Source organism: Bufo gargarizans, chromosome 2 (genome assembly GCF_014858855.1).
Source record: "Bufo gargarizans isolate SCDJY-AF-19 chromosome 2, ASM1485885v1, whole genome shotgun sequence".
Taxonomy (NCBI): Eukaryota; Metazoa; Chordata; class Amphibia; order Anura; family Bufonidae; genus Bufo; species Bufo gargarizans.
Genome location: NC_058081.1, coordinates 65,911,258 through 66,055,436, shown reverse-complemented (window position 1 = coordinate 66,055,436; position 144,179 = coordinate 65,911,258). Strand labels below are relative to the sequence as shown.

General features: G+C 45.3%; 3 protein-coding genes across 5 annotated transcripts; 2 read left to right on the top strand and 1 right to left on the bottom strand.

The window, feature by feature from the left end:
- Positions 1 to 9,285: 9,285 nt before the first annotated feature.
- MAP2K7 (mitogen-activated protein kinase kinase 7) lies at positions 9,286 to 35,903 on the top strand. 3 transcript variants are annotated; one of them, XM_044279097.1, is made up of 12 exons: positions 9,286 to 9,446; positions 14,780 to 14,827; positions 15,355 to 15,493; positions 17,080 to 17,146; positions 19,153 to 19,266; positions 20,722 to 20,841; positions 22,071 to 22,178; positions 22,269 to 22,448; positions 26,983 to 27,063; positions 27,159 to 27,301; positions 27,452 to 27,497; positions 33,937 to 35,903. In XM_044279097.1, the coding sequence occupies exons 1-12, from the start codon at positions 9,329 to 9,331 to the stop codon at positions 34,072 to 34,074; spliced, it is 1,302 nt and encodes a 433-aa protein (XP_044135032.1). In that variant the 5' UTR covers positions 9,286 to 9,328; the 3' UTR covers positions 34,075 to 35,903. The 3 variants fall into 3 exon arrangements, with proteins under 3 accessions (XP_044135032.1, XP_044135033.1, XP_044135034.1); XM_044279099.1 differs by lacking the exon at positions 14,780 to 14,827 and adding an exon at positions 14,991 to 15,157 and having other exon boundaries at positions 9,317 to 9,446; XM_044279098.1 differs by lacking the exon at positions 14,780 to 14,827.
- A 23,650-nt stretch (positions 35,904 to 59,553) lies between these two features.
- TGFBR3L (transforming growth factor beta receptor 3 like) lies at positions 59,554 to 75,912 on the top strand. Its single transcript, XM_044279096.1, has 8 exons — positions 59,554 to 59,680; positions 65,838 to 65,977; positions 69,196 to 69,321; positions 73,291 to 73,596; positions 74,807 to 74,945; positions 75,012 to 75,044; positions 75,603 to 75,713; positions 75,802 to 75,912. The coding sequence occupies exons 1-8, from the start codon at positions 59,638 to 59,640 to the stop codon at positions 75,831 to 75,833; spliced, it is 930 nt and encodes a 309-aa protein (XP_044135031.1). The 5' UTR covers positions 59,554 to 59,637; the 3' UTR covers positions 75,834 to 75,912.
- Positions 75,913 to 82,571: 6,659 nt separating this feature from the next.
- EVI5L (ecotropic viral integration site 5 like) lies at positions 82,572 to 127,780 on the bottom strand. The gene is given in 21 exon segments (XM_044279095.1): positions 82,572 to 87,155; positions 88,188 to 88,283; positions 88,384 to 88,479; positions 88,578 to 88,724; positions 95,219 to 95,377; positions 95,465 to 95,605; positions 98,253 to 98,381; positions 99,928 to 100,068; positions 102,688 to 102,720; positions 103,131 to 103,184; positions 105,799 to 105,859; positions 105,942 to 106,039; positions 110,388 to 110,477; positions 110,553 to 110,696; positions 114,066 to 114,191; positions 114,533 to 114,559; positions 114,561 to 114,608; positions 115,068 to 115,292; positions 115,870 to 116,035; positions 121,249 to 121,409; positions 127,671 to 127,780. Coding segments are annotated over 20 exon segments (2,430 nt in total). The 5' UTR covers positions 127,671 to 127,780; the 3' UTR covers positions 82,572 to 86,867.
- Positions 127,781 to 144,179: the final 16,399 nt, after the last annotated feature.

The following is a 144,179-nucleotide window of genomic DNA, read 5'->3' as shown; positions in this document are numbered from 1 at the left end:
CTCTGCTAAACTGCTCGGCCATCCTGAAAATGGGGGAAGTGGGGGGGGGGGTTGATCGCGCACAGGGGATCGCGCTCCCGCCCACTTGGCCATCCTGAGGGGGGCACAATAATGAAGGCTGGAGCCTACAGGTGGGGGAGGTGTGTTATTATTTTTACATATATACATTTTAGAAGGTTCTGATCCTCACAGTCACGGACTGTGGGGATCAGAACCTGTCAGCCGGCATTAGAATCCTCTGATTGGCTAGTCTGTACAGACTAGCCAATCAGAGCGATCGCTGCCCGGGGACCGCCCTCCTTGGTCTCGGGCTGGTTAGCTGAGATCCCTGGCTGTGTGTAACAGCCGGGGTCTCAGCGCTGTCACCTTGTCTGCAGACATGGTGACAGTTTAATGCCATGACGTGTATACTCGTCATGGAGCGCCAAATAGCAGTGCTCCATGACGAGTATACACGTTAAATAGCACTAAGGGGTTAAAAAAAACTCCCCAGTTTATTATTATAGACACGATCAGAGCTGAGATGACTATTAGGTATAGAGGAAAGCTATCAGTGTCCACTTCTCCCCAGGACCTACCTTCTCAAAGTTGCTGCAGGGGACCCCCATATTCAATCATCTGGTAGCATCTTGCTGCTGTGTGAGCAGGTAATATTTGAATGTATCCATATGGAGGCCCCCAAAATAAAATTTACTGGTGAGCCCTAGGCACCCCAGTCCGACACTGGTTTGTCCTGTGTGTCTCCGTACCACGCATGATGGCAGTAGGTGCCGACCAGCCCTCCTGTGATCTCTGATACGGCCATCATTAGCACTGAACACTATCCTTTGCCATTGATCGCTGCATCGAAATTTACAGGAGGGCTGGAGAGCACCTACTGCCACCATGCACCGTGTGGACACACTCAAGACCAACACCAGGTATCATGGTGTGGTTCTCCATTAGCTACCATGGCTGTTCCTGTCTGGTATTCACAAAGGAACATTGACCAGCCTTCGGTATGTCCAGAACATCGTGGAACCAGTCCCTACTGACTTTTTGTTTCAACAAGATAATGCTCGCCAACACGCTGCCCGCGCTACACAATATGCTCTTCAGGTTCTCCAGAATCACCCCTGGCCAGATCCATTACCAGATCTCTCCCCCTTCACGACGGATCTCCCATGCACAGCAGCCAAGAACTACCTTATCTGAACTACTGGTCCAAGATGAAGGAGCTTATAATGACCACAGGAGGATATCCAGCATTTGTATGACCATTACCATGCCAGAGTGCTTCTCTCTCTCCTCCATTCTTGGATCTCATGCCCCCATCAATCATGACCTTTGATATGTCTCTATGACATAGCAAAGGCTTTGTGAAAGCTCAGTGACCCTTCAAACTTATCAGAGTAATATGTAGATCTCTGTCATGAGGCACCCTGACGGGACTTTATACTGCCCGCCTTGTTCAGGCAGCACGAACCTGATGACAGGTACCCTTTAAATGATGTATGTAAATGTTTTTTGTACGCACCTTAGAAGCACTTTTTTACTGTATTTTGTATGTGTTTCATAAATAACTGTTCTGTAACTCCTCCCTCCTGACTGAGTTTATGGTTATTAGTCCAAGGCTTACAAGAGATTAAATATGGTCTACTGTGTACATGACCCTAGGTAAATTAAACCAGAAGGGAATAAAGAAAGGGTCTATACGTAGGGCAGCACATCATGTCCATAGACACTCCATGTGCCACTGTATGACGTCTTTACAGCGGCAGATTACGGAGATAGTCTCATCTAGAAACAATTCCTCCAGGAATAAAATACCCTTTACAATATGAAGTTCGATGGAACATTTGTTCTTGGTAAACCTGACAGAAAAAAGAGCTCCTGCTCCATTCACAGTCTACAGGACTGGCTGAGACTTTCAATCAGTCACGTTGACCTTGAATGAATCAACAGAGCCCATGCATGACTGCCACACCATTCAAACACAGGGCATGGGACCCTCGCTCTCATGATCTGTGAGGTTACCTGAGAATGAACCAACCAGATGCCATTATTCCCCTGTGGCACCCTTTTCTCCCAAGCTTGGTTATGGTTGAGGTACTCTGGTGACTCCTAGCTAGCCAGTTGGTAAGGTGAGCAGTCAGGGAACCAGACTAAAAGGGAATTGGGAGGTCTGATTGTTGCGAATAACGACCCAAAAAATTGTAGAACACGCACCAGGAGCTTGACATAGCGGAATTGCAGAGCTTGGGAAACAGTACCAGTCCAGAGCCATAAAGATGTGTGGTCATTAACGCAACAGGTTTTGTGAGCAAAACTGTGGCATTGGCTGCAAAAATTATCGCATGTGGTGTGTTTTTAGGCCACATGGACCCAACACTACAGGTGTCCTTACTCTTACAGTGTTATAACTTCCAAATGATCTTGTGTGATCTACATAAACCCCGTAGGACAATCCTCTGCTTGGTAAAGGCAAGTCTTGAAAAATTATAGAAATCTTCCACAATGATAGAAATTTGGCATCTGTAGGACCTGTGGATTTTCAGGATTACCAAACTGGTATGCAACTTCCTTGAGTGTTCCTCGGAAGTTCTCTCTTACCTCATCCATCCTCTGAATGCTCAAGGGCAGTATCCATCTCTTTAATCAATTAAATTTGGAAGGGGGTTGCAACTGATTTCTAGGAAAGTCCAAACAATATTTTTCAAACAGATCTTGGAGTACTTTTTTTTTTTAAACTAGAAATTATGGCACAATCTAAAACAAACTGACCTTGTGCTCTTCCAGTACGCTGCTGAAAAAACTGTAGAAAAGTATAGAATCTAGAGGCCTAGAGGCTCATTTGCATATCGTAAATCATAATTTTTTTCAGCAATGTGGGCACATATGAACATGGGACCAACATAGATGCCTTCAGCTGCCAAGCGCACATGTAACAGGTCAGCCAGTGTCATAGGTACAAATCTGCAGACAAATCCTCTTTAACAAACCTTGGGATATGACAAGAAATGACGACTTTAGGCCAGGCAAAAATCGTGCAACCAGTTTTTGTCCAGCCGAAAACTGGCACTTATGCTGGAAAGTGGCAGATCCTCATTGGATCCCATTATAGTCTATGGGGTCCAGCAGTGAATGGCAGTATCCGGCTAGGCTGGATCTGGTGAATACTGGCAGGCTGTTCTCTGCCGGAACAGTTAAATGGAGGTGGGAGGTGTGAACCTACCGTAAGAATCGGTGCTAGACGCAGCTTCTTCTCACCAGCACTGGTCACCTTAGATGAGCATGAGATGGACATGGGATTATAAATCACATAGGGAAACCCAATAGATTAGAACAATAATAAATTAATAAAACACATGGACAAAAAATATAAGTGGAATAAATTAGGCCATGGCCAACTTTATTAAAGAATACCTTAACATTTTGTATAATAACCATAACATTTATTTAAATCACAGATTAGACCAGCCATAAGCTCGGCCTAAATACCATATCATCTCGTCCACTCGCCATTTCTTGGCGACTGACTTTTCCCCTTCTTCTAATAAAGCGACAGTAACAAATTAATTAACAGGGGCGGGCGCAGCTCCTTCAACATGGCTTGGCAGACAGCCCGAAGCCGCTCAACACCGGCTTAATAAACCCCTTGGGCATCGCACCCCATAACCCTGTATTCAATGCCCTAACTGTTGCTGGGTCCCATACACCTTTTAGCCCCAGCAACAATCCTACCATAGGACACTTCCCTGGACCAATCCCCTAATACCTGCCCTAGCCCAGCAACTCAATCTATTTTTATCCAACCTGGCCACCAATTTTGGCGGGAAATTTCCCGCCAAAACGAGCCATACTCCCTCACTATAATGCCATGTGGATCCCTCCATATGGGATTTTCAGGATCCTAACATTCCGACAGGGGAATAAAAGAAGAGCAACATAACAAGTATGTAACAGCAGGGGGTGTCATAACAAGTATTTACCAGCAGGGGGTGTCATAACAAGTATGTAACAGCAGGGGGTGTCATAACAAGTATTTACCAGCAGGGGGTGTCATAACAAGTATGTAACAGCAGGGGGTGTCATAACAAGCAATAATATATACATACAGGAGTACCTTTATTAAAGGATTGAAACTAAAAAAAAATTATGTTAAAGGGGTTATCTGGGCTACAGATATTAACCCTTTCCTGACCACCATACGGCTATTTACGTTAGCGGTCAGGACTTTAAAGATGACGCCGGCTCCTGAGTGGAGCTGGCGCCATAGTGGCCAGGTGCCTACGTTTTTACACAGCAGACACCCGGGGCTATTGTCCGCGACCAGCAGTAATGCCGATTGCAGACATTTAACACTTCAGATGCAGTGGTCAATCTGAATGCTGAAAACGCTGAAGCACATACTTCCGGGTGTGCTTAGACTCCCCCTGGTGGGGGATCAGGGGAGCTGAAGTGTGTTAACAGAAGCCCTGTCCTCCTCTGTGTGTCTTCCTGCTGCTTAGTAATTTCTGTCCTGTCCTCCAATCTTCAGGACGGTGATACAGTTGAATTATGAGGTGAAGACAGCAGTATTGTGTGCTACACTGTGCTATTTGGTACTGCTGAAGCAGTGTATTGTGCTGTACTGTGCTATTTGGAACTATTGAGGTAGTATTTTGTTGCTGCACTGTGCTATTTGGTACTGCTGAGGCAGTATATTGTGCTACACTGTGCTATTTGGTACTGCTGAAGCAGTGTATTGTGCTGTACTGTGCTATTTGGTACTACTGAGGTAGTATTTTGTTGCTGCACTGTGCTATTTGGTACTGCTTTGGCAGTATAGTGTGCTGCACTGTGCTATTTGGTAGTGCTGAGGTAGTATTTTGTGCTGTACTGTGGTGCTATTTGGTAGTGCTGAGGTAGTATTTTGTGCTGTACTGTGGTATTTGGTAGAGCTCAGGTAGTATATTGTGCTACACTGTGCTATTTGGTACTGCTGAAGCAGTGTATTGTGCTGTACTGTGCTATTTGGTACTGCTGAGGTAGTATTTTGTGCTGTACTGTGCTATTTGGTACTACTGAGGTAGTATTTTGTGCTGCACTGTGCTATTTGGTACTGCTATGGCAGTATATTGTGCTGCACTGAGCAATTTGGTACTGCTGAGATAGTATTTTGTGCTGTACTGTGCTATTTGGTACTACTGAGGTAGTATTTTGTGCTGTACTCTGGTATTTGGTAGAGCTCAGGTAGTATATTGTGCTGCACTGTGCTATTTGGTACTGTTGAGACAGTATATTGTGCTATTTGGTACTGCTGAGGTAGTATTTTGTGCTGCACAGGGAAATTTCTTGGTGGGCCGATGCCCAGGGGCTGCCTGAGGTCTCCTCACGGGCGCTGGCTGGGTACATTATGGTCTGATGCTCTAAGCATTAATGAATGCCCAACTGTAGTCTGTATCACATCCTCAGGACGGTGATACAGTCAAATTAAGGCCTCTTTCACACTTGCGTTGTCCGGATCCGGTGTGTACTCCACTTTCCGGAATTACACACCGGATCCGGAAAAACGCAAGTGTACTGAAAGAATTTGAAGATGGATCCGTCTTCAAAATGCGTTCAGTGTTACTATGGCAGCCAGGAAGCTATTAAAGTCCTGGTTGCCATAGTAGGAGCGGGGGAGCGGTATACTTACAGTCCGTGCGGCTCCCGGGGCGCTCCAGAATGACGTCAGAGCGCCATGTGATCACGTCATCCATGCGCGTGGGGCGCCCTGACGTCACTCTGGAGCGCCGCGGGAGCCGCACGGACGGTAAGTATGCTGCTCCCCCGCTCCCCACTACACTTTACCATGGCTGCCAGGACTTTAGCGTCCCGGCAGCCATGGTAACCATTCAGAAAAAGCTAAACGTCGGATCCGGCAATGCGCCGAAACAACGTTTAGCTTAAGGCCGGATCCGGATCAATGCCTTTCAATGGGCATTAATTCCGGATCCGGCCTTGCGGCAAGTCTTCAGGATTTTTGGCCGGAGCAAAAAGCGCAGCATGCTGCGGTATTTTCTCCGGCCAAAAAACGTTCCGGTCCTGAAGTGAAGACATCCTGATGCATCCTGAACGGATTTCTCTCCATTCAGAATGCATTAGGATAAAACTGATCAGGATTCTTCCGGCATAGAGCCCCGACGACGGAACTCTATGCCGGAAGAAAAGAACGCAGGTGTGAAAGAGCCCTAAGAGGTGAAGACAGCAGTATTTTTGCTGCACTGTGCTATTTAGTACTGCTAATGCAGTACACTGTGCTGTACTGTAGTATTTGGTACTACTGAGGTAGTATTTTGTGCTGCACTGTCCTATTTGGTACTGCTCAGGTAGTATTTTGTGCTGCACTTTGGTATTTGGTTCTGCTGGGGCTGTATATTGTGCTGCACTGTGGTATCTGGTTCTGCTGAGGCGGTATCTTGTGCTGCACTGTGGTATTTGGTTCTGTTGGGGCAGTATACTTTGCTGCACTGTGGTATTTAATACTGCTGGGGCAGTATATTGAGCTGCACTGTGGTATCTGGTACTGCTGGGGCAGTATACTGTGCTTCCCTGTGGTATTTAGTATTGCTGGGGCAGTATACTGTGCTTCCCTGTGGTATTTAGTACTGCTGGGGCAGTATATTGTGCTGCATTGTGGTATTTAGTACTGCTGGGGCGGTATATTGTGCTTCCCTGTGGTATTTAGTACTGCTGGGGCATTATATTGTGCTGCACTGTGGTATTTAGTACTGCTGGGGCAGTATATTGTGCTGCACTGTGGTATTTAGTACTGCTGGGGCAGTATATTATGCTTCCCTGTGGTATTTAGTACTGCTGGGGCAGTATATTGTGCTGCACTGTGGTATTTAGTACTGCTGGGGCAGTATATTGTGCTGCACTGTGTTATTTAGTACTGCTGGGGCAGTATATTGTGCTGCACTGTGGTATTTAGTACTGCTGGGGCAGTATACTGTGCTTCCCTGTGGTATTTAGTACTGCTGGGGCAGTATACTGTGCTTCCCTGTGGTATTTAGTACTGCTGGGGCAGTATATTGTGCTGCATTGTGGTATTTAGTACTGCTGGGGCAGTATATTGTGCTGCACTGTGGTATTTAGTACTGCTGGGGCAGTATATTGTGCTGCACTGTGGTATTTAGTACTGCTGGGGCAGTATATTGTGCTGCATTGTGGTATTTAGTACTGCTGGGGCAGTATATTGTGCTGCACTGTGGTATTTAGTACTGCTGAGGCAGTATATTGTGCTGCACTGTGGTATTTAGTACTGCTGGGGCCGTATATTGTGCTGCACTGTGGTATCTGGTTCTGCTGAGGCGGTATCTTGTGCTGCACTGTGGTATTTGGTTCTGTTGGGGCAGTATACTTTGCTGCACTGTGGTATTTAATACTGCTGGGGCAGTATATTGAGCTGCACTGTGGTATCTGGTACTGCTGGGGCAGTATACTGTGCTTCCCTGTGGTATTTAGTACTGCTGGGGCAGTATACTGTGCTTCCCTGTGGTATTTAGTACTGCTGGGGCAGTATATTGTGCTGCATTGTGGTATTTAGTACTGCTGGGGCAGTATATTGTGCTTCCCTGTGGTATTTAGTACTGCTGGGGCATTATATTGTGCTGCACTGTGGTATTTAGTACTGCTGGGGCAGTATATTGTGCTGCACTGTGGTATTTAGTACTGCTGGGGCAGTATATTGTGCTTCCCTGTGGTATTTAGTACTGCTGGGGCAGTATATTGTGCTGCCACTGTGGTATTTAGTACTGCTGGGGCAGTATATTGTGCTGCACTGTGGTATTTAGTACTGCTGGGCAGTATATGTGCTGCACTGTGGTATTTAGTACTGCTGGGGCAGTATATTGCGCTGCACTGTGGTATTTAGTACTGCTGGGGCAGTATATTGTGCTGCACTGTGGTATTTAGTACTGCTGGGGCAGTATATTGTGCTGCACTGTGGTATTTAGTACTGCTGGGGCAGTATATTGCGCTGCACTGTGGTATTTAGTACTGCTGGGGCAGTATATTGCGCTGCACTGTGGTATTTAGTACTGCTGGGGCAGTATATTGTGCTGCACTGTGGTATTTAGTACTGCTGGGGCAGTATATTGTGCTGCACTGTGGTATTTAGTACTGCTGGGGCAGTATATTGTGCTGCACTGTGGTATTTAGTACTGCTGGGGCAGTATATTGTGCTGCACTGTGGTATTTAGTACTGCTGGGTGCAGTATATGTGCTGCAACTGTGGTATTTATGTACTGCTGGGGCAGTATATTGGTGCTGCACTGTGGTATTGTCTGCTGGCATATATGGTGCTGCACTGTGGTATTTATACTGCTGGGGCAGTATATTGTGCTTCCCTGTGTATTTAGTACTGCTGGGGCAGTATATTGTGCTGCACTGTGGTATTTAGTACTGCTGGGGCAGTATATTGTGCTGCCCTGTGGTATTTAGGTACTGCTGGGGCAGTAATTGTGCTGCACTGTGGTATTTAGTACTGCTGGGGCAGTATATTGTGCTGCCTGTGGTATTTAGTACTGCTGGGGCAGTATATTGTGCTGCACTGTGGTATTTAGTACTGCTGGGGCAGTATATTGTGCTGCACTGTGGTATTTAGTACTGCTGGGGCAGTATATTGTGCTGCACTGTGGTATTTAGTACTGCTGGGGCAGTATATTGTGCTGCACTGTGTATTTAGTACTGCTGGGGCAGTATAGTGTGCTGCAACTGTGGTATTTAGTACTGCTGGGGCAGTATATTGTGCTGCACTGTGGTATTTAGTACTGCTGGGGCAGTATATTGTGCTGCACTGTGGTATTTAGTACTGCTGGGGCAGTATATTGTGCTGCACTGTGGTATTTAGTACTGCTGGGGCAGTATATTGTGCTGCACTGCCTATTTGGTACAAGCAGATTAGCAGCTGTCCTTGTGCAAAACTGCACAGAAATCCATGCCTCTAAGGTTCACTTTCTTTCTTTCTTTCTTTCTTTGTTTCATTCCTCCTCCAGGAAGAAGTTATTTTATATCCTAAAATACTCTGTTGCTATAAACACAGCAAAGACAAGTTACGCATGCGCAGCGCTGGCAGCTATTCCTGACTATCTGAGAACCTCGGAAACTTGCGCATGCGTACTAGCTTCCTAGCGCGGCATCTCAGGCGCAAACGCGGTAAAAGAGAATTCTCAACGCATGCGCAGCGCCAGCTGTCAGTCATACCCCCGGCGATGTCAAGTTGTCGCCTGTCAGTCCGGCCGCGCATGCCTAGTGGAATCTGTCAGTCTTTGCCGCGCATGCGCCTTGGGCTGTTTGTTTATTATTAGTGCGCGGAGGGAAGATGGCGGCGTCCTCCCTAGAACAGAAACTCTCTCGTCTGGAGGCGAAACTCAAGCAGGAGAACAGAGAAGCGAGAAGGAGGATCGAGCTGGAGATCAGCCCGCAGCGTCCCCGGCCCAGTAAGAGACCAGGGGAGAGGTGGATGCGGAGAATGGAGGCTGGTGGGCCCGAGTGATGGGGGAGGGGTGCAGGGATCTGTCTGGTGATCAGAATGTAGTGGACGGTAGGTGGCTGTGAGGAGCTGGGGGTGGGTGCTCAGGGCTAGGAGGTGACGTTTATATGGTGTCAGTGTCAGGTGATTCTGCTAATCGGTTTTTCCAATAGACGTTTATACCTTGTGTGTGCCGAGACACTGTGACGTATCCGCTGCAAGATTGTGAGTCACGCCAGCACTCAACGAAAACGCCATTGAGCACGTCGCCGCCATTAACTGTAGGGTCTGGCCGTTTTGGCGGCTAAGTTGGGCGACAACAAACCCCCCCCATGAGGTGGCCGGAGGTATTTAGAGGACTTGCTCTTCTAGCGTAGGCTACGGCGCTCGTGTTGGCGGTGTAGTTGAACCGTGGAGTCCCTGCGGTGCCGTTTCCTGCTCAGTGGCCTCCGTTTATCTCCCGAGGAGCCACGTGCAGCTTCTTCTAGCAGCTCATCGTGGTGCCCACTGCAGGTGGCGTACAGCTGGGTTAGATAATGGGTGTGTCTGCTTGGGGTGTCCTCGGGTATTGGGGTGAGGGTCTGGGATACGTTGACGGTATGAATGGCCATAGCTCGGACATTGGACTGAGAGATACTACCCGCTGGTTAGAGGCAGAGTTTGTTTGGTAAGTATAGCGAAATGTTGTTGTTGTTTTTTTTGCATTTTTTTTTTTTTATTGTATTTTAAGCCACCCCAAAAACTCGTAGACAGCACCTCCACTGTTTCTATTGTCTCCTCACTGGCTTCCCGATAGACAAGCAGCGTCCACTTGGAGATCTCCGCTTTTAGAAGAAATAGAGAGGAGCAGGCTATTCTGGTCATGATCTGGATCCGTGATGGCTAACCTCCAGCTGTGGTAAAACTACGACTCCCAAGATGTACACCTGCTTGGCTGTTCTCAGAACTCCATAGAAATGAATGGAGCATGCTGGGAGTGGTAGTTTGACCACAGCCGGAGTGCCGGAGGCTAGCCATCACTGATCTAGAATATATAAAGATGAGGAAGACCTTGACCTGTGGCTGTAGGGCTTTGTTCCTGAAGGACCGCATGGACCGTGGCAAGGACCCATACGTGACGCCAAATGGCATAACTCTGGGGGTGGCATGGCTTCCTGTCCTCTTCAGGAAATTAGTGGAGCTCTCAGGACTATGACGATGAGGATCTGCTGTGTCTACTGAACAGATTTGATTTGGGGACAAGGGTGTTCTCTAAGTGGCCTCCCTGGTCTTCCCCCTTTAACCCCTTATACAGGGATCTGGTCTCCGCTGCAGGGGAACCACCATGTTGCTGCCTCTTGAAATAGTCTCTGTTCAATGATAGTTGAGTAATAAGGGAACAGGCAAAACCATATTCAGGGCCAGGCCGAGATTAGGGCAGATGAGTTTGTGCGATCTGAAAAAACAGTCCAAGGTCAGGGCAGGCAGGGAAGGTGAGAATGGAGATCGGTCAGAGGTCAGGGCAGGCAGGGAAGGTGAGAATGGAGATCGGTCAGAGGTCAGGGCAGGCAGGGAAGGTGAGAATGGAGATCGGGCAGAGGTCAGGGCAGGCAGGGAAGGTGAGAATGGAGATCAGGCAGAGGTCAGGGCAGGCCCCTCAGGGTGAGAATGGATATCAGGCAGAGGTCAGGGCAGGCCCCTCAGGGTGAGAATGGAGATCAGGCAGAGGTCAGGGCAGGCCCCTCAGGGTGAGAATGGAGATCAGGCAGAGGTCAGGGCAGGCCCCTCAGGGTGAGAATGGAGATCAGGCAGAGGTCAGGGCAGGCCCCTCAGGGTGAGAATGGAGATCAGGCAGAGGTCAGGGCAGGCCCCTCAGGGTGAGAATGGAGATCAGGCAGAGGTCAGGGCAGGCCCCTCAGGGTGAGAATGGAGATCAGGCAGAGGTCAGGGCAGGCCCCTCAGGGTGAGAATGGCAGAGATCAGGGCAGGCCCCTCAGGGTGAGAATGGCAGAGGTCAGGGCAGGCCCCTCAGGGTCAAATCCAGGTCAGGTAGAAGTTGGTACACACGCAGACAAATGTGAAACGGCACACCTTTGCAGGACATTAGTGTGCTAGAACCTACTGCTCAGGTATGTTTCCACAAGGGAAGGTGCCATAAGTACCGCTGGGTGGCTAGCCAATGCCAGAGGAAGATTAGGTTGCGCATGCACTGGCTCTTTAAGAGCCGGAGGGAGCTGCCCTCAGCCTGTGTGGCGGTGACCGAGGAGCACTACTCCAGTGGCAGGAGCATGGACCACCACTGTAACAGATTGAATAAATTGGGAACTACTTGGCGTGTGATGTATCTTCAGCCCTCAGTCTCAGGAGGCAGGTACACTTGGCACAGGGGAGCCTTCTGCTCTCCTCAGTGGCATGCTCCATCCGACTCTGTATATGTACCAGCAATGCTTTTAGGGCAGTGTTTCCCAACCAGTGTGCCTCCAGCTGTTGCAAAACTACAACTCCAAGCATGCCCGCACAGCCAAAGGCTGTCCAGGCATGCTGGGAGTTGTAGTTTTGCAACAGCTGGAGGCACACTGTTCTAGGGGACAATACCTCTGTAGATGTGGATTCTGGCAGAGGGTTTACAACTCTCTGCTAATGCAGTTGTAGCCTTTTGGTACAAATTAGGAACATTAAATGGCTTTCTTGTCTCATAAAGTAGAGCTCCACCCTGTGCTCCTGAAAGACGCTGTCTTCTTCACGGTCTCTTCGTCGCACATCGGTGCGGGCACCATTGTCTGGAGAATGTGTAGACGGGGACACAGTGCTGCACCAGCGCTTTTTTCCTCTTCATTCTCAGGGTCGTTGGGGGTCCCAGAGGTCAGCCCCTTCACTGATCACAAGATAGAAGTACCCCACAAGTACCATAGAGCATAGGAGCGATTATGGGATGAGAAAGGCAGGATGAGAGTTGTTGTTCTGCTGGCAGGGACCAGTTGAGTGTGTGATGTGGGCAGTGGACACACTTTATAATATCCCATTCTGGACAGTGGGACATCTGGTCGCTGTGGCCATACAAACCACAAGAATGTTTCCTGTGGTTTGTATGGCCCGGGAGAAAAGATTAGACTATAAGCCCCAGGGTCTCGTCATGTGGTACGTTTCCACCCTTAGGGTACATGCCGTGTCTTCGGGGGGTAGATGCTCTGTCCTTATAGACTGCTCAGCCACGGAGGCTGGCCGAGTAACACTGCAGTCGTCCGTACGTATTCCCTTATGTCTATACTTGTCTACAGCAGTGTTTCCCAACCAGTGTGCCTCCAGCTGTTGCAAAACTACAACTCCCAGCATGCCCGCACAGCCAAAGGCTGTCCGAGCATGCTGGGAGTTGTAGTTTTGCAACAGCTGGAGGCACACTGGTTGGGAAACACTGGTCTACAGTATTCTTACCTCCTGGGTCTCGGGTCTTGTGACCTCTGCTGTGGGGCATTGATCTATGTGCTTCTATGGTGCTAACTTTATAGGCATAAAGGGGTTGTGCAAGAATGGGGGGGTTTCCCTGTTCTTTCTCCTCCAGGCACCCGATGCGCCGCTAGTCTCCCTCAAACATCCGGTTTGACATTGCGGCGGTGACGGCTTCCCTCACATCTTGATAAATGGTTACATGGTGCGAGGGGATCTGGTCTCTGCCGCTGCCAGTGGTTGGTTGCAGCAATGGCAAACCGTATGTTGATATTGAGGCAGCTCAACAGAGCGTCAGAGGCCTGGAGGAGAAGGAGCGGAGAGCATTCCTTCCTTTAGGCTGGGTCCACACCTGAGCGTTTTACAGCGCGTTCCTACGCGCTGTAAAACGCTCAACAAGGAGAATCCAATGCTTCCCTATCGGCATGGTTCTCACCTGGGCGTTTTACAGCGCGTACGATCTCGCTGTAAAACGCCCGACGCCCCAAGAAGTACATGAGCTTCTTTGGGGTGTCTTGTCGCGCGTTCCTGTACATAGACTTCCGGGAACGCGCGACAATGGGCGTTTGCTTGTCTCTGTATGCGCGATTGCAAACGCCCGTACAATCGCGCATACAGAGCGCTCCATCGCGAACGCTCAGGTGTGAACCCAGCGTTACAGGTCCAGCCAAATTCTTTCACAACCTCATTAAGGTAGCCGTACACCTTCAACAGCTATTCTTCTTGACCCCCACTTCCATACACGTGAATGGGTAGAGTAGAGAAAGCCGCTGCCAGACCCCCAGTGGCGGCTTATCGCCTGTGAGAACCAAGGGTCAGGCATGTCTTAGTCTGCGTTTTTAGCTGTAATTGCCCTGCACCACTGCTGTGTAGACTGCACGTAGGGAAACATTTAGGAGGCCACAAAGCTCACACAAACGCTGCAGCCCCTTCACATTGCTGGGCCCCCACAGGTCTAATATTGATCACCTATCCTAAGGGTAAGCTATTAGTGTTCACAGGGACCCAAACGTCACTAGGACAGGGCTGGCCAACCTGAGGCTCTCTAGCTGTTGCAAAACTACAACTTCCAGCATCCTGAGACTGCCTACAGCAGGGCATGGTGGGAATTGTAGTTTTACAACAGCTGGAGAGCCGCAGGTTGGCCAGCCCTGCACTAGGACAACTTCCTCTGGAGCCCAACAAGTGGCCGTCTGTGATATCATAGGTGTTATCTAACCAGGTGAATTGTGATAATGAGACCTGAGGATCATGCAGGTTGTGAGACCCCCCAGCCACCTACCTTGAGCAAAACTCAATTTTTATGACTTTCTGCTTCGTCCAGAGAATGATTTTGGTCATCCATCTGGTTGTCTGTCTTGTAGGACATTACTGGATCCAGCATTCAGTTTACTTATGACCAGAGGTAGTGTTCTGACGAAAGCATCCATGGAGAACCTCACAACATTTGTCTGTCACAGGTAGCATTTAGTGGAGTCGGAGGTGACTTGGCCAAGCTTTGCCTAGGTTTACTTGACGCCGTAGACGGGCATCTTGTTCCTTGGTAGGATAGGGAGCAGGGTGATGCCTGTGGACAGCTGATGGCTTAGTCTGTTGGTCTGTGTGGCATTAGCGGGAGGCTATCCTTCTAGTTATGTAGCCTGACGATGTGATATTTCATGTGTTCACCTCCTTCATGATCTGTGGGCATTTTCTCGTCATCCAGTCTGTATTCTTATGTTCTCCATTTTCATACGATGTGCCCCATGTATTCACCTCTCTGTCCATACACCGTACCTACTGTTCTCTGTCCCTTTTCCCCCATTGTCTCCTTTTATCTCCTAGGTTGCTCCGTAGTTTATGTTGATTTTTATTTTTTTTCCCCTATTTCTCCCCCAGTTATTCTCATCACTCTAAGCCCCACGCCCGCTCCATCCCAGAGAGCAGGTACTGGATTGTCCTTCTTAGCTCTTCACTCGCTCCAGGCCCAGCTAACCTGCCCCTTCTCCATACATGTCACTTCTTAACATGCAACCACTGCTTTTTTTTTATTTATTTTTTTGCTTTTTTTTAAAACATTTTTTCCTTGTTTCTCTCCTTGTTCTAACAGTTTTGTATACATTGAGTCTGTCCCCCATCCCCTCCGCTGCTGAGGCTTGGCATTGCTCTACCACCTGTCTTTGTGCATGGAAGGGGGAATGTTGCATGCACTGTGGACACCGCATGTAGGCTTTGTATGGAGCATGAGCTCAGAAGAACCTAACGACCAGAGACGAGGTGGGGAAGGGTTAAACATAGGGCAAGCATTTAGATTTATACAGGGAACATTGCATGTGGTGTAACAGGACTAATGGGGTACACTGGGGGGCCGCACAGAGGTGTAAATGGGACATTTGCTGTTGCTCAATGCTTATCTCCGTTGGCCAGTCTTTTTCTCTCTTCTACATACCACCTTCTACCACTTTTTTGTGCAGCTTTACAACTTCCTCTAGCCAATGATGGACACGCTCGTCCTGACAACCCCACACACCATCACACGTCATTGCCAGTCCGACCACGGCATATGTTGAGCATACCGCAATCCAACTACCTGACACAGCGGAGCTTGGAGAGGTAAGCGTGTATCCTGATAAATGGTGGTGTAGAAATGTCTGAGCCAAACATTACAAGCCTCTTCTTGTCCTAACCCACGTATGATCCATATGGTCTATGAATTAGACAAAATTGGTCGACATCAGGGCCTTTAAAGGGTGCATCCGGTGATTGGGCTGTGATTGCTGACTGGGTTATAAGCAGTGTATGGAAACTTGGGAAATGTATCAGAATGCAAAGAGCCTTTGTAGAAGTGGTTTCAGCATTGTACAGCCTGACCTCAGTCTCCGGCCACTTTCTGCCATCACTTAGAAACATCTGGTAGGAGACATGGTCGGTAACATTATTAGCAGCACCCCCACACCCCTTCTAAACAGGACACCAAGAACATTGTGACTGTCTTTCAACAAACAATATATTGGGGCAGATTTACTAAGTCTGTCTAAAATGTAGGCTGTGTAAATGTTGACTGGCAGTGTCCCTCTTCATTCTCTCCCTTTCTTTCATCTGTCCCCTCGCTTTCCTCTTCTCTCCTTTTATCCTCTTTCTTTTTCTCCCCTCTCTTTCTTCTTCTCTATTTCCTCTCCTCTACTCTTTTTTTTTTATGTTTTCTCCTCGCCTCTGCTCTCCTTTTTCTCTCCTCGCCTCTGCTCTCCTTTTTTCTCTCCTCGCCTCTGCTCTCCTTTTTTTCTCTCCTCGCCTCTGCTCTCCTTTTTTTCTCTCCTCGCCTCTGCTCTCCTTTTTTTTCTCTCCTCGCCTCTGCTCTCCTTTTTTTTCTCGCCTCGCCTCTGCTCTCCTTTTTTTCTCGCCTCGCCTCTGCTCTCCTTTTTTTCTCGCCTCGCCTCTGCTCTCCTTTTTTTCTCGCCTCGCCTCTGCTCTCCCTTTTTTCTCGCCTCGCCTCTGCTCTCCCTTTTTTCTCTCCTCGCCTCTGCTCTCCCTTTTTTCTCTCCTCGCCTCTGCTCTCCCTTTTTTCTCTCCTCGCCTCTGCTCTCCCTTTTTTCTCTCCTCGCCTCTGCTCTCCCTTTTTTCTCTCTCCTCGCCTCTGCTCTCCCTTTTTTCTCTCTCCTCGCCTCTGCTCTCCTTTTTTTTTCTCTCCTCGCCTCTGCTCTCCTTTTTTTTTCTCTCCTCGCCTCTTTCCCTTAATCGGCCTAGTTTAGCTCACTAAGGTTGAATATAAACTCTCGGGAACAAGAAGCCTGCAGCGGAATTCAGCCTTTGGATGTTAGAAAGGTTTCTACTGTCAGCAAGCACAGATCTTGAAAATTTATACAGCAGTAATGTGAATGGCTTATCGGGGCATATGGACATGGAGGGCACTCTGGAGGATGGAAAGAGTTGGCATATCGCCACCTAGTGGCTCGTTGAAGAAAATGGGGTTTGATTACATTTTACTTATAAGAGACATTGCGGGGAGCGTTCTAATTCCGTATGAGAAGCTGTGATCTCTTCATGCTGGTACATCAGTCACACATTCTTCCTTCGCTTATATACACCCACCAGTTCCCATCTGTTTTTTTTTTTTTTTTTTTTTGCTGCCGCTTGATTTTGATATGTGATATAGCATTTTGTATGTGTCTTATTTTTTTTTCTGCCTTTTTTTTTTCCAGCACTGAAATTGACCAGAAGCTGCAAGAAATTATTAAGCAGACTGGGTATCTTGTAATTGATGGGCAGGTGAGAGAGAGTACGAATGGTGGCCGGTTGGTGTATGTGTATATTTATAGATTATAAGATATACAATTGGAAAGAGCAGGCACGGACACTGCATGGCTGTGTATTACATGGGGCTCACAATATAATCTCAGACACAAAAACACAGTAGGTCGTACTCCATAGGAAGCAGGTGAACCTGTATGCTTTTTGGAGTCCGGGAGGTAACCAGAGAAACAGACGTGCAGATGGTGTCCTTGGCTGGATTTGAACCCAGGATCCCACTAAGCTACAATAAAAAATAAAAAAATATAGAAACATTTCCATCCATCTGTTTAAAACGGATCATTTTAGTCCCATAGAGATGATTATTAACCCTTTCAGGACCCTGGGATTTTTGCGTTTTTGTTTTTCACTCCCCGCCTTCCCATAGTCCTAACTTTTTTTTATTTTCCATTCACATAGCCTTATGAGGGCTTAATTTTTGCGGGGCAAGTTGTACTTTCTAATGGCACCATGTAGTAGGGAGCAGGGAAAAAAATTCCAAATGGGGTAGAATTGGGAAAAAACAATTCTGATAAAGGTTTTTATTTATTTTTACACTGTACACTATGCGGTAAAATTGACCTGTTATCTTCTGTACAGTTCAAAAAGCATGCACACCCACAATATTAATCACCCCATGTGTTTATTGGGTGATTAATATTGTGGGTGTGCATGCTTTTAACTATTTATATGTGGGCATTACCATTTGCAATATATGCTTGACAAAGGCTAGATGTAGCCGAAACGTTGCATTTCTGCATTTCTTGTACACTGTACCATGGAGTTTTGAACAATAAAGAAGTAATTGGTTTGATATGCTGCTGTGGCCTTTGCTTTCTACTGCCTACCATTGGACCGCCTTGGATCTGGGGTCTTCCACTCAGCTGTTGCATCCATACAATCACAGTTCTGATAAGCCGATTTGAGTGCTGCTCCTACCGACTTTTTTCTTTAGCACTCCGTGTGCTGTCTGCATCCGTTGCTCCGTTCCGCGGCCCCGCAAAAAAAAATAAAACATGTCCTATTCTTGTCTGCAAAACTGACAAGAATAGACAGTTATATCAATGGCCGCCCGTTCCGCAAATTGCGGAAGGCACACGGGCGGCTTCTGTTATTTGCGGGTCCGGGGTCGTGTGCATGTAGCCTAAGGGCTATTTTTTTGCGGGATGATCTGTTATTTTCAGTGATGCCAATTTTAAGTGTGTGTGACTTTTTGATCACTTTTTATATATAAAAAAAAAATGATTGGGTAGTTAAAGTGACAAAAAATGGCAAATTGGCTGTTTTTATATTTTTTTCCCGCTACCCATTTGCCGTATGCCATTAATATTGCTATATTTTAATAGTATGGGCATTTTCGCACGCTGGTTAAGTATATTTTTTTTTTTTTTTTTTTTTTTTTTTTACATATTTGTAAGTTACTTTTACTTTATATTACTTGTTTTTGTCTAAATAACCATCATTGAAGACTTCAATTGCACTATATCAATACAAGGCTGCCACCTAGTGGTCTGTATTGATATATATATACATCTAATTCACTCTGAAGCCTGCTTGGGGCTTCGGTCAATTCGATCAAGGTAACAGGTCCCCCGATCTCAGCTGGGGAACGCTGTTACCGGACCGGTCACATTTGACCACGGCATCTGAAAGGTAAGATGTATGCGATCAGCCTTATGGCTGATTGCATACATGTGCCATGGGTCTCTGCTATTTAAAATGGCAGAAACCCCGTGGCTAAGGCACCTGCTGCATGCGCGAGCGGGTGCCATGTTTAGTGATCGGACCCATGACGTACAGCTACGTCATGGGTCCTTAAGGGGTTAAAGTGGATCTTATTTGTTTGCCTTGGCAGTCAGTGAGTAATGAGATAGGTAGAAGCAGGAGAACGCTCTCTCCTAGCCATATTTTTTGTGTTAGGTGATATTACTTAAACAGCACAATGTTGGAGATACCCACTAACTTGTGATTTTTCTTAAATCTAGAAATACCAGGCAGATATCAATGACTTGGAAAATTTGGGTGAAATCGGCAGTGGGACGTGTGGACAAGTCTGGAAGATGAGATTTAAGAAGACTGGACACGTCATTGCTGTGAAGGTAACTGATGATGTAATCTGTTACCAGAGTGGTCTCCATTAGTTTACTCTCATCAAACTGTTTATACAGGGGTCTGGTTACATAAAGGGGTTATCCCACGAAAAATGTAAAAAATTAAAATCGGACATCATATAGCACACGACAACCTCTTTCTAACAAAGCTAGAACCAGCCCTGTACCTCACATGGATCCAGAGATCTCCTCATTCATTGCTCTGCTAGATTTATATCAAGGGGAGTGTCTTTACTGCTGCAGCTCAGGGGGCGTGTCTCAGCTCTCCCTATCACAGCTAAGGGGGCGTGTCTCTGCTCTCCCTATCACAGCTCAGGAGGCAGTTGAAGGATGAAACTGAGCATGTGCGGCCATCTCAGAGAGCCGGTCAAAGAAATAAGAAATTAAGTGGCACTATACAGATACATTTTATTGAATAACTCAGTGGCTATACAAAAATTTTAATCACACGTAATTACAAAAGTATTCAGATCCAGGTGCTGGTTTGCAAACTGTAGAATATATATTTTTTTTTTGTTGGACAACCCCTTTTAAGGCCGGTTTACACAGCCCGATGGAGCAGGTGATTGTCAGGATGGAAACTGATCGCTAATGCCATTGCTTGTCCCCATACAGAATCATTGTTTCATGGTGCTGTTTAGATGGCACGATCTGCTGCTCAGGAACAATGATTGAGGTGAACGATTGTTTAACCCAATGAACGAGCCTTTCACTCATTCATTGGGTGATCAGCAGCACTTTTACACAGCGTTTGTCTATGGTATAAAAGAACCCAGATGATTAGCTTTTTTGCCGTCATCTTTTATACTAAATGTTGTCATTGATCGCCAGCCCTCATGTTGGCAATAATCTTCTGCTTGCATGGGGGGGGGGGGGAACGAATATATGTACGAAAGACAGCATGTTGTCAGTTGAAGATCGTTCCGTTCGATCAGAAGGGAAGCGTTCCCTCTCACTAATTGCCTGCTAACTTGCTGAGGAGACCGCTGCTATTATATGCAGCGATCTCCTCCACAGCATGGGGAGGAGAGATTGTTATGCCATCGCTCATCCCCATGCACTACAGTGATGTGTCGGTGGCAGATCGTGATAAGAAAGGACGATCTGCCGCCGGCAAATCCTTGGCTTTTAGCATGCTGTAAGATCTGGATTGCCCAACAAACAAGAGTTTGCACATTCATCGGGCAATTGGCAGCAGTATTACACTGCAAAATGATCGCTTACCCGTCTAATACACTCTTTAGTCATTGTGTCCTGATCTGTGACCGGTTCTGCTGGTGGGGGTGTCCCAGCCACAGTGGGGGAATCTGGAGGAAACCTGCCTCAGTTCTATCTTGGTCCAAACAAAGGCGATAGCTGCTTTTCATCTCATCTGTAATAAGGCTGGCCCCTGGTGTGTTATTACGTTACTGGTCTTATTAATAATCTCGTTTTGGTTTCCAGCAAATGCGTCGTTCTGGTAACAAGGAAGAGAATAAAAGGATCTTGATGGACCTGGATGTGGTGCTGAAGAGCCACGACTGCCCTTACATTGTCCAGTGTTACGGCACCTTCATTACAAATGTAAGCATTTATTATAGCCCGAAACGCTTTTGTGTCATTTGTCATCATGGTTCTCATAAAGTAGATTGCATTCTACCTGCGGGGTAAGCAACTGTAAGCGTGTGCTTATAAATGGCAGCTAAACTGAGCACAGTGAGATGTAGTGTAGAGCCAATTCTTTGAGGCTTATGCTGCCATGCAAGTAACTTGGACCCGCTTATTATAGCTGTGCTCTACAGGTGTCTATACACCTTCAGTAGCTGTCGGCTCTCTCTCCCATGCATGCTTGTGTTTTCAGTGAAGGGAGAGGAGAAAGCCGAGCTCCTGGTCCAAGCCGAAAGCGTTCAGCTAATAATACCCTGTAGTGTATGGAGGCCCTTTTAAAGGGGTTGTCCTATTATAACAACCTATGCACAGGATAGGGCAGGCATCCTCAAACTGCGGCCCTCCAGCTGTTGTAAAACTACAACTCCCACAATGCCCTGCTGTAGGCTGATACCTGTAGGCTGTTCGGGCATGCTGGGAGTTTTAGTTTTGCAACAGCCAGCTGGAGGGCCGCAGTTTGGGGATGCCTGGGATAGGGGATAAGCTTCTGATCGGCGGGGGGGGGGGGGGGGTGGTGTCTAACAGCTGGGCCTCTGCCGTTCATGAGAACAGGGGCCCGTGCTCTCTTGTTTGAATGGAGCAGGCGTTGCGCATATGAGGCTACCAGAGATGGTCACGCCACTGTACTTGGCAATTTCCAGAAGTCCCGTATAATTTAATGGAGCGTTGGACATGTATGCATATCTGCTGCTCCATTCAAGCGAGGACCATGGGATCTCGTTCTTGTGGGGGCCCCAGCGGTTGATCCCTCACTGTTCTTGTGGGACAGCGCCTTTTGAGGGTGGATTCTAAGGTGGCCTACAGTTTGCATTGCAAAGGGATAAGTCCTCATGTGGCACATGCAGATTTTTTTCAGTGGATTTGATCCACTATCCAGAAATCCGTGGCAGAAAATTACAAATGTAAATCAATCCCAGTGGAGCAGATAGAAAAGTCAGAAGAGTGTAGATGGCAGCAGCCGGGTCTTAGGTAGGGGGCACAATCTCCACAATGGGAATGATGTCTGTTCATTGGTTGTATGGGCTGTTGGTTTATGAGCTGCAGTCCAATATACAGCCCCTGGACAGTTGTAGCATTGGCAGCGATGTTTTTCTAATCTTGTACAATCCCTTAATTTATTTTTTTTGCTTGGGCTGACTTTCCAGACAGATGTGTTCATCGCGATGGAGCTGATGGGGACATGTGCAGAAAAGCTGAAGAAGAGGATTCAGGGGCCCATCCCAGAGAGCATCCTGGGAAAGATGACGGTAGCGGTGAGTGATGATGTGCCCTGTTATAGGTGCTGAATACGATGGTGTATTGCCAGCAGGGGGATCTGACGAGTCTTCTCTGTATCTTTCCAGATTGTAAATGCTTTGTACTATTTGAAGGAAAAGCATGGCGTCATACACAGGGATGTCAAGCCTTCCAATATTTTGCTGGATGCCAGTGGACAGATTAAGCTTTGTGACTTCGGCATAAGCGGTCGCCTAGTGGACTCCAAGGCCAAAACCAGAAGTGCGGGTTGTGCTGCTTACATGGCGGTGAGAGAGGGGTGTGATTAGGACGGGTTTATTTTTAAGGTAAAAACAAGGTTTTAAGGGGGTTATCCCACAAACAGCATTTTATCGCCTTTACACAGCATCATTGGTAAGTGTCCTATCGCTGGGGGTAAGTCCACTGGGACCACTAGCAATCTGCCTGTTGGCGTCAGGCTGCATAGCAACCCTGGCCATCGGCCTTTTTCCTGCTGTAATACATGAAACCAATGAGTCTTTCAGAGGAGTGCGAGTTTATCATTACAGCACCTCTGTTCTCTGACTAATGGATGAGGTCTCAAGTGGAGCTCCCCCTTATGATGGCCGTAGGCCTTAATATAGTTAACCAGTTATCTTCAATGGACAATTCCTTTAACCCCTTCCTGTTTGTAATAGTACATCACAGGAACTATGCAGTTCACATTAGCTGTGCTATTACTGTGCGGTGATGGTGTAGGAGCTCTGCCCACGCCTTCACTTGCAGGTGGCATCTGTATAATACAGCTGACACAACTGGGATAACACCAATCCTGGATGTTTTTTAACCTTTATATTGGCTCCCTTTATTAACCCATTAGCCCCTTCACAACACGTTCATGGAGTTGGTTCCTGAAAGCAGCCTGTGGCCTAACAATTGCCTCCATGTCTGCTACACACGGAAACCCTTTTAGGCCCTTGGTCAGGTTTATACTGACAGGCATAATATACTGCAAGACAAAAATATCAGCGATTAAGAGATTGGCTGTTGAAGTCCTCTAGTGCAGTGATGGGCAAACTGCAGCTCTCCAGCTGTTGTAAAACTACAAATCCCATCATGCCCTGCTGTATGCTGATAGCTGTAGGCAGACTGGGCATACTGGGAGTTGTAGTTTTACAACAGCTGGAGAGCTGCAGTTTGCCCATCCCTGCTCTAGTGGGACTAAAATGAAAAATATTAGGAAAACTGGCAATTTTTTATTTTTTAAATGTATGTCTCAAAATCGCCCTTTTTTTCCATAAAGTCTTTTGGAAAGCAACAAAAAGCTACCCCCCCCCCCCCCACCCTATATATCGATGTCTGTAACAACATGTAAAGTGAGCACGTTATTTATCATGTTTGAGATATACAATTAAAAAAATGCAGTTTTTTTTTTGCCTTGCAAAAAATTGAATAAAAAGATGAAAAAAAAGAACTTTATGGTAGCAATGAAAATTTACAAGTTGTTCCGCACAAAACAAGCCCTCACTCAGCTCTGCCAGCCGAGAAACTACTGTTGGGCATCTTGTAATGCAGCAATACAAATGATTTTCTAAAGGTGTTAAAAAATGTAAAAAAAACAAACACGCAAAAATGTAAAACTGTATACATTTGGCATTTTATATGCTGCGATTAGGGATGAGCGAATTGACTTCGGATGAAACATAAAACTTTGCGTAATAACTTCATAAATTGATTTATACTGTAAAAAACTATTTCTCGAAACGTCTCGAATTAATAACTTCGGCTCATCGGAGCCAATACATTCTAATACTGTACGGAGCGCTCGCTTCGTACAGTATTGAAACTAAGTTTTATGCGAATCGACTGTTTTTATTCGAAGTCGATTCGCTCATCCCTAGCTGCAATAAAGGCGGTAAAACAAAACCCACAATGTCCTAAAGCTGTCCTCTATGATTAGGCAGCATTCAATTGATACTGTGGGACCCTACCTATGGAGTAGAGAGCGGGTTCATGCCCCGTTGGGCCTTGGCTTTCTATTAGCACAGGGATGGCCAACCTGCGGCTCTCCAGCTGTTGCAAAACTACAACTCCCAGTATGCCCAGACTGCTTACAGCTATCAACCTACAGCAGGGCTTGGTGGGAATTGTAGTTTTACGACAGCTGGAGAGCCGCAGGTTGGCCTGCCCTGTATTAGCATATATGGTGGCAGATTCCCAAACATGACAGATTCTCAGTATAAGGCCTCACGCACACGGTCGTTCCGTGCATTGAGGACCGCAACTTGACTGGGTCCAGGGTATGACCGCACTGCAAAAACAATTACATGTCATATTTTTTTGCGGTGCGGAACTTCCGGTGTTCCGTTCTGTGACTCCGTTTCGCATCTCCAGAATTGCGAACCCATTCAAGTGAATGGGTCCGCATCCGTGATGCGTGGTGCACACGGCCGACAACCGTGTGCATGAGGCCTAACTTGCATTTTCTTCATTAAAATATGTGCGCTAAGATCAGTCGACCAAGTGGGCTGTCTTATCGGAGATTGACTGATATTTGTGTATACACACTAATGGGGAGGCTGATTAGACCGCCCAGATGGCTACTGAGCTCAGATAGAGCAGAGATTTAAAGGGAGTCTTTCACGTAGTGTCACCCTAATAACAGTGTTAGGCCTCTTTCACACTACCGTCTTTTTTTTCCGTTTTGCGGTCCGTTTTTTGCGTTCCGTATACGGTCCGTATACGGAACCATTCATTTCAATGGTTCCGCAAAAAAACGGAATGTGTTCCGTATGCATTCCGTTTCCGTATTTCCGTTTTTCCGTTCCGTTGAAAAGATAGAACATGTCCTATATTTGGCCGCAAATCACAGTCCGTGGCTCCATTCAAGTCAATGGGTCCGCAAAAAAAACGGAACACATACGGAAATGCATCCGTATGTCTTCCGTATCCGTTCCGTTTTTTGCGGAACCATCAATTGAAAATGTTATGCCCAGCCCAATTTTTTCTATGTAATTACTGTATACTGTATATGCCATACGGAAAAACGGAACGGAACAACGGAACGGAAACGGAACCACAACGGAAGCAAAAAACGGAACAACGGATCCGTGAAAAACGGAACGCAAAACACTGAATTCAACATACTGTAGTGTGAAAGAGGCCTTATGTCCATGTCATCCCCCCTATTAAAACTGTGCTTACCGTTTGTTCCTTGCCATCATCATTCTGCAGAAAAACACTTTTAATCCACATGCAAATTAGGCTGTGAAGGTGCCCAGCGGCGGCGTTACAACGGCCGGTGCCCAGGCCCCTGGGTCATTTTCACACTAAGAACGCCGCCCGTGGGCACCTTCACAGCCTAATTTGCATGTGGATTAAAAGTGTTTTTCTGCAGAATGATGATGGCAAGGAACAAACGGTAAGCACAGTTTTAATAGGGGGGATGACATGGACATAACACTGTTATTAGGTTAATAGGGTGACTCTGCGTGAAAGACTCCCTTTAAATGAATAAATTAAAGGTTTTTCTGAATCTTTTCCTATAAAACTATATATCAGTCTGCTCAGCTCCTCCTGCTCTATAACCTGCTGCCTGCAGATTGAACTGCATGTTCATGGTGATAGGTTCCCTTTTACTTACTCTAGTCTATAATTGAAAAATGTGTGGTTTTGCACACAATTTTATTTAAAATAAAAACCCACTTAATGCATTCATTTTTTATTATAAAACTCTTAATAAATTCCTCTATATATGTGTAGCGGAAGCTTACTGTTATTGAGATTGGTGTATTTAAGCATGCAGTAAGCTCCCTCTAGTGGTGGCTGCTGACATTCCGAGTATTAAAGGATAACTGTCACGCTCAGACCCTAATTTCAATTTTCATATATGTAGTTACTAATAACATGATATTCCAGAATCAGTTACTATTAGACTGACTTACCCCATATTTAATAAGATTCAGCCCTTAGCAACCAGTCTGCATAAAACTGCAATCTTACTATTCAGTTAAGATGGCCGTCAGTAGCCAGAGCCCTCCCCCTAAAGAGTTAATCCCCTGCAGCACAAAGGGGTCCTCTTACCACATGTTGCTGTCATTTATACACTGAGCAGACGGCAGATCTCCCTTCCCTTCTCTGCGCTGCTTCAACTCTGCATTCTCCAGCTCTGCTGAGTGAGGGAGCGTCTGCCAAGCGCAGGGACAGGGAGAAGTGCACACAGCCCAGGCACTGTTATCAGCTGCTGGGGAGGACCTGGCTTTAATCATTTACTTACAGTTCCTGGCTGTCTGTAATCTGACCTTGCACGCTGTGAGCTTCTGCGTCCCCCGTCCTTCAACACATAGATGGACCATGCATAGCAACCCTATTTTAAGCAGAGGTAATAGTAGGCAGTACAGGGAACAAAACAGTGGAATTAAGGGGTAATTGAATACACAGTGACAAGTTGAAATAGAGCCACCAAGGAGATATTAATCACCACAATCCAATACTCAAAAAATATATATATGACAGTTATACTTTAAGTTTTAGGTCTGTACCTAAACAGGAGATTTGAAGTTTAGCATCAGAAAAAAAGATCTGGCCATATTCGGCCTGCATTCTTAACCTATTGAAGTGGAAAATATGGTATTCAAAGGTGGTTCTTCACTTTAAGACTTGCTTCATACAGCAAGTGTCTAACCTAATGCTTTTATGGTGCTTCCCTCCTATTTTGTTAATAGAGCTGAGTTTGCAGTTGACTTATGTTCCTATACCGTCCTATCTTTACCCTAAGGAAAGTAATTGATCAATACAAGTATCTTTATTAGTTTAACCTTATTTTTTATTTATTTTTTTCAGCCTGAGAGAATTGATCCTCCGGATCCAACGAAACCAGACTATGACATCCGAGCAGATGTGTGGAGTCTTGGGATCTCATTGGTAAGACGAAAGTCCAGTGTCGTTCAACCACTGTTTGGTTTCTTTGTATTCATATTCAAGTGTCTAAATCCTTACTTATACTTATTCCTTTGTAGGTGGAGTTGGCAACAGGGCAGTTTCCCTACAAGAACTGCAAGACAGACTTTGAAGTTCTCACCAAAGTTCTTCAAGAAGAACCTCCAGTTCTCCCCCATAATATGGGCTTTTCACCTTTCTTTCAGTCTTTTGTCAAAGATTGGTATGCAAGACCATTCCCTTTTATCTGACTGTTGGCTGACTCCACAGCAGTTTTCTTTTTTTCATTGATACTGGAGTAGAGTGTGTTCAGATGGTAGATCTTGTGATTTTGTACTAATTTATAGTATTTTTATTTATTTTTTCCCCTCAGTCTTACTAAAGATCACAGAAAGAGGCCAAAGTACAATAAGCTTCTGGTGAGTGTGAATCTAGTATTTTGTGCTTTACTTGTAAATGTGTTGTCTTTGGCGTCTTAAAAGCCCCCCCGATTTTGAATGAATTGACAAATCTCAGATTAAGTGGATTTTCATATTGTCCTAATGCAGTTGAGCTGACAATGAACTGATTCCATTTGGAGTGTAAAACGCTCTGGTATAACCTCCTAGTAACATAGTATATTCGGCCTGTTCTCCTGCAAGTTGATCCAGAGGAAGGCAAAAAATAAACCCTGTGAGGTAGAAGCCAATTTTCGCCACTTAAGGGGAAAAAAATTTCCTTCCCGACTCCAATCAGGCAATCAGAATAACTCCCTGGATCAACGACCCCTCTCTAGTAGCTATAGCCTGTAATATTATTACACTCCAGAAATACATCCAGGCCCCTCTTGGACGCTTTTAGTGAACTCACTATCACCACCTCCTCAGGCAGAGAGTTCCATAGTCTCACTGCTCTTTCCGTAAAGAATCCTCTTCTATGTTTGTGTACAAACCTTCTTTCCTCCAGACGCAGAGGATGTCCCCTCGTCACAGTCCTGGGAATAAATAGATGATGGGATAGATCTCTGTACTGACCCTCGATATATTTATACATAGTTATTATATCTCCAGTTGTCTTTTTTTCTTAAGTGAATAACCCTCTTAATCTTTCAGGGTACTATAGTCCCCCCCCCATTCCAGTTATTACTTTAGTTGCCCTCCTCTGAACCCTCTCCAGCTTTTCTATGTCTGCCTTGTTCACAGGAGACCAGAACTGTACACAGTACTCCATGTGTGGTCTGACTAGTGATCTGTAAAGTGGTAGGACTATGTTCTCATCACGGGCATTTATGCCCCTTTTGATGCAACCCATTATCTTATTGGCTTTGGTTTTTACAGCTTAGTTTGCTGTTCAGTAAAATTCCTAGGTCCTTTTCCATGTCAGTGTTACCCAGTGTTTTACCATTTAGTATGTACGGGTGACTTGCATTATTTCTTCCCATGTGCATAACCTTACATTTGTCAGTGTTAAACCTCATCTGCCACTTCTCTGCCCAAGCCTCCAATCTATCCAGATCCATCTGTAGCAGTATATATTGTCCTCTTCCGTGTCAATTTATTTACACAGTTTAGTGTCATCTGAATTTTATTTTATTTTACTGTGCAAGTCTTCTACAAGATCATTAATAAATATATTGAAGAGAATAGGGCCCAATACTGACCCCCGAGGTACCCCACTAGTGACAGTGAGACAATCTGAGTGTGTACCAATAATAACCACCCTCTGTTTTCTATCACGTAGTTACTTACCCACATACAGACGTTTTCTCCCAGTCCAAGCATTCTCAGTTTATATACTAACCTTTCATGCGGTACAGTGTCAAATGCTTTGGAGAAGTCCAGATATACGATATCCATTGATTCGCCGCTGTCAAGTCTAGAACTTACCTCCTCATAGAAACTGATTAAAGTAGTTTGACATGACCGATCCCTCATGAAGCCATGCTGATATTTATTTTTCTTTATTTTATGCACTTATATAGCGCTACTATATTCTGCAGCTGTTTATGGCGTTATTTGCTTATTTTTATTGAGGTACTCCAAGATAGCATCTCTTAGAAAACCTTCAAATAGTTTACCCACGTCAGATGTTAAACGTACCAGCCTATAGTTTCTGGGCTCTGTTTTTGGACCCTTTTTGAATAATGGCACCACATTTGCTATGCGCCAATCCTGTGGAACACTCCCTGTCAGTATAGAGTCTGTAAAGATCAGAAATAAGGGTCTTGCTATGACATTATTTAATTCTCTTAGGATACGGGGGTGTATGCCATCTGGTCCTGGCGATTTGTCTATTTTAATCTTTTTAAGATGCCGCTGTACTTCTTCCTGGGTCAGACAGGGAACTTTTAATGCAGAATGTAAAAGTAAATTCCCTATTTCATCTGATTTCATCTGACAGTTTAATTTCTTCAGTGAATACAGTGGAGAAAAAAAATATTTAATAGCTTTGCTTTCTCCTCATCGCTCTCTGCAACTCCCCCCTCATCACTCTGTAAAGGGCCGGCACCTTCAGATTTACACTTTTTACCATTTATATAATTAAAAAACATTTTAGGGTTAGTTTTGCTCTCTTTGGCAATTAAAGGGAACCTGTCACCGGGATTTGATGTATAGAGCTGAGGACATGGGTTGCTACATGGCTGCTTGCACATCCGCAATACCCAGTCCACATAGCTCAGTGTGCTTTTATGGTGTTAAAAAAAAAACTATTTGATCCATATGCAAATTACCCTGAGATGTGTCCTGTACGTGAGATGAGTCCAGCGTGAAGGAGCCCAGCACCGCCCCACATCCTCAGAATCTTCTCCTTGCTCCCCTACTTTAGAAAGCCAGAGCGCAGTAATCTCTCGATGCGCGAGCTAGCGCATGCGCAGTGTCAGTGTTCCTTACCTGTGCTGGCATCAGCCTCGGGGAAGGAACTGTGCATGCGCTAGCTCGTGCATCGCGAGATTACGGCGCTCTGGCTTTCTGACGTCGGGGAGCAAGGAGGAGATTCTGAGGATGCGGGGCGGTGCTGGGCTCCTTCACGCTGGACTCATCTCACGTACAGGACACATCTCAGGGTAATTTGCATATGGATAAAATCGTTTTTACACAATAAAAGCACACAGAGCTATGGGGACTGGGTATTGCGGATGTGCTGGCGGCCATCTAGCAACCCATGTGCTCAGCTCTATACACAAAATCCTGGTGACAGTTTCCCTTTTATTTCTCGGTCTCTAGTTTGACTGCTTTTATTTGTTTTTTACATGTTCTATTTTTTCCCTTATAGTTTTTCAGTGCTTCCTCGCTACCCTCCCGTTATTTATCCTCATAGTTTTTTTGTTTTTTTTTGTTCCTTAACCTTTTTATTCCCATAAGGTATGTACCTCTCACAATTAAATTTTAGGATGCTTTTAAAAATATACCATTTTGTAGCTGTATTTTTATTTTTGAGGACTTTGTCCCAGTTAGTTAGGCCTATGGCCTCTTTTAGTTGGCTAAATGTAGCTTTTTTTGAAGTTTGGTACTTTTGTTGCTCCCTGAAGAAACACTCTTTTGAATGATAATTGGAAGGTTATTACTTTATGGTCACCATTTCCCAGGTGTCCCCCAACCTGCACGTCTGTTGTTCTGTCAGGTTTATTGGTTAATACTAAGTCCAGTATGGCCGTCCCTCTAGTCGGGTTCTGAACCAGTTGGGAAAGGTAATTGTCTTTTGGTTATTGCCAAGAACCTGTTTCCTTTATGAGATGTACAGCTTTCAGTTTCCCAGTCTATATCTGTGTAGTTGAAGTCCCCCATAATAACCACCTCATTAATAGTTTGCCGCCTCGTCTATCTGGTTTAGTAGAAGATTTTCTGTGGACTCAGGTTGCCTATTCGCCCCCGAGTTCCTAGCTATTATAACTCTGGCTAACATTAGGGCCTTCATCCATAATCGGTCCCCTTGAGTTTGAGGGTCTACGGATGGGGGAAGGAGACCCAACACCGCAGAGACCATGTTCAGGGTGGGATTGTATGATGATCTTCTCCTGAGTTCTACAAATATCTTACTCCAGAAGGACTGAATTACCGGACAGGACCAGCTCAGATGCAAGAAGTCCGCTTGCTCACTATCACATTTCTGATACCTATGTGTGCGTAGAGGTATTATAGTACTTGCATAACATAGTGGGGGTATAGTACAGTCAGTGAAGTATATTAAACTGAATTAACCTATCGTTACTAGACAGGGCGGATTTCGTAACATTTTTGTATACAATTTCCCAATTAATAGTATTATTCGTCCCTATCTCTTATTCCCATTTTACTTTGCTCTTAAATTTAACAATCGTGCTTAAATTATCCCTAATTTTTCTATATATCTGTGCAATAGAAAACTTATTCTTATTAAACTTACAACAAAATTCTGTGAAATCGTGTGCTTTTACCAAAAAACGTTTTTGTTCTTGGTGCATAAAAAAGCGTGTTTAAGCTGACTATACCTAAACCTGGCAAGGGGGTCACCTATATTATTCCCTATTAAATCTTCTATCTTTTTAATGTGCCCCGAAGAAACAATGTGATCAACCAACGTGATACCAGTCTTTTCCCAAAACCTACTATCCTCCATTACTTGAAATGCCTTAAAATTTTATATTGTGCCATAGTGGAGTGAAGTTGAGAGTATGTGATATACCGTATTTTTCGCCGTATAAGACGCACCGGCGTATAAGACGCACCTAGGTTTTTGGGGAGGAAAATAAGAAAAAAAATATTTTGAACTAATTGTGGTCTGTGGGTGATGCACTGTTATGGGGATCTGTGGATGACGCACTGTTATGGGGGATCTGTGGGTGACACTTATAGGGGATCCTCTCTGGATGGCGCTGTTATGAGGATCTGTGTATGACAGTTATGGGGGGGATCTGTGGATGACACATATATAGCATCTTATGCTATGTGTCATCCACAGATCCCCTCCATAAGTGTGGGGGTCGCATTTGCTTTTATAATGGGGGTGGGGGTCGCATCTGCATTTATAATGACAGCGGGGCCCGTGCAGTGACTGTATTCTACTACACGGGCCCCGCTTACTGTACAATCATATCCCTAATACCGTAGTTAATTGTTGTGTGCACTGCATGTAAAAGCATAATGAGCGATGATGAGCGCTATTACTTACAATTAGAAGCGCTTGCCGTTCGGAGCAGGGAGGAGGGAGGAGGCAGGAGGCAGGCCGGGAGGACGGGCGCTGGCAGTGTGAGTCATCCGTCATGCGCCCACGCCGCCTGCTTCATTCATGAAGCAGGCGGCGCAGGCGCGTGACGTATGACTCACACTGCCAGCGCCCGTCCTCCCGGCCTGCCTCCTCCCTCCTCTCTGCTCCGAACGGCAAGCGCTTCTAATTGTAAGTAATAGCGCTCATCATCGCTCATTATGCTTTTACATGCAGTGCACACAACAATTAACTACGGTATTAGGGATATGATTGTACAGTAAGCGGGGCCCGTGTAGTAGAATACAGTCACTGCACGGGCCCCGCTGTCATTATAAATGCAGATGCCGCCCCCAGCCCCTCCTCCCTCACAGCTGATATACCCGCCGCACGGCATCGCGGCGGGTGTATCATTGAAAACTAAGCAAAATCGGCTACATTCGCCGTATAAGACGCACTGCTATTTCCCCCCCACTTTTGGGGGGGAAAAAGTGCGTCTTATACGGCGAAAAATACGGTACCTAATATGGATTTGATCTTATTCCATAGCAATTGCATTGTCTTGCTGATAAGGCAGTATTTTCCTCTCGTACCCATAAATCCAGTTTCTAAGATATAAAATATATTCTGTTTAGGACCTGGATATTCCCGGGTAAGGTGTCCGCAGATGTTCCCAAGACCACTCGTATACCACTGGGTCTGGGTGGCCAAGTAGTAACCCTGGAGAAAAGTGAGGGATAAACCTTCATCCTCAGAGAGCCATAGATATTTTTGTTTAATCCTCGCTCTCTTTCTGCCCCAGATAAAATTAAAAAGACGTTCCAATTGATTAAAAAAGAACTTCCTCGATCAAAATTGGGCAAGCGGTGATCCTGTATAGTGTCTGCGGTAAAAGGATCATTTTGATCAATGCTATTCTATCTACTTTACTAAGAGAGAATTTTTGCCATATGCTGATTTGGGCTTTGAATTTCTCGATAGTAGGGAGAATATTCAATTTAATGTACTCTTGTATCACCGGACTAATTCTCATTCCTAAATACTCCAGCGAGCCTGTTAATGGAGGTGGTTTATAATAAACTCCTTTTTAGTAATTTATTTTTGTTTTTGCTTCCATGTATTTCTACTCACAGTGACTCCACATGTTCCTGTCCCTCACTTATATCTTCCCGGAGTGTGGGCTTTAGACAGGACTTTACATAAAGGCAGACCCCTCTCTCCGGTTTTGACAATCCTTTCTAAACAGACTGTAAGCCTGAACATTAACTGCCCAGTCATAGCCATCATCCAGCCATGGCTCAGTTGTTCCCACTATGTCATAGTTCTCCTCACACATCACTAATTCCAGTTTAGTCAGGCTTGTGGCATTAGGTATACATACAATTAAGAGGTTTATGTATATTTTGTGCCCTACACCTTTCCTTATGAGCTGTTCTAGTCCCTCCTTCCATTTCTCCCCCAGTCCCATTACCTCGCCCCCGGTCTCTATCTGCAATATCTTCCCATCCTATAACGTAATTACCCTCCCCAAAACCAAAGTGGAGGGTTTCTCCATTAAAATGGTATTTCCATCTTGAACATTTATGTCATATCCATTCATTCTGAGATTGGAGTACACCTTTGACAATGTTTATTGTTGTTTTTTTTGTTTTGTTTTTTAATCCTTCCCCATAATGATATCTCTATGTTGTCTTGCAGGAGCACCCATTCTTGCGTCAGTATGAGACACAGGAGGTAGATGTAGCTTCCTGGTTCCAGGATGTCATGGCTCAGACAGAGTCTCCAAGAAGCAGCACCGTCCTCAGTCCCCAAAATCTATCTTTTTTCAGCAGGTAGCATCTGGCATGGGAGGGGAGGACTGCCCCCTCCCCACCATCATCTCCAGATGTGGCTTTTAGACTCAAAAATGGATAATCATATATTATGTGGTATATTGGGGATTTTTCTGAACTTTCTTCCCTCAAGGGGAGGTCAACTCCCCCACCATATTTTTCCCCCTTTTCAACCTACCCCAAACACTTTGCAACCTGGATTGAAGAATCCCCTTTAATTTATGAGATGTCATCAATCACACATTACTGCCCTTCTTTCTTTAGGGACTCTGCATCAGAGTTGGAAGATTCTTGCAAGACCCCCACGTGTGGAAAGACGTACGTCTGAGCATACCACCGTTGGTTGTTTTATGAACTATATACTTTAGGCTTTCCTTCAGCAACTTTTAAGATCTAGAAGCCTATTCATCTGGTCCTTAATGAGGTTGTCACTTTCCATGATGGGGGTGCTCTATATATATTTATTTAATTATAAACGTTTGGCATGTCGTTGAGTCACACCACGACCACCAAGCCTTGGTTGCGATAAAAGAATGGACTCAGATATTCAGATATTTTATTTTCCTGCTTCTGTTCCGTTGCCTTCATAGCGCTACGTTAGTATCTACTTTCTTTAGTGAGATAAAACTCTTGGAAGACCACGAGTAAGTCTTAGGAGACATTGCTTCTGACTATGACATCGAGACTTCAGTAGCAATTGAAGAGGCTCCACTATAGTCTCTACAATGGATGGCCATCTTGCTCTTAGTGTCCTTGCCTTTATTTATGAACTACTTGTTAAGCTCTTCTTATCCCTATCCGATATGGCTATGAAATACCAAGGGTTCTTCAGGTAGGCTTTTAATGGCCTCCAGCTTTAGCCTGAAAATTATGTAAGATTTGAGCAAGAAATTCACAGCACAGCGGAAGCAGAGCAACCTTTAGAGACTTGCTGCAGGTAGATGTGGTGCACTGTAATATGCTGTGAAGACGTCTATTTATACGTGTATCTGCTTATGGTAACGGTAGTATTTGAGGGAGAAAAAAAGATTCTTTGGTGCTTCCACCACAAAGACTAAAAATGGGGCAGAGGAGCGGTTCTTGCCGCTGCCCTCTGCTAGCTCAGGATGACGTGGATGAACCAACCATGACTTGTATATGGTATTCATGTTTGCCGCAAGGTGAGGGACAGGTGTAAGTTATTGAAATCTTGGGCATTTTTTAAAAAATCCCCCCCCCCCCCCCCCAAAAAAAAGATTGGAAATATGCACGTGAAATTAGGGACAGGAACAGCATTGTTCTATGGCTGGTGCTACAGAGTTGATTGCATGTGAAGGTGGGAAAAGCGCAGAGGACGTCTTTTTATGTGGAGGAAGTTTTTGCCATGCGTCGTCTTGGCTACAGAGTTGATGATCAAGGTTCTGCGTGTCTTCAGGACTGTACATATAAATGGGTCTATAGATGCAGTTTTAATGCATTATCCGTTAAATGCCAGATCAATTTGTGACTGCCTCCTTCCTATGGGAGGGTGGAGCCAAGAGTTGTTGAATGGGTGGGGAGGGGCTTAATATGACTGTACCAAAGCTACATGGGGGGATTCTATTGGGGATTTCCCACCGGTTTTAATGTCTGTAATTATATTACTGCAGCAGTGTAGCAGCATTGCCGTTGCACTGTCTTGTAGTGTGGGTGTGTGTATGTGTGTTTCCTCTCATTTATTTCTCTTCCCCCAGCCCCCTCTCTTCTTTTCTCTTCTTTCTTTCTATATATCCACTTTACTATTCCTGTTGCATGTGTCCAGCTGGCTTTTCTGCGGGAGGCCATGTTTGAAATAAACTCTGCTACAACACTCCACGCTGTCTCCGGTTTATGCATGTGGTGTAATTTTCTGTAAAACTGATAGCTGACTATACACATTACACAGCTGTTCTGCCAACAGCTATTGCTTCCATAGGTTAATCATACATTTATATAGGACGAGGGGAATAAGCAGCTGCCAGACTCACCTGTTACTGAATTATTTCCTGCTAAGTACATGATCAGGCCTATTGAACTCCTCTGCTGGGAGACTACACCATACACATCAAAGGAAACCTGTCATCTTGAAAATATGTGGTTTAAAATGTTTTTATCATGAATTCAAAGAATGGGGAATAAATAGGCCTAACAGGCTTAGTGATAAAAAATATTTACTAAGTGTGACTAAATATAAGGTAATGCGAAGAAAAAATAGAAAAGGAAGTTAACTGAAAGGATATTAGGGGTAGGGGGAATTTGGGAAGAAGAGGGGGAAAAGGGAATATGAGGCACCAAGGGATAACACCAGAAGGTGGTAATCAAAGATGGATGTGGTGGATATAGTAGGAACGTAGGCAGCTCCCCAAACCAAAAAAGGAATCTGTACACACCAGTGAACTGTTAAATAGATTAGGGTATAAAGACGGTCAGCGGTGCTTTTCAGGGGCGCCACTGAGCCAATGAAGATGAAAGGTGCTGAGTAATTGAATAATGTAGCTATTGGTGAACAATAGTAATAGAGATTTGAGTATAAAAATGATGCATATACAAACGCGTACATGTATCTTTGTCTCCTGCTCATTCACGATTTGTGCTCGCTAATGGACATAATGCAATGATAAAGGGCTTACTTTACTGGGAGGTGGGTATAGGATCAACTCAAGACACCTATACCTCAGCCTCCCCCGCTGAGGTTGCTTTATGATTGTAGATAAGGCTTCTTTGTCCCCAAAATGATGACTCCGGGATGAAGTAGAAGTCTTTAATAGCTAAAATAAAGCTCAACGTGTTTTGGGATAGTTTCCTTTTTTCAAGAGCATAAAAACAAAGCAGATATGACCACCTTTATATAAACGACAGGGGGTAGACCTTTCTAACCTCACTTCCTAGTAACTGATGTGCTAAATAAAATCCATAAATGTTTAAATATTAAAATGTCAGGGTCTTTTCATGATTATAAAAATATATTGTGGATGTTGGACGTATAAAAATGTGAAAAATGTATTGGTGTAATTTTTGTACTTTTGGAGGGAAGAGGAAGTGCCTGCTTGCGTTTCATAGTGGAATGCATAGGGAAGAAAGTGATCTATGGTGGGAAGCTAAGTCTGTGACCGGGCTGTGATTGTTTATTCATTCTTTATTCAGCCTGAGGTTTTCTTTAGATGTGAAAAAAATATATCGCTGGTGTGGACAGGGACCCGATGCGTTCCACTGTGGTTCGCATCGGGGATGGAAGAGGGCGGGTTTAGGAGACCGGAAGCTGGGAGTTGGCTCATGCGTTCCAGAGTGGAGCGCACTGGGGTGTGGAGTGAAGTTTCGAGATACCCGATGCGTTCCACTGTGGAACACATCGGGGAAGGCAGAGGGCGGGCACTGAAAGCAGGAGACGGATAGTTGGGCGATGCGCTCCAGAGTGGAATGCATCGGTCCCTCCCTCTAATACACATTATGCTAAACGGACATGCAAGGTGGGGCGTATCAACTGTCGCCGCTACAAGGGGATGTATCCAATAGTAGAGAGAGGAAACGTAAATTAAAAAGGTGGAAAAAAATTATATAAAAAATATATTGAAAAAAAATATTAATAATGGGGGATAATGACAGATTGTGGTGATTTCTGGATTGGTGGATTTAGGATATATTAAGGTAGAGATGATATAAAGGTGCATTTGTCATGAAAATGGATTTGGATATCAAGGGGGTGGGGGAAAAGATATCAATGTAAAAAATTGGGGGGGGGGGGGGGATTGGAAAAGCTATAAAAAAAAAAAATATATATATATATATAAAAAATTACACACATACACACATATACACACACACACACACACACACACATTAGTCTACTAGTTACATACTCTGAGTAAAATAGTTTTTTTTTTTTTCGGGTGAGTAATTTTTTTGTTCCCATTCCCCTTTTGGGGCCGAAGAGGGTTAGGGAAAAATTTGATTAATGAATAAATAGTATTAATGTGCACTTAAATGAATGGATGAATAAATAGCAAAGTAAAAAACTGATGGGTAGGATACAATCACCGTACATAAAATGCAATACAATAGAAAAACAATACTATAGAAAATAATAAAATACAATAAAAAAAGACCACATGGGGAGAACAATGAAATTGTTAATTAGTAGTTGTGTTCCAGTGTCTCATTTAGGCCAAAAGGGGCCAAGGAATTAAAATTGTAGGAAGGATTCGAGGACCCACTCAATCGGGGTAAGTCGTAGAAGGGATGCATCACCTACATGTGTCTGCGCAAAATGTCTGGAGACACTATGTTCGGCGTATTTTTTTATTAATGTTGAGCCGATCCCTAATGCTTTGGGTGGTCCGGCCCACGTATTGTAGCCCATATGGGCACACAAGCATATACACCACATTTGTGGTGCTACAGTCCATGTAACTTAGTAGGGGAATCTTTTCACTGGAAGAATTGATGGTCACTACTTTGATGCCATGAGTGGGCTTCAGGGTGACCGGTGGGGTTTGCCCTTAATTTGATGAGTTTTGGGCAGGAGGGTGCTGAGATTTGTTTCAATGTTTTGTCTCTCCAATACGTTGTAGTAGGTATCGTCCAAAAGGATGTTTAAGGTTTATTTATGATAGTCATTCTCAACAAGAAAAACTATTTACCCCCCCCCCCTCCTCCCTTGTCTGCATCTTTAATCCCTTCAGGACCCTGCCATTTTTTGCAAATCTGACATGTCCCTTTTATGTGGTGATAACTTTAAAATGCTTTTACTTATCCAGGCCATTCTGAGATATTTTCCCGTCACATATTGTACTTCATGACAGTGGTAAATTGAGTAAAAAAAATATTTACCAAACATTTTGAAAAATTAGCAAATTTCAATCTCTACTTTTTATAATAGATTGTAATGCCTCCAAAAATAGTTATTACTTTACATTCCCCATATGTCTACCTTATGTTTGTATCATTTTGTGAATGCCATTTTATTTTTTGGGGACGTTAGAAGGCTTAGGCTACTTTCACACTAGCGTTCGAGCGGATCCGTTCTGAACGGATCCGCTCATATTAATGCAGACGGTGGCTCCGTTCAGAACGGATCCGTCTGCATTATAACTTAAAAAAAAATTCTAAGTGTGAAAGTAGCCTGAGCGGATCCGTTCAGACTTTCAATGTAAAGTCAATGGGGGACGGATCCGCTTGAAGATTGAGCCATATGGTGTCATCTTCAAGCGGATCCGTCCCCATTGACTTCCATTATAAGTCTGGACGGATCCGCTCGCCTCCGCACGGCCAGGCGGACACCCGAACGCTGCTTGCACGCTGCTCACTGAGCGGAGCGGAGGCTGAGCGCTGGCAGACGGATGCATTCTCAGTGGATCCGCCTCCACTGAGAATGCATTAGGGCCAGACGGCTCCGTTCAGGGCCGCTTGTGAGCCCCTTCAAACGGAGCTCACGAGCGGACACCTGAACGCAGGTGTGAAAGGAGCCTTAGAAGTTTGGAAGCAAATCTTGAAATTTTTCTGAAAATTACTATAACCCATTTTTTCAGGACCAGTTCAGGTCTGAAGTCACTTTGTGAGGCTTACATAGTCGAAACCATCCAAAAATGACCCCATTTTACAAACTACACCCTTTAGGTTTTCCACAAGTATTAATGCAAAATAGAGATAAAATTTCACTTTTTTGGCAGATTTTCCATTTGAATCTATTCTTTCCAGTTACAAAGCAATGGTTAGCAGCCAAACAAAATGCAATATTTTTGTCCCTGATTCTTTAATTTACAGAAACACCCCATATGTGGTCGTAAACTGCTGTACGGGCACATGGCAGGGCGCAGAAGGAATGGAACGCCATATGGTTTTTGGAAAGCAGATTTCACCGGGATAATTTTAAGCTGCTATGTCTCATTTGATGCACCCCTAGAGTACGGTTTTCGGAAGGCAGATTTTGCTGGACTGTTTTTATGACACCATGTCTCTATTGAAGCCCCCCTGATGCACCCCTAAAGTAGAAACGCCCAAAAAGTTACCCCATTTTGGAAACTACGGGATAAGGTGGCAGTTTTGTTGGTAGTATTTTAGGGTACATATGATTTCTCGCCCATTTTCCTTGGGGGACACAGACCTTGGGTATAGCTCAGCTCCCTAGGAGGCGTGACACTAAGTAAAACTGTTAAGCCCCTCCTCCATCAGCTATACCCTCAGCCTGGAGATAGAGGCTACCAGTTTTAGCTTAGTGTCCAAGGAGGCAAGACACTCCCTGCTACTGCAGGGCTGTTTTCTCCTTGTTGTAATTTTATTTTATTTTTGTTTTTTCCTAGAGATACCAGAGACGCATTGGGCCTCTCTGCTCTCCCGGGGTGAGCTGCGCCAGTGCCAACTTATCTGCACTGCTGCCTCCCCCACAGAAGCAATAGGAGGATCTGGGCAGCAATGGCTCCCCTACATCCCGCCAGCTAGGGGGTCGCCCGCACGCAAAGCCCCTCTCCCAGCTTCCTGCCACTGCGGTGCCAGTAGCTGAAGGGGCGACCCTGCTGGAAGGAACTGAGGGTGAAGACAGGTGAGATGGCTTTTCCAGCCCATACCCTGTCCCTATCGGCAAGCATGTACCCCTCTGGGTTTGAAGGGGGGCACCCGTGGTCGCTCATTCTGAGCGCTCCAGCAGACCCTCCCCAGCTCTCCTCCGTGTATCCTCCAGTCGGGTCTGGACCTGGGGCTGAGCCTCTTTACGGGAGGTCTCCCTTCGCCTTCTGTCCTGCAAGGTCATTTTTCTTGTGGCCATCACATCTCTCCGACGGGTGTCGGAGTTAGCGGCTCTTTCTTGCTCCGAACCTTTCCTGATCTTCCACCAGGATAAGGTTGTGCTTCGGCCTGTCCCGTCCTTCCTGCCAAAGGTGGTCTCCGCCTTTCACATCAATGAGGACATCGTCCTTCCGTCGCTCTGTCCCTCTCCTTCCCACCCCAGAGAACGGGAACTGCACCGTCTGGATGTGGTCAGGGCGTTGAAGATTTATCTGGAGGTCACCGGATCCTTTCGGCGCACGGACTCCCTGTTTGTGGTCCGGAGGGTTCGCGCAAGGGTTTGGCGGTCTCCAAGGTGGCTATTGCCCGTTTCATTAAACTGGCGGTGTCTGAGGCTTATCGAGCCAAGGGTAGAGCTCCGCCTTTCAGCGTCACTGCTCATTCCACCAGAGCAGTCGGAGCTTCCTGGGCGCAGAGGCATCGGGCCTCGGCTGAACAGTTGTGCAAAGCAGCCACTTGGTCCTCTCTGCACACTTTCACAAGGTTCTATAGAGTGCATACGCATGCATCAGCGGATGCTGCTTTGGGCCGCCTGGTTTTGCAGGCAGCGGTTTCCTGATGCTCCGGTGGTGGTCCGCCTTGGGTTTGTGGTCCCTCCCTTCTTGGACTGCTCTTGAACGTCCCAAGGTCTGTGTCCCCCAAGGAAAATGGGCGAGAAAAGGAGATTTTTGTATAACTTACCAGTTAAATCTCTTTCTCGCTCTTCCTTGGGGGACACAGCACCCACCCTTCTGTGTTTTGTTACAGGGTTATGGTCTGGCGCCCCGTTGGGTTGCTGGCTGGTTGTTTCCGTTATTGGTTGTTATCCTTTCACTACTTGGACACGCAACTGGTAGCCTCTATCTCCAGGCTGAGGGTATAGCTGATGGAGGAGGGGCTTAACAGTTTTACTTAGTGTCACGCCTCCTAGGGAGCTGAGCTATACCCAAGGTCTGTGTCCCCCAAGGAAGAGCGAGAAAGAGATTTAACTGGTAAGTTATACAAAAATCTCCTTTTTTGGTTGCTCTATATTACACTTTTTGTGAGGCAGGGTAACAAGAAATAGCTGTTTTGGCACAGTTTTTATTTTTTGTTATTTACAACATTCATCTGACATGTTAGATCATGTGATATTTTTATAGAGCATGTTGTTACGGACGCAACAATACCAAATTACTTTTTAGTGTCTCCACATTCTAAAAGCCGTAATTTTTTTTTTTTTTTTTGGGCAACTGTCTTGTGTAGGGGCTCATTTTTTTTCGGGATGAGATGACTGGTACTATTATAGGGTGCATATGACTTTTTGATCTCTTGCTATTACACTTTGTGATGTAAGGTGACCCAAAAATTGCTTTATTTTTTTTATTTTTTATACACACGTCTTAAATATTTTTTTTTTTTACGGTGTTCATCTGAGGGATTAGGTCATGTGATATTTTTGTAGAGCAGGTTCTTACGGACGCGGCAATACCTAATATGTATACTTTTTTATTTTTTTATTTATGTAAGTTTTACACAATAACAGCATTTTTAAAAGAAAAAAAAACTATGGTTTAGTGTTCTCATATTCTGAGCCATAGTTTTTATTTTTTGAGCGATTGTCTTAGGTAGGGGCTAATTTTTTGCTGGATGAGGTGACTGTTAGATTGTTACTATTTTGGCGGCCATACGCCTTTTTGATCGATTGGTGTGATGTAAGGTGACAAAAAATGGTTTATTTAGCACAGGTTTTATTTTTTTTGACTGTTCATCTGAGGGGTTAGGTCATGTGATATGTTTATAGAGCTGGCTGATACGGACGCGGCCATACCAAGTATGTCTACTTTTAATTTTTTTTATTTTCCCTATTCTTTACAAATTTTATTTATTTTACTTTATTTGGGGGAATTGACATATATATTTTATTTTTTATTTTTCTTGAAACTACTGAAAAGCACCACTGACTGTCTTTATACCCTAAATATAAGGTAAAAGACAAATCAGTCAGTCATAGTAAAAAGGAAATAATAATCACTGGCCTACACATACAAAGGGGTGGGGGCTCAGTCTGCCCTATAGTAGAGCATGGCAGACACCCCATGATGATACAACAGATATGGTGCCAATTAATTGTGAAAACCAGGTTTATGCCTGGGTTGGGGGGTTTGTGCATGTTATCAATAATTACACAGAATATAGAAAGTAATATAAAAGGGAACCGTTTTATGGGAAAAGATTCAATAACACTTGTATTTCATTCATTTCAATGCCCAGAATGGCAGGTTCTATCAGTGATTGACAGCTCTCTCTGTATACACAGTCATAGAAGGAAGGCTGCCAATCACTGATAGGACCTCCTCCTTGAAAGCATAGAAAGAACAGAGATCTAAATGTACAAATTACAAGTTATGCTGAATCTTTGTCCTCAAAACAAATTATCAATCTGTTCAGCTTTTTTCTGCTCTAGAACATGCTGGGTGCAGCTCAGACACCATGTTCAATCTGACAGGTCCCTTTTAAATAATAGGGCAAACCCACAAAATGGATATGGCCAGGTCATTGCTGTCCAAAACTCCTACAGTTAATCAATTGCATCCTGATTAAATATATATTTATAATAATGCTCATTTTTTCCTGATACAGGGCTCAAAGTAGCCTACCATCACATAGGTTTAGGAGACAGCCTATTGGTAGGGATGAGCAAACTTCAAGTTTTGAAGTTCAGGTATATGGTGAATTGTGATATAGATTCCGTTACCACGGATCATAACGCAATTCCATGAGGCTATACCTTTTAGAGGCATTCCGTCATAATAGAAGTCTGTGGCCAGCATAACGGATCCGTCAGTTTTCCATTATGCTGGCCATAGACATCTATTATGACTGAATGCGTCTAAAGGTATTCCGTCATGGAATTGCGTTATAGTCTGTGGTAACTAAATCCATAACACAATTTAGCGTAAACCCGAACTTCAAAATCTGAAGTTCGTTCATCCCTTCATATGGGCCAAGTCCGGTCACCAATTTAGGGAGCTAAGTGGGCTGCATACAGTCTTATTGGTGGCAGGTATTGCAGAAGGCTCTGACAGTGTGGAGTCCTATGGGTTAATATCCATGGATAGGGTGATAACAGTAAACTATTAGGGTTCATGTACACGTTCAGGATTCATGGGCGGAGAATCCGCAGGTGTTGGCAGGCAAATCTGTGCGGTCAATCCGCATCAATTGGTGCGGATTTTACTAAGTGAATGAAGAAAATCCGGTCAGGAAAAATAAAATAAATTGACATGCTGCGGATTTAAAAATTCACACGGCAGGTCAAAATCCGCACGGAAAAAATCCACATCGTGTGCATTGAGAATTTCAAATTCTTATAGAATACAATGTACAGTCGTGGCCAAAAGTTTTGAGAATGACACAAATATTAGTTTTTCACAAAGTTTGCTGCTAAACTGCTTTTAGATCTTTGTTTCAGTTGTTTCTGTGATGTAGTGAAATATAATTACACGCACTTCATACGTTTCAAAGGCTTTTATCGACAATTACATGACATTTATGCAAAAAGTCAGTATTTGCAGTGTTGGCCCTTCTTTTTCAGGACCTCTGCAATTCGACTGGACATGCTCTCAATCAACTTCTGGGCCAATTCCTGACTGATAGCAACCCATTCTTTCATAATCAATTCTTGGAATTTGTCAGAATTAGTGGGTTTTTGTTTGTCCACCCGCCTCTTGAGGATTGACCACAAGTTCTCAATGGGATTAAGATCTGGGGAGTTTCCAGGCCATGGACCCAAAATGTCAACGTTTTGGTCCCTGAGCCACTTAGTTATCACTTTTGCCTTATGGCACGGTGCTCCATCGTGCTGGAAAATGCATTGTTCTTCACCAAACTATTGTTGGAAGAAGTTACTGTTGGAGGGTGTTTTGGTACCATTCTTTATTCATGGCTGTGTTTTTGGGCAAAATTGTGAGTGAGCCCACTCCCTTGGATGAGAAGCAACCCCACACATGAATGGTCTCAGGATGCTTTACTGTTGGCATGACACAGGACTGATTGTAGTGCTCACCTTTTCTTCTCTGGACAAGCCTTTTTCCTGATGCCCCAAACAATTGGAAAGAGGCTTCATCGGAAAATATGACTTTGCCCCAGTCCTCAGCAGTCCATTCACCATATTTTCTGGAGAAGATAATCTGTCTCTGATGGGTTTTTTTGGAGAGAAGTGGCTTCTTTAACATAGTAACATAGTACATAAGGCCGAAAAAAGACATTTGTCCATCCAGTTCGGCCTGTCATCCTGCAAGTTGATCCAGAGGAAGGCAAAAAAAACACTGTGAGGTAGAAGCCAATTTTCTTCACTTTAGGGGAATAAAAAATTCCTTCCCGACTCCAATCAGGCAATCGGAATAACTCCCTGGATCAACGATCCCTCTCTAGTAGCTATATCCTGTAATATTATTACACTCCAGAAATACACCCAGGCCCCTCTTGAATTATTTTATTGTACTCACCATCACCACCTCCTCAGGCAGAGAGTTCCATAGTCTCACTGCTCTTACCGTAAAGAATCCTCTTCTATGTTTGTGTACAAACCTTCTTTCCTCTAGACGCAGAGGATGTCCCCTTGTCACAGTCCTTTGCTGCCCTTCTTGTCACCAGGCCATCTTCCAAAAGTCTTCGCTCTGCGCTCACACCTCCCTGCTGCCATTACCGAGCAAGCTCTGCACTGGTGGCACTCCGATCCCGCAGCTGAATCCTCTTTAGGAGACTATCCTGGAGCTTGCTGGACTTTCTTGGACGCCCTGAAGCCTTCTTAACAAGAATTAAACCTCTTTCCTTGAAGTTCTTGATGATCCTATAAATTGTTGATTTGAGGTGCAATCTTAGTAGCCACAATATCCTTGCCTGTGAAGCCATTTTTATGCAATGCAATGATGGCTGCACGCTTTTCTTTGCAGGTCACCATGGTTAACAATGGAAGAACAATGCTTTCAAGCTTCACCCTCCTTTTAACAGGTCAAGTCTGCCATTTTAACCCAATCAGTCTTACATAATGGTCTCCAGCCTTGTGCTCGTCAACATTGTCACCTGAGTTAACAAGACGATTACTGAAATGATCTCAGCAGGTCCTTTAATGACGGCAATGAAATGCAGTGGAAAGTTTTTTTGGGGATTAAGTTAATTTTCATGGCAAAGAAGGACTATGCAATTCATCTGATCACTCTTCATAACATTCTGGAGTATATGCAAATTGCTATTATAAAAACTTAAGCAGCAACTTTTCCAATTTCCAATATTTATGTAATTCTCAAAACTTTTGGCCACGACTGTACATGACCTACGATGCGGTTTTTCCGCACGCAAATCTGCGCGGAAAATCCGCACGTAATCCTGATCGTGTGCATTTAGCATTAAAGGGGTTAGCCAAGACTAAACTTTTTTTTAACAAACCTCTTCAGAGTAGCTGTACCTATGGTGGGTACAGCTACTCTGAAGAGGTCTGTACCCATGGTGGGGTCCATACTTACCTGGTCACCGCCGACTACATTACTCCATGGCCACCTTGGCAGTTCTCTGGGAATCGACATTCTGTTGACGGGCATCATTTGACCGCTGCAGCCAATCACTGGTCATAGCGATGACACATTACCCATGCCGTACATGAGTGGGTCAAGTGTCGCTGGGGCAGAGTCCTGGGACCTGCCAAGGCTGCCGTGGAGTGATGCAGCTGGAATCCAGAAGCAGGATTAGTCTTGGATAAGCCTTTTAATTGGAGTTTGTTACAAACTACCTAATCTAGTTGCACAGGCCGAGGATGAAATGATGCATCAAACAGGAAGGGCAGCAAGCAATAATGGGGTCTTTATTATTATTATTTAAGGGGGTTCTGCAGTTCTTTTAAACTGATGATCTATCCTCGAGTCTAGATAGATCATCAGCATCTGATCGGTGGTGGTCACATGGCATAGGTGACATGGGTGTCTGATCTAATATAGTAGCTTGATCTGAGGTCCGACATGGGGGTCTGATCTGATATAGTGGCTTGATCTGAGGTTTGATTTGAGGGTCTGATCTGAAGTCTGATAAAGATTTAGGGTCTAGATTGGGGGACTTATGAAGATTAGGGGTTTGTTCTGAGGTCTGATAGAAAATACTTTTTTTTATTTTGCTCCTCTAAAAAAATAGGTGTGTCTTATAAAGGTAAGTCCAAAAAGTCAGAAAGCCCTATTTTCTCTTTCATCCTCCATGACTGCATACCATAAGAGATGACCTGCCTCCATCCAGGTAGGGACAGGAAGAATAAATTTGACCCTCCTCAGTGTCTTCCTGTCCCTCCAGATGGGAGACAGATTATCCTCATGGCACTTGCTGCGAGTCTGCTTTCTGTGTAGGCAGGCAGAGGCAAGAGAAGATTCGGAATGCATTTTTCACATGAGGGAAGCAGGCAGCACCCGTGCACTAGTTGGGTATTGAGGTGCTGGTGAGCCGACGGAAATCCCTGCTCCTCATCTCCCGCTCTGCGTGTCGGGCGTGGAGGTCCATGTGTGCACTCACTCAGTGAGTTCCTCCGGTCATGTAAGAAGCTCCTCATCGCAGCCCGATACTTTCGGTGCTTGCGATGAAGTCACCGGAAGTCGGATGCAGTCCACGTGCGTTCCAAGAGGTACTTCTGGTCTGTGAAGCATACTCTAAGGGGGCTGAGCTAAAATTGGCACGCAGGATCAAGGCGGATGTCGCCCTCTGATTGGAGTTCTACAGGTAAGTGTATTTAAAGGGGTCAGCGTTAAAGTGGCCAAACATGTCTGAACCTGGTACAAGTCAAATGGAGACACCCCCCCCCCCTCCCCCCCCAGGGGCCTACTATTGTTAGTTACTTAGTTTCCTGGGTTTAGTGCTCTCATTAAGAGAAACAAAATAAGAGTATTGCAGGTTTGATGCCTTTTAATGGCTAACAAAAATAGAAGTAATGATGTTACATAGCGAGCTTTCGAGACATCACCAGTCTCTTCATCAGGCGTACTGGGGGAATGCTGTATATTTTTACTTATGCTAACCACCTTGTACCTCTGTCTCCCTCTCTTCCTGTATGCATGTGGATGTAGCGCAGAGATCTAAGTCTAGTACTAAGTTTAAGAAGTGTGTTTATATGTTTGGTAAAATTACCCGATACATATAGTAAAAAACTCAGCAAAAAATGTACTACTAATATGGTGAAGGATCTGGTTCCTTCTATTAGAGAGGAACTAAGGGACGTAATCAGGGAAGAGATGCAGACTTCCCTAGCTGAAAATCCTATGCCTATTCCTGGTACTTCTACCTCAAAACATAGGGAACCTAAAATGGGTTACTCCAGTGTCTTGTCCTCAGATTCAGAATAAGACTCGGATTCAGAGGGTCTTGCCTCTTCTGATTACTCTGGATCTGATTCAGAATTTAAAGGTTTTCTCTTCTCCTCTGATGATACAAAGGATTTAATTAAAGCTGTCAGGGCGACCATGGATCTCTCGGACGAAAAGGTCCAGAGGTCCGTCCAAGATCAGATGTTTAGTGGACTAGAACAAAAAAAGAGGAGTTTTTCCCAGTCCACAAAAATATGCAGGAATTAATAAAAAGGGAATGGAAGACTCCCAATAGGAAATTATTTATTCCAAAAACTATCAGACATCGCCTTCCCTTTAGTGAAGAGGATGAGGCCTTGTTAACGTCCTGCCCTAAAGTAGATGTATCGCTATCAAAGTTGGTCAAGGGGGCAAATGCTCTTCCCTTTGAGGACATGGGGTCCCTAAAAGACTATGGATAACAAGACATATTTAAGTCTGAAAAAGACCTGGGAGGCTACCGCTGCCTTATTCAAACCAAATCTAGCTGCCACATCTGTCTCTAGGTCCCTAAAAAGATGGTTATTACAGTTGGAATCTCTTCTGAAAGAAGGGGCCTCTTAAGACTCTCAGACTCCTTCCCTCTTCTAATCAAATGGGTTGATTTCTTGTCGGATTCCACAACTGAATCGGTCAGAATGGCAGCAAGAACTACGGGACTAGCAGTATATGTTATATAGGTATGGGATTGTATATAGGTGGAGGTATGTGTTGGTGTGAATGAAAAAAAAAAAGAGGGAATAGAATCGCTAGGCTGTGTGTTCAGAAAGACACTGAGGAGGAGCAAGAGGAGGGTCAAATTTATTCTCCCTGTCCGTACCTGGATGGAGGCAGGTCTCATGGTATGCCGTCATGGAGGATTCATGAAAAGGAAATTACCGGTAAGTAATATGATTTTTGCAGCTTTTTGAAGCCAGACTTCTGGGGTACAGGACTAGATGAATTCCACATTATGCTCCACAAATACATCAGATTTTGGTTCATTTTACAATATGGTCTAAGGGCTAACACATTGGGTAAAAAAAAACAACTTTACTTTTTTTTACATTTCTCCTCTTAAGGCCTCAGGCACACGACCGTTGTGTGCATCGGTGGCCGTTGTGCCGTTTTCCGTTTTTTTTCGCGGACCCATTGACTTTCAATGGGTCCGTGGAAAAATTGGAAAATGCACCGTTTTGCAGCCGAGGCCGTGATCCGTGTATCCTGTCCGTCAAAAAAATATGACCTGTCCTATTTTTTTGACGGACAACGGTTCACGGACCCATTCAAGTCAATGGATCCGTGAAAGAACACGGATGCACACAAGATTGGCATCCGTGTCCGTGATCCGTGGCCGTAGGTTGCTTTCATACAGACGGATCCGAAGATCCGTCTGCATAAAAGCTTTTTCTGATCTAAGTTTTCACTTCGTGAAAACTCATATCCGACAGTATATTCTAACACAGAAGCGTTCCCATGGTGATGGGGACGCTTCTAGTTAGAATACACTGCAAACTTTGTACAAGACTGCCCCCTGCTGCCTGGCAGCACCCAATCTCTTACAGGGGGATATGATAGCACAATTAACCCCTTCAGGTGCGGCACCTAAAGGGGTTAATTGTACTATCATATTCCCCTGTAAGAGATCAGGGCTGCCAGGCAGCAGGGGGCAGACCCCCCCCCCCTCCCCAGTTTGAATATCGTTGGTGGCACAGTGTGCGCCCCCCATCGAGCCCCCCCTTCCTCCCTCTAATGTTAGAAATCGTTGGTGGCACAGTGTGCGCCCACCATCGCCCCCCCTCCCTCCCTCTATTGTAATAAATCGTTGGTGGCACAGTGTGCCCCCACCATCGGCCCCCCCTCCCTCTATTGTATTAAATCGTTGGTGGCACAGTGTGCCAACCACCATCGGCCCCCCCTCCCTCTATAGCAGTAACAACATTGGTGGCAGTGTGCGGCCTCCCATTCCCCCCCCCCCCCATCATTGGTGGCAGCGGAGTTCCGATCGGAGTCCCAGTTTAATCGCTGGGGCTCCGATCGGTAACCATGGCAACCAGGAAGCTACTGCAGCCCTGGTTGCCATGGTTACTTGGCTATAGTACAACAGTATAAGATTCATACTTACCTGCTTGCTGCTGCGATGTCTGTGACCGGCCGGGAGCTCCTCCTACTGGTAAGTGACAGTTCTTTAGCAATGCACCGCACAGACCTTTCACTTACCAGTAGGAGGAGCTCCCGGCCGTTCACAGACATCGCAGCAGCAAGCAGGTAAGTATGAATCTTCTACTGTTGTACTATTGCTAAGTAACCATGGCAACCAGGACTGCAGTAGCGTCTTAGTTGCCATGGTTACCGATCGGAGCCCCAGCGATTAAACTGGGACTCCGATCGGAACTCCGCTGCCACCAATGATGGGGGGGGGGGGGGGAATGGGAGGCCGCACACTGCCACAAATGTTGTTACTGCTATAGAGGGAGGGGGGGTCGATGGTGGTTGGCACACTGTGCCACCAACGATTTAATACAATAGAGGGAGGGGGTGGGGCCGATGGTGGGCGCACACTGTGCCACCAAAGATTTATTACAATAAAGGGAGGGGGGGGGGCGATGGTGGGCGCACACTGTGCCACCAACGATTTCTAACAGAGGGAGGAAGGGGGGGCCCGATGGGGGGCGCACACTGTGCCACCAACGATATTCAAACTGGGGAGGGGGGGGGGGTCTGCCCCCTGCTGCCTGGCAGCCCTGATCTCTTACAGGGGAATATGATAGTACAATTAACCCCTTTAGGTGCCGCACCTGAAGGGGTTAATTGTGCTATCATATCCCCCTGTAAGAGATCGGGTGCTGCCAGGCAGCAGGGGGCAGTCTTGTACAAAGTTTGTTGTGTATTCTAACCTGAAGCGTCCCCATCACCATGGGAACGCCTCTGTGTTAGAATATACTGTCTGTTCTGAGGTTCACGAAGTAGCTCATATCCGACAGTATATTCTAACATAGAGGCGTTCCCATGGTGATGGGGACGCTTCAAGTTAAAATATACCATCGGATTGGAGAAAACTCCAATCCGATGGTATAAAAGAACTCCAGACTTTACATTGAAAGTCAATGGGGACGGATCCGTTTGAAATGGCACCATATTGTGTCAACATCAAACGGATCCGTCCCCATTGACTTGCATTGTAATTCAGGACGGATCCGTTTGGCTCCGCACGGCCAGGCGGACACCAAAACGACTTTTTTTTCATGTCCGTGGATCCTCCAAAAATCAAGGAAGACCCACGGACGAAAAAACGGTCACGGATCACGGACCCACAGACCCCGTTTTTGCGGACCGTGAAAAAAAACTGTTGTGTGCATGAGGCCTAAAGCAAACGTTGGACAGACAGAGTTATTCATGATGTTGATGAGGGCTTTGTGACACTGTGTTTTGCATGTTCTGATGGGAAAGAGAGCAGTAGCTGGGCATTGAACAAATTTTACATTAGCTGTTAAAAATGACTACAATAATCTGAAATAAGGAACGGAATGGTCACCCAGATTCCACCTACCATGACAAGTGACAAATATAGAAACTCCTAGACTGGGACTTTGGCGTCGTATCCTCTGGCAATGCCATAATGTCAATGTAAAGTGTTACGTCCTTTACGGTAAATGTCAGTTGAGGGTTGACTGAAAGCATTATGGACATCTAACCTTCTACAGTAGTCATATTACTACCATGATTGTGTACCTCCCTCACCATTGAAGCCTAAGGAAATTACTGAAACTGCTGTGTAACTGCAAAATAAATCATGGAATGACGGTATGGTAAGTTACCTTCCACCACTAGATTCCAATTCCAAAAAGCCAAGTCCTGAGACTTTCTGTGTGTTTGTGTGTGTTTTATAATTGTAGGATTTTATTATTGGTATTACTGGGGAAACCAAATTTTCATAAATGGTCAAAATGGAGCTACTAGTGGCAGCATGGTGGCTCATTGATTAACACTGATGCCTTGCAGCGCTGAGGTTCTATCATGGTCTTCCTCTGGGTATTCCGGTTTCCTCCCACACTCCAAAGACATGCATATAGGGAATTTAGAGCCTTATTGGGTACAGCTAGTGATGAAAATGTCTGTAAAGCACGGCAGAATATGTCAGTGCTATACAAGTGAGTGAAACATAAATTAAATTAATAAATACACAGTTGAGTCAAATTATTATGACCCCTTGCTACTTTCGTGTCAGCAGGGTATAGCTCATGAAGGAAGTCATGTGTGCTGAGCTGGCATGCTGGGTATATAAGGTGTGTGATAGGCTGTCTGCACATATCCCTCCTTACGGTCATGGGTAAAAGGGGAAATTTGTCAGAGTTGCAAAAAGTGATTGTCGGCTTTCGGCCACGGGTGGCAGTATTTTTGAAACTGCGCAGTGTGAACTGTTCCTGTGCTGCTGTGGTGAAAATGTATCATGAGTGAACAGATGTAACTACTGTGAATAAGCGAAATGGAAACTGCAGAGCACCATTTGCCATTGATGTGTGAGGTGAACGTCGGCTAAGAAGGTGTGTGAGGAAGGACTGACATGCTACAGTGGAGCAGCTCACCACCAAAGTGAACCAGTGGCTACCAGACATGTCTAAAACAACAGTTCAGTGAAGCAGACAGATGGTCACTGCACCTCTGCATTGGCAGAAAAGGCTTAAATTTTCATGGTAGTACTGGAATTGGACTTCCGCTGATTGGCAAAGGGTTGTCTTCTCTGATGTGTCACATTTTCTACTTCTTCGAACAGATGAACGTTGGTGTCTTAGTCGAGAAACAACAGAGAACAAACACCTAGCTACCACTGCTGGAAGAGCTGGTGGTGTCAGCTCTATGGTCTGGGGAATGTTTTCGAGGTGTTCTCTTGGCCGCTCATCGATGTGGAAGGCACTCCCAACTTATTTGGGTATGAATCCATCTGTGCAGATCACGTACACCCATACATGCTGATTTTGTTTTCCCTGTGGCGAATTGGATCTTCCAGCAACGCAATGTGACATGTCACACAGTTAGAAATGCCTGACATTGGGTGGAAAAGCATGACCAAGACTACGAAGTACTTGAAACCAACTGAGCATCTGTGGGACCACCTCAATTGTCTTGTTCGCTCTATGGATCCTTCTCCCCACATGCACCCTCCAGCAGCTGTGGGATGCACTTCAGTCAGCATGGCTCCAGATACCTGTGACAACCTACCAGGACCTTATTTAGTCAATGCCAGCCTGTCTAGCTGCTGTCCGCACTGCACACAGGAGTTACTCTGGATATTAGTTGATGGTCATAATAATGTGACTCAACTTTGTAGATGTAATATACCAGGACAATTGATTCTTTCACTCTAATCCTTCAAATGCAAATCCGAGGTGCTGTACATTATAGGTTCTTAACACCAGAAGAGACCACTATTCACTATTGGGCAGACTAGATGGGCCAAATGGTTCTTATCTGCCGACACAGCCTATGTTTCTATGTTTCATGCATGGTTTTTATAACATAGATAAATTACTGAAGCTTCACTACTCCATGTAGTGGGTGGGAAAAAAAGAAGTCTGTAAGATGCAGCTAGTCAATACCTGCAGAGAAGGAAGTGATGTCAGAAGTGGGCATCCTTTTCACAACTTCTGCTGCATGGCTCAGTAACATACAGCCATAGTTTCACTATAATCCAGCTCTTCAGTGATACAGTAGTTGAATGTTAGGTCTGATAACTTGGAAAGTGATGATTCTCCTTGCTGAGATCTAGTTGGGGCAAGGAGGAAACTAGCTCTCTAACGTCGCCTGTTTCTGCTCCAGAAGACAGGCAAAGAGGCAGTAGAGGGCATAGACTGAAAGCTGGGATGAGCCAACCTGTTCTCGCATCTGTGATGAAGCAGAGAGGCAGGAGGTAGCTAGAATTAAAGGGGTTGTCTCATCTTAGACATTGGTGGCTTATTGCTAAGATATGCCACCAATATTAGGTGCAATTCCCACCACTTGGGCTGACACCTGTCTCCAGAACAGGACCTCTGAAGTGAGCAGAGAGCAGCCGTGCATGCACAGCCACATTCCGTTTATTTCTATGGAACTGCAGAAAATATTGAGCGCTGGCTCTACTATCTCCAGTAGTTCCTGGGGCCTACTCTGGAGATAGGTGTTGGTCCTGGAGGTGACACCCACACCTGTATGACATTGGTAGCATATCCTAGCAATATGCCACTGTCTCAGATGGGACAACCCCTTTAAGAGTTAATCAGTTATATCTGTGCTCTACTTAAATCCTGCTGTCCTTGTGCTCACTGTCTGTTATTATTCATTAATCTGGTTTGTCTCTCTGTACATATTGTGATCACACTAGTGATTATTGTCCCGGCTTGTTGTTACCCGGCTATCATTTTTGCCTTCTCCCTAATATTTTGCTACTGTGCATTTCCTTGGACTTTATCCTGACTATTCTTCTGCCTTTCATTTACTATGCTGTTTGTCTGTCTCTGTTGAGTATTCTGGTTAATAGAGATGAGCAAATTGATTTATGTGAAATTGATTTGTTCATCAGACTTCTTGAACAATGAGGGGCTGTCCTCACTGCTCAAGAAGTTTTCCCCCCTCCAGCTTGATTGACATGGACAGACATCTCTCTTGGCCTTGTCAATCTTGCTGCAGGGACAGCCCCATACTGCTCAAGAACTCTGTTTGATGAGAGCATTGATTCTTAACAAATCAATTCACTCATCTCTCTGTTTAACAATTTGGCCCTTTGGTTCTGACCCTGGCTAGTATGACCACTCTATCTGTTCCCTCCACCTGCTAGCAGCTACCATGTGCTTGAAGCCTAGGATTTCATACCTCAATGGTATGCTCAGAGTTAACTAGGTTCCTGAGTGTGATTGCCGTTATTGAGGTGGCTATTCCTCTTTAGGCACTTGCAATAGGGGTGCTTCAGTGTAGGTCCTCATAACCTAGTTCTTACTAAAATGAGTGGACAGCATCAAGTCTGGTAGTGGATGTGCATTTTGCTGGACAGGTTACCAGTAATGTGACAGTTTTTTTTTTTTTACACTTGTGCTACTTCACAGGTACCTTCTATGTTATTGTTTACCCAATATAAAGCCTTGAAACATTACTATCAGAATATCTGCCAAAACCCAGGATTACCATATGTAGACAGCACTGTTTCAGGGTTTTTGCTCTTCATTAGTAGAGTAGGGTTCTGGGTTCCTGGGTGAGATGCCTTCGAAGCAGCTTTTGGAAAGTGCTGAATCTCCTTGCAGAGATTCAGCAGGTACAGGGAGTCTTATAGGAAGTCATTCAAGAGCTGCCACACAGCCAACTAGAACTGTCCTCTGTACTGATGAGAATAGAAAGCTCAGAAACAGTGCCGTCTACAGATGGGAGTCTCTGTCTTGGCTGATAGCCCTTGTCATGTTTTAGGGTTCTTTGATAGGTGACATTTTTGACTTACAGGGTAGCTACCTATGGCTGTTATTATATAGTTTTCAGTCTTTTGACGGACTAATTTACATGTTTGATAACAGGTTATTGGCTATATACACTCACCTAAAGAATTATTAGGAACACCTGTTCTATTTCTCATTAATGCGATTATCTAGTCAACCAATCACATGGCAGTTGCTTCAATGCATGTAGGGTTGTGGTCCTGGTCAAGACAATCTCCTGAACTCCAAACTGAATGTCAGAATTGGAAAGAAAGGTGGGCTACAACAGCAGAAGACCCCACCGGGTACCACTCATCTCCACTACAAATAGCAAAAAGAGCTACAATTTGCATGAGCTCACCAAAATTGGACTGTTGAAGACTGGAAAAATGTTGCCTGGTCTGAGGAGTCTCAATTTCTGTTGAGACATTCAAATGGTAGAGTCCGAATTTGGTGTAAACAGAATGAGAACATGTATCCATCATGCCTTGTTACCACTGTGCAGGCTGGTGGTGGTGGTGTAATGGTGTGGGGGATTTTTTCTGGGAACACTTTAGGCCCCTTAGAGCCAATTGGCCATCGTTTAAATGCCACGGGCTACCTGAGCATTGTTTCTGACCATGTCCATCCCTTCATGACCACCATGTACCCATCCTCTGATGGCTACTTCCAGCAGGATAATGGATCATGTCACAAAGCTTGAATAATTTCAAATTGGTTTCTTGAACATGACAATGAGTTCACTGTACTAAAATGGCCCCCACAGTCACCAGATCTCAACCCAATAGAGCATCTTTGGGATGTGGTGGAACGGGAGCTTCGTGCCCTGGATGTGCATCCCTCAAATCTCCATCAACTGCAAGATGCTATCCTATCAATATGGGCCAACATTTCTAGGTTTCAAAAAGCATGTATTGTTTTTTTGCATATTGGAAAGAAAAACAATTACATGGGTAAGTGATAAAATAAGTAACGTAAAACAAGTATGTCTCTTGGTGATATACATAGAAAATATCACATAAATGTACTCTTAGAGGAATGAAAGATTTTCAAGTATGGAGAGGAAGTGTATCAATCCCATACATCCGTCTGGGATTCAATATGGTCAAAGGGAAATGCTATAGCGTAAATCTGGAGAATGGGAGGAAGATATCCAAGGTTCCCACACCTTCTCAAAGGTGTCGAATGTGTCAGTGCGGATAGCTGATAGCTTCTCAAATAGTAGAATTTTATTGATCCTGTCTAAAACAGCTTGGAAGGACAGTGAATCAGAACGCCATTTAAAGGCTATGTGGATCCTAGCTGCCAGAAGTATGAATATGGGCCAACATTTCTAAAGAATGCTATCAGCACCTTGTTGAATCAATGTCACGTAGAATTAAGGCAGTTCTGAAGGCAAAAGGGGGTCCAACACCGTATTAGTATGGTGTTCCTAATAATTCTTTAGGTGAGTGTAGGTTGACACTCCTCTTTCCTTGAAACCATGGGGTGACTGAACATAATAAAAAAAAAAAAAAAAAAGCAGAAGACGTCTCAGGGCGAATATTCTGCAGTTGTATCTACCGTTTATTATATTCTGTTGATATTGTATTTTTACAAATGATGGATGTTCGCCCTGTACAGGTCCTTTTCAAAAAATTAGCATATTGTGATAAAGTTCATTATATTCTGTAATGTACTGATAAACATTAGACTTTCATATATTTTAGATTCATTACACACCAACTGAAGTAGTTCAAGCCTTTTATTGTTTTAATATTGATGATTTTGGCATACAGCTCATGAAAACCCAAAATTCCTATCTCAAAAAATTAGCATATCATGAAAAGGTTCTCTAAACGAGCTATTAACCTAATCATCTGAATCAACTAATTAACTCTAAACACCTGCAAAAGATTCCTGAGGCTTTTAAAAACTCCCAGCCTGGTTCATTACTCAAAACCGCAATCATGGGTAAGACTGCCGACCTGACTGCTGTCCAGAAGGCCATCATTGACACCCTCAAGCAAGAGGGTAAGACATAGAAAGAAATTTCTGAATGAATAGGCTGTTCCCAGAGTGCTGTATCAAGGCACCTCAGTGGGAAGTCTGTGGGAAGGAAAAAGTGTGGCAGAAAACGCTGCACAACGAGAAGAGGTGACCGGACCCTGAGGAAGATTGTGGAGAAGGACCGATTCCAGACCTTGGGGGACCTGCGGAAGCAGTGGACTGAGTCTGGAGAAGAAACATCCAGAGCCACCGTGTACAGGCGTGTGCAGGAAATGGGCTACAGGTGCCACATTCCCCAGGTCAAGACACTTTTGAACCAGAAACAGCGGCACTGGACTGTTGCTCAGTGGTCCAAAGTACTTTTTTCGGATGAAAGCTAATTTTGCATGTCATTCGGAAATCAAGGTGCCAGAGTCTGGAGGAAGACTGGGAAGAGGGAAATGCCAAAATGCCTGAAGTCCAGTGTCAAGTACCCACAGTCAATGATGGTCTGGGGTTCCATGTCAGCTGCTGGTGTTGGTCCACTGTGTTTTATCAAGGGCAGGGTCAATGCAGCTAGCTGTCAGGAGATTTTGGAGCACTTCATGCTTCCATCTGCTGAAAAGCTTTATGGAGATGAAGATTTCATTTTTCAGCACGACCTGGCACCTGCTCACAGTGCCAAAACCACTGGTAAATGGTTTACTGACCATGGTATTACTGTGCTCAATTGGCCTGCCAACTCTCCTGACCTGAACCCCATAGAGAATCTGTGGGATATTGGGAAGAGAAAGTTGAGAGACGCAAGACCCAACACTCTGGATGAGCTTAAGGCCGCTATCGAAGCATCCTGGGCCTCCATAACACCTCAGCAGTGCCACAGGCTGATTGCCTCCATGCCACGCCGCATTGAAGCAGTCATTTCTGCTAAAGGATTCCCGACCAAGTATTGAGTGCATAACTGAACATAATTATTTGAAGGTTGACTTTTTTTGTATTAAAAACACTTTTCTTTTATTGGTCGGATGAAATATGCTAATTTTTTGAGATAGGAAATTTGGGTTTTCATGAGCTGTATGCCAAAATGATCAATATTAAAACAATAAAAGGCTTGAACTACTTCAGTTGGTGTGTAATGAATCTAAAATATATGAAAGTCTAATGTTTATCAGTACATTACAGAAAATAATGAACTTTATCACAATATGCAAATTTTTCGAGAAGGACCTGTATATGTAGCAGAGCTCTGCTTGTACCTACAGCTGCCTGCTTACTATACATGTAGATTAACTACGTTTTGTCAGCACCATCTGCTTAAATACTGGATCTAGGACAAGGCCACTTGACTAGTACATGGTTAGTAAGAGGAGAAGGGGATGAAGGACAGGCTGCTTGTAGCAAGTTGTAGGCGGGGGCTGTGTATAGACTTGAAAAGGACAGAATTAGGTTAGTCATTAGGCAGACATATTTACAGTGAGAGACTATACACAGCGCAATCGACTGCACCTCCACTTGACCAGGTAAATAGCTGTACCATGGGATATCCTGCTGCCATTGTCTAATAGGGTTTAGTGTATAGCTCATGGCCACAGTAAAGGGTAATCCAGTTAAGATTAACTTTTGATATGTCATAGATGCAGGTGAGAAGATCACACTGAAGTCTGTAATTTGGAACCACCACTAATTTCCAGAATGAAAGGTCTTATATAGAGTGATCAAACATCTTTGGTCCTCCTCAGAGATTTCTGTTAGTGGACATTTGAAACAACATTCTAAACAAAGGTCCATCCAGCACTGAACTCTGAGTAGTACTCAAGAGGTTTGAACTCTCCGTGGAGACCTTTTATTCTAGAAATCAGTGATGGTCTGAAGTCATGTATCTGTGATACATCAGGTCATTTTACCTGGATGTCTCATTTAACTGGAGACTTGCCAAGTTATAATGTCAAAAAGATTCAAGAATCTATTTCCTGCACTTAAGGAACTTAAAGGTTCACTAACTTCTACAAGATTGCCTTTTATGTTTCCCTCCCAGGCACACTTTTTTTTTTTTACCACAGAGGAGCCGCACTGATGCATTTCCTGATCATGTTCTTGTGTGTCGGGCTAGTGAAAGGTATGTTCGTATGGAGTGTTCATTTTATTATGCTAATTATACTGTATGTGTGTATACAGATAAAGCAGATCTGAGTTGGTGATAAAATTGACTGTCCATAAGGCATTTTTTCACAAAAATTGTGGCAGGCATATAAAGTCCTCTGCTGGGCCAGTCCATCTTTCTTGGAATGTTGTTAGACATTTCCTTCTAGAGGTTCTGGTTGTTCACATCAATATGTTTCATCAGACCGTCTAACAAATCGGTGAATCTTTAGAAGAGCAAGAGGCTAAATACAAAAGCATGGTACAATAATATTTGAAGAGTTATTATCAAGGAACACGAGGAACTATGTAATGGCTTTTACTATCCCTTTAACTTAGTAAATTGTTATTGTGCTCAAAATAAACAGTTAAGTAGCAAATTCAGCACTGCTTTATCTGTACATAAATATGTTAACGTTTCCCTGTTGATCTTTGTAAATAATGTAAGTACTGATAATTCAGCATCCCTGTCTCTTACTGCAATTCATGTAGATTCAGATAGTACTGCATTCCTGTCTCTTCCTATAAATCATATAGGCACAGATGGTACTGTCCCTGTCTCTTCCTGTAAAGTAGATACAGATAGTACTGCATCCCTGTCTCGTCATGTAAATAATGGAGATACAGATAGTGCTGCATCCCTGTCTCGTCATGTAAATAATGGAGATACAGATAGTGCTGCATCCCTGTCTCGTCATGTAAATAATGGAGATACAGATAGTGCTGCATCCCTGTCTCGTCATGTAAATAATGGAGATACAGATAGTGCTGCATCCCTGTCTCGTCATGTAAATAATGGAGATACAGATAGTGCTGCATCCCTGTCTCGTCATGTAAATAATGGAGATACAGATAGTGCTGCATCCCTGTCTCGTCATGTAAATAATGGAGATACAGATAGTGCTGCATCCCTGTCTCGTCATGTAAATAATGGAGATACAGATAGTGCTGCATCCCTGTCTCGTCATGTAAATAATGGAGATACAGATAGTGCTGCATCCCTGTCTCGTCATGTAAATAATGGAGATACAGATAGTGCTGCATCCCTGTCTCGTCATGTAAATAATGGAGATACAGATAGTGCTGCATCCCTGTCTCGTCATGTAAATAATGGAGATACAGATAGTGCTGCATCCCTGTCTCGTCATGTAAATAATGGAGATACAGATAGTGCTGCATCCCTGTCTCGTCATGTAAATAATGGAGATACAGATAGTGCTGCATCCCTGTCTCGTCATGTAAATAATGGAGATACAGATAGTGCTGCATCCCTGTCTCGTCATGTAAATAATGGAGATACAGATAGTGCTGCATCCCTGTCTCGTCATGTAAATAATGGAGATACAGATAGTGCTGCATCCCTGTCTCGTCATGTAAATAATGGAGATACAGATAGTGCTGCATCCCTGTCTCGTCATGTAAATAATGGAGATACAGATAGTGCTGCATCCCTGTCTCGTCATGTAAAAAATGGAGATACAGATAGTGCTTCCATCCCTGTCTCGTCATGTAAATAATGGAGACACAGATCGTGCTGCATCCCTGTCTCTTACTGTTAATTGTGGAGACACAGATCGTAGTCTTTCTGCTGCCTGAGGCTAAAACTGAAACGGCGCCCCAACCCCCAATGTCAATTTCTTAAGCTAACCCCTTCCCTCCAGCCCTACTGTGAAATACATACTTAGGAAAACATTACATACAGAGCTACAAAACGTACAAGGTAATACAGCGTAGCATACTGTGCCCATTGTGCTTCCCAATACTAGTACTAGTGTATTCCTGTAAATGGTTCAGGCACAGAAATGACAGCCTCCCCATCTCTCCCAGTAAATAATGCAGACTCAGATAGCACTGCCTCCCCATCTCTCCCAGTAAATAATGCAGACTCAGATAGCACTGCCTCTCCATCTTTCCCAGTAAATGATGCAGGCACAGATAGTACTGCCTCCCCATTTCTCCCTGTAAATGATGCAGGCACAGATAGTACTGTCTCTCCATCTCTCGCTGTATATGATGCAGGCACAGACAGTACTGCCTTCCTACCTCTCACTTTTCAAAAAAATATAACATATATGTTTTAATAAACTTGGCTGAGGACTAGAGATGGCCTTGCGGTTCGCCCGGCAGTCGTTTCGCGGAAAACTTTGCACGTTCGTGATTTGCCAAACATGCGAATATATGGCGATGTCCGCTGACGCCATATTCTTTTGCATTGCGCCGAACTTTGACCCATCACACATCCATCAGGTGGGACGGAACAGCCAATTGAGACGTTTCAGCACATGGACACACACCCACTCTATCACAGAATCCGATCTGGCAGCCATTTTACATTCTGTGTTTTGCCAGTGTAAGGAGAGGTTGCTTTGTGGAGCAAGGACAGGCTGTTAGGGACACCAAACGCTAGCTAATAGGGCCACAAAAGTCCTTTTAAGGACTGGTATAGGTGTGCTATCGATAGGTGTGATATACCTATAATATACTTTCTAACATAGAAAGTATGTTATAGTGCATTTGTATTGTGCAGCAGTTGTGTGTGGTTCTGCTGCACTACCGCAGATATATAGAGGGACAAGCGCTATTGGAATAACTATTTGCAATGGGTGTGATATACCTGTTGCCCCCCAAAAAATCGATTTAAGGGGTGTAATATACCTTCTTTCCCAAAATGCTCATTGATGGCTGCGATATACCTGTTACCCCAAATAAACAGGGTGGTGTGATCTAACTGTTGTGGCAAAAAAAAAATTGAGGGGAGTGATGTACATGCTTCCACAAAGTATTGATTAAGGGGTTTGATATAAATTCTTCCACAAAATACTGATTGAGGCCTGCAATATACCTGCTTCTACAAAATACTGATTAAGGGAATTGATATACCTGCTTCCACAAAATACTGATTGAGGGTTGCGATATACCTGCTTCCACAAAATACTGATTAAGGGGATTGATATACCTGCTTCCACAAAATACTGATTGAGGCCTGCGAGATACCTGCTTCCACAAAATACTGATTAAGGGGTTTGATATACCTGTTTCCACCAAATATTGATTGAGGCCTGCGATATACCTGCTTCCAGAAATACTGCTCTTCTCTAGGGACTTAGGCACAGGGTAATTTTCAAAAAAGACAGGCAGAGGAAGTAGCAGGCTGTTCCGCAGGGGTGGTAGGAGATGGGCTGGTGCACCAGGCCAGAGCCTAAGTCGGAAGTTGGAGAAGGCGCGTGTGATTACTTCAAAGGACGCACCTGAGTTAGTTGAATGGCTCATTCAGCCTTCCTCTTCTGCACCCTCCTCATCCTCTGTATCTGCACCCTCCTCACTCTCTGCTGTGTGCACCCACAAAGAAACCAGCGGTCTGTTTACAGTACCCAGATCAGCCCAAGGATGGAGGTCCCCGCTCTTGCGGCCTACTCCGAAAACTCAAATGTCACTGGTGGTGAAGGTGACGATGATGACGTGTGGATGGATGTCACGTGGGTGCCCACAAGAGAGGAAGAGGAGGGGAATTCAGAGGGAGAGACAGAGCAGCAGAGAGGGAGGAGAAGGAGAAGCAGGCAGAGCTCGCGGGGCAGAGGAGGCAAAAAGCAGACTGCAAATGTATCTGGAGCGAGCCATCCACCATGCACGGTCACTTCTGCACATGGCTTCCGCAGTGTGGGCTTTTTTTTTTATGTGTCAGCTGCTGACAATAGTGTTGCCATCTGCAGCCTGTACTGTCAACGCATAAGTCGTGGTAAGCCCAACACTCCCCTAAGAATGACTGCCTTAAGAAGGCACTTTGTCTCCCTTCACCGAGCCCACTGGGAGCAACACCGTCAGAACCCACAAAGCCACACTCCCGGCGCTCCACGTCCTGCCTCTTCTCCTTCTCCTCTCTCCTCCCATTTGTCCTCCACTCCACTTTCCACCATGCCGTCGTCACGTTCTTCTGGCAGAAAGCAAGCTTCCGTGGCCCAAATGTTCGAGCGTAAAAAATGATGATGACGCCGGATTACCCTCTTGCCCAACGGCTGACCGCTGACTTGTCGGAACTGCTAGCCCGCCAACTACTGCCATATAAACTGATGGACACGGAGGCCTTTAGAAAATTTGTGGCCTTTGGCACACCGCAATGGAAGGTCCCTGAAGGGCATCCCAGAGCTATATGGCTGTGTTCAGCGGCAAGTGAATATATCTCTGGCACGCAGTGTGAGTGCCAAGAAACATCTGACCAGACACATGGTCTAGAAAACACGGGCAGGGAAGGTACATAACTTTTACTACCCACTGGGTGAACCTTCTGATGGCCGTCAAGCATGTAACCCGTGGCTCCTGTGTGGATTTGGTGTTACCACGGATTAACACGGATTGCATGCAGACCTGCCTCTTCTTCTCCTCCTCCTACTCCATCCTCCATCTCCTCCTCGCCTGACTCCTCCTTTTCTGGGGAGCTTGGTTTCTTTTTACCGCGCCAGTGGCTGCTCATGCGCGACGCATGCAGACTTCTGCGGCTACTTGATGAGACTGCGACTGGTCAGTCGCAGCCAGGGCACCATCAGTGACATCGTACCTTACTCCTTCTTTATGGAGCGTGCATTGTTTCGTATCATTGATCAAGCCGTCGAGGAGCAGGAAGATGAGGAATTTGCAATGCTTAATGAATTCCCAGGGGTGGCTACTCCATCTGAGACAAGTCAGCAGGAGTCTGAAGAGGAGTCAGAGGTGGATGGTGGCTGGGGGGAGGAGTAGGAGCAAGAAGAGCAGGCTTTGAGGGGGACTTTAAAGGGACACTGACAGGCCCAATAAGCATATTTAGGTATATATATATCATAGTACAGGTCTTCTAAAGTGTATTAAAATCATCTAAGTATCCCCCCTGTCCACCTTATAAATACAGTAAACTGAAGTTTTATAACCTGCTTGAAGCGTCTTCAATCTGCCCAAGGGGCGGTGTTTCATCTCCACTTGCGCCCAGCCAGCCTCGCCCCAACTGCCGTTTTGAAGCACCGCCCAGCTCATCAATATTCACTTCGCTGGGCGGCTACTACTGTCCCCGACTTCACAAGATCCGGTGCATGCCCAATACAATCCTATGGGCATCGGCCTCCGTCTCATCTTCAGCGCATGGATATGAGATCATTCTTTCAGCCAACCTATTGACAGCCAACCTATTGACAGCCGCCCTCTGGATCCAGCCTCAGGGAATGCCTAGACCGACAGGTGTCCGACTACTTCGGGTTAACGGCCGACGTGGACGCTCTGAGAAGCGAGGAACCCCCGGACTACTGGGTGTGCAGGCTTGACCTGTGGCCAGAGCTGGCACAATTTGCCATAGAACTCTTGGCTTGCCCCTTGTCGAGTGTCCTGTCCGAAAGGACGTTCAGCGCATCAGGGGGGATCGTGACCGATAACTGCATTCGCCTAGCTCACGACAGTGTGGACTACCTCACATTTCTTAAAATGAATGAGGAATGGATCTCTGAGGAATTCAACACCTGTGACAACCCCGTGTAATTAAATTTCCTCATGCCAGCCCACACATATCCGCCACCACCCAGAACAAAGAATGGTCCTGGTCTTATGTATATACAGCGGCATAAATTACCTTTTTTTTTTTTTGTCAGGTGAATGCCTAATTTTTGAGGCCTGTACTGGCCAACAGTAAAATTTGTATCCAGTGACCGCCTAATGTACCTCTAGCCACATCATCACGAGTTCTTTTCTGTCCGGTGAATGCCTAATCTTTGGGGCCTGTACTCCCGTGGCCTAAAATAAAAATTTTCTAGGCTCCAGCAGGGCACATTTTTGAGAGTTTCTCTTTTAAGACGCAAAAAATGGCCCCTGATTTAAAATGCATATTTTTGGTGGGAATTTTTGCCAATGACCCTCCTCTGGTATGTCACTGTCCATGTTGTGGGACTATCTTTGTGCACTTCTAGTAAGTATTTGGTGTCTGCAAATATGACCTGAAGGTTTTTCAGGTTCGCCTGCCATTAAAGTGAATGGGGCCCGCCGCAAACGCGCGATTCGCAAGCATTTGATCGCAAATGTGCGTTCAACGTCCCGGCCGATGTTCATCCATCACTACTGAGGACATCTATGTAAGATAACTGACTAGATACACGATTAACACTAGCCCTTTTATTTTTTAGGTCTTCCGCCGTGGCTGAATCCTGAAGTTTCCAGAGCTTTCCGTTTAAAGCATCTCCCACAAACTCCATCTCCAGCTCCTAGTCCAGTCACCTGCCGCTATCCTAATGACAAAATGGACACCATGATGAAAGAACATGAAGTAAGTGGCAAGGGGCTGCGTGCTGCATCACATCTTCTGTGGCTGATTTGTGTCATAGGAATGTGATCATTTTTATTCTGCATTTTCTCTTTAGGTGGTGGATTACCAAATATGCCAAACTATTGGAAGTAAAAAAAACACACGCATAAATACACTGCCTGTCTCAAAAAAAGTCGCCACCCAAAAAAAATAGTCACACACTAATATTTCATTGAACCGCCTTTAGCTTTGATTACGGCACATATTCGCTGTGGCATTGTTTCGATAAGCTTCTGCAGTGTCACAAGATGTATTTCCATCCAGTGTTGCATACATTTTTCACCAAGATCTTGCATTGATGATGGTAGAGTCTGACTGCTGCGCAAAGCCTTCTCCAGCACATCCCAAAGATTCTCAATGGGGTTAAGGTCTGCACTCTGTGGTGGCCAATCCATGTGTGAAAATGATGTCTCATGCTCCCTGAACCACTCTTTCACAATTTGAGCCCGATGAATCCTGGCATTGTCATCTTGGAATATGCCCGTGCCATCAGGGAAGAAAATATCCATTGATGGAATAACCTGGTCATTCAGGATGTTCAGGTAGTCAGCTGACCTCATTCTTGGAGCACATACTGTTGCTGAACCTAGACCTGACCAACTGCAGCAACCCCAGATCATAGCACTGCCCCCACAGGCTTGTACAGTAGGCACTAGGCATGATGGGTGCATCACTCATCTGCCTCTCTTCTTACCCTGATGTGCCCATCACTCTGGAACAGGGTAAATCTGGACTCATCAGACCACATGACCTTCTTCTATTGCTCCAGAGTCCAATCTTTATGCTCCCTAGCAAATTGAAGCCTTTTTTTCTGGTTTGCCTCACTGATTAGTGGTTTACTTACGGCTACACAGCTGTTCAGTCCCAATCCCTTGAGTTCCCTTCGCATTGTGCGTGTAGAAATGCTCTTACTTTCACTATTAAACATAGCCCTGAGTTCTACTGTTTTTCTTCAATGTTTTCTCTGCTTGATGCATGCCAATGATTTGACCCTTCTCAAACAGACTAACATCTTTTCCACGACCATGAGATGTGTCTTTCCACATGGTTGTTTAAGAAATGAGAAGCAACTCATTGTACCAGTTGGGGTTAAATAACTTGTTGCCAGCTGAAAGATAATCGCCCCTGCAGTAATTATCCAATAGGAGGGTCATAACTATTTACTTAGTTAAATCCAGGTGGCGACTTTTTTTTTTGGACAGGCAGTGTATATTCTCAACAGGATTCGGTCAGACAGTTTATAATAATAAAGAATAGGATGTAGACCTAAATCTAATGAAACTATGCAGGTTCTGTCTCACATTAACTATTGTAGGCCTTCTATGGGGTGAGGAGACTTCTAAATTGAATCAGACCCACCACCACAATTTGCCAGACTATTAGGTCATTTTTCATGATAATGTTTTTTTACAGTATTTTTTATTGCAAGTGGTTTAAAGTGTAACTGTCTTTTTTTATTTGTGTAATGTATAGGGGCAGTGATACTGACTCTTTGTAATATACTTTAATTATTGAAATCGTACATTTCTATTCGATAAATAGCTCTGAAGTGGCCCATTTTGAGCCTTAGGAACGCTCCTCTGTCTTCTGTTTACATAACAGAGTCAGTGTTGAGCAAGTCTTCGCTGTTATGTAAACAGAAGACAGAGGAGCGTTGCTAAGGCTCAAAATGGGCAACTTTACAGCTATTTTGCTAATAGAAATGTACAATTTCAATAAGTAATGTATATTGCAAAAATGGTCAGTATCACTGCCCCCACACATTACAAAAAAAAAAAAGAATGACAGTTACACTTTAATGTATGCTGTTCACACAATGCAGTATACTTAAAGTGGTTTCCTGAGTGGCTATCCAGTACCATCAGAGTGACACCATATACATTATTAGCAGATTACTTCACATAAACAGTGTCAGGATAGTACTGGTCCTTTTTATTCTACTGTAAATAGGTTCAAAACTATTTGCACTTAAGGAGGACCTTTCACTGATCCTGACATTGTGAACTAAGTATCAGGACATATACAGCGGCACCCAGGGATCTCACTGCACTTACTATTATACCTGGGCGCCGCTCCGTTCTCCCGTTATGTCCTCCGGTATATTCGGGGACTTTGTTATAGTAGGTGGAGACTTAGGGGACTTGGTTATAGTAGGTGGAGTGCTGTAGCGCTGGCCAATCGCAGCGCAGAGCTCACAGCCTGTGAGGTTCTTTTCTCCCAGGCTTAGAGCTCTGCGATGCGATTGGCCAGCGCTACAGCACTCCACCTACTATAGGCAGACTCCGCCTACTATAACCAAGTCCCCGAACATAACGGGAGAACGGAGCGGCGCCCAGGGATTATAGTAAGGGCAGTGAGATCCCTGGGCGCCGCTGTATATGTCTTGATACTTAGTTTGCAATGTCAGGATCGGTGAAAGGTCCTCTTTAGAGGGGTTGTCTCATCATAGACAATGGGGTTATATCGCTAGGATATGCCCCCATTGTCTTATAGGTGCGGGTCCCACCGCTGGGACCTGCACCTATATCGGGAACGGAGCCCCGCAACGTGGTGGCTGGAGGACTCTGGTCCGGCCAACACCAAGCCGGCTCCCCATAGAAGTGAATGGGAGCGCACAGCGCACGACCGCCACCGCTCCCATTCACTTCTTTGGGCTCGGCGTAAATAGCCGTGCCTGCGCTCGGTTATTTTCGCTGGCCCCATAGAAAATGAATGGAGGGCGGCTGCTCATGCGCAGTGCGCCCTCCTTCATTTTCGGGTATATGTTCTCTATATAGGTGTGGGTCCCAGCGGTGGGACCCACACCTATAAGACAATGGGGGCATACCCTTGCGATATGCCCCCATTGTCTATGATGAGACATCCCTTTTAATTTTTTAATCTTTTATGGTTGGACCGCCATGTTTTCTGTTACACGGCTCCAAATTCCCAGATTCTCTTAACACAGCATACATGATAAAATTCTGGTTGCCGTGTAGCCTGCACTAGGGGGGAAGGGCTCATTGAATTTAGATTTATACAAGTTTCATTGAACTAGCTCCCCCTAGTGGCTACTGGCAGATTTTATATTTTCAGGAATAAAAGCAAAAAAATTAGTAATCTATGGCTCTTGTGCATTGGATATAGGTAAGGGCTATCCGTATGCACAGTGACAAGCTCTCTGTTGTCCATCCCTCTAGTTCCCGTGTGCATCAGATAACCTTTTGGACTCGGTTGTTGTTCAGTTGCTGGTTCGTGGTCCAGACAAGCAGTGCGAACATGGCAGCATGTGCAGTGTGAATGTAGGAAGCAAGCTACAAGTTGAGGTCAGGTCGCCCATATGTTCTCTTTCATTTGTCTTTTTTATGTTTTGTTTCCTTGAAAGGTCATCTTCCACAATTGTGATGTAAAAGTCTCCTCAAGGCTCATGAAAAACGAGAGGAGTTTTTTCATTAGCACTGAGTGGCTTCCCATATTATCAAGCAAGTATGATTAGGATTCATGACACTTTCCTATAGTAAGGCCGAACCTGCAGGGCAAGAAGAGTTGTCATGGGGGTAGAGAAGCCAATGTTCTGAAGCCATCAGTAAGTGTTACATACCATTTAGATGTAATCAAGATACTGCAAATATTGCAACCAGGGGCATAGCTATAGGCATGCCTCCCAAGTGTCCCTCTGTCCCTCTTTTTCACATAGGGAATTAATGCAAAACATTTTGCATCAATACATTTACTAAATTGCTCCTTACTAAACTATCTGTATGGTTTCTACCTGTATATTAGGAGGTATGGCTATAGGGGGTGCAGAGGTAACAGTCCCTACCGGGCCCAGGAGCCTGAGGAGGCCCAAAGACCCTTTTGCCACATAAGACACTGGCATTATAGAAAGTGCATGCTGGTCAGGTTACATCACTGGCTGGAGGAAAGGGGTTAGGTCAAGAATTTGGCATGGTGGGGGTGCCGTTTCAATTTTTGCCTCAGGCAGCACGAAGCCTATGTGCTTCCCTGGCCGCAAAGCACTGAGGGAAGGGGGGCCCAAGCTAGACTCTTGGACCAGGGCCCATGGGCCTTTAGATACGCCCCTGGTTGCAACCTTGGTATATCCAAGGTTTAATTATCTTTTATTAATCCTACTATATCGGCTATTTTCGGAAGTCCCACAGAAATTAACGGAGAGTGCACCGCACCTGTGCGGCCACCATTCCATTCACGTCCATGGGACTGCTAGAAATAGCTTGACCATTTTCAGAACGTCCATAAAAATGAATGGAGGGCACGCTGCGCATGCATGGCTGCTTTCCGCTCATTTCAGTGGTCTCCTTCTGGAAATGGGTGCAGGTCCTAAAGGTATAATTCATTGCTGCATCTGAGATTGGAGGAGGCAGGGGGATTGTCACGACAGAGGGGAGGGATAAGTGCTGCCCTAAACGCCACCCCACCTCTGTCCCTGCCTACTTGCACGGCCAGTCCTAACGGACGGCGTACAACTTGGCGGCAGTCCCTCGCTTAGATACGTGCAGGGGCCTAAGAAGATAAGAGGAATATCGTAACAGAGTCAGGCAAGCCAAAGTCAAAGCCAGGAGGTCACGCAGGTACACAGAGAGCAATACAATAACGAGGTCAAAACACAATCCGGAGTCCGAAGCCAAGAGGTCTCGTCAAATCCAGGGAGGTCACAAGGTCGAGGTCATAAACAGACCCGAGGTCCAAGAACACAGAAATGCACAATAGGAAACTTCTGGTGAGGGGTAGCAAGACCAATCACAGGCAACCTGTGGCCAGCAGGTTACCTGTTAATATAGGTCCTCCTGATGGGTCATGTGACATGGCCATAGTCACATGACCCGTCCCCCGCAACTCAGAACAGCTGAGCGCCGACTCCTCAATATCGGCGCTCAGTTCCCCACGTGCTCATTGCCTAGGGGATGAAGGATGCCGGCCACGCAGAGGACGCGTGTGCGCTCGGCTCCTCCCAGCCCTCTGGTTGCTATGGAGATGAGGACGCGTACTCGCTCCTCTTCACTAGCGGGATGCCGGCGGCGCTGCAGAAGGGAAGCGTGTCGCCGGCTCCCCGTTACAGGGATGTTAATCATGATGGCAGGACTGTGTGACTCTTCAGGATGGTGGTGCCGCCCCCTTGACTCTTATTAGCAGACATTATTATTAGCACATTATAAATTCATTTTCTTCATGATGATAAAATGTACCATTTACACAGGGACATCTTTATAAGGGCGCATTCACACAATCGTGTTTTGCAGTCTGCAAATTACAGATCCGCAAAACACGGATACTGGCTGTGTGCGTTCCGAATTTTGTGGGCTGCACATGGCCGGCGCTATATAGAAATTGCCTATTCTTGTCCAAGAATAGGACATGCTCTATATTTTTTTTTGCGGAGCCGCGCAATGGAACAATGGATGCAGACAGCACACAGTGTGCTGTCTGCATCTTTTGCGGCCCCATTGAAATGAATGGGTCTGTAACGCCCCGCAAGGGGGTATTGCCACTCTCTTTATCCCTCCACTATCTTTTAATTGTGCACCCGGTATCATCTTATGTATTTATCCCTAGATCCTACACCATGTGTAATTGTATTTCTGATTTTATTACTGTTAAAATGTAATGTGCCTGGTTCACCAGCAGGTGGAAGCAAATATGGCATAGCTAGTTTTCCTGAAGTGGACCCTTCTATTAATTCCAACCCTCTAGAGAGGGAGGAGTTCAGTGTTGGTGAAGGGCAGTCTAACCTACCCCATCTTGGGGAGAGGTTGTGTCTAGCTTACCCCCTGCTTGGGGAAGCAGCAGGCCCTCGTCCCTGTTAGACGAGCCTGCAGTAGTTAGTTAAGAGCAGCCCCTGCAAGGGGAAGGCTGTGTGCCAACCAACAGAGCACTGTCTGCTCTGCTAGGCCAAAGAAGAGAATCAAAAGCTTCAGAGCCAGGAAGAAGTTGCCCTGTGCCTTGCCATAAAGTCAGACTACAGAAAGCTTAGTTGCAGCAGACAGCAAAAGGAAAAAGTTCCAATTTAATCCTGTCAGCATAGCAGACTGAAAGAGTACAGATGTAGGAGAGCTGAATGTGTTTGCCTGCCAGAACTTCATGCCAAAATCTGCTGATATCCAAGATAGAGTTGGAAGATTGTTCCCTGATGCAAGTTTATATAAGTAAAGCTGTTAACTACTTCAATAAATGTCTAGACTCCAATCATTTCTACAAAACCCTCAACTATTCACCCTTTCGTCACTGCTGCGAACGACCACTCTTGGAGTTCCCGTATATCCAGGTAGGAGCACCGTGACAAGTGCTAAGCCGGATATTCTAGGCAACCCTCATACCACTCTGGCATTCCTACCTCTGGGTTCCACCATCACCTCCTACATAAAGGGACTTAGTCCCTTGTTGCTGATATGCAACTGGCGTCACAACAAAAACTCTAAAAACTTTCATAACACCTGTAGAAGAGACCCCTGTCCGTTGCAGGTCCACACCTGTTCCGCAGAATGGATGTGGACTGAAAAATATGGTTGTGTGAATGAGCCCTAAAGCTGTTCCCTGGTGGTATAACAGGATGCTGGTGGTTTACTATTTTCCTCCGAATTTAGCCTTATATTTCACCTTAAGGCAATGACGTCTTTTACTCCATTTAACATTACCAACCTCACATAGTGGGAAGACATCTGAAAACACCTAAAATTGGGTCGATTTCTTGACTATTATCCAGATGTCCCTCCACTATTGAGAATTCTCTTATTGGTACTTAGCAATGCTCTTTAAATTGCGTGAGACACCACTGATGTTGTTTTTTAGATCTCAAAACCAGCTTTGAATATGCTCGATATTCAAATTTCCCACCCTATGTCACAGGGTTTGTTAGACAAATTTGTCCGATTAATAAATAAGTTAAGTGCCTCATTGAGATATTCCTCATATAAGACATCGTCCTATTTAGAGGTTTCATCCTAACCGAATGAGATTTTCTTTATTTCTATATTTACCTGTGGACCTGCTTATCCTCTGTTTTCCTGTTTTACAATGTTGTAAAAAAAAAAAAAAATTTCTTTTCTCTTTTATTATTCAAATTTTTTAAATAAAATTTAAATTTACAAGGATGCTGGTGGTTTAGGGGCCCTGAAATCAACTGACAGGTTCCTTTTGAGCAAAATAACACACCCATTTTCTGTAATACACCCATCGTAAATTTTGTCTTTATATTTTATGAGATGTTGAAATTCATTTCTCTGTAATTTCTTGCCCTAATATTTCCTCCATTAATCTGAGCGATGGAAATCTCACAGGTGTCTCTCTCGGCTGCTCTGCCATCTCTTGGTCTGTCTTTGGCTCTGTGTTCTTTGTCCCCATCTTCAGATCCTTTCAATTATTCCCATACCTTGCTTGTTGTGAACGGCTGCCCAGCTGATGGGGGGGTGTCCTTAACAATGGTCCCACCCCTGCCCTGCACCAAGGCCTTGCTGACAAAGACCTTCAGCTTCCAACTTGCCCCTTTCTACAACAACTCTATACAGTTCCTGCACTGCAGAGTCCACTTGTGCTACAAGAAAAAATCATGTAGCGGTCGAGCTGGGTCCAAGAGCATTCCAGAGGTAAGTGCTTTTCTTTCATGTGACCCTTATTTAAAGGGGATGTCTGATTTAGCAAATCTTTCTGCGTTAATAAAGTGGATAACAATCTAATTCAGGATCTCAATCCATTAGCTGAAGAGATTGGGGGTCATTTTTTATAACTCCCTATGCCAGTTTCCGGCTTAAAAAAGTCACAGGGCCCCATTTTGCAACTTTTTAAATGTACATGCCCCAAAATGTATGCGCATGCGCCACTTTTACACTGCCCTTGAGACTGGAGATTGGTGAGGGTGTTGTGATACTATGAACCCCGGCAAATTCACTAACATTTATGCCAGAATGAAATCTTCTGCAGTCAAGGGCTGGAGTAGATTTCATTCTAGGCACAGAGACTGACGGACAATGCGCCTAATTTAAGAGGCACCACGAATTAAGGATGTCTGCTGACACCGAGGGGATATCAAAGAAAACCCTGGTCTTTGATAAATGACCCTCATTGTATCTCTGTCGCTCTGGAGGACCTGACACATCTGGGTGTTGCATAGACTGCTTATTTATTTTAACGAGAACTGTGTAATGCTTTATTTCTCCTGTGGGGGCGCTGTAGGGAAGTAAAACACTTGATGCTGGGTTTCCTGTAGATTATAGCTGATTTTTGGGGACCCACCAGCGAGACACCTGGTGATCAGCTTATTTTCAGTCACCCTTTTGACAAAAAGGCTGAAAACCCCTTTAACAGGCCCAATGTATATATACCTGCAGTGGTGTCCACCTTCATCCCAATTTGCTTTTTGACATTGTCTGCCCCCCTCTGTTAGAAAAGTGATGAGAGGTTATGTTAAAGAACACGTAAAGTGGAGACCTAAATTAAGGTGGTTCTCCGGCCATTTCACCTAAGTGGCAGTTTGCACTAACCTGCAAAAGGAAGATCTTTTAGATAGTACTTACCTGTCCCTCGCTCCATGATGCTGCAATTTCCGCAGGGGCTGCGGGCTCTTCTACCTGGTTCCTGACCATACATAGTAGTAAATGCAGCTGAACAGGAACAAAGGCATCCACATCTAGTCCAGGCACAACAGCTCGTAGCCCATGCAAGCACAGGGGATATGGTGGCATCACAGAGCGAGGGACGGGTAAGAACTACCAGATCTTCCTTCTGTAGGTTAGTGCCCAGAACTCCTCTCTCTGCAGTGCAGCTCACTATTCTTTCCTCCATTTATTTTTTTCCAAGTGCCAAAATCCTGAGGACCTCTGTACCCGCTTTAGTGCTGCACCCTTGCTCCTGAAGCCTGAACTCCAACGTACAGTGACCCAACCTCTGCTGGTCACCATTTCTGCTCCCAGCCGTGCCCCCGACCAGCACAGCGCAGGTCCGTGATCCCCCATTATTATAAACCCCAGAAATGCCATGAACTGAATCCTTTATTCTATTGTAGGTGATAAGAAGCTCCCTGCTCCTAAACATCAAGGTAAGAAAAGCTGCCAAAACTGTACGGGCCCGGTCCGAGAATGAACCTGGTCACAAAATGGGTGGGACCTTGACAATTCGCATAATAATAGGCATTGCTAGTGGTTTATGTAGGCGCGCCTGATTAAGTTGTAAAAACAGTCTAATATCTACCTCACAACTGGCGTACTTTTCTTCGTCAGTTTTGAGTGGTGAGTTGCGCCACAATTTTCCTACTTTAATGGAGACGCGCACCTAATTTCTGCTCACTTGCGCCTCATTTTCATGCACATACTACTCAGACCAGTCTTAGTGATTATGAACCTGTCTTACAAGAAAATGACCACTAGGGGTCAGACTTAAACCAAAACAAGAAAAACCTGATTTATTAAACGGATAATAAATGAGGTGAGAATTAGAGACAAGGGTTGTATTTTTTTTATAGATTTTTTTTCGAAAAAAAGTGAGCTTATTAAATGTGCCCCAATGTGTGAATTGGTATGGTGAGCTCCTCTCAGTGGTGGCTGCAGGCGGACAGAGTTTTATTAGCATATGTGAATTATTAGCGTTTGTCTTCCAGAATCTCCTGTACACGGGGTAGGAATAGCGGGAGCGGTGGGCGTCACCCTCAGCTCTTTCTTCATTGGGGTGACATTGACAGCTGCACTGTGGTGTATTCACAGCAAGACAGGTGACTCCATGTTTTCTTGATGTACATGTCTGTCGGTTCGTAGAGACGTATAACTTCCATGTCTGACAATCTCGTCTTTTCCCCACAGCCCCCATCGCTCAAGTGACACACACCTCGTGAGGACTTCATCACCAAGACAGTCATGTCTCCTCATCATGTCTCTGATCTGACAATATCATGAAATAAGCATCTGAACGCAGTGGCTGGTGTTCTCTGTGTACCGTGCATTTTCTGTCGTAGCTACTGTATAAATAAGGCTTCATTCACACGACCGTATAGCCGCTGTGCCCATGCTGTGGGTCTGCAAAACACGGGCACCGGCTGTGTGAACTCTGCATTGTGGTGCGGACCCATGATCCGCAGGAAATGGCAAATGACAGAACATGTCCTATCTCTTGTGGTGCCAAGGCACGGATGGGCTTCTGGGTCTGTGCCTCTGCAACGCAAAAGACAGAACATGTCCTATCTATTGCAGTACGGAGGTACGAGCCTGGAAGCCCACGGAAGCAATTCCATGTGTTTCCGATCCGTGCCTCTGCACCGCAAAAGATAGGACATGTTCTATATTTTGCCCTAAGTTGCGGATCACATTCAAGTCAATGGGTCCGCACCATAATGCGGAGATCACATAGCCGGTGCCTGCAGTTTGCATTCCGCAACGTGGCCCCCGGTTACACCATTGTCGTGTGAATGTACCTTAACAATAAAGGGTGTTCAGGGAAGCGATTGTCTGCGCTACATCCCCAGCAAGCAGCTGATCGACGCGGGTGCCGAGGGTCAAACCCGTCAATCAGATACCGATCCGGAGTATAGGCCATCAATATCCTCAACCCAGAAAACCTCTTTAGGCCCCATTCACACGTCCGCAATTTCGTTCCACTTTTTGCGGAACGCACATTGCCGCTGTCTGGGTTTTGCGGATCCGCAAAACACGTTACGGATGTGTGAATGGACCCTTACAGTGTCCACTGATGAGCTGCAAAAAAAATCAATATTCTGTATCCCCTACAGGGCTTCATCCCCTACATTACAGTACGATGTGATCACATAATAAACGCTCATTCCTGATAATTAGCCCATGGAAATGCTTTCTGGTCAGGAGTACATCTCCCCATGTAAACAGGGGACGTGCTGCTGACATTAAGAGTATGGGGGACAAATGATTGTAGTGACAATCATTCATCCCAATACACTTTCCATCAGCTTGTGTAAGAGGCCTTTTAAATGAGCGCCAATCACCTAGTCGCTCGGAGGTCATTATGGCCCCATATCAGAACATATAAAAGGACCCTGAGCTATAGGAGGTCTATAATGCATCTCTTTTCTCATCATCCGTCTGTCCATAGTTTACCCTGCAGTTGTATTTATTACACACACCACCTCCTAAACACTGCCAGCTGACTGCCCCCTATTTACAGTACTGCTAGCACAATTTCCCATATGAAAAGTGCCAGCAGAGTGCCCTTTCTTGTTGTGCCTCCATCAAAAGTCCTGAAAGCTGGAATTTTATTTGAAAAAAAAAAAAAAATTCTATCTTCAGCTGCCACAAGAGGGAGCTGACTGCATACACTGTTATACAGTTACAGTCCGCTGTATTCCTGAGGGGTGCGCCATCCCCACGGTCACAGTGATATATAGCCTCTGCAACGCAAAAGACAGAACATGTCCTATTTTTGCGGTGCGGAGGCACGAGCCTGGAAGCGCTTCCATGTGTTTCCGATCCGTGCCTCTGCACCGCAAAAGATAGGACATGTTTTGTCTTTTGCCCTAAGTTCCTGCATAGGACCCTCTGTGTTCCTTTTCTCTGCTTCAGGGGGAAGCGCCTGTGATTTCACATATTTTTCAGGTGAGGTTTGGTGATATCACGAGTGAGTTTTAGTTAGGGAAGCTGCAGTGACATCACAGCTGTGTTTCTGTGAGAAGAGATGTTTCAGAGCTACTGTGACATCACAAGTAGCTCTATGTTAGGCTGGGTTCACACCTGAGCGTATTCGATAAGCGCTTTTTACAGGCGTTTTTTGGAAACGCGCGTTTGTGTGATTAACCACAGAGGCATCCAATGAAAAATTGCCACAATACGCCCCAATGAAGCTCATGTACTTCTTGGGGCATAGGGCGTTTTACAGCGCGTTCGTACGCGCTGTAAAACGCTCAGGTGTGAACCCAGCCTTAGCGGGAGTTAAAGGGCTTCTGTCACCCCACTAAACTTTTTTTTTTTGGCGTCTTATAATCCCTATACTGAGATATATGAATACATAATGTTATTAGTCGCCTGCGCCGATGATGTCACATCTTCACCCGGCGCACTGAGGAAGGAGCGTCGAGCGAGCGTCCTCCTCTCAGTGCGCCTGCGCCGACTGAATACCGTTACGGCGCAGGCGCGAGATCTTGATAGCGGACAGGGCCAGCCAGAGGACGATCGCGTTCGCTGGCCCTGTCAATCAACATGCGGAGGGGGCTTCTTTATGATAGGAGGATGCGGCTGCTACCAGCAAGTAGTTGCCCTACTTGCTGGTAGACAGGTAATTTGCATATTATAAAAGTACGTTTTATTAATTATCTACTGAACCAAAATGACTAATAACATTATGTATTCATATATCGCAGTATAGGGATAAGAAGCCAAAAAAAAAAGTTTAGTGGGGTGACAGAAGCCCTTTAAGCTGTTGTGACATCACAACTAGTTGTAGCCAGGTAAGCTACATCACAATGAGTGTTTTCAGTCTTGTAAGGCTTCTGTGACATCACAAGTGTGTTTTAGCAGTTATGACATCATTACCAGTTCAGTCTTTTAAAGGGTTCATGCACACGATGGTATGTATTTTGTGGTCCGCAAAAAATACGGATGATGTCTGTGTGCATTACGTATTTTGTGGAACAGAACAGCGTACCCACTAATAGAACAGTCCTATCCTTATCCGTAATGCGGACCATAATAGGACATGTTCTATTGTTTTGCGGAACGGACATACGGAAACGGAATGCACACGGAGTAATTTCCGTTTTAATTTGCGGGCCCATTGAAATGAATGGGTCCGCATACGGTCTGCCAAACAAAACAGAACGAACATGGAAAGAGAATGCTCTCGTGTGCATGAGCCCTAAGGCAGATGTGACATCATAAGCGTGTTTTAGGGCTCATGCACACAAACATTTTTTTTTCAGTGTCTTGAGTTTTTTTTATTGCGGACCATATGCGGAACCATTCATTTCAATGGGTCTGCGAAAATAAAAAATAAAAAAGGAAGTTACTCTGTCTTTCCGCCCAAAAAAATAGAAAATGTCCTATTATTGTCCGCATTACAGACAAGGATAGTACGTTTTTTTTTACGAACCACAAAATACATACGGTTGCGTGCATGAGCCCTTAGTCAGGTAAGCTACTATAACATCACCAGTTTCAGTTAGTTGCGCTCAGGGGCAGACTTACCATATGTACCATCAACGTAGCTGGAAATGGAGGAGCCCATGCAACTGCTCTACACAGAGCACAATTATGGAGGCATTCTCCCCTAGAAACATAAAGTATGATGATGCCAAGCGGAGAGACCATACAGATGCAGAAGTGGTGCCTATTTCTTCATAGTAAACTGGTGTAAAGGAGAACTGGCTTAGTTGCCAGCAACCAATCAGATTCCACCTTTCATTTTTGATGCCTCCTTTGGACAATGAAAGGTGGAATCTGATTGGTTGCTAGGGGCAACTAAGCCAGTTCTACTTTACATCAGTTTGAGAAATGACCCCAAGAGTGTGCATGTTCCCCTAATAGGCTCACAATATGGCCCCATTCACATGACCACCGTGCCCGTGTTGTGGACCACAAAGCACGGACACCGGCCGTGTGAACTGCTTATCATGGTACAGACCCATTGACTTGCATGGGTCCGTGATCCACAGGACAGTTACGGCTAACCACCAGCTGTGGTAAAACTACGACTCCCAGCATGCTCAATTCATTTCTATGGATTTCTGAGAACAGCCAAGCAAGTGTGCATCTTGGGAGTTGTTGTTTTACCTCAGCTGGAGTGCCGGAGGTTAGCCATCGCAGAGATAGGACATGTCCTGTCTTTTGCTTTGCGGAGGCAGAGACCCAGAAGCCCGCGGAAGGGCTTCCGCTCCGTGCCTCCGCTCCGCAAGAGATAGGACATGTTCTATCCTTTGTCGTATCCTGCGGATTGTGGACCCCTTCAAGTCAATGGGTCCACACCGCGATACGGAGTTCACACGGCCGGTGCCTGTGTTTTGCGGACCCTGCAGCATGGGCATGGCGGCCATACGGTCATGTGAACGGGGCCTATCACAGATGTAGACGGTGCAGCAGGTAACTGACTTCATCAAAGTGGGGTAGGACATAACCGGGTCACTGCTGAAGGTTCTGGCCCACGTACATGAACCCCCACAGACAGTATGGAAGAGGCATAGAAGGACACAGAGAGGTCAATAGTATCAATGTGAATGTATTTATTGAATAAGGTGAAGCTGGGGCCCCGGGAGGCACTACAATAATCCCCAGCGAGACTGGTTCCTCCAGCCACGTGGTTGATTTTAACCAGGGTGACAGTGCAGGAGACGGGTGCGGTGTGTGGCACCTTTATAACACAACGGGTGGAGGTCGACGCAACCGCAGAGTTCATTCCATCAGTAATACAAAGGAGAACAAAAAACGTGCAAAGTGTTAGATCACCGATAACCATCTGCAGGAGATGACTCCGATCCTACAACCCTTTATGTGGCTGCAGAACATCACTTCTCACCAGTAAAACATGCCTGCAGAGTGTCGCCCTAATACCACAGTCACTCAGGGTGATCCTCTTCAGGCACCAATCTGCACAACCCTTCCAGTGCCTGAGGATCACTCTAGGTCACCATTCTGAAACTCCATGAACCTGCCACGCATCATGCCAATCTCTGCAGAACATCCTTCTGATCCCTCACGACTCCGATACTGCTGTCCCCATGTATTGTAGGGTATCATGGTAAATCCTACAATCCCTCATGTATCCTATACGTGTCTGCAGAACAGAAATCCAATTCCAACGTTTCCATGCACCTGGAGGGCATTAAGTCTGATCCCACAATCTCTCATGTTCTGGCAGAGCGTCATTCCGATACCTCATTCCTGCAGAGCATTCCTCCAATGCAGTCCCACTATTACCATGTATATTAAAACCTCCTTGGGATGACCACCCAACATTGCCGTGAAAATTTTTTTTGTTTTTGTTTTTGTTTGGTCCCAATATACTTAGAAGATAAGAGTATTCCAAAATCCGGTTTAGTTGGAGGGTGGTCTTCTCAAGGAGGTGGTCTTTTGAAGTGGTTTACTCTACCTGCAGGAGCACCATGTGAATACTCACAATTTACCAACAGAGCATCACTCTGATTCCACATTGTCTCATGGCCTGAAGAACATCAGCATGTCTGATATCACTGCAGAGCATCACTCCGATTCCACATTATCTCATGTTCCTGAAAAACATCAGCATGTTTCATATCACTGCAGAGCATCACTCTGAATCCACATTGTCTCATGTTTCTCAAGAGCATCAGTATGTCTCATATCACTGCAGAGCATCACTCCGATTCCACATTATCTAATCTTCCTGAAGAACATCAGCATGTTTCATATCACTGCAGAGCATCACTCTGAATCCACATTGTCTCATGTTCCTGAAGAACATCAGCATGTCTCATATTACTGCAGAGCATCACTCCGATTCCACATTATCTCATGTTCCTGAAGAACATCAGCATGTTTCATATCACTGCAGAGCATCACTCTGAATCCACATTGTCTCATGTTCCTGAAGCGCATCACTCAAATCTCTCAACGCCTCCTGTTCCTCCAGAGCATGGGCATTTCTCATATCACTGCAGAGCATCACACTAACATAAAAATGTCTCCTAATCCTTACAGAACCTCACCACACACATACAGGTCAGATGCCCGCTTTCTGGAAACTGCCAGCCTTGTGTGCCTGCTTGCTGACGGCCTCCTATGCATTTGGCACTCAATAGAATGAGACATAAACATTTAGTACTATGTACATACTATACACATATAAACAACGGGCGCGCAGGCCGCTCCTTGCACGGGACATAGCGCACTCTTTACAATAACGTCAGGTTACGGTCTGTTCGCTGGAGTGTCCGATACTGTACAAAATATAGGACAGATTTCCTTAATCTGCTCCTCAAATATCATAGAAAAGATGCGATGCGGTGAGCTGTGGTGTGGAAACGTATTGCACTTCAACAATATATACCGTATATCTATACTGTATAGACTTTATACATTTCAATACTTTCAAGGATCAAGGCCTTGGGCAACAGTTGTCGTGTAAATCGGACATCGGGCTTCCGTCATGTAACCACAGGCTCCATATACACCCCCTAGGGAGCCACGAGACGCCCAAAATGTTTAGAATCATAAAAATGAACATGTACGAACATCAAAATTTTACATGTTATGTACTTAAAAATGTTGGTAACTTGTTCTGGTCCTGTATTACACTTCAGAGCTGCATTCACAGTTCTGCTGGTTGTCATTGGAAACAGCATGTTATCATCAGGCACGCCCCTATAATGCAGAAGGACATTTAGCCTTTGGCCTCATACACACGACAGTTGTTTTTCTCGGCCTCCGTTCCGTTTTTTTTTTTTTGCGGATAGGATGGGGACCCATTCATTTCAATCGGTCAGCAAAAAAATGCTGATAGTTCATCCGTTTGTGTTCCGCGTCTGTTGTCCGTGTTTCCCTTCAGCAAAAAAAAACCCATGTCCTACTTTTTTCACATTTGCGGACAGGATAGGCATTTATTACAAGGGATCTGTTAAAAAAAAACGGATCCTCAAAAAAAAAAAAAAAAAAAAAAAACGCAAGCCGCATCCTTTTTTTTTTTTTTTTTTTTTACGGATTTGTGAGCCGGACGCAAAAAACAACTGTCGTGTGCATGAGGCCTTTCTCAGTGCCTGGTATAGATGACACTTGCCAGCATGGAAATCACAGAAACAAGCAGGGGTTGCGGGGGCACGTGAACTCTGCAGAGCTGTGATTGCAGCTCAGAACTGTAATACAGGCTGGAATTCAGAATCTGTACTTTTTATGTAGAAAATGGCAAGATGGCGTTCATGGCAAAGTGCGTTATTAGCGAGCTGAATAGGGTACTAATAGTTGTGAGCCGTTTTGGCTCATAGAAAATGAATCTCTGCAAATACGCTGCTGCACTTATCCTATGCAAGACTTCTAAGTGCACATGTATCCCCTGCTGGTTCAGTGTCTGCACTGGTTATTTGTACAATAATATGATGCAGCAGAGCACTGGAAGCTCGGTTTAATTATAAAGGGATGTGTCTGTCAGCAGGGTTGTTGACAGTTTTCTAAAAGCAACCAGCAGAATTATGAATGCAGCTCTGGAGTGTAACACAGGATTTAACACGGGATAAGCACAAGATAATTAATACAATTCATTTACAAAGGAACTTCTCAATATTTTATACGATTACTTCAGGCGTCTGAAACAACATGACCATTGACATTAAGGGGTATTCTGGTTGTTTGAAGTGCAGCACTTGGCTATCTCTGGAATTCCCATAGAAATGAATGGAGTGAACATGCGCATGTGCGACCGGCCGCTACGTTCATTTCAAGGGGGGGCTGCAGGGGGTACAGGGACCCCACAGTTATCCCCTATTCTTTGAATAATGAGGCTAACTGCAAACAACCGGAATACCCCTTTAAAAAGGATGTATCCCGTCTGTTTTAGTAAATACTAGCATTTCCCATGTAATAACAATTCTGCTGCCTCTAGTCTTATGGCTCTATGTTTTGCCATTCCTTTATTATTCCTGCTAGAAGTTATGAATGAATTGCCAAATGTCTGCAATGATGGAGGTGACCAGTTGGGGCTGTGCCCCTGCACAGTCTGACACCCCGCCAACTAGTAATACCCATCTGGACCTTTATTGCAGACTTCTGGCAATTTATTAATTTACTTCTAGAAGGAACAGAGGAATAGCACAACATAAGAATAGATGCTCCAGAATAGTTATTGGTTGCTAACACAGACATGTCAGGAGAAGTGACAGGTCCCCTTTAAGAACAATATATATTATAGACTCTTCTACTTTTGAGGATAAAAAGGAAATCAAACATCTGCCGCGTGATCGTCTTGTTCACACGAAGCATTTACAAAAGACGAAACAGTCATATACATAGGTATGTACACGTTACCACAGCTTGTTCTCTGGTGTCGGGGGGTTAGTAATACTGCAGGACGCGGGTGGAGGAAGGGCCATAAGGCTTACTTGGCAGAGTTGGGTAAACTCTTAGAGGTACCTGATTTTCTGTCAGCTGCCATTTTGTATTAGCCTATATACCCTGTATAGCCATTTGCTAAATTTTTCCCCCAGAACATTACAAAAATGGAAAGTATCTTCAACTTTTAGACAACCCTTGGTCAAATTCCTTTTAGTTAACCATTAATACAGTGCCATGAGAACCAGTTTACAGCGGGGGCGTAGCTATAGTGGAAGCGGCTGCTACGGGCTCTGAACTCAGGAAGAGCCCGCCCATGAGGAGGGCTGAAAGATTTTACTCTCAGGGCCCCCCTCAACAGGATAATACAGCGGCTGCCTGGCCTGGTTTGAGAAAGCGATCTTCCATAGCCACAGGAGTGAGGGTTCCCTGGGAGGAGGGGGTCCGTTCAAAAATTTGCAGTCACTTCTAGTTGCGCCACTGGTTTACAGCTCATGAACCCCGAGATTGGCTGTGGGGAGACGTATACCCCAGGAGAAGGGCTTTCCTCTCTGGCTAGAATTCAAGGATTCAGTCAAATTTTTGGCAAAATGTCACTTTCTTTAAAGGAAGACTCAGAGTAAAACTGGTGAACTGTTTTCTACAACGAATGCATCCCGTCAAGGCTTCTGCGTTCTTTAAAACCCTGTGGCATGCTTCGCCTCCTAGGCGTAACACACGGAGAGGGGTCCGACAGAGGGTCTACCTCCAAAATTGTTATGTGAAATGGGGTTTTCAAAGTGACTAAACCTGTTACATTTCTAAAGCATCTAAGAGCGGAAGCTTTGACCCGAGCGGGCAATTTCTCCTTGAACTGCTTCCAAGTCTGTACAGAAAAAGAAGATGCCGCCCAGAGAGAAGAATTGGGGCGTATTCACACTGCATCCGTCTGGTGTATGTGCTGGAAAAGTGAAATGTATCCATAGGGTTCCACTCAAAACCGACAGAGGCCAAAAGCCTGTCCTTTTAGCCTCCATCAAGTGGTACACACCAGGATGCCTTCGTTCTGCGGTATGACATAGCGTCATTCTGCTGCACTACTACACCCAGAGGCATCCTGTAGAAAAACTATACCGCGCAGTATACAGTATAGGAGCCTGCGGGAGACGTATACCGCCGTATGCCTACATAGCGGCATCCTCCTGATGTATATAGTATAAGTAGACCCTCAGTTGGACTCTTCACCATTACATTTGTTCATTTCTCCCCTACGAAGACTAAAAACAGCGCCAACATTGTCCACAGGCTGTACCGAGCATTACACTTACTTAAGGGTTCATTTGCGTTGGAGGCTCCTTTCGTCAAAAATCGCAGAGAGAAAAGTCCCGCTAAAAAAATGTTCTTCTGAACTGAAATGAACGGATCCCATTATAGTCAATGCAATGTTGGGTTCCGTTAGTGTCAGTTATGTGCGGAGTCCTGCACTTCCGTTATTTCTGTTCTTCTGCCCCTTTAACGGAGCAGAAGAACGGAAAATAAAAGCGGTGATGTGAATGAGCCCTTACTTACTTTGTGTGTGACAGAGCTGTAATACCGGACACTATCTATGGACAAGAGTGGCGTTGTTTCTGGAAAAAAACTCAATCCTTTTTGTGATCTGGGACGCGGCTGTGAAAAGTGGTGCCGCTTCAGGTGCCAAGTCAGACAGGCCCTGGTTGTTGTTTGCCATATCTCCCAGTAGTTGATGGAGCCATGTTGGAAGATGACAGTGGTACAATGGTTGTGGTAGTGTCTGGGTAGGACAGAACCAGCTCTGCTCATTCTCAGGGATGTCAGGCTGTCATTGCCGTGGCTCCATGTTGGATCCTCAAAGAAGAGAGATTCTGAGGTACCACCTGAGGTCCAATCTGGTTTGTAATGCTATATTCATTAGCGTAACGGAAGTGTTCCCATAACTTATGGAGGTATATTCTGTGGAAGAACAGCGCCTGGTAGAGGCAGCCATGTTGTGGACTTCCATTCATGGACCAAGAGATACGGAGAGAGGCACTTCACAAAGCCATTTTGAACATACCCAAACTCCATTTGCTTGCTATTGGTCACCTATTAAAGGGGTTCTCCTGCTTATTATAAATGAAGCTGATGGAGATGGACCCTCAGTATGCTCCTGCACCTGGCTCTGTGGACCATGCTGGTTACATAGACAGGGCCCATGGGTGAGACATGCCTACCACTCAATGAGTACACAATGGATATTACAGTACAGATAACTTGAAGAACCCCAAAACTAGTGAATGTCATGTCATGTACAAGCTGAACACCTATGCAGCCCACATAATGGCTGCCCACGGTCTCCAGGAGATGCCTCTATAGTGACTAGAAGGTGAATACTGTATGAAGTTGTTAGGAATACTGATCCAGTCCTATATAATCTACCAGAAATGACGTATACAAAAACTGGAAATGGGCTGCAAACTAGTTTTCCAGGTATGGGACACTTATTGGCCGTTATTATTTTAGTGCAATTAGGGGGTTAAATATGGGACTGTAAATTGCCCCATTTCCCCTCGACTCCATACTGGCATGACTGTTAGGCAGGGGTAAAGCTTGGAGATGTAGTGTCCACCTTCAGATTAGTATTTTAACCTACATTTATAGGAATAGTTTAGGAGAACTTCTTCATTGGACCCCATGTGCGTTCACACCAGAGTCTCGTTCCACCAACTGGCCATAAACATAAGCTGTGTGGTTACTACTCGCCCCCACAAGGTTCCTCTTTGGGGTAAGAGCAGTTCAAGCACCCATTACGTACCCTAAGAGTGATCATTCTGAAAGGAAACTGAAGCTGTTAGGTAGTCTCATCCCAAAGGTACGAAGGATTGTTTACTGCTCCTCTGCTTCAGCCCCCTCGTTCCCCTGTGCTATTCCTCCTCTGCAGGCTCAGGGGGAGAATCAGATGTTGCGCCGTTGGTTTCCACCCCCTCTTCACTGTCAGAGCTGGCAGAACTTCTGAGAGGCCTCAAGAAGCAAGCCTTGTGCGGGGAGTGGGGGTACAGGGCATCCTGCAAGGCTCCGAGGGGCCGGGAGAGAAGCTCTTCATCTGAAGACGGCAGGGAGTATTCATCTTCTTGGCCTGAGCGGGAGGAGAGGTTCAGTCCATCAAAGGAGATGGGATCGGAGTAAGGTTTATAACCTCGAAGAATGAGGATCTTTGGAGAAAAAAAAAAGTTTACATATAAAGCTGAATAGAAATGACAACACCCATCATTCTGTATCATTTCAGCTGTAGACGGTATAACGCAGCTCCGGTCTTCAACATCAATTACTTCTATACATACTGATGAGTAACTTTGCAAATCGTTCCTTCATCACGTACTCATTTTGAATTACATGATTTTTATCTCCAGTCACAGTCGAAGCTGCATTCAAATTTTACTGATAACCTAAGATTCATTGCCCCGCTTCGTACTGCTATGTTCTGTCAATGCATCAGACCAGGGAAGGGAATCCATGATCACGGCAGTACCTCCATGTACCTATAAAATCTATAAGGGGCATTCCCATCACTTTATGATCAGTTGGGGTCCAACCTTTGGGACCCCCACCGATTCTAAGAATGAAGAGCAAGGAGCTCTGATTTAGCACTGTGTCCTCCCCACTGTGGCCCTAAACCAGCATTGTACCCCTTTCATTCACTGGATCGGTGAGGGAACAACACGTCAGACCTCTACTCTACCAATCATAAAGTGATGGCATAACCTAGTGATACGGCATCACTGATCATCCCTTTAAAAAGACAGTTTGGTGGAGGAGAAAGCGCTTGTGATCTGTCTGCTGCTCAGTTATGTTGGCTTTCCAAATTGTTTAGTTGCCAGTCTACAGGGGTGCACCTAGCCTTTCTGCTGCCTTAAGGCGGAAATTGAAACAACGCCGCCCCCCCCCCCTCCAGCCAAAGGCATACCGTCATACACATGAATATAGAGAGAGGAGCACCTCCACAACGGAAGCGCAGATTTCTCACGGCCCTGTCACTGCCTCCTCTTGTCTCTAGGTCTCGCCGCCTCACCTGGCCTCATTGGAGGTGCACCCCTGTCTGTACAAAGACTGAAAGAGAAAGGAGTACGTTCAGCCTGAGGTGCACCCAGGAAGATGTTGAATGTGGCTTTGACTGTGACTTGTGTACAAGAGATCAGGACAGAGTTAGTTGGAAATGGTGCAATAGTTTCCAGCCAAACACTTACCTCCTGCCTCAGTTCTTCAATCTGATCCTTCAGTTCCCGGATGTACTGGGAAAAATCTGAATCATCCAGTTTCCCTTTGATCACCCCCTCTTCTTTCTATAGACGTAAGTAAGAGAAATGAAGCAGAAAAACCACAGCTCATATACCGGCTGGTGGGAAGGCACAGAAGTCTAGGGAGACCACTCAAGTATCTTACCTGAATCTCCAACTCCGCTATTCTCTGACGCATTTCAGCAACAGCCGCCATACTGTCTGCTTCCCTCAGACGCACCGCCATTACCTCCTCTTTATTCTAGGATATATCGTGGTTAGGAGAGAAAAACGACAGTGTACTATAGAAGCCAGAAAGAAATGATGGTAGTCCATGAACGCGCAGCTCTTGACACTCACCTTGCAGTCAGATACTGCATGTCTCCGCTTATCCTCGCTCATCTGTGACTGCAGGGCCTTGTACTGTGCGGCCTCGTTCTGCAGTTTGTCTCTCAGTTCCTTGCACTCTTTCTCCAGACGTGAGAGCTGTTTCTCATGCATTACTTCCTGGAAGGTACGAAGAACTTCAATGTACTGGATTCTCCCGAAACAGAGCGGCACATATGTAGCTATATAAATACATTTTTCACTGAGGTGTCCCTATTATTTGTATAAAAGTTCCCCCCCCGCCGATCAGCTGTTTGAGAAGGCACCGGTGCTTGTAGTAGCGCTGCAACCTTCTCCTTGCTCACCAAGCACAATGTCGTACATTGCATAGCGGCAGTGTTTGGTATCGCATCTCAGTCCCATTTACTTAATGGGGCTGAGCTGCGCCCAGGCCATGTGACCGATGAATGTGATGTCACGTGGACTAGGCAAAGCTGCAAAAAGGATCGGGCGCTGCTGGGAGCGCCCGCGCCTTCTCGATCAACCGGTCGGAAAACCTTACAAGCAGCGGTGTCCTTGCCTGTGAAGCCCTTTTGATGCAAATCAATGATGACTACACGTTTTCTTGGAGGTAACCAAGGTTAACAGAAGAAGATAATGATTTACAGCTCACCGACTTTTAAAGCAATAGCATTCTGCTATTCTAATTCAATCAGCATGACAGTGATCTCTGCTGCCTTGACCTCATTAACACTTCCTCCCGAGCCAACAAGAAGATCACTGAAATAATTTAGTGTCAGGGCTGAAATGAAGAAGGCTTTGCCACCAGGATCAACCCTATTAAACCAGACATACTGTCCGGTAGGGCTCCTCATGCTGATTAAAACAATACCTTTCTTTTGTCTGTATGATAAATAGTTGCAGAGATATCAGTGTTTTTATTCATATGCAAATGAGCAACCGGAGGACCAGGAGGCGGAGCTTAATCCTTGGAGCACTGTTTTGTAACGTCCCCTGTGCTCTGAACACTCCCCTTCCCCTTGATTGACAGGGATAGACATGCTGATGGAAGAGCTGTCTCCTAGCATCTACATATCATATACACTATGTACTACAGCTTCACCACACTGCGATCTGCTCAGAAAGCAAATCTACATATTACTGCTTTATTCATGGGCACAATATATGATTAGAAAGACACCAGTGATATGTGTAATCTAAGGCTATTTTCACACTAGCGGCAGGACGGATCCGACAGGCTGTTCACCCTGTGGGATCTGTCCTGCTGCTATTTCGCCGTGCCGCCGGACCATCCCCATTGACTATAATGAGGACGGGGGGCGGAGCTCCGGCGCAGCACAGCAGTGCACGGCGAAAGTCTAGCGGCCTCTCACCGTGCACTGCCGGAGCTCCGCCCCCGTCCCCATTATAGTCAATAGCGGCAGGACGATCCGACAGGGTGAACAGCCTGTCGGATCCGTCCTGCCGCTAGTGTGAAAGTGGCCTTATAAGCATAGAAAAAAAAAACATCTTCTCTGTGTGGAGAGACTATAGCTCAGAGATGAGCACTTGGTTTTGCATGTAGAGATCCCAGGTTTGACTCTTTTTCCTTCAGATATTTTTTCTTCATTTACATTTAACCCATAATAAAAGTACCTATCCTTATCACATTGAAAATAAATGTTTTTAGGTTTAAAAAGCTAATACATATTGTTGGTTTCTTTATTGTGCCTGTAAGGGCGGGTTCACACCAGCGTTATGGATTCCGTTATTGTTTTCCGTTATAACATGGTTATAACTGAAAGTACCGAAATTGTAAGACGGAATTCAAAATGGAAACCTTTAGAGGCATTTCGTTTTGATCAGTCATAATGGAGGTCTATGGGCAAACAGAACAGATCCGTCTGGTTTCCGTTATCCAGGACGGAAAAGAAAGTCCATGCCTCTAAAGGTTTTCGTTTTGAATTCCGTCTTACGTAATCCCTTATTTTCAGTTATAGCTATAATGGGATTCATAACGCTGATTTGAACCTGCCCTCATAGATTTTGGGTTTATAAGCAAAAAAAATATATTGTGGGGATTCGCTCTGGTAGACAGGGTATGCGGACGCACTACAGAGGCAAATTACCAGTTCTTAAATCAAACTTCCATGTTTATTCACACAAAGCAAAAACAAAACGTCACTTTGCAGTCTTGGTGTTAGTTCACACTCAATGGAAAGTCCACATAGCAAAAATCACCTTGTTTAGGGGGCCTGTTTCCCTTACAGACGGGTATCAGCCCTCCAGCACGGCTCAAGCCTCAGATCCCAGCACACAGACCTCCTGAGCTCCACTGTCAGACTGAAGTAATCCTCCTCACCTGGCAGTGCTGGCTGTTTTTTAGGCCTGGCAAAACCCGGCCTGGAACATGGGGAGTAGTCACCCACCCAGCACTTTGACTACTCCCAGTAAGAGCCGTCCCGGATCAGCTATACAGTCATACTAAGTATTAAGGTTTAAGGTGTCAAACAGCAACTGCTGCTGACACATAAAAACCGGCTCTTACTCCGCCGAGGCCAGGAACCTCGGTGACACGTACCTATCATCCACATTAATTCCTTGTACCTTCTTACATACCTCCCCCGTTTGTTCAACCCTGAGGGGATGAACACATGCCATACAGTATATTCGGGACAGGGTATCCGCGTTTCCCTGCAACCAGCCTGTCCTGTGTTCTACGGAGAACTTAAAGTTTTGTAAGGACAGGAACCACCTGGTGACTCGGGCATTTCTGTCTTTGGCCTGGCTCATCCACTTGAGAGGGGAGTGGTCGGTCACCAGGTGGAATGTTCTCCCCAACAAATAATAGCGGAGAGACTCGAATGCCCACTTAATAGCCAGGCACTCTCTCTCCACTATACTGTACCTGGTTTCGGCTGGAGTGAGCTTGCGGCTTACGAAGACAACCGGATGCTCCTCCCCGTTGACTTCCTGAGACAGTACAGCACCGATGCCTACTTCAGAGGCGTCTGTCTGTACTCCGAATTCCCGCTTGAAGTCGGGCGTCACCAAAACCGGGGACCCACACAGGGCTGACTTCAAAGCGAAGAAAGCCTCTTCCGCCCGGTCACTCCAGTGAACCATCACTGACTTGCATACCTTCAATAACCTGTCAATGGCGCGGCTACAGTAGCAAAGTGGGAAATAAATCTCATGTAATAGCCTATCATTGCTAGGAATTAGTGATGGACGAACATCTGCTGGGACGGTGCACGAACGCGATCAAATATTCGCGAACTGCAAGTTCGCGGCGGGTCCCATTCATTTTAATGGCAGGCGAACCTGAAACGCCTTCAGCTAATATTTGCAGCCAAGAAATAATTACTAGAAGTAGACAAATAGTCCCACAACATGGACAGTGACATACCAGATGTATTATTTGAATTTGCGATCTTCATTCATAATTTTTTTCAATGCAATATAATTTTCGTGTACGCGCATGCGCAAATGCACTATACAGTACCTAAATGCACTATAAAGAAAGTATATTGTTATATAACACCCCGCTTCTATCAGTTTTTTGGGGGCGACTGGTATATCACACCAGTTATAATTATTTTTTCTAATTGCGTTTGGCAGTCTGTGTAGCGGCAGTTACCGCTCACCAGTCACAATGCTGCACAATACAAATCCACTATAATATGCTTTCTATGTTAGAAAGTATATTATAACTGTATTACACCCCTCTGTACTGCACACCTATACCAGTCCTTAAAAGGACTTTTGTGGCCCTATTAGCTAGCGTTTGGTGTCCCTAACAGCCTGTCCCTGCTCCACACAGCAACCTCTCCCTACACTGGCAAAACACTGAATGTAAAATGGCGGCCAGATCAGGTTTATTTATAAGGTAGGGGGTATGTCCATGTGCTGAAATGTCTCAGTTGTCTGTCCTGTACCACCTGATGGATGTGTCATGGGTCAAAGTTCTTCACAATGTAAAAAAATATGGCGGGTGCGAATATCTCCATATGTTCGGCGAATCGCGAACGTGCAAAGTTCGCCGCGAACCGACCGCCGGGTGAACCGCAACGCCATCTCTACTAGGAATGACTACTTGTTTAGTGGTGACAGGTCGGGGCCAATTCCGTATCGCCTCTATTTTGTTCACTTAGGGTTTGATAACTCCGCGCCCAATGACATACCCCAAGTATTTAGTCTCCTCTAACCCTATTGGACATTTTTTTGGGTTAGCGGTTAGTCCTGCCTTCCGAAGGGAGTCCACTACAGCCTGCACTTTGGGTACGTGACTTTCCCAGTCGGTACTGTGGATGACAATATCGCCCAGGTAAGCCAAAGCGTACCGACGAAGTGGACGCAGTACAATGTCCATAAGCCGTTGAAAAGTGGCGGGGGCACCATGCAGATCAAAGGGTAGTACCTTGTACTGATACAGCTCTTCAGGGGTGATGAAGGCAGTTTTCTCTTTGGCAGCCTCCGTTAAGGGCACCTGCCAGTACCCTTTCGGGAGGTCCAAAACAGAAAAATACCGGGCTTGGCCTAACCTCTTTATAAGCTCATCCACCTGGGGCATGAGATACGCATCAAATTTGGAAATCCCGTTCAGTTTACGAAAATCGTTAAAGAACCGGAGTGTCCCGTTCGGGTTGGGTATCAATACTATAGGACTAGCTTACTTACTTTTAGACTCCTCAATGACGTCTAGCCTCAGCATCATCTACACTTCCTCTGAGATGGCTTGTTGCCGAGCCTCGGGTACCTGGTATGGTTTTAGCCAGACTTTCGCCTGAGGCCAGTGACAATGTCATGCCGAATTGTGGAAGTGCATCCAGGGAGGTCCGAAAACACATCCGTGTTCCGGCTAATAAACTCCCTGGCTTCCTGAGCCTGCTTGTAGGAGAGGCTGTCAGCAATTCTTACTGTGGCAGCCGCTTCCCTTGCTTCAGACAGAGGGGCCGGTACCTCTTCTCCTAGAAAACCCGGCCGCGAGCTGTCTTCAGTACAGGTTTCCCTATCTTTCTACAGTTTGAGTAGATTCACATGGTACACCTGCTCAGGCTATCGCCTCACTGGCTGGTGTACCTTGTAGTTTACATCTCCAATTTTTTCAAGTACCTCATAGGGCCCCTGCCCAGGAACTTACTGTCCACAGTCGGCACCAGAACCAAAACCCGATCACCCGGGTTAAAGATCTGGACCTGAGCCTGCCGATTATAGATCAGACTCTGGGCTCGCTGAGTGGCCTCCATATGCTCCCTGACAAGAGGACCCAGTAGAGGCCTAGGACACAGCAAACAAGAGGTAGGGCAGAAGAAGATCCCAGTGCTTCCCAACTTTAGACACCACCTTTTTTAACATGGTTTTTAATGTTTTGCAGTCTTGGTGTTAGTTCACACACAATAGAAAGTCCACATAGCAAAAATCACCTTGTTGGCAGTTCTGCCTCCAGCAGTCCATAGCAGGCTTTTAGGGGCCTGTTTCCCTTACAGACGGGTCTCAGCCCTCCAGCACGGCACAAGCCTCAGGTCCCAGCACTCACACCTCCTGAGCTCCACTGTCAGACTGAGGTAATCCTCCGCACCTGGCAGTGCTGGCTGGTTTTTAGGCCTGGCAAAACCCAGCCTGGAACATGGGGAGTAGTCATCCACCCAGAACTTTGACTACTCCCAGTAAGAGCCGTCCCGGATCAGCTATACAGCCATAATAAGTATTAAGGTGTCAAACAACAACTGCTGCTGACACATAAAAACCGGCTCTTACTCCACCGAGGCCACGAACCTCGGTGACACGTACCTATCATCCTATGATTCCTTGTACCTTCTTACTAACTATATATATATATATATATATATATATAAAATTTATCGTAGTATAGCCTTTTATTACAGGTTAAATGAGAGAGAAAAAACATAAAAGAAAAAAAAGTTCATGTAAATTTCTCCTGAGACTTGAATTTAGGATTTCATATATTGTGCCCATGAATAAAGTAGTAATATGTAGATTCGCTTTCTGAGCAGATCTCAGTGTGGTGAAGCTATAGTACATAGTGTATACGATTTGTAGATGCTAGGAGACAGCTCTGCCATCAGCATGTCTAGCCCTGTCAATCAAGGGGAGGGGGAGTATGCAGAGCACAGGGGACGTTACAAAGCAGTGCTCCAAGGATTCGGCCCCACCTCCCGATGCTCAAAATTCTCATTTGCATATGAATAAAAACCGCTGATATCTTTGCAGCTTAGCATACAGACAAAAGAAAGGTATACTTTTACTCAGCATGATGAGCTCTACCAGGCAATATACCTGTTTTAATATCGTTGACCATGCTGACAAAGCCTCTTGGATTGGAAACAGTTTTTTTGCGATTAAAGGGGTTGTCTCATCTGGCCATTATTAAGGCGAGATGAGACACAGTCCCACCTCCCGCCCAGAAAACAGCCGTTTCAGCAGCTCTCATTGCCGTGTATGAGAGCTACAGAAACAACGTGGCACAGCAAGCTACGGTATACTGCTTCCCTCAGAAACAGCATAGCTTGTTGTGCTACACTGTTTCCGTAGCTCTCATGCACAACAGGATTTTTTTGGGCGCTATTCTTAATAAATCTCCCCCTTCTATGAGTCTAGAATATATCACTTAATATACAACACAAAAAGGCAATCACATATGGAAGGTAGACCTGACTTTCCAGTATAAGAACCCTCTGCCGGAGTTCACGCGTTTCGCTCTGAGCCATGACTTCTCGTAACCGACAAGACATGACCTCATCCTGTAGGTTCCCAGTTGCACTTTTACGAGGTGAGTCTTTCCAAATACCTCCACCCCGAGTAGACATGGACTACATAATGAAAGATAGGATGAATCGTTACTACACAAGCCAAAGAGACTGTAGAAGTAACAGGAGAGCAGATGTACCTGTTCTTACCTGCCAGCGGTCACTCAGATCTGTCACTTGCTTCTGTCCTTCCTTCATGATCTGCAGAGCATGGGCCTCTCTCTTCCTCAGAGACTGAAGCTCTTCCTGGAGAAGGGCAACGTTGCTTTCGTCGGGGAGAGAACTGTTTCTCTAAGAAGAACAAGAGACCTCTTCATTAACCCCTTTCTGCCTGCCCAATTAAATCAATGGTACAGTCCTTGCCATTTTATGTGTAATGTTTGAAGGCATTGCTCCTGTGCACAGCGCCATCAACACTGTACCTCAGCAAACTGAAGTCACACTTTACTTTCACCTTCTCCCGTTGGAGTTAAAGGTCGACATACAGGAGAGAAGTAGCAATTTGTTGGGTCAATGGAGCCCAGTGGAGGCAGACCAGGCAAACGTTATGGGGCCCGTGAGCTTGGGGGGCCTGGGCGACCACTATGCCTGAAGCCTATGAGGCACTAGAACAGAGTAGGAGATCGCGATGACATCCCCGTGACCCCCGGTGTCGAGTCTCACATGATGACGCCACGACGTTAGAGACATCATCGCGCAAAACAGGTGCAGGAGGGAACAGTGATGTCATCACAAACGGTTGCGCCGGGATGCGCGACAGCAAGAGGAATGCAGATGGAAGCAGAGAGCGGAACACAGGTAAGTATAGATTTATTATTTTTTTAAATGTATGTATGCTGGCCATAGTGGGGGGGGGGTGAAGATGGAGGGCACTATATTTACTACACAGGACCGTTGTGTAGATGGAGGGCCGTTCTATATCCTACACAGGAGGCATTATATATATATATATATATATATATATATATATATATATATATAATTTAATATAAAAATCTACCGCCAGCACCACCTATGGAACAAAAAGCGGGTGCAGAGTCCAAGTACAGTAACTGGAGCTTACCCACTAGTAGACAATGAAATAAAATCGGACAGCACTCCAGACGGTTTCTTCGGTAAAGCAAGTGTCTTTAATCACCCATGTGGTGGCAGCAAAAAAGCAACGTTTCGGCTCTACATGAGCCTTTCTCAAGCCTAAGAAAGGCTTGAGAAAGGCTCATGTAGAGCCGAAACGTTGCTTTTTTGCTGCCACCACATGGGTGATTAAAGACACTTGCTTTACCGAAGAAACCGTCTGGAGTGCTGTCCGATTTTTTTCATTATATATATATATATATATATATATATATTACAGAGAGAACAGTCTACAGAGGTGGGCATTGTATATACTACAGGGGGCCATTCTATATCTTACACAGGGAGCATTCTACAGAGGTGGGCATTGTATATACTGTAGGGAGGTATTCTATATACTACTAGGGGGGCATTCATTATACTACAGGTGGGCCATTCTATATAATACAGAGGGAGCATTGTACAGAGGTGGGCACTGTATATAATACAGAGGGGGAATTATATATAATACAGAGGGGGGCATTGTATATACTATAGGCGGTATTCTATATACTATGAAGGGTATTGCACATACTATAGAGGCGGCCATTCTATATACTACAGGGGGCCATTGTATATTCTACACAGGGAGGGAGCATTCTACAGAGGTGGGCATTGTATATAATACAGAGGGGGGAATTGTATATACTATAGGGTGTATATCTATATATTATAGAGGTGGCCATTGTATATTCTACTGAGGGGACCGCTGAATATACTATAGGGGAGCCTGTAAATATACACACTACAGGGAGGGGGCCATTATATATACTATCAATACAGAGGGGGCATTATACTACGGGGCAGACACAGACGGCTTATACATCATAGCACTATATGGAGCATTATAATACAGGTGGCATCATAGATATGGAAATTATCAGGGGTGCATTATATGTAGTGGCATTATAATACAGGAGGCACTGCAGCAGGGCTTTATAAATACTGGGGCTAGTACAGGGGGCATTATAACTTCTGGGGACAATATAAGGGGCTTTATTACTACTAGGGGCCCTGTGGGGACATTATTAGTATTGGGGGTACATGGTCTGGTCCTAATTGAAAAGAGGAGTAAAGAGAACATCTACATTAGAGGAGACATCACTAGATGTAAGAGGTATGTAGGGCTGTATTCTCCTGTATGTGTTACAGCGCTGTATGTAATCAATTATATTTGGGTGGGTGTGGGAGGCCCAGGACTGAGTTTTGCTATGGGGCCCCATGCTTTCTATGTATGCCCCTGATGGAGCCCTATGGATACTTTTGATGTATTCTAGCAAACGCAGGACTAATAATATGAAAACAGTGTTATGGGCAGTGAGTGTGGACCCACATTTGGTTTAGGGGTAATCTTAAGGGCATTATCCTGGCAGTCCTCTGGTTTTCACCCTTTAACCGCTATACAGGTATCTGGGCTTCGCTGCAGAAGAGCCACAGGGCTGCTACCTCCTGCAATAGTCTTTGTGTGGTTAACAGCTGACCCACAGGTGTCAGAGAGCCTGGAGCAGGGAACCAAAGGGGGTCAGGCAGAATCGAAGTCAGGGACAGGCTGATATTAGGGCTGGCGGAGTAGGTGCAACACAGGAATGAGTCTGAGGTCAGGCAGGCAAGGTTAACAGGCAATGGTCAGGCCAGGCTGAGTGTGCTGGTACTTCAAGAGCCAGAGGGGGCGTCCACCCTATGGGAGGAGAAGGAGAGGCCAGCCTGATCCTTCTTTCCCTGGATACGTATCGGCTGTTGGGATGGAGTTGGGAGGCCACCATACTCATCAGCTGTTCGGCCAACATTACTTACATCTACTCTGTATGGCCAGCTAAACACTCACCTTTTCTAGTTCAATTACTTTTTCTTGCATTTCCTTCAAGGCTCCCAATGTCTCAGCTTCTCTAAGCCGTGATTCTTCTAGTTCAGACTCGAGGTGGCTGACCACCTCTTCTGTGACACGTGGATCATTCTGCAAGGAAAGAAAAGAACATTTGCTTATCATTTGACTACAGATAGATCTGGCTCCTGGAATCTATAGGTGGCCATACATTTCTCCTGCAATGGCCACTACACTAGGCATGTAGTACTGAATGCAGTAAATGAATGGCCAGCCATGTAGAAGAATGATGGGCCAGGTCCAACACAGTGGAAGCCACTCTCCCTTATACTTATGCACCAATCCCATCTGGAACTTTTCAGACTTGCCCAAATCTGGTTCCTATAGGGTTCCTTTGGATCAGGTCAAGAAAATATTTTAAAAGTAGAGATGGCCAAGAAGGCCTCCTCAAAAATGCCTGGCAGAGCAGGCAACAAATATCAGCCAATATACAGTGCTGGGCAAGAATAATAGAAGGCTTTACCAGTGACTACACCAAGATATTTTAAAGGGGGTCTGTCACCAGAAATGTCCCTGTTAGACCAAACACAAAAGGGAAAGCTGAATGCAGCAAAGTACAGAGATAGTCTTAATGAAAACCAGTCCAGAGACCTCAGGTTCACCATCCAACAGTGAGGAGCATTTACTAAAGTTCTTCTACCACTATATGGCACACGCCCTATTTGAGCTTCTCACAAGTTTTCTAGTGGTGAGAAAAGGCGTCTAGGCTCACGCGGCCTGACGGATTTACTATGACTTCCGCTAGACACTGTAAGTTATAGCTGAAGCCTACACCGGCCACTGGCTGATGCAGACCTTAGTTTTTGGAGCGCAGCAGGGCAGACATACGCCCAATTTATTTAGGTACTTATCAAATTAGCTGCATCTCACTCCGGCACAGGGATCAATACTGGCATATGGGAGCGCTGGTCCCGATAACTGTCCCTCAATGTCGTGTAGCGCTAACTCAGCTGAAGGTAATGATACCTTTCACTTTGTGATCTGTTGTTTTATTTTGGGGGGGAAAAAATACTTTTAGTCTATAAACAAAAGAGCTTTTTCTGCCAGCCCTGCAGAGTCATCTCACCTGCTCCTTTCAACCCAGAAGGAGAGGGAGAAGCTGGCAGAGGAAGCAGGAAGAGAAAGGGTGCACAGAGCGACTAGGGCCCACCCTCTGTGCACTTAACTGCTCATTTGCATATGGCCTAAAAAGTGCCCTTTCCACCAGAATGAAGCAACGGATTGCTAAGGGAGAAGTGTTGTTGCATTCAGTCAAGTTAGTCCTACAACGCACCTTGCCTGGTTTAACAGTGCATTTTCTGGTGACGGAACTTTAAGGTAGGAACATGAATAGGGGTTCTCTGGCAGTGAGAATATTTTTCAGGGATGTTCCTTTGGCTACAATGTACGAGCTATCAGGGAAGGTGCGAGATCACATCGGTGATGACTTCTACAGGAACCTTGAAGGACCAGCTGAGAATGCAATGACCCCGGCAATCAGCTGATATTACTGAGGGAAGCTCGAGGGCAGTCACACACTGAGTGGGAGAGCATGTGATACATGTAGAGTACTCTTAGCACTACCGCTTCACTCCCTCATGATGGGGCCTCCGGACACAGGATACAAAGTTCCTCCTACCTGCTTATCTTGCAGTTTTCGTATGAGATTTTGGGCGCTCTGCAGGTTCTCGGTAGCAGTATAGTATTGCTGTTTTACTACAGCCAGCTCTCTTTTTATGGCGTAATTTTCTTCCGCTTCTTGAGCCCGAGTCACCTGACCCTAAACGTGAAGGAAAATTATTATTTATATTCTCTCACTCCTGCCTCCCTGCTAATAGCGAGCCTGACTGCTAGCTCCTCTGGGAATCCTCTAGGCTTGGGGGACATTCCCCCCAGTCTAGAAGAAACTAACCTGTGAGCATGAAAATGCAATGTAATCTGTAGGCAGCAGGTTATAGAGCAGGAGAAGCTGAGCAGTCTGATATATACAGTTTGTGGGAAAAGATCCAGTAAAACTTGAATTTCATGCATTAAAATCCCTGCTCATTCTGGGGTTTGAAGTCCAGGAGGAGGTCCTATCAGTGATTGACAGCCTTCCCTCTATGAGGAGGCGGTCCTATCAGTGATTGACAGCCTTCCCTCTATGAGGAGGTGGTCCTATCAGTAATTGACAGCCTTCCCTCTATGAGGAGGCGGTCCTATCAGTAATTGACAGCCTTCCCTCTATGAGGAGGCGGTCCTATCAGTAATTGACAGCCTTCCCTCTATGAGGAGGCGGTCCTATCAGTGATTGACAGCGTTCACTCTATGAGGAGGCGGTCCTATCAGTGATTGACAGCCTTCCCTCTATAAGGAGGCGGTCCTATCAGTGATTGACAGCCTTCCCTCTATGACTGTGAAAACAGAGAAAGCTGTCAATCATTAATAGAAACGCCTCCTCATAGAGGGAAGGCTGTCAATCACTGATAGGACCGCCTCCTCAGAGGGAAAGCTGTCAATCACTGATAGGACCGCCTCCTCATAGAGGGAAGGCTGTCAATCACTGGTAAGACCGCCTCCTGGACTTCACGGCCCAGAATGAGCTGGAATATAAATGAATAAAACACAAGTTATACAGAATCTTTTTCCATAAACCTATATATCAATCTGCTCAGCTCCTCCTGCTCTATAACATGCCACCTGCAGCACAGACACCATGTTCAACAGAACAGGTTCCCTTTAAATTTGGCACTGGGTAAAATAGCAGTCTCCATCCATATAGAATAAGAAGATCTGTTTTGGTTACTTGTATTCCCCATGAAACAGCAATGCTGGAGCATCTTTCCTGCATTGTGCTACCACTATGTTATTCCTCCTGGAAATTTATGAATAAATTGACAACTAGGATTAACCATTGTGGAGAGGGTGTGCGGCAACGCATTACTTCCGGAGACTGGGTTTATTTGTGGGCCGTGTAGTGGACTGGCAGGCTTGCTGTCATCTGTTGGGCTTGTGGGTGCTGCAAGTGGCTCCATTAAGGCCCAAGCTACTTGCTGCACCAATGGTCTATTTGGCCAGGGGATTTAAGAATGTGTTGGGACAGTAGTAAGGACTTAACAGGGTGCATGAGGGTGAAGTTCTAGTGCAGGGTTGCTCCTTATAGGTCTGATGCTTTGCTAAGTATTAGTGCATTCACGATACAAGGTAAGGAAAGGGTCCCCCCGTCCTGGTTGTGTATATCGCCCTCTTTCCTTGCGGTCCTTCATACCCCTCTGGCATCACAGTTTTATTTCATATCTCCATTGCACTTTTTGTGGTTGGAGATTGTAGTTTTCTATTTTTACTGCCTATTTATTCTAAGTTTCACATACCATGCCTTACAGTGATAGGGCATGAACTCTGGATGGTACACTGGTATAGGGATATTCAAGTCTCTGACCCAATTGAACTGTGACAGTGAGATCTGTCAATCCAGCAGAGTTGGGTGGAGAAAAGTCGGAGGGGATCAACCCAGATGTCTATTCTCTCTGTTCCCAGCTCCTTCCACAGTGTTTTAGAGTGAAATAGAGGGGCAGGTCTCATCATACATTAGGCGCATCCTCCAGCAGTGGAGTAGATTTCAGCCATCATTTACCCCAGTAAACTAGGGTGACAATGAATGTTGCTGGGGTTGAGGGACCTGCCCCCCCCCCCCCCCAGCTCCTGCCACATCCCCCTTTTTTGAAAAGTAGCAGGAGAGGTGTACAAATGGGACATGTGCCTACATTTAAGCGCAGTGGCACTCAAAAAGTTGAAAATGGCGGGCTTGCGACTTTTTTAGGCAAGTTTCAGGTGTCATAAATGACTCTCATAATTGTATACAACCAGGGAGCCTGTTGGGATTTCATATTACTCATGGTTCAGGCAGCAAATCTCCTCCCAGGTTCCCTTTAAAGGGGTTCTCCAAGAATGATATAAAATGGCCACCAGCAACCTGTTCTAAAATGTGAGCAGAGCTGGTTGGCTCCAGTTGTGATGGGGTAATTTATGTGATTCTGCCCACGATATGCCATCATGGCTGAGCAGCCTGACAGGAACGCTCACCAATGTGTAGTATATGCAAGGCAGCTCTGCACGTGGTGGCAACCAGTCCTGCTCACATTCCATGACAGGTTGCTGGAGGCCATTTTAAATCATTCCCAGGGAACCCCTTTAAGCAAAGGGAATTATCTATACTCATATTATAATGAAGATGAGGAAATACTACATGACTCGTGACCGTGGCTCAGAACTAGTGAACCTGACATCTTCCTTACATGAACCCCTAACCACCTTTACTGTCTCCACTCTACCTCTTCTCATGTTCGCTATAACAGGAAAAAAACAACAGGAAAAAGCAGGAACGATCCTGAAGACAAGACAAGAAGATAGGTGACCATACCTGGATGAGCCTGTCCGCTAACGCAGCACTTTCCTATGAGGTAGTCCACAAAGACGAGGGGACAAGACGAGATAAAGGGACAGAGAGGGAGAGAAACAAAGACAGAGCAGAAGAAGGGGGGGAGAGAGAAAGAAAAAGGTAACCACCACCGCACTACAAGAGCAGGACAGAACATGACAGGTTCGCTTTAGACCAATTTATAAACCACATAACTCTAAAGCCAGAAATTACCCAAGGAGAATGAAAAATGGCTGCCGCTCAGTGTCCACTGATAACACATCCAGTTTGGTCAAATTCATGGGGTCAAGCAGTCAGCAGAGTAATTATAATAGGAGCATGAAAGCAAGGCAGCCATCTTTAAATCTCCCGCACAGGAAAGATGGGAATGGAAGAAGATAGGTATACTACAGATGGGACACAATGGCAGACAGCTTACGCCTTACCTTTTCTAGAGTTTCGATGCGTTGCTTTAGAAGTCTGTTCTCGGTTCTCAATCGCTGTATAAAGGGTAGTAAGAAAAGTCAGGTACAATAAAACTTCTGCACTAATATTACACTCCTTGCAATAACGTGTAGTATTCCTGTCTCACATTGTTCATAGCGAATCCACAGGATACAAGATTACTCGGCAAATCAGAGAGGTGCTGAATGGGGGAGGAATGATCGCATAGCAATCGTTCTTCTCACACGTACTTTGCAGTGGGTCTGTGCCCTGATTGAAGAGTTTACTGTTTCTCAGCACTTATCCTGCCCTAAGATCGGGCGGTGTCATACAGTCCTTAGTAGGGGTGCACCGAAATGAAAATTCTGGTCCAAACCGAAACCGAAAATTCAGGATGCCCTTGACCGAAACCGAAACTGCCTTTTTGCCCAAATACTTTTAAAATACATTTTTTTTAATGATATTTATAACAGTGCCATCCACAGACCCCCCCACCTCATAACAGTGCCATCCACAGACCCCCACCCACCCCATAACAGTGCCATCCACAGACCCCCCACCCCATAACAGTGCCATCCACAGACCCCCCCACCCCATAACAGTGCCATCCACAGACTCCCCCCCCCCCCCATTGCCGCTCCAGTACAGACTAGTTATAAAATGTGTACAATTAATAAGGATTCTATTCATGAGGCCCCCTCTGCAGTAGAACATTCAATATAGCCACATCCTACTCACAGGGCTGTTATCTTAATGCTGGCCGGCCGGGCAGACGAGCGGCAGCGTCACGACTGACGTCACATGCCTGCGCCGCCTCCTTCATTCAGAAAGTAGGCCGGCACATGACGTCAGTCGTGACGCTGACGCTCCTCTGCCCGGCCGGCCAGCATTAAGATAACAGCCCTGTGAGTAGGATGTGGCTATATTGAATGTTCTACTGCAGAGGGGGCCTCATGAATAGAATGCTTATTAATTGCACACATTTTATAACTACTGGAGCTGGGGGCCGGAGAACAGTGAACGCACCGGCCCCCAGCTCCTCCTCCCAGTCCCTCCCCGCTATTTTCTGCCGATATGTACCAATATCGGCCGAAATGGATTAGGCCCATTTTCGGCCGCCGGAATTTCGGTGCACCCCTAGTCCTTAGTCCGTTACTTAGCAAGGGGCAACAAAACGCCCAAGAGAAAGCTCTACTACATATCTATGACTTGATTTGGAAGCTTCTCTCAGCTTTCCACTTCTGTTTCATTACAAGAACATGAAACGTTCCCTCAACTGTTTGTAGAATCTCAAATGATTTTATCTTGTGATCTCCTTTTAGAATTTGGAGAGACAAACGCACTGCTTCATGCCTTATCTGACAACTGACAAGCCTTCTCCAAATAATTAGACGATTGCCAGGATTAGGCAGCCAGGGGTGGACCAGAAACTTAAAGTGGCTCAGGAAAAAAACGAAAAAAGTGGCCCCAAACTGACAGACGGCAGGGCAACACATGTCGATGGGGTCAATATAAGTTGGCAGCGTCAGCGATACCGTAGTGCAGCAGAAAATACCGCTTTAGAAGCTGTCCCTCTGTGGTGGCCATCAGTAGCTGCCATGTTCTGTCCTCCTTCTCCTCAAATTGTCACTAATTAAGCCACGGAGCAGGGGACTTAGGAAGTGAGATGTGGGCCACAACACCAAGTCAGATCTACCTTTAGCATGCTGCCTGGCCCTATAGTGTCCCCAGTAGTATTTAACCAGCCAAGAGCAATGAGTAGGGCTCCTTGCGGCCGGCCAGTGGAAGTTTTTGGTATGTATTTTGTGCTGCTGGGGGAGTATTTTGTGATAGACTGTGGTATTTGGCTCTGTTGGGGATGTATAATGTGCCACAATATGCGTGGCCCTGCCTTCCATCAATTTGGACCCAACTACAAAACGGGGCCACTTTTAGTATTTTTTCCAGGTCCACTTTAAGTTCCTAGTCCGACCCTGCCTGGGTGTAAGGCCTGTAAGCCACTGTAGGCAGATGAAAACTGTAGGGATCGGCTGTTATTGCTGCGGCAGGGGTTACATTTCTCCTGCAGCAGCCACTACAGGAGAAATGCGGTATTACATGGTAATGGAGTCCTTCAGATCAGAAGATGCTTTTACTGCCGCAGGAAGCTGCACATTTCTCCTGCAGTGGCCACTATAGGAGAAATTAGGTATTACATGGTAACTCCAAGCCCTCCAGACCTCCCCACTCTGGCTTATAGACCAGGGCCCTCCTCAATGAGAGCTACATATCCTAGACCAGTGGTGGCGAACCTATGGCACGGGTGCCGGAGGTGGCACTCCGAGCCCTCTCTGTGGGCACCCGCACCCAAGAAAAAGTCTATGATGTACCAATATGCCTTAGACTTTTCCTGCCATTCATCAAAGTAGGAAGCACAGGCAGCGCACTGAATGTAGGCAGGCTATTATAGGTAAGTGATAACGTACATGGAAGATATACTATTGGACTGTAGTATTGAGGTTACATTGTATAAATATGTGGGTTTTGGGTTGCAGTGTGGGCACTCGGTCTCTAAAAGGTTCGCCATCACTACACTCGACTGAGGCAGACCGTACCTTTGAACATCCTAAGTGCTGTATTTCACCTTACTATAAGCGGACATAGTTGTAAAACATAATTCATGGTGCTCACCTTGATTTCGATTTGCTCTTCCATCTCTTTGCTTTTAATAGCAGCATATTCTTTCTCCAATCTAAAGAGAAAACCAACAAGATGTCTCGGCTTGACAGCCACACAATAAACCTTACTGGGAATGGTGGAGAGTTTCTCCATACCGTTTCATCCTCTTGGGGTTGTACTTCACTTGGTAAGCCTTATGGATGAGCTTATCTGGGCAGCTGTCAAACTGATGTGGGATCACCTTCTGAAAGTACTGAGAAATAGCAAGGCAAAAGATATTACTACCTGTATTAAAGTTACTATGCCACATGTGGTGATCTTAAAGGGATTCTGTCACCAGGTTTCACCCCTTTAAGATAAAAATATGCTTATGTTCAGGGTGCCTTCACGATTCCTAATGTGGTCTTATAAATGTAATCTGTAGGCTCATTTTGCTAAAAATACGCTATTACTAACCTGTCAGTCATAAAAATAAGGTGCCCAAGGGGATGTAAATGGCTCCAAGCTGCCGCTCGCACCCGCTGCCGTTCGTGCCCAGCGCCGCCTCATAATCTTCTGTGACGCCTCCTGCTCTCTCTCCCTCCCTCCCCCCTCCTCCTCCTGTAAGATTGCTGTGACGCCTCCCGCTCTCCATCCCTCCTCCCTCCTCCTGCTGTAACATTGCGATGTTACAGCAGGAGGAGGGAGGAGGGGGGAGGGAGAGCAGGAGGCTTTCACAGCGATGGGAGGAGGGGGAGGGAGAGCGGGAGGCTTTCACAGCGATGTTACAGCGATGTTACAGCAGGAGGAGGGAGGAAGGAAGGGGGAGGGAGAGCGGGAGGCTTTCACAGCGATGTTACAGCAGGAGGAGGGAGGGAGGAGGGGGGACAAGGAGGGGGGAGGCTTTCACAGCGATGTTACAGCAGGAGGCTTTCACAGCGATGTTACAGCAGGAGGAGGGGGGAGGGAGGGAGAGCAGGAGGTTTTCACAGCGATGTTACAGCAGGAGGCTTTCACAGCGATGTTACAGCAGGAGGAGGGGGGAGGGGGGAGGGGGGAGGGAGAGCGGGAGGCTTTCACAGCGATGTTACAGCAGGAGGCTTTCACAACGATGTTACAGCAGGAGGAGGGGGAAGGGAGGGAGAGCAGGAGGCTTTCACAGCGATGTTACAGCAGGAGGCTTTCACAGCGATGTTACAGCAGGAGGAGGGGGAAGGGAGGGAGAGCAGGAGGCTTTCACAGCGATGTTACAGCAGGAGGCTTTCACAGCGATGTTACAGCAGGAGGAGGGGGGAGGGGGAGGGAGAGCGGGAGGCTTTCACAGCGATGTTACAGCAGGAGGCTTTCACAGCGATGTTACAGCAGGAGGAGGGGGGAGGGAGGGAGAGCAGGAGGCTTTCACAGCGATGTTACAGCAGGAGGAGGGAGGAGGGGGGAGAGAGAGCAGGAGGCTTTCACAGCGATGTTACAGCAGGAGGCTTTCACAGCGATGTTACAGCAGGAGGAGGGAGGGAGAGCGGGAGGCGTCACAGAAGATTATGAGGCGGCGCTGAGGTCGGGAAAGGCGGAGCGGGGCACGAACGGCAGCGGGTGCGGGCGGCAGCTTGGATCCATTTACATCCCCTTGGGCACCTTATTTTTATGACTGACAGGTTAGTAATAGCGTATTTTTAGCAAAATGAGCCTACAGATTACATTTATAAGACCACATTAGGAATGGTTAAAGCTCCCTGAACATAACCATATTTTTATCTGGAGGGGGTGAAACCTGGTGACAGAATCCCTTTAAAGAGGACCTTTCATCACCCCTGACATGTCTGTTTTAATAGCTTCATGCATTCCCCATGTAATACCAAATCTGGAGCATTTATTCTTATGGCTCTATGTTCTGCCATTCCTCTATTATTTCTACTAGAAGTTATGAATGAATTGCTAGCAGTCTGCAGTAAGGGTACAGAGGGGAGGTAACAAGTTGGGGGCGTGTACCTGCACAGTCTGACAATGGCAGCACTGATTGGATAGAGGAAGACTGAGCAGGTACACCCCCTCAACTGGTTACCTCCCCTCTGTACCCTTACTGAAGGCTAATAGCAATTCATTCATAACTTCTAGTAGAAATAATAAAGGAATGGCAGAACATAGAATGGCCATAAGAATAGATGCTCCAGAATTGTTATTGCATGGGGAATGCATGAAGCTATTAAAACAGACATGTCTCTTTAAAGAGTCACTGCACCTTTACACAATTTCCTTTTATTTAATAGAGAATGGTGTAACTAGCAAATTTCTAAATTGCTTTATTTAAAAATTCTGCATGCGTCCACTCGAAAAAAATCTGCCAAGTCATGGCCACTAGGGGTCTCACTTCCACCTTAGATGCAGTCCACTGCCTGTTGTCAGGCAGGATCCGTCCCTGGTAACAGAGACAGTTTAGGCTACTTTCACACTAGCGTTAATATTTTCCGGTATTGAGATCCTTCATAAGGTCTCAATACCGGAAATAAATGCTTCAGTTTTGTCCCCTTTCATTGTCAATGTGGACAAAACGTAACGGCACAGAACGGAATGCTCCAAAATGCATTCCGTTCTATTTGGTTGCGTTCTAATACCGGATGCAGCGGTTTGCTTTCTGTCATGGGATGCGGAGAAAGACGGATCTGCCATGACCCACAATGCAAGTCAATGGGGACGGATGTAGTGTCCCACTACGTGTTAAAAGTGGGAACTTAAAAGCTTTTGTATATTTCAGGTCATAACAATATCAACCATCTCTGTAATAGCTGCAAATTCCTTTCAACAGGCTGGTTATTGCATTTCATCCACACGTCACTAGGTGGTGCTATCACACCACATAAATTAGAAGGCTCAGACAAAAGGAAGTGAGAAGATTAGAGGTTCCAGAAGGGGAGATAAGTAGGAGACCAAAGCCAAAAGTGACTGGATTCTTCTTCTATATGAAAGCAACCTGTACAAATAATGGATGCAGAAGACTGATGCCAGCCGCTAGGGAGATCGCCCTGTTGGTTGCCAAGTGGTGATAAGGATCCAGATTTCCTGAAGCAAGGTTTATACAAAGATAGACGCAGCTAGTGAAAGCATTTGCCTACTCCAGCCTGAACAATTTCTTAAACCAACTCAGCTCTGCTAAGCCTGTTGAAGAATTTGTAGCTTTACCAACTAATTGTAAGGAAAAGCACTGATATTGGATACCTACCTCAAGGCAACTTACTAAAGTAAAGTTCTAGTTTGGTTCAGCAACTTATTGACTCTTCTCATTCTTCGCCATCCTCCAATTGCACCTTTGTGGTGCTGGTGTCATGAACAATAGGGACCCTGACTCCACGGCACCTAAAACCCAGACCACCAAGGGCACCTCAACCACCATCTGGCGGGAATCCCAGTACACCAGAGTGTGCCCCGAAGGAGCTGGTGCTGACCTTCCATTCACTGCACACTGCCCCATGCAGTTCTGCTAATCGTAAGTAAAACTGCTACTACCCCCATTGGCCCACCGTAGCTCACATATTGCCCCTGTGGCCCAGCCGCTGCACGGATCCATTTTCTCTGACACAATAGAAAATGTATCCGTCCCCCATTGACCTTCAATGGAGTTCATGACGGATCCGTCTTATCTATGTTAAAATTAATACAACCAGATCCGTTCATAACGGACGCAGGCGGTTGTATTATCAGTAACGGAAGCGTTTTTGCTGAACCCTGCCGGATCCAGCAAAAACGCTAGTGTGACAGTAGCCTTACAGAAAATGGGGGCGTGGCAGAGCTAGCTGGGATCCTGGGCCTGATAAAAGAATGGCTTCTACACTGCTTCTGAACAGGAGCCTCCTGTGGGTCTGTTATCTCTTCTGTGAGCTCCGGAGCTGAAAACAAAGGAAGTAGGGGAAAGGAGTCACACCAGTACAGTGCCGGTAGATTTAACAGAAGGGGACACTCCCTGCTTGTGAGTGAAATGCATCTAGCTGTGCAGCTGAAGAGGAGAATAATTAGGCTGAAAAAGACATTGGAGAAGCCACGTATTAACCCCTTACTGACTAACTACACTTTTGTTATTGCCTCTCTGCATTTCAGCAGCTATAACTTATTTTGTTTTACACTGAAGTGCGCTACATAAGGCCTCGATTTTTGAGGGAGAAATTGTATTTTTTTTAGCAGCATTTGGGAACATATATCAATCTTGGTGTTGTCTTTTTTTTTGGTGCTAATATAGAAGAAAAGGGATTTTTGGAATTAATATTTTTATACAATTCACGATTAACACTGACTAATCTGTTTTAATGAATTCATTCTTCAGGTTACTACGATCCTGCGGATACCCCCGATGACATTTATCCCCTAACCTGTGGACAGGGGGATAAGTTGTCTAAATGGGACAATCCCTTTAAAGCAGGAGCCTCGCTGGCACTAGACAACGGCACGCTGACTCCCTACAGCATGCCCCAAAAACTGTAGTGAAAAGAAATTGGAAAATGGATGTGTAAATGTACCCCCAATTCTGCAAGTTTAATTTCAGGCAGCCCCCAAGACAACAGGCAGTCTTGTCCACTACTGGTTATGGCAATGGTTCCCAAATGATCGCCATACACAAGAAGCTCCTAAATCCTTACCTGAGACATCCCTTCCATGTCAAGCTGCATCAGTTCAGTCTGATTTACAGTCAGCAGAGCCATCCCTACCCGGAATATAACCTCCAGTCCCTGCAAGTAGACACCAGAGCTCAGTTCAGATAAAATCACGTCCGTACACGGGCGGCGGTCACGTCTGCCACTCACCTCGTAAATGAAGATATCAAACACACGAGTGGCTATAGGCAAAGGGAACGTTGTGAGGAACAGGGTCAAAAACCAAGACGAGGAGTACATTGACGTGTGGAAGCAGTGAGAGCGAAAGTGGAGGTTTAGCTCCGGGAGCTGGTCCTGAAGAAGACAAGCATGAAACATTGAAGATTTTGAGAGTTTAAAGAAGCACTCCCACAAAAATGTTTCATTCTGTGACTTGTTAGAAAGGTGCACGATATAATCTGAATTTGTGAGATATCCCCTCCCTTCTGATCCTCAGCTCTGTCATGCGGACAGGAAGTCAGTGGCTTCTCTATTCATTCCTGTGAGACTGACATTGAGTCTCCCATAGGAATATATAGAGAAATTGCCTTCCTGTGTTATTACAACAACAACCACCAAGAGAGTATATATATAATTCCTTGAATATAAAATATATATTTATTAGTAATTTTTAAAAGAGTGTACAAAACACTGTCATAAACAACATAAAGTACGAGTTTCCGAGCTAAAGACATTGAAAAAGCAAAAGATGAGACTGACATTAGCTGTCTAAAGACTATCCCCAAACACTTTAAACTATTCCATGACAATAACCCCAATCTATTGATGATCTATATATGATCCATCCAGGAATTAGAGGTGGTAACAAAGGGAAAAAATTGGCTCAATTAGAAAGCAGATGGATTTTTAGACTCAATACCCTGGCACCCAAAGGGCTAAATGAAAATCTGGGATTCAGCCATTTCCTGTGACCGTAGTAGCTTTTAACTTGATGGGGATCCATCATTTTTACCATGATAATAAATAGGTTTTATGTTTGTTGTGAATTATTATTGAAATAATTTTTCTTCTCTAGAAATAAATGCGGTTGTCCAATATTGCATGAGAACGGGCCCACCATCTTCAATCATTCCATTGGGTCAGCATAAAAGCGGAGGATAACTACAAGCAAGATAAACGTAACCATCAGTGGAAGCCAGTAACTGGCGTTTTATCAAATTATTGCCACATTGACAATTATTGTTGTTTTTTAGACCATGGGACTAGATTATTCTTTTTAACAATGTATTTATATCATGATTGTTTGACTAAATATATTTATTTATATTCGCACAGCACCATTTCTTATTATGTATGACTTGCAATTGAATTATTTTTAATTGTTCATTAAGGCTACTTTCACACTAGCGTTCGTCGGTCCGCTCGTGAGCTCCGTTTGAAGGAGCTCACGAGCGGACCCGAACGCCTCCGTCCAGCCCTGATGCAGTCTGAATGGATGCGGATCCCCTCAGACTGCATCAGTCTGGCGGCGTTCAGCCTCCGCTCCGCTCGCCTCCGCACGGACAGGCGGACAGCTGAACGCTGCTTGCAGCGTTCGGGTGTCCGCCTGGCCGTGCGGAGGCGTGCGGATCCGTTCAGACTTACAATGTAAGTCAATGGGAACGGATCCGCTTGAAGATGTCACCATATGGCTCAATCTTCAAGCGGATCCGTCCCCTATTGACTTTACATTGAAAGTCTGAACGGATCCGCGCAGGCTACTTGCGCACTTGCGAAATTTTTTAAAGTTATTAATGCAGACGGATCCTTACTGAACGGAGCCTCCGTCTGCATTAATATGATCGGATCCGTTCAGAACGGATCCGATCAAGCGCAAGTGTGAAAGTAGCCTAAGTCGATTTTAATATAGTATTTATTATTATATTTCGTACAATGACTCACACTGTATGTTATGGCACCAGTCACTATTAATTGGTTTACATTCACAAAGAGTTATCACACCCATTATTTAGGTAGTATCACTTTTATATTGATTAAATTTGCAAATTCACATGTAATCACTGCTCATCGACACTGTAATAACTCACTCTGAATATATAAGGCCCGTAATATAGACATTTCTAGTCTTTATAATAGATGTGAATATAATATAATACACCCACACCTCCCCTTTTTCTAATAATAGACTATCCTTATATATGGCCCTTTATATGATGAGATAATATATACTCACAATGACACCAATCAATAGTATAGACTGATGTTTGGATCCCTGATAGATATATATATATATATATATACACACACACACACACACACACCACATGTCCCCCGTGATGCTGCGGGTTTTGGTGCGCAGGACAGCCTCACCATGCGCGCGCTTGCGCCGTCATCCACAGAGATCGTGTGTCAGCGAGGTCAATCCGCGTCACGAGTGACGTCAGTGATTGCCCTCTCTGATACTTGACTCAGGGTGAGGGCGGAAGTCGCCATACGTAGTGGGAGGAGGCGTGTCATGCGCCGTGTTCATTACCTGATTAGCATATGTAATCACATCCAACACGCGACTTAACACATGACCCTCGTTCAGGCCCGTGATAGGACAACACATACCGTAATTGAAATATACCACTATTCTCCCCATTAAAAGTTCACTCCTCCTGAGGAAGTTATTGACGACGAAACGCGCGTCGAGGAGCTGCACCTTCATCTATATTGTCACCACACAGCATTGACAGACCTTACATGTTGTCCATCTTCATGCATTAGTCACTTTATATTTAATTAGATAGGTACATGGACACATGTGCGCATCAATTTAGCAAGGATTACTATATCCTGCAGTTCTTCTAGTCACGCACATTGTGTTTCCCTTTCATACTGATCCATGACGCATGTGGTTTATTTGCGCAAGTAATTGGGAGCCATAGATGTGGTACCATAACTTTGGAAACTCGTACTTTATGTTGTTTATGACAGTGTTTTGTACACTCTTAAAAATTACTAATAAATATATATTTTATATTCAAGGAATTATATATACTCTCTTGGTTGTTGTTGTATTGAATTATTGAGTATTCCGGTCACGTTTGACCATACTAGCTGCAGACCTTGTTGTGTAGTAATCTTCCTGTGTTATTGTAAAGTGTGATTGTTGGTCACATGACACAGCTGAGGATCAGAAGGGAGGTTATAACTCACAAATACAGTCACTGGTAAGAAGATTATATTCACTACAGATTACATATTTGCACCTTTCTAACGGGTTAGAGAATACAAATGTTTGCACACTTCTTTAAGCATCAATACATCCCTGTCTCTGACAATGTTGGGTAAGCCAACTCATCCCATACAGACTTCTGTACTCTAGCGCCCCCATGACAACACTTCCTGCCTGGTCAGCCTTTTATGGTTTTAAATAGCCATCCTCATTAATGTGCTGTACACCCTAGCTGGCTTTGATACGTGGTACTTTGGTACTTCTGCCATAGTGTCCTCTATGTTACTGCGTACAATGCACACAATGAAGCCTAGTATCTTGTCTCCTTTCTCAATGAATGTGATTAAAGGGTTCAGCCAAAGTAATACGACCATGAAGGGTCCAGATGAGCCTGTAGTGAAACCTGGCAACATTTACAGGTCCAACCAATTATTAGAAATCTATAAATAAAAAAAATCAGATTATTGTATCAAGATCCAAAAACCCAGAGGAGCCCAACGTACCTGTAACATATACTCCAGCTGGTATATACATAAGCCGAGCTCAGCCATACTGGGCTTAAAGAGCTCTCGTAACCGGTACTCCTGCATTAGCCGGACAAACACGCAGAAGGCTTCTTCCTCTGGCATCTGATGGGGCGGAGAGCAATGGACATATGAGAAAAGCACAGGATTCAAGATCAGGGTAAAGGTGGCCATACACATTGCATAAAGTCCAACTGAACCCCTCGATTTCTGAGCCCATAATATGTATGGGGGTGTCCCAACCCTTACCTGATGGCAGATGTTAGGGAAAAGAAAGATTGGCATGTTGACTTTAAACCTGTCCAATCCTCTGGTCCCGCAGGCTTATTTCTCTCTCCCCAACATACGCATGCTCGGCTGAGTCAGGTGTGCATGTGCAATGGGAATTCAGGAGCAATAGCCATCAGCTGTAATGGATGTATAGGTAGTAACATACAATAACTCACCTGCATAAGAAGGAGGCCCACAATGAAAAGCACTGCCCTGACAGTAGCCCACCTCTCGGTCTATCAGCGAGTATGCCTGGAGGGAGGGGGACAGAAAACTGTGATAATCCTGCATACAGCACTATGGAAACAAACCACATTTCTCTTCTAGAGTACTATGCATCTTTATAGTGACTTAGGCTCCATTTTACTGATACCGAGCCCCAAACCCCCTGTATAGACCTAGAGAGTTAAAAAATACAATTCTTGCTACCTGCGGCCTCCACTAGGGGGAGCTCACTGCATACAGTTTGTATTTTACAGGTAAATTTTGACCCGTAGATGTGAACATATTTCATACAACTGTATGCATGCAGAGTAGGTGGGGAGGGTATTACTTAAACACCGAATAGGATTAATTATTCTAATTCTGAGTTTACTAATTGAGCGGTAACATTTCTCATTGATCCCCCATGCAGCAAGGGCATTTTTATTTATTTTTTTCCTCCCATGCATCCATGGACATGTGATCCTCCCATGCCGTCTTTTGCTTTACCTTCATGACATTGAACAGCCCCTCCTGCCCCAGGCTGTCCTGGCCCCTGAAAAAGTCATGCTCTGGGTAGGTTCGAGCAATGTCCCTCCGGATCAGCTTCTCACATGGAGAGGACATCTTTAGAAGATCGACATATTGCTTTTTCACTGGCATGTCTGTTGCATTGCACAGCATCTGCCATACTATGGCTCGAAAGTGATGAGGGATCCCCTTCCGTATAAGCTCCTGTGGGATGCAAAAGTAAGAAGGTGACAAACGAGAGATATATTTCAAAGGGTTTCCCATTATTTGTTTCTACCAATGTGCCCAAAATCTAAAGTACTACGCTTGTTAATGTAGTCCTGTTTACCAATCGGTACTGTTTTGGAGGTCCCATCGGCCCCTCCTGACTGCATCGCACTTCAGTCCCTGTCCTTATAGATCACAGGCCATACATCTGACATGTGACCTGTCCCGATGGGTTACCACCTGCAATGTACATGTTCTCAACAATGATGGCACGGACACGGGTTGGGTTATGGCGCCTGTGTGGACGTTGAAGACCCTGGACAGAAAGTGCAAGAGATTGTGGGAAGCTGTGCGGCAATGGGCTGAGCCTGTGACTTACCAGCCAGTACCAGCAGAGGTAACCATTAACACAGGATGGTGAAGAGTCTGTGCACTGATCCGTCCTCACAGTAATAAGACAATCAGCGTTAATGATTGTCAGCAGTGTAAGACATTGGAATGTAATGTAATATTCCCTCCAGAGAGTTGTAACCTAAACCCGGTGTCTTCTCCATCAACTATGCCTCTCACTGACCTTCAAAAGCTTCTCCTTCCTCCTGGTCCATTCCTCCCAGTGAGTGACAATGCGTCCCCAAAGCTCCCAGCTGTCCTGGTCCAGAGGTGGTGGCCCCGGGGAGGTGACATTGGTCCTGCAGGATCCGGAAACACTGCGTAGGGATTTGGAGTCTGCTTCCAAGAGTCTAAGACACAACGAGGAAGATCGCAGACATCAGATAATGGCAACCAGAGATTTTCTTAAAAGGGTTCTCCTGGACTTAGTTACCGATTATCTATCCTTAGGACTGCAACCACAAAAGGAAAAGCATAGCCCCCCATACATTTTTATTAGGTCTACAGAGTTATATAATGACCCAGACAATATAAAAAAGCAGTTCAGAAAAACCTACCAGAAAAAGCCTGGACCTGTCCCCAACAAGCAGTAAAGAAGCCGCACATATAGACCATCATTAAAAGATGGCCCACTGATGTGCGTAAAAAATAATCTCAATACCGCCAGAAATACAGCCCACCCATATCTAGCCACCTGCACACGTTGCTGAATACGTGCGGATTCCCGTGCTGAAAAACCACAGCGTAGTACAGTATCAGCAAAGTGTATGAGAATAGACAAGTCTCATGGACACTCTGGAGATTTATTCTGTGCCGATTTCAAAATCTGCAGTGTGTCAATTATGTTTGCGGTTTTAGCTGTGAATTTCACCCTCTTCAATGGAAGGGTGAGATCTGTGGCAAAACTGCATCAGATCTGCACCATAAAATGCTGTTTTGGTGTGGATATGCTGCAGAAATGCACATAAATCTGCACGGAAATTTGTGCGGATCTCATGTGTGTTCACCTGCACCCGTCTGCAGGTTGTCTGAAGGTGCCATCTCGTAGGGTCCTTACACGCATTAATTTTGGGCTAGCGTTTTTTTTTTAACCAGTGCGAGAGGAAAAAACGGCAGAATACGCAGGGTTAGGGAATACAAGTTTTTTTTGGGGGGGGGGGCCATCTGCATTTTTTTATGCATTTTTTCTGGTGGTTTTTGCACACTAAAGTTTTCTTCAAGGAGTGAAGAGATGTGAAGACGCCTGAAAAAAAACCCAAAAACGCTGAGAGCTCCAGAATGCTACATTTTTCAAAAAAAGACAGAAAGACAAAAGACATAAAAAAAATGACACATAATAAACAAAAATGCCAGGAGCAAAATACACTTGTGTGTCCTATGTTTCATACTTGATGTAAACCTTCTGGTGTTTTGACCGCAAGTAATGCATCAAAATCCCACAAAAGTGTAGAAAAAACGGCAGCAAAAACCCATGTGTGAACTCACCCTAATGACTGTTGATATATGCGATTTCTTTAGGGTACGACCACACAGCGTGGTCGTGTGGCATTTGGGATGCAGCCACGCTGCGATGAAGAAAAGGTATTACACGGGCAGCATGGCCATTAACAATGCTAAACAGTGCAATTAAGGACCAGTTTGGCCGTGCGGTTCTTGATCGCAACACTGACTCCAACTCTGCTTTGAGTCCAGGTTGTGCTACCGATCGTGGCATGCTCCCCACATCATGGCAGGTTTGTGGAAGGCATTTGAAATGGTTTTTGATATTGTCTGGGTCTGGTTCATTATATAACTCTTTGGATGTAATAAAATGTAGTGATGGGTAGTCTATAGATGTGTGCAGACTACCATCAAGATCAGATCGGCAGGGGACGGTCTCCCAGCCCACCAGTGGTCTACAGAAGATCCATACACTGTGTACTGGGCACTTGTCTGGGAGCAATACTGCAGTAGCCCAGCATGGTGGCTACATGGTGTTGGGACTTCTGCCGATATGATATTGACGACTTATCCTAAGGAAAGGTCATCAATACCAAAGTCCCAGAGAATACCATTAAATGGTAACTATCATTTTAATAAACCTCTGACATGTCAGAAAGTTTTGATGGACCATGTGCCGAGACCCCCACTAATTGCTAAAACACGGGACAGAAGTGCCCAGCTGAGCTCAGTGGCCAAGTCTGTCCAGCGCCATAGACTGTCTATGAATCCATATACCGCTCACTCTGCTCTTCAAGAAGATCTAAGCCTAGCCAGGAATGGAGGGGAACATCACTCGGCCTCCTCATTTTAGTGATCAGTGAGGGTCTCCACACCAGTCAGAACTTTTGGCATATCAGTATTAAAATGATAGGCACCCGTTACATAGTTATTAGAACATCTGTCCATCCAGTTCGGCCTGTTCTCCTGCAAGTTGTTCCAGAGGAAGGCAAAAAATAAACCTGTGAGGTAGAAGCCAATTTTTCACATTTTAGAGCAAAGGGGCATGCTCTAAAGAAGTGGTGACGGCAATCTTGGCACCTCCTTTACTTACACCCTTAGCTTCCCATCTTTGAGACCCATAAAGTATTTTGGCTCACTTAGACCCACACCTATACCAGGAACGGAGCCCCGCAAAGTGGTAGCTGGAGGACTCCGATCCGGCCACCACAAAGTGCTCTCCCCAAAGAAGTGAATGGGAGCGTACCACGCATGAGCGGCCACCGCTCCCATTCACTTCTGTGAGCCTTATGGAAATAGCCAAGCGGCTATTGGAGGGCGGCTGCGCATGCGCAGTGTGACCTCCACCAATTTCGGGGCTCCGTTCTCAATATAGGTGGACCCGCACCTATCAGACAATGGGGCTATGCCCCCATTGTCTATGATGAGACAACTCCTTTAAGTGCAAATAGTTTTGAACCCATTTACATTGTCTCAGATGAGACAATTCCTTTAATTGCTTGCATTGCAGTACTTCCCTTTACCTTCTGAGGGCAGTCTTGAGCAAAGGGCGCGACAATGTTTAGTACAGGAATCTGCACTGTGGTAATAGAATATACCCTGCCTTGTATAGTGCTGTGTATTAATTATACATACTGTCCGTGGAATCCTATTCTGCCTCGTACATGGTAATGAATGCTATATTTAATTGGTATGAATGAATGTGGAAAAGAAGCCAGCCTGCGCTATTCACCCGGCCCCATGTGCCTGAAAGAGGACATTGTGCAGAGGAAGAAAGCCGCCTGGCATCACTATCTATACAGCATTGTCCTGCTGGGAGAATTGCAGCTGACTTTCCCAGACACACGCAGCAATGGAAGGTTTCAGCACAAGGTCGCGGCACATTTTAATGAGCTCTGTGCAGAAATGATCAAACATGAGAATTATACCAGCTACGGGCAAGCTCATTGGAGTGTGCCAGCCTCCTGCCACTTGGGCAATTTCTACCTACTTTCAACTGCCATCTCTCCTGTTAGGGAAGGCATAAAGGCATCCATTACCTGATTTTTAAAGGCTATATCACCCGACCCAATGTAGTGGAGCTAATAAGTGATCCTGGTCTTGTTTTAAAGCTTTCAAACAAGACCAGGCCCACCTCTCTAGCTGCTACACAGCCTGATATGTGAAGGGTTAAAGCAGTCCTGCCCTCCTCACCCTGCTAACCGAGCTCAGTTCGGGCTGATCTGTTAGGTTCTTGTCTGAAAGCCCAAGCATAACTCAGGCAAAACCGTTTGGGAGTTGAAGGAGCACTTTTTTATATCGTCGTTAGGAGCTTGTTATTGCTAGGCATCAGTCCATGAAAAAGGACTCTAAGGAACAAAGATCTTATAAGTGCCACCATAGTCATTTATTAACTACTGTTGACCAAGGCAAGAAAAATCCAAGGAGACTGGAGTAATTTTCTTAAGGTGCTAACCTACTTGGAATGTTTTTCTACTGCTATCTATAAAAGTTCTCCTTGTAAGCCCACTTAAAAGTCAAACTAGCACCTGGAGCCTGACCCTACAGTATACTGTCCCTCCATGCTGGTGACTATGAATAGTGTTTGTCAACATGGTCTTCACTTTGTATTGGGGTCTTCTGGATTCTCCATAGTCATTACTGCTGTGCTGGCCACCATCCTTGGAAAAAAATGATCCTTGGATAGATGGTGCTGCTTGTAAAGAAAAAAAAAGTAATGTCATGGAACCCATATATGATTTTTATCGATCCGGTGCTATATATTCAACTAATTTCAGTTCCTATTTCAGGTAAGAACATGGTACGCCATACCACCATCTATCATTGTTATTTGCTAACCAAGAAATGGACGAATACAATTTTTGAAAGTGGTTGCCTCCATATACCCTATTAGGGAATTCAGATGTCATATAGGGGGTTCTCCACTTGGGACCTCACTTTAAAGCCTGAGCACGGAGTGATGCATGACATGGCCGCCTTATAATACTATATTTTTACCTACAATGTACCCTGGCCAGCTGAACCTCCAGTAATTCCAGGAGGCAGACCAGAAAAGAAGATGGCTTCTTGAGCCACCATCACTTTAATAACTTGACTTATGAGGACGACTCTGAAACATTCTTTCTCCCTGAAGCAAAATGAAAACCTTGTGCTGAGAATCCTGGACCATAAAAAGTGCCGTTCAGTAACAGACACATCAGACGAAGCATGCACCAGAGAGCGCTGGCTTCACTATTGATTTCTTAAAGGTTCCTCTTAATCCCTCAGATGTAAATCATTCAGTGTTTTCTTCCAGGAAATCAATACCGTTCCTCAAATTATCAACCTTCAGGACACTTTAAAAAGCTCTCAGGGGGATCTATTTCACCAATCTTAAACAGTCTATGTACATTAAATGTACGTCGGCTGAACCCACCAATTTTGGTGGGACCACTTGACCATCAATGTGCATGGTGGCCTTCCGTCTCCTCCCCTAAGTGCAGATTCAGGAGAGAGAAGGTACGGGGAAGTCATGGCAGTCTGGCAACTACTTACCGTTATTTGACTTTCCTTGGCAGGTTTGGGTCAAGCTTGCAAGTGTACAGGGGTGCACATCCTTCTCTGATCCGGGGGCCACACTGTTATGCTGAACCACTCCCAAGGGCCACAATATAACTTAAAGGAGCATCATCATCATCATCTCAGACGTTTATGGGTTCCACTTACAGGACTCTCACCAATCAAGAGAATGGGGCCCCATTCTTCCCAAATATAATTCTAAAGAGGAGGAGACCTTGCATGCATGAGTCTCTCTCCATTACAGATTATGGATGGTTGTAGTCACAGCCTAGCATTTCACAACCTCCATAAACTACTACTCCTTTTCTAGGGTGCCAAACAGGGTACGGGGACCCAGAGCTAGCTACATGGTAAAGCATTGGTACTTGCTCATCCCTACTCCTGCGTGCGTGCCACTCTTTATCTTCCTGACATGGCAATTACATGTTGGCACCCACACATGGGCAACCATTTCCATGTCCAGATGGTTGGGGCCACACAGAATGGCATCACGGGCTGCAAGTGGCCCCTATGCTGTAGGATATGCAACCTATATGTCCCCAGTTCTGTAGGTCACCCTGTGTACCTGTTCTGCTCCTCCAGCTTGCTGAGTAGCTCCAGTTCATCTGGACTGAGGTTCTCAGAGTCTGAGGGCGAGACGCTGAAAGCCGCCGACAAGGACGAATCATCTGGACTGAGAGCGGGGCTGGCCATGTCGGTGAGATGGAGGGGGGCCAGAGCGCTCATCTGAAAGAATAAGAGGTTTAGCCGTAAGGACAGGAGAGAGCAGGGCTGCTGCTGCTTCACTCACAGGGGGTTGTCAACACTGCATTCATGATGTACACCTTCAGGGGCATTTTTTTAAATTTATGATTGCATTTTACTCATTTTGGGCTAAAAATCGTTTTTTCAATTGGTCTTTTTGACGTCATCTAATAACCCTTATCTCTAAATTACTAAAAGATCAAAAACACTTATTAGAACCACATTCTTATCAGCAAGATATAATGACTGTTTATAAGGTCAGAGATCAGGAGCCGTCCGCTGAGCTGCCTGACGGAACAGAGTGAACATCCAGAGCCTTCTACTAGAGAAACTCAAGACTGCACAGAGACAGGGGCTCAACATTTAAAAAAAAAACAATAGAAAAAATGATTTTTAGCTCAAAATCAGTACAATGCAACAATTATAATAATAAAAAAACAATTGTCCCCAAAGGTGTCCATAGCCTTTATGTTTAAACAGATTTTGTTGAACTTTTCAGTAAGTCAAAAGTACAATAAGGCAATAAAACACATTTTAAATAAGTGTTCTAATAACTGGTATATCAGTGAGAATTAACGTACATTACACCACAGTAAATAGGATAAAACAGCACACTTAATCAAATCTCCAATGTAACCCAGCCAACAAATTTGGGGTGTCTATAGCCTTTAATGATTACCTTCCTTTTTTCGTCTTGGCTCTCTGAGGCCTTGCTTTATCGAGAAGAAACTGTATTTTTATTTTTGCCATCACAGTTTGGGATATAAATAAATTACTATAAAATGTATATAATACTTTTTTTTTTTTTTAAAAGCGACTCTCCGGTTCATAATTAAAATAAAAAATTAAATCACATTAACTGGGGAGTGAACAGAAGATTTACACAGCGATGTCTTTTTCATCTTTTTAGCTGCAGATCCACTAGTTCCCAGGCTGCTTTTCTGCCATCCAAGATGGCCGCACCGCTTCTCAGACTACCTGGTGCACACTGATCTCAGACACTTCCTGCTTTTCTGCCCCTGCCTTCGGATTGGTTAGCAGTGCTCACGTGAACAGCGCTGGCCAATCCAAGGGCAGCAGGAAGTGCCATGGAACCTGATGCCCAGTGTGCATCAGGTAGTCTGAGAAGTGGTGCGGCCATCTTGGAGTCCGGCGTCAGAGCTGGAATCCGACTGATTGAACACTGCTCAGTTTTTCAGGACTTGCCATCACTGCCTATTATGTGGGGGTCTAAGCTCGCTAGGTCAGAGCTCCATGGGGGTCTCAGCACTCACAACCCGACCCATCAAAACTTCTCCTACATCTCTCTGACATATGAATAATCATGGTGTTCCCCTTTGAATGCAATAACGGCAGTTCTAGCGGCGGTGCAGTACACCGGAGGCCTGACCCAATAATGTCAGATGCAGGCAGCTATACCGGAAGGAGGAGTCGTGTGAGATGGCGGGCGGTGCATCACTGCTTTATGTGGTTAGCCCAAAACGTTCCTGTGATAATGAAAGATCGGGTCAGCTTTTAACATTTTACAAGCACCAGACATTAATGAGGCCCCCGGAGCCAAGAGCTATCTCCTGTCATACACTGACTGATTACACCAATGGGTCAGATGGAAGATAGATATGAGATAGAGAGATAGATAGATAGATAGATAGATAGATAGATAGATAGATAGATAGATATATATATATGAGATAGATAGATAGATATGAGATGGATAGATAGATATGAGATGGATAGATAGATATGAGATGGATAGATAGATATGAGATGGATAGATAGATATGATATAGATAGATAGATAAATAGATAGATAGAGAGATATATATGAGATGGATAGATAGAGAGATAGATATTAGATATATAGATGATAAATAATAGATAGCGATAGATGGACAGATAATAGATATATAGATAATAGATAGATAGACTTCACCTCCATGGAGGAGGAAGAGAGACTCTCCATACTGCTGGGGGAAGAGGAGAACACAGCGGCCATAGCAGCACAATATATTACTGCCTGCCATAGACTAAGAGGAGCCTGATATACCATGGACTCCTATACCCCCACCCTGGACCTGTCCCCATCCCCCAACCCTACCCAATTATTTCCCACTTGCTTTGGCAATGCTAAAATTTATTTAGTCCTGCCAATAAAGCTGATTTGATTTGATAGATAGATAGATATGAGATAGATAGACAGATAATAGATACATAGATAGATAGATAATAGATAGGATATAGATAGATAGCTATAGACAGGATAGAAAATAGATAGATAGATAGATAGATAGATAGATAGATATGAGATAGATAGATAGATAGATAGATAGATAGATAGATAGATAGATAGATAGATATGAGATAGATAGATAGATAGATATGAGATAGATAGATAGATATGAGATAGATAGATAGATATGAGATAGATAGCTATAGACAGGATAGATGATAGCTATGAGATAGATAATAGATAAATAGATGGATAGCTATAGACAGGGTAGATGATAGATAATAGATTGATTGATAGATAGATATGAGATAGATAGCTATAGACAGGATAGATGATAGCTATGAGATAGATATGAGATAGACAGATAGATAGCTATAGACAGGGTAGATGATAGATAAATAGATACACTGGCAGAAAATGAAGACCTTGATAACTGAATGTGACTGAGCTGAGACTGAAGCTGCTAGTTGGGTTCGGTCAGTGATCACACAGGGTGGCGCCCCCTTTAGTTTGGGTCCGGCAGCAGGTATGTGATGAGGCAGGGTGACATTAATACTGGGTGGCACCTCCCCTTGCTGTGGTACAGGAGGTAATGGTCACACAGATGCTGTGGACGTCCCGAGCTCCTTGGAGGCCTGGTTCAGCCTGGTTGATGGCTGCTGTACATAGGAGATCCGTCCCAGACATCCTGGATGGAGGAGAGATCTGTGACGGATCTGACCGGTGGAGCTGCAGGATACCCTGAAGAGCACCCTGTGTAGTGCGGGCAGTGTGTGGGTGGGTGATATCTTGTTGGAACACCACGTCTCCTGACTACATAGGGTTTGTTTGTGGTCTGTAACCATGGCGACATCTAGAGTCGCACAGGAGCTGTAGACACTGTATCAGATCAGTGGGGTCCAACTTCATGGCCCCTTCCAGCGGCTGATCGTGACCAGGTGTTTGGGTGAGAATTACCGCCTCATCCTCAGTCTGTGACATCACATCGGTCACATGGTCTACGTGCAGCTCAGTCCCATTCAAGTGCATGGTGCTGGACTGCAATACCATGCACAGCCACTATCCAAAGTATGGCGCTGTGCCTGGTATACCATGAAGAGGCTGCGGTGTTCGCCCAGCGTCTTGACGGAATCAAACAGCTGATTAGCGGGGGTGCTGGACGTTGGACCCCCACTGAAATAATGCTGGGTGACCTATCCTAAGGGTCAGTCATCATTTCATACATTTTCACCTATCCCGTGGGAAGATGATTAATGTTCTTCATGGGCCAAAATCCCAAAGCAGGACCATCTCTCCACCAGGAACTGCAACCTCAATACTAGATTTCAAGGGATTCCATGCAGTTAGATATTTGAGGCATCTCTCTTGGAGACTCCATAGATGTTCACCATAGGGCACCACTTTCTCACACTATGGCGTGCCCTCTTTAAGAAATAAATGTAGGACTGAGACACACTGACTAACACCCTAAAATCCCTCACACTACAACATTTTGGAGGTGTTGGGGGAAGCGGTTGTCACCATCTTTGCCATGCCCCATCCCTGTGCTGAAAATTGATTTAAGTCGCAGCGGACAGAACCTCTCCTCTGTGCTGTAGACCGGTGGGGGTCCTTGCAGTCAGACCCCCCCATCATGCTGGAGATCGATGGAGGTCCCTGCGGTAAGAACCTCACCCCCATGCTGAAGAACGATGGGAATCCCTCTGTTCAGAACCTCACCTCCATGCTAGAGATCAATGGCAGTCTGTTCAGTCAAAACCTCACCCCCATTCTGGAGAACCATGGAAGTCTCTGTGGTCAGACACTCACCCCCATGCCAGAGATTCATGAGGGTCCATGCAGCCAGAACCCCATCCCCAAGCTGGAGAATGATGGGAGTCCCTGCAGTAAGAACATCATCCCCATACTGGAGCACAATGGGAGCCTCTGCGGTCAGAAGATCACCCCCATTCTGGAGAATGATTGGAGTCCCTGTGGTCAGAACCTCACTCCCATGCTGGAGATTGATTAGGGTCCATGTGGTCAGAACCCCATCCACATGTTGGAGAACAATGGGAAGTCCCTGCAGTCAGAACCTCACCCTAATGCTGGAGAATGATGGGAGTCCCAGCAGTCAGAACCTCACCCTAATGCTGGAGAACGATGAGGGTGCCTGCAGTCAGAACCTCACCCCCATGCTGGAGATCGATGAGGGTGCCTGCAGTCAGAACCTCACCCCCATGCTGGAGATCGATGAGGGTGCCTGCAGTCAGAACCTCACCCACATGCTGGAGATCGATGAGGGTGCCTGCAGTCAGAACCTCACCCACATGCTGGAGATCGATGAGGGTGCCTGCAGTCAGAACCTCACCCACATGCTGGAGATCGATGAGGGTGCCTGCAGTCAGAACCTCACCCACATGCTGGAGAACGATGAGGGTGCCTGCAGTCAGAACCTCACCCACATGCTGGAGAACGATGAGGGTGCCTGCAGTCAGAACCTCACCCACATGCTGGAGAACGATGAGGGTGCCTGCAGTCAGAACCTCACCCCCATGCTGGAGAATGATGGGAGTCACAGAAGTCAGAACCTCGTCCTCACCCCTATGCTGGAGATTGATGAGGGTGCCTGCAGTCAGAACCTCACCCACATGCTGAAGATAGATGAGGGTGCCTGCAGTCAGAACCTCACCCCCATGCTGGAGAATGATGGGAGTCCCAGCAGTCAGAACCTCACCCACATGCTGGAGATCGATGAGGGTGCCTGCAGTCAGAACCTCACCCCCATGCTGGAGAACGATGAGGGTGCCTGCAGTCAGAACCTCACCCCCATGCTGGAGATCGATGAGGGTGCCTGCAGTCAGAACCTCACCCACATGCTGGAGAACGATGGGAGTCCCTGGAGTCAGAACCTCACCCACATGCTGGAGAACGTGGGAGTCCCTGCAGTCAGAACCTCACCCCCATGCTGGAGAACGATGAGGGTGCCTGCAGTCAGAACCTCACCCCCATGCTGGAGATAGATGAGGGTGCCTGCAGTCAGAACCTCACCCACATGCTGGAGAACGATGGGAGTCCCTGGAGTCAGAACCTCACCCACATGCTGGAGAACGTGGGAGTCCCTGCAGTCAGAACCTCACCCCCATGCTGGAAATCATGGGTGTCCCAGAAATTGAACTTCCACTAATTTAGCCTTATACTTTGGTTAGGCGACAGATGCTCCAGACAGGAATACCCCTTTGACAACATTCTTTCTTCTCATGAACAGTGCGTCCAGGCCTCAGAGATTACTCATAGGTGACTCATCAGAGGGCTACACACCATCACAAGCAACAAGTGGGAAAAGAAAACTAAAAACATGGTCAGCAAATCTTAAGGAGCAAAAAAAGTTCATCAAAACAGATTGTTGTGACAACTGGGGAGCGAGAGATGTGGTCACGACAAACCCAGGAGCCACAGATGTGGTCACGATAAACCCAGGAGCCACAGATGTGGTCACGACAACCTGACATGTGGACATGATACCACAAACTGTTTGGTGGTCAGCTTTGGAGATGTCAAGGAAAGAGAGAATATGGAAAGGGGTCTTCCATGGATGAGGACCATCCCTGTTCATGAAAGGCATGAAGAGAGGGGGTGGGCTGAGGACAAGGGATGGGACTACAGAGGTGGGCTCAGGAGAAGATGGAGGGAAGGATTCACACAGGTGGGAGATGGACCAGGAGATGATGTAGAGAAGCAAGGGAGGGGGATGGGTGCACAGTGACGTCACATGGGCGCCCTATGGAGCCATAATGACCTAATTAATTGGCGGACTAATGAATGACGTCACAAGGCATCGCCTAATTCTGACATCTGCATGATGCGCCTAAATCCGCTGATGATGTCACCGAACCCAGCGTCACACCCTCTACAGCCGGGCACCGTGACGACCACGAAACCCATCACAGATGTCCACACAGATCCCCCATCGCCTCCCATACAGGCGTCAGACAGGCCGACAAGCACGGTGCAGCCAGCTCACATGTCCTCACCTCAGGCCCCCGGCGCTGTCACGCAGCTCCTCCCTCCCCGGGGCTCTACAGCACCGGGCGGCGGAGAAATCAGACACACCGCATGGTCCCGCCTTCTGCTCGACGTCAACATAGACCCACTCAATGGGGTTGCGACCTTCAGATGATTGACGTAAAAAAAAAGCCAATCAACGACTACACCGGGTGACAGCGGGGCGGGACTAGCCACTGCAACTATGGAAGGGAGAACAGCCAATCCGAGAAACAAACTGCGAGAGGATGACCAATAGGAGAGCGAGAAAATGACAGCTGGGCGGGACTTGAGAACAGTGTTACCAGCGGCTTGCCTTAGTATAGAAGGCGGGACTTGTACGATTTCTCCAGCCAATAGTGTACTGGATTTCTTTGTGACTTAGGAGTGGACCAATAGAAAAGCGACACTGAATTCTTTCCCTTTAGCTATAATAATCAGGTGTCAGACAAGTTGAAGGTTGTTCTCTTCATATTTATACCATGCAGTATGCACGCTGTAGTGGTAAAGCATGGACGGTCTCATAAAACAGCAGAATGTAGGTGTAGTCTGGAGCGTCCCCCTATAACAGCAGTCTGGTTGTGTAGTCTGGAGCGCCCCCTATGACAGCAGTCTGGATGTATAGTCTGGAGCGCCCCCTATAACAGCAGTCTGGTTGTGTAGTCTGGAGCGCCCCCTATAACAGCAGTCTGGTTGTGTAGTCTGGAGCGCACCTTATAACAGCAGTCTGGTTGTGTAGTCTGGAGCGCACCTTATAACAGCAGTCTGGATGTATAGTCTGGAGCGCCCCCTATGACAGCAGTCTGGATGTATAGTCTGGAGCGCCCCCTATAACAGCAGTCTGGTTGTGTAGTCTGGAGCGCCCCCTATAACAGCAGTCTGGATGTATAGTCTGGAGCGCCCCCTATAACAGCAGTCTGGTTGTGTAGTCTGGAGCGCCCCCTATAACAGCAGTCTGGTTGTGTAGTCTGGAGCGCCCCCTATAACAGCAGTCTGGTTGTGTAGTCTGGAGCGCCCCCTATGACAGCAGTCTGGTTGTGTACTCTGGAGCACCCCCTATAACAGCAGTCTGGATGTGTAGTCTGGAGCGCCCCCAATCACAGCAGTCTGGTTGTGTAGTCAGGAGCGCCCCCTATAACAGCAGTCTGGTTGTGTAGTCTGGAGCGCCCCCTATAACAGCAGTCTGGTTGTGTAGTCTGGAGCGCCCCCTATAACAGCAGTCTGGTTCTTTAGTCTGGAGCGCCCCCTATAACAGCAGTCTGGTTGTGTAGTCTGGAGCGCCCCTATAACAGCAGTCTAGTTGTATAGTCTGGAGCGCCCCCTATAACAGCAGTCTAGTTGTGTAGTCTGGAGCGCCCCCTATAACAGCAGTCTGGTTGTATAGTCTGGAGCGCCCCCTATAACAGCAGTCTGGAGCTCCCCCTATAACACCAGCCTGGTGCACCCCATATAACAGCAGTCTGGATGAATAGTCTGGAGCACCCCCTATAACAGCAGTCTGGTTGTGTAGTCTGGAGCGCCCCCTATAACAGCAGTCTGGTTGAGTAGTCTGGAGCGCCCCCTATCAAAGCAGTCTGGATGTGTAGTCTGGAGCGCCCCCAATCACAGCAGTCTGGATTTGTAGTCTGGAGCGCCCCCTATAACAACAGTCTGGTTGTATAGTCTGGAGCTCCCCCTATAACAGCAGTCTGGTTGTGTAGTCTGGAGCGCTCCCTATAACAGCAGTCTGGTTGTGTAGTCTGGAGCGCCCCCTATAACAGCAGTCTGGATGTATAGTCTGGAGCGCCCCCTATAACAGCAGTCTGGTTGTGTAGTCTGGAGCGCTCCCCCTATAACAGCAGTCTGGTTGTGTAGTCTGGAGTGCCTCCTATAACAGCAGTCTGGTTGTGTAGTCTGGAGCGCTCCCCCTATAACAGCAGTCTGGTTGTGTAGTCTGGAGCGCCCCCTATAACAACAGTCTGGTTGTGTAGTCAGGAGCGCCCCCTATAACAGCAGTCTGGTTGTGTAGTCTGGAGTGCCTCCTATAACAGCAGTCTGGTTGTGTAGTCTGGAGCGCCTCCTATAACAGCAGTCTGGATGTATAGTCTGGAGTACCCCCTATAACAGCAGTCTGGTTGTGTAGTCTGGAGCGCCCCCTATAACAGCAGTCTGGTTGTGTAGTCTGGAGCGCTCCCCCTATAACAGCAGTCTGGTTGTGTAGTCTGGAGCGCCCCCTATAACAGCAGTCTGGTTGTGTAGTCTGGAGCGCTCCCCCTATAACAGCAGTCTGGTTGTGTAGTCTGGAGTGCCCCCTATAACAGCAGTCTGGTTGTGTAGTCTGGAGCGCCCCCTATAACAGCAGTCTGGTTTTGTAGTCTGGAGCGCCCCCAATGACAGCAGTCTGGTTATATAGTCTGGAGCGCCTGCTATAACAGCAGTCTGGTTGTGTAGTCTGGAGCGCCCCCTATAACAGCAGTCTAGTTGTGTTGTCTGGAGCGCCTCCTTTAACAGCAGTCTGGTTGTGTAGTCTGGAGCGCCCCCTATAACAGCAGTCTAGTTGTGTTGTCTGGAGCGCCCCCTATAACAGAAGTCTGGATGTACATACTGTATGTGGCCATTACTACTGTGAGGGCACATGTGGGCATAACTCCTGTTACTGTACATATTGTCCCTTTTTGTGCTTGTCAAAAGTTCAGAGATATTTTAACCCTTTCCCGACATATGATGTAGTAGTACGTCATGGCGGCAAGTGATGCCCGATCGCTGCAGGGGCCCTGCAGTCCCTGATAGTGAGGGAGCCCATTGGGTCCCCGCGCTGCTGTGGCGGGGACCCGACGGGTGACAAGGCAGCCCGATGCCATGCACAGGCTGCCCAATGCCTTGCACGGCATCGGTACCTGCCTTCTACAGGGGGCCGAGGAGATCCAGCCCCAGGCCCAGTCTCCTAGGCAACCTGTCAGTGTATTACTCTGTGTAATACACTAAGGCTACTTTCACACTTGCGTTATTCTTTTCCGGCATTGAGTTCTGTCACAGGGGCTCAATACTGGAAAAAAACGCTTCAGTTTTATCCTAATGTATTCTGAATGGAGAGCATTCTGTTCAGTATGCATCAGGATGTCTCCAGTTCAGTCACTCTTACGGTATTTGGCCAGAGAAAAAACCGCAGCATGCTGCAGAATTTTCTCCGGCCAAAATTCCGGAACACTTGCCGAAATGCAGAATCTGGCATTAATTTCCATTGAAATGTATTAATCCCGGATTCTGTAGCAAGTGTTCTGAAAAACCGGATCCGTGAAAAAAAAAAAATACCGGATCCATTTTTCCGGATGACACCGGAGAGACAGATCCGGTATTTCAATGCATTTGTCAGCCGGATCCGGAAACAAATGCTATCTGTTTGCATACGGATTTCCAGATCCGGCAGGCAGTTCCGGCAACGGAACTGCCTGCCGGAATCCAACAACGCAAGTGTGAAAGTACCCTAACAGGCAATGCATTACAATACAGATGTATTGTAATGCATTGCAGAGGGGATCAGACCCCTAAAAGTTGAAATCCCAGAGTGGGACAGAAATAAAGTTAAAAAAAAAAGCAAACAAAAGTGTTTTTAATAAAAAAAAATAATGTTTCCAGTAAAAAAAGAAAAAAAACACCCCTTTCCCCTGATTGTATAATAAAAAATAGAAAAAAAGGAAAAAACACACATATTAGGTATCACTGCGTCCGTAATGACTGGCTCTATAAATATATCGCATGATCCACCCTGTCGGATAAACACCACAAAGAAAAAAAAAAACTGTTGAAAAAAGCTATTTTTGTCACCTTACATCACAAAAAGTGCAGCACCAAGCGATCAATAAAGGCATATGTCTCCCAAAATCGTACCAATAAAATGTCACCTTATCCTCAAAATTGAGCCCCTACTTAAGAAAATCGCTCAAAAACAGAAAAAAAAACTATAGCTCTGAGAACATGGAGACATTTAAACATCCTTTTTTTTATTTCAAACATGCTATTATTGTGTTAAAGTGAAATAAATAAAAAAAGTATACATATTATGTATCGCCGCATCCGTAACAACTAGCTCTATAAAAATATCACATGACCTAACCCCTCAGTTGAACACCGTAAAAAAAATACATCACAACACCTTACATCAATAGCAAGCGATTAAAAAGGTGTATGCCCCCCAAAATAGTACAAATCAAACCGTCACCTCATCCTGCAAAAAATGATACCCTAGCTAGGACAATAGGTCAAAAAATAAAAAAACTATGACTCTCAGACAATGGAGACACTAAAATATGTTTTCTTTTTGCTTCAAAACTGCTACATATTAGGTATTGCCGCTTCCATAACAACCTGCTCTATCAAAATATCACATGACCTAGCCCCTCAGGTGAACACCGTAAAAAATTTAAAATAAAAACAGTGCCAAAAAAGCCATTTTTTGTTAACCTAACATCACATAAAGTGCAACACCAAGCGATCAAAAAGGCATATGCCCCCCAAAATAGTACCAATCGAACTGTCACCTCATCCCACAAAAAATTTGACCCTACCTAAGACAATCGGTCAAAAAAGCTATGGCTCTCAGACTATGGAGACACTAAAACATAATTTTTTTGGTTTAAAAAATGCTATTATTGTGTAAAACATAAATAAATAAGAAAAAGTATACATATTAGGTATTGCCACGTCCGTAATGATCAGCTCTATAAAAATGTCACATGACCTAACCCCTCAGATGAATGATGTAAAAATAAACAAATAAAAACTGTGCCAAAAGAACCAATTTTTTGGTCACCTTGCCCCATAAAGTGTAATAATAAATTATTTAAAAAAATCATATGTAACCAAAAATGGTACCAATAAAAACTTCAACTCTTCCTGAATAAAAATGAGCCCCTGCACAAGACGATCGGCATAAAAAATAAAATAAATATGGCGTTCAGAAAATCGAGACACAAAAAACATAATAAAAAAAAATAAATGCTTTATTATGTAAAACTGAAAGAAACAAACAAAGAAAGTAGATATATTTGATATCATTGCATCCGTAACAACCTGCTCCATAAAAATAGCACATGATCTACCCTGTCAGATGAATGGAGTGTGGTCCTCCTTGTGGTGACAGCAACATTATGGGTAAGCTGTAGTTACATAAACCTTTGATTGGTTCCTGCTTTTGTAGGCTGTATACTTGTTGCACTTGGCACTTTCTAATTGTTTAGTATAAAGACACTCGCATGCTCTCTCTATATGTGCTCACTCTGCATTTATTGGCTGATGCATACTCTGTCCGCTAGGAGGTATCACATATTTTGTGTGTGTCTTGTTATCTCTATGCTTTTATATTTATGTACTCAATAAAATTGATTTTTATTTTTGTATATTTTGCTGTTTAAGGACTCTTTTGTTTCGCTGTAGGTTTACCTGGTTCCAGTGAGTTGGCATTCTTTGAAGGGTTATTATAGGTTGCTCTACACTGAGTTCGCACATTTTTCTAGAAATGTTGAAACCTAAATATTTAAATTCTACCTGTCAAATGAATGTTGTAAAAAATAAAAAATAAAAATGGTGCCAAAACAGCCATTTTTGGTTACCTTGCCTCACAAAAAACGTAATATAGAGCAATTAAAAATCATATGTACCCCAAAATAGTACCAATAAAACTGGCACCTTATCCCCTAGTTTCTAAAATGGGGTCACTTTTTGGGAGTTTCTACTGTAAGGGTGCATCAGGGGGGCTTAAAATGGGACATGGCATCTAAAAACCAGTCCAAAAACCATACGGCGCTCCTGTTCTGCGCCCTGCCGTGTGCCCTTACATCAGTTTACGACCACATGTGGGGTGTTTCTGTAAACCGCAGAATCAGGGTAATAAATATTGAGTTTTGTTTGGCTGTTAACCCTCGATGTGTTAAAGAAAAAAATTAATTAAAATGGACAATTTAGAAATTTCATCTCCATTTTCCTTTAATTCTTGTGGAACACCTAAAGGGTTAACAAAGTTTGTAGAATCAGTTTTGAGTAACTTGAGGGGTGTAGTTTCTACAGTGGGGTCATTTATGGGGGGTTTCCACTATGAAAGCCCTACAAAGTGACTTCAGACCTGAAGTGGTCCTTAAAAAGTGGGTTTTGGAAATTTTCCTAAAAAATTTAAGAATTGCTTCTAAAATTCCAAACCTTCTAACGTCCTTTTCAAAATGATTCCAACATAAAGTAGACATATGGGGAATGTTAAGTCTTTCTGTTTTAAAAGCAGAGAAATTGGAATTTCGAAAATTGCTAATTTTTAAAAATGTTTGGTAAATTTGTGATTTTTTTTCATAAATAAAGGTGAAATATATTGACTCAAATTTATGACTATCATGAAGTACAATGTGTCATGAGAAAACAATCTCAGAATGGCTTGGATAAATACAAGTGTTAAAAAGCTATTACCACATAAAGTGACACATGTCAGATTTGCAAAAAAACGGGCTGGAGAGAAGGGGTTAAAGGGAACTTTTCACCATGGTTATAGATCAGGATAGACTGATATATAGTTTTATGGGAAAAGATTAAGTTAAACTTTTAATTTATTTATTTAAAATTCTGGGCTTTGACGTCCAGGAGACGGTCCTATCGGTGATTGACACCAAGTCAATCACTGATAGGACCGCCTCCGTGACTTCAAAGCCCAGAAAGAGCAGGAATTGAAGAAGGCTGTGTCACCAGGATCAAATCAGAAATATAGCCTGGTAGGGTTGATCAAGCTGAGTAAAATGATGTCTGTTTTTTCTTTCTAGGTTCTGGCATTGTGGAGAAACGTACAGCATTATTCTTATGCAAATGAGGCATTGGAGCACCAAGAGGCTGGCTTAAGAGGTTTGAGCACCGCTCTAGCAATGCCCCTGGTGCTGACTACAGACGCCTCCAGCGCTCCAAACACATCCACCTCCCCTTACATTGACAGAGCTAGACTACCCGTCTCGCGCTGAATCTTCGCGTATGCGCACTCATTCGTAAACACTGTTGATGTCACTGAATCCAGAAGTGGAAGTGACTGCAGATGAAGCTGATGGCGCCTCCACTTCCAGGTTCAGTGACATCACCAGCCTGTGCGCACAAATCTCTGCAGCAGAAGATGTGGTGCACACACGCTGTATACTAACGAGTGTGTGAGGCACATACTACATTGTGGCTGGACATGGTACATAATCAAGTCACATTGCGCTCCTACGCACACTACATCCTGACCTGAAGCTGTGCTCTGCCAGGACTTAGTGCACCACAGGCGTTCAGAGAAGAAGACGAGGGAGTGGTGAGTAATAACAGTGCTAGGACTAGAAACACCATACTCACCGCTCCCTGGGCCCTAAAATAAATCCATTTGTCCTCCTTATGGCCCCCTTCCTGAGTTTGGTCCCTGTAGCAGCCTCTTCCCCTGATTCCATGGTAGCTATGCCCCTGGCAGTGACCAACGTTTTGTTTCTCAGCAAGTTGAATAAAGCATCCTGCTAGATCTTGCCAGGGTTTCCTCATTGGAGGCCATATACTACAGCGAGTGTCCACATACTGATCAGCCACATTAAGCTGAGCTAATAAGCATGTAGACCCACAGCAGAAGCTGCAGCAGAACCACTTGACTTTCTGCCGCAGGTTCCACAGGCAATATACTCATATTTTTCCATGAAGTAATTTGATAGTGTGAACATACACTAAGCTTTCCATTACAAATCAGCGTGGGGTAAAAAGAGATGACAATAATCTAATGTCACAGGCTGTTGGCTTTCCAGCACGCTGTCTGATTAACTATTTCCTCTAAAAAAAAAGAAAAGATAATCCGCTATTTATAAGGTGAATTTGAATGTCTGAGGTCAAGACAAAGAGGAATAAGGCTACTCTAGTATTACTACTTCCTGATTCTTGTCTTCAGTTCTAGAATCCCCTCTGATATGGATGTCCTCAGCAGCTGGAGAACTGAGATACAAGTGGTCCCTCAAGTTACACTATTAATTGGTTTTAAGGTCAACCACTGTAAGGGTATGGCCACACGTTCAAGTGGCTGTTAGGCAACACATGTTGTGGTGTAGATCTTACAATGTTAGGTTACTATGATCTCAACATAGGGTTCAGCCACATGGTCAGGTTTCCTGATGCAGTTTAAGAAGCCAAAACCAAGAGTGGTTGAAAAAAGAGGAGAAGTCATATCTGTTCTTTATACTTTCTCTCCTTTAATGGTCCATTCCTGATTTTGGCTTTCAGAACTGCATTAGGAAACCTGACCATGTGGCTGTACCCTAAATCATAGTAACTTGACACCGTAAGGTTGGGGTTACACTTCAACGTGTATCACGCAACAGCAGGTCTCAGAACAGTTGTGTGACCAAAAACATTTGTGTGACTTTTAGAACAAAGTCACAGAAAAGTCGCTGGCATGTCACAGTTGTGAAGATATCCTAGAGGGGAGGAGCAGGGCAGAGAGAATTGGAGTGGTGGTTGTGGCCCTGAGAGTGGTAGTAGTACTCAAAGTTCACAGTGACAATCTTCCCTAAGGTTCGCGTATTGAATGGAGGGCACACACTGTTTTTCCCTCGAGGCACTCCCTGATATTGAGACTCCTGCCTAGTTGTAGTTGGGGTGCCCCTGACGGTGATCAGTTGGTTGGGTGGTGCAAGACAGGAGGTGAGGTGCATAGGCTCAATGGTGGAGTCAATAACCAGGCTCAGTCTTTTTACTAAAGATGATGAGAGTTGCATAAAAAACAGAAGCAACAGGTACAGTTCTGAAGTGTATCACAGTATAATCCAAATAGCTGTATATGTAGTGGCCCAGAGGGACACTACCACTTCTACATTCCTATTGCTAGTCTGTTTGCCGCCATTGTATTTGTTTGCACCACCAACTGTACCACTACCTGCAAAGTGTAATTTTGTTATATGCTAAAACTGTTATGTTTAGGTAATGTGCCTGGTTCACCAGCAGGTGGCAGTGTGTCTGTCTACCTTTAGGTAGAATTGAACTTACTATTCCATTCTACCCCTTTTTGGGCAGTAGTGGGCTAGTACCGCATCATACCAAGGGAAGAGTTGCAGGACCTGGAGTGGAGTTGAGAAATGGAGTTAGAGGGTGAAGCATCATGGTGTGGTGAGGGAGTCTTTTCCCTTCACTGCTGCAGGAGCTTTGGGAAAGTAGCTCAATGAGCAGCCCATTCCTGATATATTAAAGGACTTTGTACCTCTGACACTTAGCCTGCTGGAGCCAAGAGAAAGATCAAGTATTGTTTGGATGACCGGGACTGTTTGGAAATCTGGGACTGTCTTGCTATATCCATGATGTTTGGGAGGTACGGTATGCACTACACGGGCACATGCAGCTCCTCTCACTTCAGTAACTTAGGCCACTTCACAGCTCATTCCCTCAGTAGGGGAAGGTTCAACTTTCCCTTTGCTGAGTAGGGCACTAAAACTAAGCTGTACAAACAATAGACAGCACTTGGGATCACATGCAAAGCATAACACAAGGCATTAAAGGGGTATTCCAGTTGGTACAAGTTATCCGTTATCCACAGGATAAGGTAAGTATTACATTTTTTATTTTACACTGTATTATTCCTATCAGATGTGGCGATCATCTATTAACCCGGCATCTGAGGGGTACAATGATGGGGAGCAGAGCAATCGCCGCTCCCTGTCATTGCACCCACAGCTTACAAAGAGAATAGCTTCCTGACAAAGTAATTGAAGTGGATTTTTTTTTGTAAAATTCAGCGAAGCAGCCAAATCAAATTTTACAAAACTTCACTCATTTCTAATTAATACTTCTGGGGCACAGTGGGTATATGTCACGAACCACCGGGTGTGAACCCACTGTGCCACGTGTCCTACCTCCTCTAAGGGCGTTGTCTAAGTGAACCCCTCAATCTTCACAGTACCCCTGATGGTGGGGGATAGACTTTTCCTTAGGGGAACACCAGGTCGCTCCTGTTAGGGCAAAACCCCTACTTGTATTATCTGCTGGGGTCCAAATCAGGTAAAGGTAAGAGTACTCAGAAGAGATAAATGACACAGGCTCAAGGTTGTATCAGAATGATCTCTCATCTTTATTATTAAAATATTTATACCCATTTTCTAGAACTCAAGGCAACACAGATATCGTCACTTACGTAGGCATCACGTGATTATTAATAATAATAATAATAATATTAATAATAATAACTTATTTTTGATGTTTGCAAATCAAGTACATTTAATTACAAAAAAAAACTTATCTTATCCTTGAGTTGTTCATCCTTGAGAAGTATCTAGAACCAGTTGTACTCCCAGAACACCAGACACACATAGTTCTGAGAACTAACAAGTAATTAACTTTGTTTGTCTCAAGTACACACGGTTCAGAAATTCTCCATTCTGACCTAAAATAAACCCCCATAACAGTGCCATCCACACATGCTCCCATAACAGTGCCATCCACACATGCCCCCATAACAGTGCCACCCACACATGCCCCCATAACAGTGCCATCCACACATGCCCCCATAACAGTGCCATCCACACATGCCCCCATAACAGTGCCATCCACACATGCCCCCATAACAGTGCCATCCACACATGCCCCCATAACAGTCCCATCCACACATGCCCCCATAACAGTCCCATCCACAGATGCCCCATAACAGTGCCATCCACAGATGCCCCCATAACAGTGCCATTCACAGATGCCCCCATAACAGTGCCATCCACAGATGCCCCCATAACAGTGCCATCCACAGATGCCCCCATAACAGTGTCATCCACAGACCACCATTAGTTCAAAACCCACCAAAAGCACACCTTTTGGTTAAAAAAATGTTTTTCTTATTTTCCTCCTCAAAAACCTAGGTGCGTCTTATGGGGCGAAAAATAAGGTAATTAATTATAACTTTTTGTGAATTGGGACATTTAAACTTTCTTTTTTTTATTCCAATTTAAATCTAGTAGGAGTTGGAGTCGGTTTATTTTTTGCCGACTCCGACTCCAGGTACCCAAAATTGCCTCTGACTCCTCGACTCCGATTCCACAGCCCTGGTATTAACTCTGCGTTTCAGAATTCTAAAGCACCCAAGATAGTAACAACAACAACTTAAACGGCATCTTTGCCAGAGACAATGATAAACTGAATTAAAAAGTAAGTATGGAAGATTGAAATGAATGAAAAGAGATGGGCTAGAACCGGGTTGCCCCCATGAGAACACTTACCAAGTTGCCGAAGAAGGAATGAATAGAGAACAGTCAAAGCTGTGCTGAGCTGATCCACACCCATGTAATCGCTAATTTAATATAGAGTGGCACTGTTTAAATGCTATTGACCTGGAAGAGAATGGCCGAGAACTGGAAGTGCGTATGCGTTTCACGCTGGAACGCATGCTCTCCTGAGTGAGCATAAACTTGAAGTAACAAGCTATAATATTAAGAATGATAGTTGGAAATGTATCATCAGTATATCAATATATTAGAAAAGGGAAGATAAAGACGTCTGGAAAGTAGTAATCTCCGGCTGCGTTACAGTCTGGAACGCAACCGGAAGTGCGTCATGCTGGCCGGAAATCACTAAGGCGTTCCAGCTTGGAGCACATCGGATCGTACTATGTGCCCAAGCCTAGAGCGTATCGCTAGACTGTCTATACACCAAAATGGGAGGAGTAACTGCTCATTAGTATAGTAGAGGATAGGAAAGGAGAAATTATGACAATTAATTATATAATTAGAACAGGGGATAGAGTAATGTTAGGACTATAACGAACTAACCATAAAGTGGAAATTAAGAATATAGTAAAAGAATAAAAGAGTGACAGATGTCAAAAGAAGGTATGGAAAGCAGAGACCAGGAAAGATTGAAAAGAAAAGAAAAAGAGAAAAGAATGTGTATGGAAAATGACCTACACCCAGAAAAGGATACAGAGAAAACTGCAAACAAGGTGGGGGTCCGGTTCTTAATGCATCTGAAAGAAATAAAAAAGGACACTACCATAATTTTGTATCACATAGTAACAGCCTATATGTGAGTATTCTGTATGTATTTATTTATTTTTTTTACAGACAATGGGTGTATGGTTTTCTCTATATCATTTTTTTAGGTCTCTACATATATTCTACTTCCTGTCCTGGCTCTTTAACTTCCTCCTTTGTTTGGACTTTTTCAGTCAGACCATGCACTCTGACCATACAGAGAAGAGGGACTCAATGAGAGTATCAAACATTACACTGATAAGTTTAGTACTCTTCTCTGGGCATCTTAATCTAAGAAAGAGCTGTCATATTTAACTAATCTACTATTATACTAGTAGATAACATCTTCCCCTCACGGCACACACTGCAACAGGGATTTTGGCCCAATCCCCCACACAATTCTGTTCTAGATCTGTCAGGTTTCGGGGCTGTCGCTGAGCAACACGGAGTTTCAGCTCCCACCAAAGATGTTCTATTGGATTTAGGTCTGGAGACTGGCCAGGCCACTCCAGAACCTTGATATGCTTCTTAAGGAGCCACTCCTTGGTTATCTTGGCTATGTGCTTCGGGTCGTTGTCATTTTGGAAGACCCAGCCACGACCCACCTTCAATGCACTGACTGAGGGAAGGAGGTTGTTGCTCAAAATCTCACAATAAATGGCCCCATTCATCCTCTCCTTAATACAGTGCAGTCATCCTGTCCCCTTTGCAGAAAACACCCCCAAAGCATGATGTTACCACCCCCATGCTTCACAGAAGGGATGGTGTTCTTGAGATGCAACTCGTCCTTCTTTTTCCTCCAAACATGACGAGTGAAGTTTAGACCAAAAAGTTCTACTTTGGTCTCCTCTGACCACATGACTTTCTCCCATGCCTTCTCTGGATCATCCAGATGGTCATTGGCAAACTTCAAACGGGCCTGGACATGTAATGACTTGAGCAGGGGAACCTTCTGTGCAATGCATGATTTGAAACCATGACGGTGTAGTGTTCTACCGACAGTGACCTTTGAAACTGTGGTCCCAGCTCTCTTCATGTCATTGACCAGCTCCTCCCTTGTAGTTCTGGGCTGATACCTCACCTTTATTATCATCAGTGATACCCCACAAGGTGAGATCTTGCATGGAGCCCCAGTCCGAGGGAGACTGACAGTCGTCTTTAGCCTCTTCCATTTTCTAACAATTGCTCCAACAGTTGAGCTATTTACACCAAGCTTCTTGGCAATTGCCCCGTAGCCCTTTCCAGCCTTGTGGATGTCCACAATTTTGTCTCTGGTGTATTTTGACAGCTCTTTGGTCTTGCCCATGCTAGTATTTGGCGCCTGACTGACTGTAGGGTGGACAGGTGTCTTTAAAGAGCTCAGACAGGTGCTACTAAGTTAGATTAAAGAGTGGAGTAGAGGTGGACTTTTTAAAGGCACAGTAACAGGTCTTTGGGAGCTAGAATTCTTGCTGTTTCTCAGGTGTTTAAATACTTATGTTCAGCAGTGCAAGACAAATAAATTTTTTAAAAATCATACAAAGTGATTTCCTGACTATTTTATTTATTTATTCTGTCTCTCGGAGTGGGAAGGCACCTACAATGTGAATATCAGACCCCTCCTTGATTTCTAAGTGGGAGAACTTGCAAAATAGTAGGTAGTTCAAATACTTCTGTTCCTCACTGTAGATACAGTAGATATGAGATAGAGAGATAGAATAGATTGTAGATAGATATGACAACTGTGTTCCAGACAGCAAATAGTAAAGAAAAAAAAAAAAAAAAAAGCTACAGTGGGGCAGAAGGGGTGGGGGGGGGGAGGGGGGGGGGACAGGTCCTGTATATTCTCTGCAGGCTGCCTCCCCTCCTGTTAGTCCAGAGTCTGGATTGTCCAGCTGCACCTATCAGGTTATGTCTGCCAGCAAGCAGCCCTGGTCATTTATTGCAGCACAGAGAGGAGAGGGGCCGGCAACAAATGTCAGGTTATTAGAGGGTGACATTCTGAACTCACCAGTACACCTCAGGAGCAGGCTAGAGGAGACCATTACATTCACAGTGCAGGGCCTCGGGTGAGAGAGAAAGGGAGCAGGGCCTAGGTCTGCCTGTGGAGCTGTCTATGGATGCAGCACCCAGCCCCTCACTACAGCATGAGGACCCTGCGTGCTACAGTCGGCGGGAGACCAGGGACCAGCGCTCCTTGCTGTGCTGTCTGTGCCCTTCTCAGGTGTGACTACCACTCTTACACATCTGTCTGGGCAGCTCAGCAGGGGGCCCCATTTAGGGATAGGGGCCCTGGGCAATCGGCGTGTTTGCCCACCCCTAACGCCAGCCCTGCTTTGGTGGTATGGGTTTTAGGTACAGGGAACCCCTGAGGTTCATGAGGCCAGCACCCTTGCGTGCAAATGAGGTGGTAGAATAAAGAGGAGTCTGTTTCAATAAATAACTGGAACATTTACTGAGACTCACGGGCCTTGAGGTGACAGTTACAGGTTCAGCTATCATGGAATCAAGGCCGGAGATTTCATATAGGCAAGGGGGGCAATTGCCTCCGGCCCCCTAAGTCCTTAGGGGCCCCCGGCGCCAGCCCGCAACTAACTATAACTAACAGTGCTGCACTAAGCAGATGGTCCTGGAGTCCGGACTAATGGAAAGACTGAGGCAGCGCCGGCGAGACACACTGCAGGGGGCCCGCGGCTGCTCTGAGCCCCTCTCTGCTGCCTGCCTCTTTAAGAGAGCAGTGGCTGTTGGAGCGTGCCGCCGCTGCCGTCTTCTGTCATGTGGCCACTGCCAGATCCGCCCCCAGAGAAGAAGAAGGAGCGAGCGCCAGCCACTGTCTGCTAGGGAAGGCCCACACACAGCCAACAGCAACAGGTAAAAATAACAACTGGATCTCACTCGTCCCAGTGGCAGTGGCAGTGGGAGCAGAGATGTGGGGGGAGAGGGAGGCACTTGATACTGGTACATAGGGGGAGAGGGAGGCACTTCATACTGGCACATGGGGGTGGGGGGGTTTGGCACTTGATACTGGCACATGGGGGGTTGGCACTTGATACTGGCACATGGGGAGTTGGCACTTGATACTGGCACATGGGGGGTTGGCACTTGATATTGGCACATGGGGGTTGGCACTTGATACTGGCACATGGGGGGTTGGCACTCGATACTGACACATGGGGGGTTGGCACTTGATACTGGCACATGGGGGGGTTTGGCACTTGATACTGGCACATGGGGGAAGAGAGACACTTGTTTCTGGCACATGGGGGGTTTGGTACTTGTTACTGGCACATGAGGGGCATGGAGAGGCACTTGATACTGGCACATGGGGGGCATGGAGAGGCACTTGTTACTGGCACATGGGGGGCATGGAGAGGCACTTGATAGAGGCACATTAATATGGGGCACAATGGGGGCTTCTACTGAGGCCACAAAGAACGGGTATTTTATATGGGGTGCTCTGTGTGGTACTAGTATTATCAGGGGTATTATCTGTTTCTGCAGTATAGTATTGGGGAGCACAGCGGCACAGTATTGGGAGTAGTAGGATGATTTTTCCAGAAGATGAGAGGATGATGGAAAAGTAGTAAACTAAGATTTTTTTTGTTGTTGTCAAACTGCAGAGACGGAAAATGGCGACAAAATGGTGGTCTGGTCTGAAGGGAGAAGACGAGGACAGAGAACATCTACATCAAAGGAGATGTCACTGGATGTAAGAGGTATGGGGCGCTGTATTTCTGTAGTGATTGGGGGGACGTTAAAGTCAGCAAGTGTCATGTGGGGGGGGCCTTATTGTTTTTCGCCCCAGGGCCCAATTTCACCTAGAACCGGCCCTGCATGGAATTATTCAGATCCACTTCTGTTCTCACTTGTGCTGTGATTCCAGGTAACAGGCTCCAATGTTCTGATTCCCTGTGCTGGTATCAATGAGTCCTTTATCTGTGCTTATTAGAGTAACTGGTACAGCCTTGTACTGGATATAATATCTTCTTCTCTATATCTTTGTCTCTTTCTTCCTTTCTGCAACCTAACAGCAGGCATGCAACTTCTGCTCCATTCTTTCTACTGGTTGCTAAAAGAAATAGTTCCACATGGTCCATAGAGGAATATGGTAAAACACAACTTTGCGCTTAGTTGTAATGGTGTCTCCAGGTACTTGAGGCTTCTCCCGGGCACTGGCTGCTGTGGAGTCCATAAGCTAGAGAAGGCTGCTATCTCCACTAGACGTGCTCTGTACCCAAGTCTACACTGGTCTGTGCTGGCTAGCTTCTGATGATTCCTCCTCCAACCTTCCTCAACCTGGCCACTGCGAAGAGGGCTAAAGTGGTAACTACATGGTGGACTTCCCTCTGACTCTCCTCACTTTGGACTGACTGTCTCCTCACTCTCACTACACACTTCCTCTCTTCCTGTGTCTAGACTGTAACTTTTATAGGGGAACGTACCAGCACCATCTAGTGGTGGTTGATGTGAAGTGGTGGTTACCTTCCTGCTAATAGGAATTTACAGCTTTACATATTGCATTATTGAGATTACTTTACATTACAGTTAGCACATTTCCATGAA

Coding starts and splice junctions, on each gene's coding strand:
- MAP2K7 (XM_044279097.1), top strand. CDS start 9,329: ATGGCGGCGTCCTCCCTAGAACAGAAACTCTCTCGTCTGGAGGCGAAA. Junction 15,494..17,079: donor ACACAGCGGAGCTTGGAGAG/GTAAGCGTGTAT, acceptor TTTTTTTTCCAG/CACTGAAATTGACCAGAAGC. Junction 27,302..27,451: donor CAGTCTTTTGTCAAAGATTG/GTATGCAAGACC, acceptor TTTTCCCCTCAG/TCTTACTAAAGATCACAGAA.
- TGFBR3L (XM_044279096.1), top strand. CDS start 59,638: ATGCATTTCCTGATCATGTTCTTGTGTGTCGGGCTAGTGAAAG. Junction 59,681..65,837: donor GTGTGTCGGGCTAGTGAAAG/GTATGTTCGTAT, acceptor TTTATTTTTTAG/GTCTTCCGCCGTGGCTGAAT. Junction 65,978..69,195: donor CCATGATGAAAGAACATGAA/GTAAGTGGCAAG, acceptor CCATCCCTCTAG/TTCCCGTGTGCATCAGATAA.